At 42.0% G+C, this 136200-nt stretch overlaps 2 protein-coding genes and 2 pseudogenes across 12 annotated transcripts; 2 read left to right on the top strand and 2 right to left on the bottom strand.

The window, feature by feature from the left end:
- The first annotated feature begins 10392 nt into the window (after positions 1-10392).
- LOC148415256 (uncharacterized) lies at positions 10393-11221 on the top strand (annotated as a pseudogene).
- A 5322-nt stretch (positions 11222-16543) lies between these two features.
- On the top strand, positions 16544-102182 carry LOC148415255 (neurocan core protein-like). Of its 4 annotated transcripts, XM_088430408.1 has the most exons (21): positions 16544-16562; positions 59366-59444; positions 62200-62403; positions 63123-63305; positions 63897-64071; positions 64989-65116; positions 65954-66229; positions 68321-68449; positions 71346-71426; positions 71492-71625; positions 72037-72199; positions 76855-77934; positions 78049-78162; positions 83002-83115; positions 88346-88459; positions 90553-90604; positions 90666-90772; positions 91261-91343; positions 91487-91631; positions 92340-92522; positions 100508-102182. In XM_088430408.1, the coding sequence occupies exons 2-21, from the start codon at positions 59381-59383 to the stop codon at positions 100606-100608; spliced, it is 3630 nt and encodes a 1209-aa protein (XP_088286534.1). In that variant the 5' UTR covers positions 16544-16562; positions 59366-59380; the 3' UTR covers positions 100609-102182. The 4 variants fall into 4 exon arrangements, with proteins under 4 accessions (XP_088286534.1, XP_088286531.1, XP_088286532.1 ...); XM_088430405.1 differs by having other exon boundaries at positions 76855-78162; XM_088430406.1 differs by lacking the exon at positions 16544-16562 and adding an exon at positions 18022-18655 and having other exon boundaries at positions 76855-78162.
- Positions 102183-105019: 2837 nt separating this feature from the next.
- Positions 105020-115370, bottom strand: LOC148415254 (transmembrane 6 superfamily member 2-like). 8 transcript variants are annotated; one of them, XM_088429717.1, is made up of 13 exons: positions 114830-115370; positions 112501-112586; positions 110716-110781; positions 110510-110616; positions 110331-110428; positions 110160-110263; positions 109821-109903; positions 109549-109673; positions 109254-109355; positions 109081-109173; positions 107840-107959; positions 107278-107496; positions 105020-105281 (listed from the first exon to the last, which is right to left on the bottom strand). In XM_088429717.1, the coding sequence occupies exons 1-12, from the start codon at positions 114872-114874 to the stop codon at positions 107287-107289; spliced, it is 1239 nt and encodes a 412-aa protein (XP_088285843.1). In that variant the 5' UTR covers positions 114875-115370; the 3' UTR covers positions 105020-105281; positions 107278-107286. The 8 variants fall into 8 exon arrangements, with proteins under 8 accessions (XP_088285843.1, XP_088285842.1, XP_088285845.1 ...); XM_088429716.1 differs by having other exon boundaries at positions 105020-107496; positions 114830-115369; XM_088429719.1 differs by lacking the exon at positions 114830-115370 and adding an exon at positions 114542-114760 and having other exon boundaries at positions 105020-107496.
- Positions 115371-124188: 8818 nt separating this feature from the next.
- Positions 124189-133631, bottom strand: LOC148415253 (uncharacterized; annotated as a pseudogene).
- Positions 133632-136200: the final 2569 nt, after the last annotated feature.

The following is a 136200-nucleotide window of genomic DNA, read 5'->3' as shown; positions in this document are numbered from 1 at the left end:
CATCTTCTCACGACTTCACACGTTGATTGAAAGTCAATTCCTTCAGACATAAACAAACATGAATTCCATCGTAGTTCTAGAATCACCTCGTGGCAGAAAATATATTACCAAAATTGCCATTCCAATTACTTAGTTGAGCCCGTTGGACAAATGCGAATAAAAATTTTACCTTTTGTAGAACATTGATCTCTACAGTTCGCCTGCAAATGCACAAATACATTCATACCCAAATTTGTTCATACCTCGGAACTGTTCATCCTTCAACGTGCTCATGTCTGCGAGGGCCCGTTATAGCTGCTTGCAGCTCTAGTTAAATATATAATTTGGCCTTACTGACTGAGTTGTGTGTTGATGGGATATTATGTAAAATAAATGTACAGTTTAATTGCAGTAAGGAAGTCTTCAATTGCATTACTTTCACAATAAATTATTGAAAAATGTTAGCATGACTTTCACATTATACATTGCAAAATCACAGTAAGCTACTGTAAACACAATGTAAAAGAGAGCAAAGGGTTGTAAATCCACTGTAATGTACTGTAAAATCAAAGACTTGTTCGTTGTGTAGTCATAGTATAGTTGTGCTTTTACACATTGTAATCCGTGGCTGTGATATTACAGTATGTTGTTATAAATGCATTCACAGGATATGGCTGAAGTCATTACTGTGAACGTAAAGCAAAACTTATTCAATCATTTATTGTGAAATCACAGTGTAATTGTCTTCTAGCTTGTTTTGCACCAAAAACCCGGAAAAATGGCAACCTTAAAAATTGAGTAATTTCATACAAAACATAAATTTGTGTTAAATTGACCCAAATATTGCGTCTGTCCCTTTTTTAAACCCATGATTGTGTACTTTTTAAGCTGACTGTTTTTAAAGTGTACCAATGTAAAAAGTGGTGGTTGAGACATTTTTTTTCTTTCTAGCAAAAGCCTTACACTGACTTACACTTTACTTTTGCACTTAAATACATTTCAGTCAGTAATGTTTTTCAAATTTGACTTGTTACTTTTTAATGTTACTTTTTTTCTGACTTTATGAACTATATTTAATTAAAGAGCGCCAGTACATTTGCTGACTGCTGTAGTCATGAAGCTTTCAAGTGCCGAAGAATTTTGCAAGAAGAGGGTAGATGGACAGTGGCATGCATGCACGCCTCATTTTTAAGTCGGCCTTTGGAGCTCCTAACAGGTGTGGGAGAGGATTGCCTCTGCCAAAGGCAGACGACCTTGGCCTGGCCTGGCCGGGATGATGGAGGCCTTGGCCGGTGACGCAAATTACGGGCATCTGCTCAAAGGGCCCCGCGGGGAGGCTCGAGGGTGCCCCGGCTGTTGTCATAGGGAAGGCGTAGTACTGTTGCTGGTTTGGGATGCTAGAAAGAGACCCTGTTATCCTCCTGAGAGGTGGCCCGACATAAACCACGACTCACCCCCTTCTCATTTGGCTGGGGAAGAGCGGGCAACAAGAAAGATGTCATTTTAGATGCACCATTTATAGCCTGCACACAGGAACCCGTTGAATTTCAAATTCAGCCAGACTTTATTCATTTTGGCGTTTTTTATGATCTATTATAAATGTATTCACTAATTGATGCTTAATAAGCTGCTGTTATCCACTGGCAGCAGTCAAATAAGGGCATTTATTTTTGCCCCCCACTAAAAACACTGTTTATTGCCACATGGAGGCATAAGTCAAAATCATTGCTGTGATTCCAAATAGAATTGTAGGACTTTAGGAAAATATTTTTTGATTGTTGAAAATGACATATAAATGTCAAGTTTTAACTGTCAAAGACAGTCATAGACCGTTGCCAGATTGTGTATTTGTTTATTTTACATATTAGAGTCATTGTGATACACATACTAATAGTTTTAAAAGGTGTTGTAATTCTTTTTTTAATTACTCATGTTAATTTTAGTAGAAACTTTCAATTATTGTCAAAACATCCCAGTCACACGCACACACCCTCCTCTTTGCTTATGTTAATGTCTGTCTGCGTTTGCTAATGCACTTTCCCACACCCAGCATCTTTTGTCAGGGCGACTAAAAGAAGATTGATGAATGGATGGGAGACCGAATAGGCAGGAGGGAGGGTCGTAAGGCGGGGAGTCTGCCTGCGACTCCTGCTGGAGGAATTCCGAGCATCGGGCATGGGAGGGGACGTCCAGAATGGGAATTAGACCAAAAACAGACCTACATTTTCAACCTTATTATGTGAAGCCGAAAGCCTTCACACATATGGCCTTCACACATATGTTATTGTGTGAAGGCAAAAGCACACGTCGTTCCTCTTTTTTAATCTGCCCGTTTTTTGACGCGTTTCACTTTATTCCCATTTCATCCGATTCACACGTTCCAATTTCATATTATTCCACTTATTTGTAAGAAGTGTGCTTCCGTTTTTCTCATTCCAATTATTTATCATTTTCCCACAATTCCTTATTTTCCACCCCAAAAATCCCATTGACTTAACATTGGGCGATTTTACATTTCATATTTACAGCTTTCACATTTCATATTTTCAATATTTAGCTCATTCATCTCACCTTAGGGATCATTCCCATCATTCCAGTAATTCATCAATTCCAATATTTTCCTATAATTCCATATTTTTCACCCCTTTGTCAATTCACGATTCATTTCCAATGGGAGGGCTTCCCATTCATTCCCAATGGAAGATTTAACTTTTCATATTTTGAGCTTTCCCATTTCATATTTACAACATTTAACTCATTCATATTGCCTTATGGATCATTCTCATCATACCCACACAATTTCCACTTTTTTCAGTTTTTCCCTTATTTAGTCATTATTTAGTCGATTCAAATGGTTCCAACTTTATATGTTAAAGATTGTTCTTTCCATTGCCATTCACTCCCTTTCACATATTAATTGAAGTTATTGCCATTTGAATACCCACACAATTTCCACTTTTTTCTCTCTTTTAACACAGTATGTTCTACATTACTTGACCTATTCAAACTGTTCAAACCTTAAATGTTAAAGATTGTTCTTTCCACTGGCATAAACCTCTTTTACCTATTGATTCATATTTTTGTAATTCGAATACCCACACAATTCCCCCAAATTTCCACTTTTTTTTCAGTTTTCCCCTTGTAGCTTCTACATTATTTGGCCTTTTCACACAGTTGCAACTTGTATATGTTTTATATGTTAAAGATTGTTCTTTCCATTGCCATTCACCTCCTTTCACTTATTCATTTATGCTTTTGCAATTTGAATACCCACACAATTTCCATTTTTTTCCATTGTCTTTTACATTATTTTGCCTTTTCAAACCGTTCCTACTTAATATATTAAAGATTGTTCTTCCAACCCATTCAAACATCCAATTTCATTTCACCATTCAATGCCTCTCACTTCAGTGCTTATGCCTCACACACAATTTCTTCAGGAATTGCACATTTACTATTTTCTAATACTTTTTCCATGAGATTAGATTTTTTTCCCCCCCAAATTAATTTACTTTAATAGGTCCCGTTTCTCTTGCATGCATCGCTTTGTGAATGTTCGATTTTGTTGTTCATTCACATCGAGAGAATAACAAAAAATAATACAGTGATCCCTCGCACAGTGAAGCCGCTTTCCTCCTCCCAAGATCTTGTGTGTTTTTTGATTGACATCGAGTTGTTTGCCTTTGTTTACATAACAAGCGGAAGTTGGGGCTGAAGTAAATTACAACTCCTGTCCTCATTGGTCGATGGTCGAGCCGGGAGCCAATCACATGTCTTGCAGGGCACTTAAAAGTGATTTTGGGGGGGGATTGGCACTTCTATATGACACATGATTGGCGCCCGGCACGACTATCGACCAATGAGGGCAGGAGTGTAATCTACTCCGGCCCCAACATCCGCGTCTGGTTGTCCAAGAGACCAGCGCTGATCTCAACCAGAAAACACGCAGGCTCTTAGGCGGTTCAGTCGATTTCTTTTGTAATAAATTGGAATTTCAAATGTAAACTGCGATTCTTTTCATGTTTGCTACAGCCTTCACTTGAATTAGACTTTCGTGCAGTGCTAGTATGACCACTTCATGTGCCCCAAGCAAGGCAGCGCTGGTAATCAGAAAACACACACACTGGCGGGAGGAGGAAAGCGGCTTCACCATGCCATTGGAAATCTCTTACCTAGATTTCTTTTGTAATAAATGGAAATTTCAATTGTAAACTATGACTTTTATCTTTTTTTTTACAGCGTTCACTTTAATTTGACTTTCTGGCGTCGCTAATATGGCCACAGCTGAGACTACAGCAAAATGGATGGGGAGGGATGACAGCAGTTACTGTATAAGGTTTAATGATTTAAGATTTAATAAAATTAATGTACTGCATTAATATTTGTCTGATATATGTATAGTATGAAGACTTTTCACATAAAAAAATAAATGAAAATGTTCAAATTTAATTTTTTTTTTAAAAAAGTTCTTTATATCGCGGTTTACACATATCACAAAAAGTGAGGGATCACTGTAGGTCTATCGTGGGAAACTGTGTTATTCATGCACAGTAAAGGAGATCTTTCTCGGAAAAAAGATTCCGTTTGGTCCATCTTAAAAGATACATTTGCACCTGGGGTGAAATAGGGCTAGGGTGGGGGTCGGCAACCCGCAGCTCTCGTGCCGCATGCGGCTCTTTAGCGCCGTCCTAGTGGCTTCCTGGAGCTTTTTCAGAAATGTTTGAACATGGAAAAAGATAGGGGTGAGAATTTTTTTTTTTTATTATCTTAATATGGTTTCTGTAAGAGGCAAAACATGACAGAAATGTCCTTAACATTTTCCAGTGCTGTAAAAATGTGTAGAATAAATATTACTTTTCAACATTTCTGTCAATGAAAAATTACGTCATAGCCTGCGACACGCATTTCTATGAGCAGGGCAGGATGCTTGGTGAGTGGCCGTTGTAAACAAACTAGTGACCATGAGCCATGGATCCCAAAGGGAAAAAGAGAAAAATAACTGAGGAGAACAGAGGATTCAACATTTCTTGGACCGAATCATTTGCATTCGTTGCCAATGCGGAAGGATTGCCTAAAATTTTGCTCTGTAGCGAGAAGTTGTCAAATAACAAAAAGAGCAAAGTGGAAAGGCATTTTCAGGGAAGCATGTTACATTTACAGCCGAGTACCTGGTTGGATGTGAGAGAAAATGTGCGATTGCATTTCAAGTCATGTCAAGATTAAAGTTACATTTTACATGCCCGATGTTGAAAAGCTGACCAGGACCTCCGAAAACAGAAGTCACATTAAATGGGTAAGAACACAATCCTGTCGTAGACACATAATTAATAACGAAGTGCCTGTTTTTATGAAGTAATATCTGATTTTTGTCAGCATATATTTGGAACGACACTTAAGGGTATTCTATTTTGTTGCTCAGGTCCGAGAATAGCTGCGATGGTTACATGTCAAAAGAGGTTGCTTTTTCGTTTTACCCTTGTACTGACTTGTTGGCATTTGCACAGACATCAAACTTTAACTGTATTGAGTAGATTTTATGTACTTTACCTTTTCAAAAGGCTGATGTTTTATTTTTATACTGTAATTGCAGGCCGTGTTTTATTGCACTGTGTTGCCCAGATAAGGGGCATGTTATGCACATTCCATTTTGTTGTTTTTCAAATCCTTAAAATAAAAACATCAAAAATCTGATTTCATTATTTCGTTAATATAATTTCATCAAACCAATGAAACATAATTCATTAACATTGATATGATGTTAAACTTGTGGAGGCATCGGATAACAGAGTAGTCATGCAATTCATGCAATTTCATGCAATTCTTTACTCAGCGGATTCAGCTAACAAGGGACGAAATAAAAAAGGCAGCGCCACTTACCCCCTCGACTGTGATTGTTGATGCTAGTTCGGACAATCAGGTTCAAGAAATTCTGGTTACCCTGTCCCAGTTTGATTTAGTATCCCTGGAGTGTCTTACACACCTGGTTAATGCAGCAAAGCCGACGTCCTGCATGCTCGACCCGCTTCCAGGCAAACTTGTTAAAGATTTATTCCCGGTCTAAGGGTCATCTGTCTTGAATATTATCAACCTGTCACTCTCCTCTGGCATTGTACCTGAAGCTTTTAGGACGGCCTTCATTCAACCATTACTTAAGAAACCTCACCTAGATCCTGAAGATCTCTTTAGCTATAGGCCAGTGTCACACCTTCCGTTTATCGCCAAAATTCTTGAGAAAGTTGTAACACAACAGCTCAGCGATTTTATGATAGACAACAAGAGATTTGAACTCCTTCAGTCAGGTTTTAGGGCCAACCACTCAACTGAGACAGCCCTAGTAAAAGTGACGAATGATCTTCTCTTCGCCTTGGATTCCAACATCTCATCAATATTATTACTGCTTGATCTTAGTGCCGCATTTGACACTATTGATCATCATATTCTTGGTCCCTTACTGTTCAACATCTAAATGATTCCTCTCGGCGATATTATACGTAAACATGCTATTAGTTTTCATTGCTATGCTGATGATACCCAACTCTATATGCCCTTAGAAATAACGGATCCGTGCAAGTGCAGTAAACTGGAGGCTTGCCTTGCCGAGATTAAACAATGGATGTCTTCCAATTTTCTGCTTCTCAACCCTAATAAAACTGAGATGTTATTTATTGGCCCTGCTCATCATCAGCACTTGCTTAAGAATACCACGCTGAACCTAGAAAACTGTATTATTTCCCAAAGTAGTTCTGCAAAAAATCTCGGCGTGATATTTGACTCAACTCTCTCCTTTCGAACACATATTAATAACATGACAAGAACGGCGGTTTTTCACCTCCGCAATATGGCTAAAATTCGCCCTATTCTTTCTCTTAGCAATGCAGAAACATTAATTCATGTATTTGTTACGTCGCGCCTAGACTATTGTAACATTTTGTTTTCTGGACTTCCCATGTCCTATATTAAAAGCCTGCAGTGTGTACAGAATGCAGCAGCGAGACTATTGACAAGGACAAGTAAGTTTGATCATATTACTCCGATTCTAGCTGACCTGCATTGGCTTCCAATACACGTAAGATGTGATTTTAAGGTGCTGTTAATTACTTATAAAATTTTACACGGTTTAGCTCCTTCCTATCTCGTCGACTTAGTATCACCATATGTTCCGTCCCGACAACTTCGATCACAAAATGCTGGTTTGCTATCGACCCCACGGGCTAAAAAGAAGTCTGCGGGATCAAGGGCATTTTCCATTCACGCGCCAGTACTATGGAATGCCCTACCTATGGAAGTTCGCGCAGCCACCTCAGTAGAAATCTTTAAATCCCGACTAAAAACACATTTATATTCAAAAGCATTTAATTAATTGAGCCTGTCTGCAGCTTTCTTCTTTTTTCTTTTTTCCTGCCCCCCTCTTCCGGCCGGGAGAGGGGGCTAGCTAGATGGTGAGGGTTGACTTGACCGCCTCCATTGGGCCCTGCGCTGGTCGACCATCACAGGTTAGGAGTTCGGCCGTCTGCGGTCCACCTGGCTGGAATGTGGGATGGTTCCTGCCCAATGGCTTTGCCTGCTGTCAAGACATCACTGCACTATATAGCACAATATGTTTTCTGTAATTTATATTGTTTATGTATATGTCTGTATTTGGTACATGCAGCATCCACTTCAACCTGTGGGCCTGGAAGGGGGCTCCTCCCACCTGTGGTCCCTTCTGGAGGTTTCTGATTTTCCCCAAATTGGGGTTTTTGAGTTTTTCCTTCCCCTTCTGGGAGCTTTGACAGGGGATGCTGTTGTGTACCTTATACTTAAAAGATGTCTCTGTACGACCTCTTTTCATCTGTGAAGCCCTTTGAGACTTCGATGATTTAGGACTATATAAATAAATTGATTGATTGATTGATTGATTGATTGATTGATTGATTGATTGATTGATTGATTGATTGATTGATTGATTGATTGAGTAGTCACGTGGTGCGTCATTATCAACAGGATGCACTGCAGTAAATATAAACATTTAATCATGAAGGTGCATTCTGTATTTGTAGTTAATGGTAGACTAATATAGCTACTATAGATACATATAACGTGTTGCCTTCATGATAATTTAATGATGATAATTTAATTCTTTGCGGCTCCAAACTATCACGTCGTGGCATGGCGACGTGAGGCGGTGGAGGGAAAGGGATTCAAAAATGCAGGAGGACGGAGAGAGTGTGCTCAAACAAAAATGCTCTTTTAATAATAAAACAAGGCAGGAAAAGCAGAAGACAAAAACTAGACAAAGTAGCAAAATAAACGAGGGACGGAATAACTCACGAGACTTAATTCGGACGATGGGGAAGAGTGGAGGGCGAGTACAGCGGGACAGGGAACACGAATTGACGATATGTACAATAATCCGACGACTAACATAGAAAAGGCTGCAACTTAAATACACGAGGCTACTAACAAGACAACGCAAAACAGCTGGGAGAGACAAGAGGCAGGGGAAGCTGATTGGGTGACACGCAAGGGCAGGAACGCACAGGCAACAGGTGGACAAGATAAAACTAATGGACAGAAAGATGAGGCAGACGCGGGGAAGAAGCTATACAAACTAAATGGCAGAAACAAAGAAACAACCCAAAATCTCTACAACAAAACCATAGCAGAACGTAACTCAGGCAGAACGTGTCACAAACATATTTGTTTTCAGTTTTTTGTTTTTTTTTGTCCAATATGGCAGTGGTCCCCAACCTTTTGATCACCATGTATGTAATATCAACAGCGGCCAGAGGCAGCGCAAAAACTTTACAATATCACAATCTCGCAGTGGCCGAGACCGTGCTAAATATTGTGCTGACAATGCTGCGCTATAGTTAGCTTAGCACAGTAACTACGGTTCAACAGCTGTTAAGTGAAGCAAACACTGCACATACCAGTTGTCCCAAGTTCTCGCTTCCACCTTTCTACAAGACAGGTGAGTGCTCTTGCTTGGCTCTGTTTCGTATTGAAAGCTCAGCTGGCCGTGTTGGATCGCTCCTGGTGACCGCAAAGCGGCTGCCATGATTCATTCCTGCCCCCTGCGTGAGCCGTTGAATGTTCCCAAAGTTGATTGGCTGTCGTGACGCAAAATGCGAAAAAAGTAAAAAAAAATTAAGCTTCACGCGAAAGGCGAAATTTCGCTTCTCGTGACCGTGCGCGGCCATTTGCGTAGCTCCATTTGCGTCCATCGCGTCGCCCGACGTGCATTCGCGCCCAGTCACGCGAACTCCATTGACTACAATACAAAACTCTCCGCTTTTTCGCCTCGTCCACGTTAGGTGTGCATGTACCATTAAACTAAATCATCTCCAAAACATTATTTCGGGTGCAGCCCACGCGGCCCAGTACCAGTTGATCACGGACCGGTCCGCGGACCGCTACCGGGGGTTGGGGACCACTGCAATATGGCTCTTTCAACATTTTGGGTTGCCGACTGCTGGTCTAGGGTTAGAGTTAGTGTAAATTTTACTATGAGACTGGGACCAAATATATAGTCTTTATCTAGAACAGTACTGTGTAGACCAAGGGTCCCCAAACTTTTCCCTTCTCTGATGGGAGCCAGGGTCATCCATCCATGTACACATGAGCAACATATTTTCATTTCATATCTAGAGCCACTAATCCTCACGCGGGCAGCATGCTTGCTGGTGCCTATCCCAGCCGACTTTGGGTAGTGGGTAGGGGACGCCTGGGACTGGTTGCCAGCCAATTGCAGGGCACACGGAGACAAACAACCATTCACGCTCAACATGGAGGGCAAGAGCTTCTTTGGAGTGATCGCACAAAGGCTGTACCTGCACAAAAATGGGTATGTGGATACATCTGTCCAGAAGGCAGGAATATCAGGCTTCTCGGGGTGAATGGAACATACCAGCAAGATCTGGCACCAGATCCAAAGAGCAAAACTGGAGAAAAGGGACCCCCATGCAATCACTGTGGATCTTGCGACTGCCTTCGGCTCTGTGCCACAGAAGCTCCTATGGACTGCCTTCAATTTTTTCAACATCCCCGTGAGACACTCACTTTACAGTTCTGCTTCTCTATGCCTGAATTTACAACTTCATGGCAGCATCTGGAGGTAGGCATTATGGCAGAATGTACCATATCTCCTTCAGTCTTCACTCTGAAAATGGAGGTCATTATCCGAGCCTCAAAATGGGTCATTGAAGGACAAAAGATTGGCTCCTGCCAGCACCTCCCTCCCCTCAGAGCCTACATGGATGACATTACCATACTTACTACCATATTTCCGTGCACTAGAAGATTACTCAGAAAACTTCCATTCTTCGTTAGCTAGTTATTCGCCGATTCTCTGAACAGCTCCTGGCTCCGTTCGTCCTTGTTTTCATGCAGCTCTGCTAGCGTAAGTATTCGTTTGGCTATACTAAGGTAAGCATGACTTTGTGCACCACCACATCAATCACTTGTAACATCTGCACCATTCTCATGGAGAGGCTTTCTCTCCTGGAGGGTCGTGTCCGTCAGCCAGAACAGAGTAGTTTGATAATTGTAAATCAGATGGACAACGTCCCGTAGTCCTCCCGCTAGTGTGGTTAGCATTAATCTTATGCTGCTAACGTCAGCTAGTGCGGGTTGTAGCCTACCCACTAGTCCGGCTAGTCCTAAGCAGCATGCTTGCCGTGGTGAGCCCATTAAGACGCAAAATCGTTCTAGCTCCCTAATGCACACTCCATCTCAGTCTACTGGCTCTTGCACATTAGTTATAGGGTACTCCATCACCCGTGACATTAGATTTAAAACGCCAGCCACCATAATGTGTATTCCTGGGGCCAGAGCATCCGATATTGAAGCTAGTCTAAGGGAGCTGACACGCAAGACGCCTAGACACCAGCATTGTGCAAACAAAACTGGTTACTCAGATGTAGTGATACATGTCGGCTCCAACGATACAAGATTGAGGCATTATAAGATCACAAAGAAGAATTTAGCTCGGACTTGTAATCTCGCTAGAAAGATGAGTCGGGATCGAGTAATTGTCTCTGTCCCTCTGCCTGTGAGAGGCAATGGTGAGAGGTTTAGCAGATTATTCTCACTTAATTGATGGATGGCTAGTTTTTGTAGAGAGCATGGTTTCCAGTTTATAGATAATTGGCCCGCTTTCTGGGGCTGGCCCGACCTGCTGAAGAAGGACGGCCTTTACTCCAACAGGGAAGGTGACATCACTCTTTCTGGAAACATAGATTACTGTTTGAGCCTTCCATGACTTCTCACATCAGAGCATGTCGGGTTGCAGGCAAGGAGCAAGCCTGCTAGAATGGGTGTGGAGTTGTTAAGGCTAGCGTTAACTGGCACTAGGCTGGACTGTCACAACACACATAGTATGCTTAGTCTAGGTCACTGCAATCCACACACTGTTTCATTACCTAATTCTCAATCCCCTAATGATAAGATTTCTGCTGAGGTGGTGCTAATTAAGGTGACATAGTACCTAAGTGGAATATTAATATTAATACGTGCATTGTAGCCATCAACAACCTGATTCCTACATTCCTAACATTGCAACAAGGTTTTAATTTCTCAAATTACAAACTGAGACGAAGGCATCAAAATCTTATTAATATTAGTAGTACAGTGGGCCCCCGGGTTACGAACTTAATCCGTTCAGCGGCTACGCTCGTATCTCGATTTGCTCGTATAGCGGGCAATCCAAACCCATGTTAATTCGTGAATGCGTGCAACGCGCGCCGAAGCCCTAGGTAATAACGACACACTGTATACATATATTAAAATTGAGTGACATAATCTGCTGCACACTTGTATTATATAATAAATACAATGGATAAATAGCTTTTACCTTTGAACAACGAGACTTGAGCTGGGTGTAAGCAGAGGGAGGCAGAGTCTAACGCTCAAAGTTAACACGACAATAGATATGCTATTGGTCTTACAGTGTTACAGTAACTCTTTCAGTCAGGGTGCAAATCACGCAGATACTAAAACATCATCCTCTTATTTCTTTCTTTACCGCTGCTAGTAATTTTAGAAGCTATGTCTAACAGATAAAGTTTGCAAAGTCTTCACAACATTCCGTTTTTCACTAATTTTCTCTCCTTCCTTCCATCCTGTCCCATCAAGCTAGATAAAGGCGTTCGGCCAATAGCATATCGGCATTTCTGTGATTGACGTGTGACGCCGGCCAATAGCATCTCCGTGAGTGAGACCGGGTGACCTTAATCGACCAATAGCATATTCGTATCTCCGTGACTGACTGATAATTATTCACACTTTTTTTTTTAAACGGTTGGAATGTATTGACAATTAATTTAAAAAAACACACATTTAAACCAATGACAATTCTTTGTCCTGCAATCGGCACATTTAATTTCATGTCAGCTGTTTTTCCCTTTAGCTGTACAAACACTACACTTAAATGGTAATATATTTAGACACCGTGAGTGAGACAGTCAGTGTGACGTTGTAAGACCAATAGCGTTCACATTACTGCCACAAGTTTCTATTGATGATTGATGATGTCGCTACTGTTGATTTTATTGACGCAATTAAACAAGAACATTTCTACATACTTAATGGCCGGCATGTCGAATTGCTCGTAAGGCGAGAGGTTTGTTCGTAAGCGGAGGACAAAAATCTCCCTGATCCACGCTCGTAAGGCGAATTGTTCGTAAATCAGGGTGCTCGTAAGCCGGGGGCCGACTGTACTAACTTTAAGACTCCGGATACTTTAGGAAACTTTCCTGGTTTAAATTCAGCTTTATAAATATGAGGTCACTCTCCTCAATAGCCCTTCTTGTAAATGATCTTCTTTTAGATCACAATCATGAAGTGCTTGGTCTCTGCGAAACCTGGTTAAAATTAAATTAATTTTTACGATTAAATGAGGCCTCTCCCCCAAACTTTGTGGGCTCACACATTGCTCGTCTTAGTAAAAAAAAGGGTGTGCGTCGCCCTAATTTCAGAATCTGGTCTTAAATTTAGCGCAAGCACTAATCACACCTTCAAGACATTTGAGGCTCTCGTTATGCGATCAAGCTCCTCACCACCATTATATGTGGCAGTTATTTACCGTTCTCTCGGTTCATATTCTTATGCTGGTTAACACAGAACAAGATCGGGTGAAAAAGCAGACAGTTTTGTCTCAACAGGACCTCTTTTCACCTGTGAAGCCCTTTGAGAGATCATTGATACGGGGCTATACTTTTGATTGATTGATTGATCACGCAGCATCTCGGTGGTGAAGGGAGTGCTGGCTGACCTGCAGTTCTTCATCGGAAATTACCCAATTCCCACTGAATCTGAGCAGCCAGTCAAAAGCCTGGCACTAAGATGCAAGCCTGAAAGATAGAGACCAGGTTGAGCAGCTCTTCAATGACATCAATGCAGGCCTACTGACCTGACAATACCTAATTAGCTGGGAAGCTTAAGTCCTGGTGCTCCAGTTGGTTTACTTCCCCGGGTGTTGTGGCTCCTGGCAACCTATGAGGTGCCCGTCTCAACGGTACAGAAGTTGAAGAGAAAAGTCATGGTCTACATCAACAAGTGGCTTGGACTCCTGCACTGCCTCACCACAATAAGCCTCCATGGAGACAGTGCCCTCAAATTGCCCCTTACCAGCCTCATGGAGAAGTTCAAGTGCAGTAAAACAGGATTACATATGATCTTGAATGAATCCAAAGATCTGGTGGTTAGGGAAAACGCACCAACATTGGCTACTGGGTGAAGTAGAGAGAAGAAAGAGCAGTGGAGGAGGCAACAGCAGCTCTCAGACATGCTGACATTGTGGGGATTGTTCAGCAAGGAAGAGGAGGCCTTGGGCTAACAGCCAGCCGGCCAGCAAGGAGAAGTGCCACTGCACCAGTATGAAAGAAGATGGTCGTGGAGGAAGTGCGGCGTCAGTAGGGGGCAACAAGATGGGCCAAGGCCGTCACCCTTGGCAAACAAGATCTGTGGACGGGATGGGAGACTGTCGAAAGGAGGAAAGTGAACTGGAGTGATGTATTGACTATGGATGCAAGGAGCTTGTGCTTCACCATCAAAGCCACCAACAACGTTTTTCCAACACCAACTAATCTCCTCCAAATTTTAAAAAATGAGTTTACAGTGATCCCTCGATTTTGCCGTTAATGGGGGCTGTAAACCCCCAGCGAAAAGTAAAAACTGTGAAGCAGCGCCCCTATTTTTCCCCAAAAAAAAGGAAATGTGAAGTCTTCATGCTATACATATTATTTAAGACAAATATTACTGCAGTGCACATATTTACTTAAATCTTAAATGATTAAACCTTATATACTGCACAGTAGGTAAACAGTTAGCCCTATCCTATGAAGTCTCACGCAGCTGTGATATTATTAGCAGCGGCCCAGACGTTGAATTAAAGTCAAATATGTACATGATCAAGCATGATAACGATGGGGAGTTTACACTTGAAATACCATTTTATTATAAAAGAAATCTAGGTATGAGATTTCCAACGGTCTGGTGAACGTCTTTTCTCCTTAGTTTGGAGTGTAAACTCTCCAGTGTTATCATGTTTGATTATGTACAGATTAGACTTTAATTCAACGTCCAGGCCGCTGCTAATATGACTGCAGCTGCGCAAGACTTCAAAGGAAAGGGGGAACTGTTCACTTATTGTAAAGTGTATAAGGTTTGATCATCCATCCATCCATTTTCTATAGCTGCTTATCCTCACAAGGATCGCAGGCTTGCTGGTGATTATCTCAGCTGGCTTGGGGCAGTAGGTGGGGGACACCCCAATAAGATTTAACTACATATGTGTACTGTAGTAGTTCCACGTCTGAGCAGGGCCCGTGGCAAGTGCATTTATAGTTACCTCGTCTATCTGGCATGCAGGAAACCCAGCTGTCTCTCCCCAATACAGTAGAGCTTTTTTTTTTTTTTTCCTCTTTCCCTAAAAAATCCGCGAAAGACCAAGGCCGCAAAAATCAAAAGACGAAGTAGCAAGGGATCAGTCAGTCAGTGATATACAGATTCTCTCAGGACATCTGACCAGCTGCTCCTGAGAGTGCCTAAAACTAGGTTTAAGCTCAGAGACGATCGAGCATTCGCCATTGCAGCTCCAAAACTTTGGAATGATCTGCTGCTGCATGTTAGACAGGCCTCCTCTTAATTTGTTTTTTAAACTTTTCTTAAAACGCACCTTTTCTCTATGGCTTTCGACTCTTTGCAGAGTATCGACTGATTGTACTTCATCTTATTTTGTTTATTTTACTTGATTTTACTGCTTAATTTTGTTTTTATTTTGTTTTTGTTTTCTGTCACCTATTTATTGTGTTTTATTTTTCCTGTACAGCACTTTGGAGACCTGGGGTTTGTTTAAAATTGTGCTATATGAATAAAGTGGATTGGATTGGATACAGTGACACTGTATATAAAAAAAAAAAAAAAAAAAAAACAACATCAACAACTCATAATGCATCTCTGGTGTCGTTCAGGTGACCGAACAAAGTGTGAAGGGTTCTAGTTTGGGGACTGTTTCTAGTCAAACAAAGTAAAAAAAATATATTTTTTTAATTATTATTATTAATTATGAATTACATCTTAACCTTAGAATAAGATATTGGAATGCAAATATTTTTTCTGTTGCTTTTAGGTAAGAAATTAAAAAATAGTTCCCAATGATGGCTGAAATAAACGCATTTTTTCAATTTTAATTGACTGACTAGGGGAACCTGTGAGCTACAATCTGCAACGCCAATTTATTCCACTAGATGATAGCGCAATCACACAAATAAGATACGTCAAACCAACGCACGTACAGTATCTTACAAGCTCTGCTTTCTTTTTGAGTTGGTCCGCAGTTTTCTCGAGGCAGGATTCAAAATGTCAGAAAACATTTACCTTTTGATATGATTCCAAAAGTGTGCGCTAGGCGAGCAATTGAGTCGACTTCAATCATTTGGGTTTCACTGAAGACTATAAAAATATGATCCAGTGCAGTGTTGACTCCTGTTGCATGTACCAGCATTAAATTCAAATTAAACTTTTATTTACTCTTCGGCTAATTTGTTAAAAAAATAAAATGAAGTGATGCACAATGTCGCGTGGGAAGGCAGAAGGGTGCTGCAAGCCTTGCAAGTCATGCTGTTTGAATGCACGATGTTTTTTGTCCCCTCTTTATGACATTTTTTTCGACTTACGACAACAGCTTCTCAAACATGGTGGTCAGTGTGCGTGACTTCGAGTTGCTTCGCGCTCATACTTCTATACATGCGTCACTGCTTACATAACTAAAATTCTGGTTTACTGTAATATTGATTAGCGTCACGACTCCCTAAGATACTGGTTTGCTTTTGATCGTCATCACGGAATCACAAAGATGCTGTTCTGCTATTGGCCGGCGTCACGGTCAAATTGGCGGCATGCTAAAGACTGGATCTCGTCTGAGTGCTTAAAATAACGTATTTATTGTGCATTTTAATGCTTAATTCAAACTTGAATGGGTTAGCCATGGGTCCCAAGATTGCTAGTGATGTTAAACAGAGAAGTAAGAAGATGATCATATGGAAATGATGCTGGAGATAACCCTTATTCGGGAATGTTGGCATAACACGCACCACTCAAAGGTAAATATATGGCTTTATTTCAGCATGGCCCAGTGCAGCGCTTCTCAAAATTTGAACATTGTTTCTGCACCTATCAGTAAATCGAATTCCATGCTTTTCAATGAGAGGGACAGTGCATCTTTGCAAATTGAGAGCAAGTGGGGATGGGAACACGAATGGGAACACGAAACATTTTATTACTTAACTGTTTCTAGTAAGTTTTATACAAAATGTTGTATGCCTGTATTTTGTTTTACACGGAGGTGTATTGTCATGAGTGACACAATTTTGGGGCAAGGATCCAGAAATACGAAAGCTATCAAATGGAGTTACTGGATGAGCACAACGTTTCCCTCGTCTATCGCTGAGATTATGTTCCCTCAGTGACCAAAATTTGTGAAGTAGAGATGGGTAAAGATGAGTAACTCCTTATAGATGTTGGATTGTCCACATCACAAGTGAGCCGCGGTATGACATTAGTTGCTCTGCAGTTGAATGTTTGTGTGTAACGATTTTTTTACCTTTCCAGTTCCCGGTCCAAAACCTCGTCTATCCCAGCTCACCATGGACTGGTCAGCAGTCAAATAACACTGTCACAGATTTTCGAACGCTGCCAAATTTTAGGATGATTTTACTCACATTATTTGTGAAGAGGAAATATGCTCCCAAATGTGACCAACCCAAACCTTAGCCGACATGATGAGGAAAAAGCGATGTGCGTTGGGTTGCACAATGCATTTTAATGAGCTTTCCCAATTTGGACAGCAAATGAACTTCAAGTAGGGCAATTGCCTGCAGCCATTTTTTCCTTTCTTATTTGCTGCTATCAGTGGCGCCATTAGGAGTCCAAAAGCTTGGCGCTTCCTCACATGAGGCGACACACATTATTCTTAAGTATGCCTAGCACTTAGCAACAGCCGGCACATCAACACTGGAACTAACTAACCTCTTGGTTTTTTGTTGTTTAATCTGGGAGCAATATATATATATATATATATATATATATATATATATATATATATATATATATATATATATATATATATATATATATATACAGTGGGCCCCCGTATTACGAACTTAATTCGTTCAGTGGCTACGCTCGTAACTTGAACTGCTCGTATGACGGGCAATCCAAACCTATGTTAATTAGTTAATGCGTGCAACGCGTGCAAAAACCTTAGGTAAAAACATCACGACCAGTGATTTTGGACTCCTTATATTAAACAATATTGGAGCTATAGATGAATATTCAGTTCAATAATGATTTTTAAGAACAAAACTTAAACAAACGCTTTTTTTATTTATCCAAAAGCACTGTCCCAATATGATTATGTTAATGTCTTTGATGTGTTCGTTGAATTCATATTTACAAATTGTGGCGTAATTGTTTTTTTTTTTTCCCTCCTCGTCTAGTAATTTGCAGACGGTCCCTTGCGCACTCGCCCAGCCTCTGCTGCTCATAGAGATCAATTGCGTCTTTTCACCGAAAGAAACGGTTTAAACATTTTACAAATGTCTTTTTTGACATAGTAGCTGGTAGTCCGTGTTACGAAGGAGGCATAAAGGCAACTTTGGCGTTTCGACGACGTTTTGTCTGAGAGGTATTTATCGCGAAAGTCCGAATCTGCCAATATCTTGCCAACTTTACTTAAGTAGGAGATGGCGGCAAGCGTCAGCAGGATGCGATCTTAAACTGCTGCTCAGACTGACATTCTCGTTGAATTCACACACACTGGCTCAACCTTTACAGGTTTATATCGGATTATGGTGATATAGCGATACCCCCGCCCGAGCCCTCCTCCTCCTCCCTCCCACGCCAGTCTCTCTCTTTGAATTGGGGGCCATGGAGCAGTCTGCCTGCCTGTCAAGCGTCTTTTGTTTGCAAGCGATCCGGCTTGTGCGGAGCAGCCAGAGGTGGCCGTGAGTGCATGCGTATAGCCGCTAGATGAAGCTGCGGTCGTCTACCATTCGCTCCAAGTCAGCCTTGCCGCAAAGTGCTGCTTCACGCCCCCTCCGTCGAGCTGCACCTGCAAAAGCGTCTTCATTCCCCCCCTGTCTTCTTCCCTCCGCGCACATCCCAACGGATTTCATTTGCGCTTTGTCCCCCTAAGGTGAGTGCCAAAGCTGTCGTTGTTCGTTCTGCATGCTCGGTAAGCTTTTACGAGTGACTCGCGTGCTAAAAACGTGGGCAAACGAGCTGCGCGAGCGTCAGATCATATCACTAGCAACCAAGTGAGCGAATCCGAGCACCGTATGCATGCATTCTTGACACCTGCGAGTAAAATCGACGACTGATGTCGTGCTATGCATAAAACATCAAGTGTTATGTGTGCGCGCTTGCCTAGCCTGCAGCTAGAGATTGCAATTTGAGCAAGTTTTCATCGGGCGGGCAAACCTCGATGAATCAGAAGCCTGGAGTGACATGAACAGGAGTTGCTTAAATCTATTGATACGATCAGGCCCGATGTCACTTGCACATGACATCTAAGGACGCCTTGCAACCTGCAAGCCCGTTGGCATAATTGCGGCTTCCCAACCGTCATTCAGCCAAGGCACCAAAAGCACACACACCGTAAAGTGCAACGGAAGGGCTTCTATGACAAAAAACAAACAAACAAAAAAAATACAATGTTTTCGCCTGTCACTGCCATACTGACTGCTTGGCAAATTTTACTTTTTATTTGACTTTCAAATTAGATATATGAGCATGCTCCATGAGTGGCAACGCAATCCACAAGCCGCACTTAATGCACATAGTGAGCCCTTTATTGCCACTCCCAGTTGATGTTTACTGTCAAACAAAACAAAAATGTATATCTAAAACAACTTTTTAACTTTGCCTCAGCTTAATAATAGCACACGATGCAAAATGCCACAGATGTGCTGACAAATAGCATCATCGTCACAACTGGTGCATCAACACGCACACACACACACACACACACACACACACACACACACGTTACGATGTGGAATATTGAGGTTTTTCATCCCCTCTTTAAGGCATTTATCCCGCTTTACAATTAACATTAACAACTATCAGGACCTGTGGGTTTGGTTGTGTTTTGTTGTTTTGCCTCCCTCCTGAGGCGTTATTAGGTAATTGCTTTTATTTTCTGTTGGTGTCATACTGCCTCTGCTGCAAGGCATCACTACAATGCTGGTCTACTATTGGTCAACGTGATGAGGTCACGAAAATGCTGGTCTGCTATTGGTCGGCGCACAGGGTCACACTGATGGCTGCCTAAAGGCTTGATCTCGTGTGAGAGTGCGTTCAATGTTGTATGCATTATGCATTTTAGTGCTTAATTCAAACTTGAATTGGTTATCCATGAGTCCCAAGATTGCTAGTGATGTTAAAGAGAGAAGTAAGTAATGAGATGATTTATATGCAAACGAAGGTGGAGATAATCAAGAATTACGAAGAAAGCTAAGATCACTAGGGATTATTGACATAACAACAGTCACTCAAAGGTAAATAAATCCTTTATATATATTAAATTTAAGATGTTATTTAATTGCATGCATATATATTATATATAAGTAGCACTTACTACAGTGATCCCTCCTACTTCGCGGTCTGAGATATCACGGTCTCAGTAGTTCGCGGGTTTTTCCAGGAAAAATTAAAAATATTTCCATTTTTTTTAAAAAAATGCGCAAAAATGGAAAAAAAAATTAAAAAGCAAAAAAGTACATTATACAGTACTGTATTAATCAAATAACTAAGTACCGTGATTTTCGGACTATAGAGCGCACCTGATTATAAGCCGCAACCCACTACATTTTATAGGCAAACCGATTTTGTACATACACAAGCCGCACCTGCATATTAGCCGCATGTGCCCACATTAAAACATGTAAACATATTTACAAAGAAAGACGGTACACAGAGAGACTTTTCAAAGTTTTAATAATATAACTTAATATAACTTTCTTCCCAAACGGTGCCTGTGACAGGGCAGTAAAACCGTAGCAACATGGTAGCAACATGGTAGCAACACGCTCGCAACATGGTAGCAACACGCTAGCAACACAGTATAACAGGTCTGGTAAAACAGGTCTGGTAAAAGAACATACTGGTAAAAATCACGGTAAGCCGTCTTCATCTTCCTCCTTTGAACTGAAGCCATCGAAGTCATCTTCCTCAGTGTCGGAATCAAACAGTGTCATATACTGTAGACGACGTCGTCACACACTCCCTCAGTGCCTCTCTCGCTGTCACTGTGCCCTCCTCTACGTCACGCAGCAGACCGGCTTTTCGGAACCCGTTGGTGATGGTGATTTTTTTGACGCTGCCCCACGCTGTCAGGATCCACTGGCAGACTTGTGAAAAAGCTGCCTTTTGCATGCGTCCAGTTTTAGTGAAAGATTTCTCGCCGCTAGTCATCCAATTCTCCTATTCAACACGGAGCGCCACTTTAAATGCATGATTCACACTAATGTCAAGTGGCTGCAAATACTTCGTTGTGCCCCCAGGAATCACAGCTGGAATGGAGTTTGTCCTGCATCATATGCCTTTCTTTTTGCATTTTCCATTATGAGGGTATGTTCACGCTAGTTTAATTTATTTTCACAAGACAGGAAGTTGCAGTCTTCCTCAACGCATATATTCCACCGGTCTTAATCTTACCTTTTTTACTCGAGCGCCCCTAGCGGCCGTTAGAAAATTTACATAAATTGTCTGCATCACTGAATAAGCCGCAGGGTTGAAAGTTTGGGAAAAAAGTAGCGGCTTATAGTCCGGAATTTACAGTAACATTAGTTAATAACTATGTTAAGAATTCAAGCGTTAGAGTTCGTGACGTTTATCATATTTTGAAATGCATGCTTTTTATTTGTCGGGTCGCGTTGCATTTCCGTTTCCTATTTTACGTTCTCTGTGCGTCATTCGGCTCGTTACGGTGATGTAGTGAATGATAACGTAAGCTCATATTTATAGTTTATTATCATTTATGTTGATAACGCACACTACTGCCTATGTTTAGTAAGCGAGTTAGTTTCACCTCTTGACAAGAAATTTCCTTAGTGGTCAGTGGGTCTTCTTTCTGCTTACTCATTTTTGCTTGGTCTCTTGTCAGTGCAGTTGAAAATGCCTCCGTTGGAGCTCGTTTACATTCTCCCTGGCCTTGGCTGCGACTTCTCCAGCTGATTTGATAGGACACTCCTCCACTGGATACCCTTAGGAACTTTGGTCCATTTTGCCATATGGAATCCTCCTTCAAATCATCTGGAGTGCCTCCTCTTGTTAGGGTGTCAGCTATGTTAAGATCTCCACGGATTGACCACCAGTCTTGCACTGGTCCAGCCTTCTGGATTTCACCCACTCTGTTAGCAAAGAAGGTTTGATATCCATAATTGTCCTGTTGTATGGCTCCCAGGACTGTTTGACTGTCTACTAAATGGAACCATCTCTCGATCTGCATTTGTGATCCTGGTTGCAAATACCGCGCCACAGATTTCCGCGTTAACAGCATCTCCTTTCTGATCCAGGGGTGCCAGTTTAGCTTTTGCTTCTACGAACCGGATTCCAATGCCTTGACCTGTGTCCCATCTCAAGTACATCACAGCTCCATAAGCTTTACCACTTCCATCAGAGAACGTGATGCCTCAAGGGTTTCCTCTCCCGTCGGATGGTGTGAGGTTCCTGTGGAATTTCGCTTTTCTAAGCCGCACATAGTGTTCAAATGGCTGGATGGCTTCTTCTCTGAGGCTTTCTGAGAGAGGTTGGTCCCAGGTTTCATGGGTCAGCTTGCCACCCCCTCCTTCTTGGAATGCTTTTCGAACAAGAATTGCTCCCTTCTGTTTGACCAGTGCAAATAGGCCAATTGGGTCGTACAGTGCAGCGACTTGGCTTAAAAGAGCCCTCCTTGTCAATGGGTCAGGTGTTTCAGCTCTCACCTCCTCTTCAAGAAGATCTTTGCCAACGCGCATCTTCTTCTTCCTTTTAGAAAAGTTCACTGCGGTCAGCACGTAGAGCTTGTCCTCGTACACCTGGTAGCCGATGCCCAGGGCTTTGTTCTCTCCTTCTCTCATTTGATTTGGAAGAATTAAGGCTTTCCCTTGGTCCTGACTTGGGACATCTGCTTCAGTTCCTTCCCTCCCACTTTGCCCTGACCGTACCCAGGGTTTGAGGAAGAAACCGCCAGCCTTCAAGATCTCTTCAACTTTTGCTGTAATGTTGACAAGTCTGTGCAAGTCATCGTGGGAGGTCAGGAGGTCATCCACATAACTGTCTTCTTTAATAACTCTCCGTTCATCCTCCAGGTGAGTGAAGTTGGGTAAGCTCGCTGTTTCCCTCATAGCCAAATGAGCAATACAACCAGCGGGCTTGTCACCACTGTTAACCTGGTGATTGCATAATATTTGATCTCCTCCTCTGGGCTGTCTCGCCACAGGAACCTGTGTAGATGCACCTCTTTCCTCCAACCAGACAGAGTTGTACATCTTCTTTACATCTACTAAAGCTGCATGCACACCTTCTCTAAATCTTAGGAGGACAGTTCTAATGGTGTTGAGGACATCTGGTCCCTTCAGTAGAAGATCATTCACACCTTTGTATTTTTGACTGTTATTCCAGACAATGCGAACTGGTGTTGTTACTGAATGAGGGTTTGACGCCACCAGGTGGCTTACGTACCACACTGGTCCTGTCCACCTCACTATGGCTTCACTGGTGAGTTTTATGGCTGCATACTTTCAACCGTTTCATGGATCTGGGTTGAATAAGCGGCTTTCCATTTTGGGCTTTCCATTCTGGCTCGTTTTTCAGTTCCTTTTCCATCCTTATAAAACATGGCTGGACTGCACTCTTGTTGTTGGGGAGAGTGGGTTTTCAATCCAAGGATACTTTGTATCCCAGTTTGGGGTTGATGCGTGAGCATCCCCTTCCTTGTAGGTGAGGCCTCCTTTAATGATTTCAAACTCTCTCCTCTCCCAGAGTCATGTTTTGTCCTCCTGGTGGACAGTTTCCACATCGACATCCTCCACATCTTAGCTCACACACAGCTCCGATGCTGTCCCAATGCCACCATTTAAGGAACTCACTGTTACTGACAGATGTTAAGAGCCGCACCTTTCTGCTGTAGCCCGGCTGGCATGGTTGTCGGAACTGTGATTTCCTGATATCTTACTGCAGCGGTTCGCATGGACCGAGCAAAGTGGGTTCTTGATTCATATGCTGACACTGTTGTTTTATTTGGAGAACCAACTACACATGCCATACTGTTAGAGGGCAGTGTTGCCATTGGGATATGATGGGAGTGCTGGGGAAGCATGGGAAATGGAGTTGTTGTGAACGTGAAAGGCGTCAGCCGCCAGAAATAAAGTTGTTACGAGTTCAGACGAAAAGTGAAGTTATTACTTGAGTTAACACTGGTAGCAGAGGATGGTTAGTAACTGCAGAGTTCCGCCACCTATTGAAGAAGGAAAACCTTACGAAAGTTGGAAAAATGAAGTCGGAATTTGGACAAGAGTCACGGACTTGGAAAAAAAGAACAAGCCCTTGCAGTTGCATTGGCGCTATCAGGTAGGGCGCGAGAAACAGCGATGGAAATTCCCATTGACGAGCTAAATGTGGACACTGGAATGAACACACTGTTTGCTAAACTTGATGGATTGTTCCTAAAAGAGGAGAAGGATAGAATATACGAGGCTTATTCCAATTTTGATCGGATTATGAAAGACGCGAACGTGTCACTGGCGGACTATATTATTGAGTTTGAACAGCGATATTCACGAATGCGGAAATACAACATGTCACCGATACAAGCCTTGTCACCGATACAAGCCACCCTGCACACAGTCTGTTTAGCCTCCTGCCCTCCGGAAAGAGGTACAGGAGCATCCGCTCCCGCACCACCCGACTCAGGAACAGCTTCATCCACCAGGCCGTGAGACTGCTGAACTCTCCCCCCCTCCCACCCGTGAACCTGCTGAACTCTCTCTCTCTCCACTCCTCTCTCTCACATTCAGCCCGCCAGAAGAACCACCTAGCTGGCCCCCCACCTAAACTCAAACTTTACTCATGCACTTGCAAAATTTGCACAGACTTGCTGCTGCCATGTTTATTTATAATTATACTTCTATTGCACTAGCGATTACACTTAGAACTATAACAACTACCTCAAATGCACACAACTGGGACAACCACAGCCAGAGTTGTCCTGCTTTGTCTCGTACTGTTGGATTGTCCTGTCATATGCTGCTACCTATGTCTTGTCTTGGGGTACTCTTGCCATACCTGGTTTTTCGTATTTAATTTTTAGTTTTAGTTTTAGTTCTTAGTTTAGCAACACTAGGCAAAGTAGATCAACCATACTTCACTTTACATTACTATAGATAAGTATCTAGCTTTTAGGTTTGTCTCGTCTTGCGCACCTGCACTTTGTTATTGTACATGTAAAACGCAGAGGATAGTGAGAAACGCAATTTCGATTCCTTTGTATGTTAAGCACATGTGAAGAAATTGACAATAAACTTGACTTTGACTTTGACTTTGAACATGGAGTTACCCGATGCTGTTTTAGCTTTTAAGCTGCTTGACACAGCGTGCTTGGATATGGCTGACAGGCAGCTGGCTTTAACGGCGTGCAGTGACATAACCTTTGTGAACATGAAGTCAGCGCTGAAGAGGATTTTCAGCAGAAACGGGAAGGTCGTGATGGACGGCATCAGCCAGGAAACGGTGTATGTCATGGAGCAGCAACGTCAAAAAGGCAAGACCTGGCAGAAGACTCTGCGACTGAGAACTCCACAAAACGGTACAAATCCTCTTGACAAGTACGGTCGGCGATCAAAATGTGCAGTGTGCCAAAGTACATTTCACTGGGCTAAAGACTGCCCGCACAAAGATAAGAGTGTAAAGATAACGGAGGACCATCAAACGGAAGTAGAAGAGTTCAATGTTACTCTATTCACTAAAGGAAGCGTCAACAGATGCAGAAATATAAATGACTGAATGTTTTGGCTCCACTATCATTGATACTGCGTGTACAAGAACAGTGTGTGGAGAACAATGGTATGAACACTACAGCGCAGTATTAGGAGAGAACAGTGCTAATACTATGAAAGAAACTGAACAACAAAGTCACAGGCCATTTAAGTTTGGAGATGGAAAAGTGGTCTACTCAGTCAAGAGTGTAAAAATACCTGCAAAGATTGGAAATACAAAATGCAAAATAGAAACTGAAGTTGTTCCTGTTGACATACCTCTACTCCTAAGCAAGACATCCCTAAAAAGAGCAGGAACAGTTTTGGACATGGAAAGAGACAGGGCAGTAATGTTCAACGAGTCTCTCAAACTGGATTTCACTAGTTACTGTGTAAACATTGTGGACAGTGAAGATAAATACAACACTAATTCAGAGAACTAAACCGCTAGTGTAGAAGAAATACTACCAATAACAGATCCAATGGAAACGGATGAGAAAATGAACGTTTTAGAGAAACTCCACAAACAATTCGGACACGCCTCTTCTGACAAATTGCAAAGACTTTTGAACAGTTCTGGCAACAAAGACAATGAATGTGTTAACTTGCTGCAGAAGACAGTAGCTCAATGTGAAGTGTGTCAAAAATATTGCAGGGTTAAACCTAAACCCGCTGTTATTACCACTTGCCTCAACATATCATCAAACTGTTGCTGTCGATTTGCATGAGCTGGAGCCAGGAGTGTGGTACCTGCATATTATTGATCAGTTCACTCGTTTTAGTGCAGGAAGTGTTCTGACTACCAAGAAGTCTTCTGAGATTAAAAGTTTAATTCATGACTGGATCAGCATGCATGGCCCACCGAAAAGACTTTTCAGTGACAACGGTGGGGAGTTCAATAATGAAGAAGTAAGACACATGGCTGAGAATTTCAACATAGAAGTAAAGACAACAGTGGCCTTCAGTCTTTGGAGTAATGGGCTGTTAGAACGACATAATTACACCCTTACTGAGATCATAATGAAAGTTAAAAACAGCACTGGGTGCAACTGGAGCACTGCGATGGATTGGGCTTTGATGGCAAAGAATTGTATGCAAAGTGTCCATGGCTACAGTCCACATCAACTGGTATTTGGACAGAATCCCAATCTACCTTCGGTGCTAGAAGGTACCACAAAAAGTGAATGGGTGGTCAAGCATATTTCAGCTCTACATGCAGCAAGGAAGGCTTTTACTGAAGCTGAATGCTCGGACAGAATACGGAGAGCACTAAGGAAACCACTGCGTCACACAGATGAGAAGTATGAACTTGGTGACAAGGTTTTTTTATAAACGTGTGGACTGTCCAGAATGGAAAGGGCCTGGTGTGGTCATTGGACACCTGTGTTCGAGTTCACCAACTTAGACTAAAGAAAGTTATTCAGGAATATGGAGAGGACTCTCAAATTGCTTGTGATGAAGAGTACAACAACAGGCAACAATGTGACAATAACATGACTGGTGAGCCAGCTGGAGAGATGCATGCTGAGAGCACAGAAACACATCCGTTGTCTGGTATGGAAGACTTGTGGGCAGAAGAACAACAGCATGATAGTTATGACAGTATCAATTTAAAGACTGGCCAGATTGTAACATTCAAGAATCCAGAAAATGGTCTTCAACAAACAGCAAAAGTTTTGGGACGTGCCCGAAAAGTGACCGGAAAATACAAAAACAGGTACAATTTGGAGATGCTTCAGCCTGTTGGAGTTGCTGGCATCAACGAATCAGCAGATGTGACAAGGGTCAAAAATATGTATCCACACGATGGGTGTGTACACTGAAACAATGACTGGTTTTGTACCAAAAGCAAGGCTTGTCGCAAGAGGATTTGAGGAGCTGCAAGTCTCAGAGCTACAGAAAGATTCACCAATGGGTTCCTCTGAGTCATTTAGGCTTCTTGTGGCAGTGACTTTTCAAAGACAATGGCAACTTCATTCAATAAACATTAAGTCAGCCTTTTTACAAGGCATGGAACTGTCGAAAGACATTTTTGTTAAACCTCCTCCCGAAGCGAACTGTGCAGGTACACTTTGGAAGTTGAAAAAATGTGTGTATGGATTAGCTGATGCCTCTTTGTATTTGTACAAGAGAGTTAAGAATGCAATGATTGAAGCAGGAGGTACGGTGTCCAAAGATGACCCAGCAGTTTTTTACTGGCTTGACAAAAAGAAAAATGTAATCGGGATTCTGGTTTGTCATGTTGATGATTTCATTTGGGGTGGGTCTCCAATTTTTGAAATTACAGTCATGACACATCTCAAAGACAAGTTTAGCATTGGTCGCGAAGCTCATGATAATTTCTCTTTTGTCGGTGTGGATTTTGTAACTTCTGACCGAAGAGTAAAAATACATCAAGACACATACATCAATCACTTGCAGCCTATACATCTCACACCATCACGAGCAGCTGAGCAAGCTTCACCTGTTACCGAAGAGGAGAGAGATCAGCTCAGATCCAAAATAGGGCAACTTTTGTGGGTTGCTCAACAGAGCAGACCTGATGCCATGTTTGATGCCAGTAATCTTGCATCAAATCTCATATGTGCTACCATACAGACCATTTGTGAAGCAAACCGAGTCATGTCGAAAATCAAAACCAAGAGTTGAATTGCAGTTTCAAAACTTAGGGAAAGATGATTGCCCTAAAGTTGGTTGTTTTCACTGATGCATCTTTTGCAAACCTCTCTGTTGGGGGTACTCAAGGTGGCCACTTCATTGTTTTGATGGGTGAGAATGGACTATTTTCTCCTATTTCGTGGCAATCAAAGAAGATTAAGAGAATTGTTAGGAGTACACTAGCAGGTGAGACACTAGCTATGTCTGAGGGAATTGACTGCCATATTTTTGTCAACATTATTCTCTGAGCTATATGCTGGTAATTCAGTTCGACCTGCACCTATAATCTGTGTCACTGATAATCATTCTCTTTTGGCGGCTTTGAAATCTACCAAGCCTGTTGCTGAGAAAAGACTTCGCTTGGAGATCAGCTCCTTTAAAGAGCTGATCCAAACAGAAAGAGTTTAACAGGTGCTATGGTCGGACACCAAAGATCAACTGGCAGACTGTCTTACAAAAAAGGGAGCATCTACAGCCTTCTTGTTGAAGGCGCTCTATGAAGAACATTAGACAATCAAGTGAATTGCAAACTTAGTTTACACTGTTCATTCGATGCTTATAGCACATTCATGTTCTGATATTACTTCAAATGTAAAGTTCAATTGTTTATGTTATTGTTTGTGTGTTTTTTTTTTTTTTTGAAGAGACTGAGTGTTGTTTTATCTGGAGAACCAACTACACATGCCATACTGTTAGAGGGCAGTGTTGCTATGATGGGAGTGCTGGGGAAGCATGGGAAATGGAGTTGATGTGAACGTGAAAGGCAGCAGTCGCCAGAAATAAAGTTGTTACGAGTTCAGACGAAAAGTTATTACTTGAGTTAACAGACACTTCCACTTCTTCAGCCAAGTCAGGATGGACTCCGCCCACTGTTTTTCCCAATGGGCTTTCCCACAAAACCAGGTCTCCGATGACCTGAACTCTTTCAGGTGCTAGTCTTCCTTCGCGATGACTTATGAGAAGTTCAACTTCAGCTGGTCTTTTCAGGTCTTTGAGCTGTACATCTGGGAAGAGTCTTTTTAACTTCTCAGGCTGGATTACTTCATGTACCTTTGCGATTTCGTCCAAGCCGTAGCAAACTAGTTGATGTGCTCTCTCAGTCCCTTTTGAAGTCTTGGCTCTGACCTTTAGGAGGTACCTCTTTAAGTTGACTTGCATAGTCATTCCACCAACTTCATGCACGACCACGGTTATTTTCTCACTCCTCAGGCCCAATCTTTCGGCAGCTTTGTGGGTTATGTAATTGGTGTCTGATGCTAGGTCGATGAGGGTACCAATCTTCTGACCTGCATTTGCTGTCACCTGCATCAGCATCATGATCACTGGAGGTTCAATCAGACCCACAATCAGACCATTCTCCCTCAGTAAGTCAGACTGGCCGGATGCTTTGAGTGTCAGTGAGGATCTGTTGGTGAATGCCTTTCTGCACTGATCTGCTAGATCTGGGGAAAGGTGAGATAAGGACTCCTCCTGTTCCTCTGTAAACCTTCCTTTTCCTATTCCAACTTTTCCACCATTCTCGTCTTCCCGTCTAAATTCGCCTTTTGGGCACAGGAAATAATGGGGCGGCATGGCTTAGTGGTAGAGTGGTCGTCTCCCAGCCGAAAGGCCATGGGTTTGATCCCCCGACCATCAAGACCATTTCTAAGTGTCCTTGAGCAAGACACTGAACCCCCAGTTGCTCCTGATGCTGCGTCATCAGTAGGTAAATGACTAGTGTAAAGCGCTTTGAGTACCTCAAGTAGAAAAGCGCTATATAAGTGAAAGTCCATTTACCATTTACCAAGTCCATTTAGTCTGGGCCACCCTCCCCTTTTGCAGTCTGCATTCCTGCATAGGAAATTGTCTCTACAGCATCCATCCTCACTATGGTATCCTTAGCATTTCCTGCATACTCCCAGCTTCTTTATAACAGACTTTTTTTCTGAATACTTTTAGACCTTTAAATTTCTTGCAGAAGAAGATTTTGTTGCAGTGACCACGATCACCACAGACACCGCAGCCATCATCAACTTCTTTCTTTGTAGCTCTTTTTGATGCAAACCTTCTTTCATGCCTTTTTTCTGGCTTATCCATGTGTTCCACAATTCTCAGTTGTTTGAGTCGCTCCAATATCTCTTCTTGGTTCTTTAGGAACTTTAGGAGCATGTCAAAATGAGAGTCCAAAGTGACATTGTTTTCAGGGTTAACTAGGAACTTAAGCCAGTCTATTGTTATGAAGTCTGGAAGCTTTCTTTCAATGGACTTGATAACTAGTGGATTTTTTATGGCTCCGGAGTTCCCCAGCTGTGTCAGATCTGCCAAGGCCTTCTCCACAGCTTGGATCAAATCAATGACTTTTCTCGGCTGGTTCCCCTTCACCTGAGGCATCTTGTCAAGTTCTTCAAGGATTTCGACTGTGATGGTGGACTTGTTGCCATATCTATTCTCCAAGACTCTGAACATGTCAATCGAGGTTGTATAAGTTGTCTTAGCTCTTTTGCAATTGGCTCACTCACACTCTCCAGGAGCTGAATCTTCATAACTTCAGGCAAGCCAGTGGGCTCCCCCTGCCTTTGCAGGCTCTCCCAGTCCTTCCTCCACCTGTAAAACTCTCTTACATCCATGAAAGATGGGTAGAGTAGTTGGTCTGATTCTCACAACAGGTGGTGGCGACGGCAGTCAATCAGCTATCCCACTTGTGCATTGCTCAGCTCATCTTCTTGATATGGCAAATTCTACTTTTCTCAGCTTTAGCCAGTTGAAGGTTGTTCTCACTTCTTTCAGTCTCCTATACATTTCATCCTTCAATCCTTCAGGGATCCATTCTTTCCACACAGACATAATCGAGCCGATTTCACCTATTTTCTCGCCCAATAGGGTGAGGTGAACTTCATAGCACTCCACATTGTCGCTTTCGACTGGAACGTTGTCAGCTTTCCCGATCACTTCTTCTGCTTCAAGAATCACAGTTTTAAGCTCGTTCACTCCATATCTTTCCCACAGATAAGTTTGAACGATGCGTTTAATTTCCTCCATCTTGATCTCTGCGTCATTTATGGTTGATTCAAAATCGGTCTCTAGCTGCTCATCAAGTTCTGCTTCTTCATCTTCCTTCTTGACATCAGCCTCCAGTCCGATCCTGTAGTCTTCATTTGAATCAAATGACCTGAAGCGATCTAAAAGTTTTCCGAATTTCTTCTTCGGTTCAGCTTGAAGCATAGTGCTTGCTCCTCTTGAAATAAAGTTGGCCTGTCTGGTGAAACTGCTTTTTGCACTGGTCCTCTCCTGCTTCAGTTTTTTTGACCTTCTTCCTCAAGACCTCTTCTGCCATTTTTATTTCCTCTTGCGTCCACAGCTTTTCCAGAAGCCCTTTATCTTCTGTTCCAGGCTGTTACCTGGTTATCAACTGTTAAGTTCCACCCTAATTTCACTCTGAAGGGACACCGGGGACAACTCTTGAGTCCACTTTTCCAACTTTTAATTTCAATTTACAAATTTGTTGGCTTTATGTGGATCATCATTAGGTTGATAACCTTTAAAGCACAGGAAGCGAATACGTTTCACATTTCAAACAGTTTTTAGGAATATAATCAAAGAATTTCCCATTTTTAGTTAAACAAATTCAATCAATCATTAAATCAAAGGATAACTGTCATTCATAGGAAATGCCCGCGTCAAAAAAGTCAAATATTTCAAGATAACAAAACTAACAAGCAAATCAGTCAAAGCAAGTCGCCTAAAGCTTTTAACAAACATTTAAACCTACCAAACTCAGAGTTCAGTATAATGCTGATTCAACAAAAGGAAGCAGCGCAGGAATTATATTCTCTAAATTAAGCAACATAAACCAAAGAACATTCACCAACATTGGTGTCTTCACGGCAAAAGTCCAAGGTGAAGCTTGCGTGTAACTCTGTTGCTGCTGCTGATCGCGCCACCTTTCCAGCCCAGGTGCTCTAATAAGCAGTCATTTTGTTGGGGGATTCTGGGAAATGTAGTCTTTGCTGGGAGATGTAGTCTTTGAGGAGGATTCTGGGAGATGTAGTCTTTGCTGGATGATTGTGGGGGATGTAGTCTTTGTGGTCGTGAGAATATTTGACCTCCAGCTACTCAGTTTCAACTCAACATTTTATATATATATATATATATATATATATATATATATATATATATATATATATATATATATATATATATATATATATATATATATATATATATATACAGTTGTGCTCATAGGTTTACATACCCTGGCAGAATTTATGAATTCTTAGCCATTTTTCTGAGAATATAAATGATAAACACAAAAACTTTTCTTTCATTCATTGGTTAGTGCTTGGGTGAGGCTATTTATTATCAAACAACTGTTTACTCTTTTTACATCGTAATGACAACAGAAACTACACAAATGACCCTGATCAAAAGTTTACATACCCCAATTTTTAATACCGTGTATTGCACCCTTTAACATCAATGACAGCTTGGAGTCTTTTGTAGTAGTTGTGAATGAGGCTCTTTATTTTCTCTGATGGTAAAGCTGCCCTTTCATCTTGGCAAAAGGCTTCCAGTTCTTGTAAATTCTTGGGCTGTCTTATATGAACTGCAAGCTTGAGATCTCCCCAGAGTTGCTCAAGGATATTGCGGTCAGGAGACTGAGATGGCCACTCCAGAACCTTCACTTTATTCTGCTGTAGCCATTGACAGGTTGACTTGGCTTTGTGTTTTGGATCATTATCATGTTGGAACATCCAAATACATCCCATGCGCAGCTTCCGGGTGATGAGTGCAAACCTTTCTGTAGTATTTTTTGATAACATGCTGCATTCATCTTGCCATCGATTTTGACCAAGTTTCCCGTGCCTTTGTAGCTCACACATCCCCAAAACATCAGCAATCCACCTCCATGTTTCACAGTAGGAATGGTGTACCGTTCATCATAGGCCTTGTTGACTCCTCTCAAAATGTAACGTTTATGTTTGTGGCCAAAAAGTTCTACCTATATAGTAAGTACTACCTATATATATATATATATATATATATATATATATATATATATATATATACAATATACTTGTATACAATTAAATAACATCATAAATAAAACATATATAAAAATTTTATTTACTGTACTTTTGAGTGACATAACCTGAGTTTGAATGGCCATATTCCCTAGCAAGGGGAGTGTGGACTCGCCTAGCCTAGCCTTCTTCATATTTCTTGATTATTTCCAGCTTCATTTCCATCATAATCATCTTCTTACAACATCATCTTTCAACATCACTAACAATCTTGGGACCCATGGCTAACCAATTAAATTTTGAATTATTCACTAAAATGCACACTAAATACTATATTGTAAGCACTCACACTAGGATCAAGTCTTCAGCATGTCGCATCTTATGTCGCGTTCACAAGGAACGTGATGAGGCATAAAAGCTGACAATTTTATATTGTAGTCGATGAAGTTTGCGCGAAAGGGCGGGATGGCGCGTCTTGTGACGCAATGGACGCGATGGATTGACACGCGACATCGCGTGGCGCATAATTATGTGTCGCGAGAAGTTAAAAATGTTTAACTTTTGTTGCGAGTCACGTCGTGACAGCCAATCAGCTTCGGGAACGTTCAACGTCTCACACAGGGGGCAGGAATGAATCATGGCGGCCAGTTTGCAGTCCCCTGGAGCTATCCAACATGGCCAGCTGAGCTTTCAAAAACGGAGCCAAACGAGCACTCACCTGGCTTGTAGAATGAGGGAAGGAAGAACTTGGGACAACTACTTTTTGCTATATAGTGATCCCCCCTACTTCGCGGTTAATGGGGGGTGTCAACCCCCCGCAAAGTCTGAAACCCGCAAAGTAGAGTATGAAGATAACATCAGTTCCTAGATTTCTATGTACACCCCAATATAGCCACAGTAACAATAAACAATCTTTTTTTTTTTTTTTGTATTTTTTGCGTATTTTATTTCCTTTCTCCTATTATTTATCATTACATTATCCTTATTAATATTATTAACATTGTTGTATATTCATTAAATAACTAATATTACTTAGTTTGTTGAGAATTTATTCTCAGGACTGGTTATCTGCACCAAGACTCTGGTGACAGAGTACGCAAGTCATCACGTTGAACTTCACATTTATTTTGGCTCATGTATGATGTATCATGTAGTATCTGTTGAATAATAAATCAACAACAATGTTAAAGTTAGTCAACTAACATAAACACTAGCCGAACTTTAATTTGTGAATTTACTGTAAATTTATCTGACATTAGCGAGTTAGCAACAACTAACAACAACTACTAACTAACTATACAGTGCAACTGTACACAAACGAACACATAAACAGACTAAACACTCATCGCTTACTAAACACAGGCAGTAGCGTGCGTTATCAACATAAATGATCATAAACTATAAATATGAGCTTACATTGTCATTCACTACGTCACCGTAACGAGCCGATTGACCCACAGAGAACATAAAATAGGAAATGGAAATGCAACGCGACCCGACAAATTAAAAGCATGCATTTCAAAATAAGATTTAAAAAAAAAACGTCACACACTCGGTAACGCTTGAAGAATTCTTACCATAAGTTTTTAACTAATATTACTTAGTTATTTGATGAATACAGTACTGTATAATGTACTTTTTTGCTTTTTTCAATTTTTTTTCCATTTTTGCGCATTCTTTCAATGATTTTTTATTTTGAAATATTTTTTATTTTTCCTGGAAAAACCCGCGAAGTACTGAGACCGCGATATCTGAGATCGCAAAGTAGGAGGGATCACTGTATATACACACACACAGTGGGCCCTCGTGTTACGAGATTTATCCGTTCCGCGGTTGGGGTCGTAAGGCGAATTCATCGTATGACGGGCAATCCAATAATGCGTTTAGAACCCCAGATAAAAACGCCTTGTATATTGTATATATATATTAAAAATTGGTACCAAAATAGTATGGTAACCGCTACGTGTATATAATATACATGTATACAATCAAGAAAACATCAGAAATAAAAAATATAGAAAGGATTTATTTACCTTTGAGTGCCGATTGTTCTGCCCTTATTCCCTAATAAGGGTTATCTCCAGCATCATTTCCATATAAATCATCTTCTTACTTCTCGTTTTAACATCACTAGCAATCTTGGGATTCATGGCTAACCCTTTCAACTTTGAATTAAGCATTAAAATGCTCTAAAAATATGGTTTCGTAACCACTCACAATCGAACAAAGCTTTACCGTTCCGCCATTTTAGACAAGTGAGGCTGACTAATAGCCTCACCATTAAAAACCACCATTAAAGGAACACATTTTTTTATTGGGCCTGGCATGAATTGAATTAAACCTGTCTGAAGCAGTTGAGGGTCTGGTTAAACAATTTCAGCTGTATTGGTGTTCATGGAATTAACACCAGGTGCAGTTCAGTAGCAACAATTAGAAAACCCTCAAAACAGGACTGGTTTTTCACGTGGAGGTCAAGTTTCTAGTTTTCCACTTGTGCTGATTTTGGCTTGCGTAATTATCTCTACTGGCAGTATGAGGTGATTCCTTAACCCTACAGAAGTTGCACAGGTTGTCCAACTTCTCCAGGATGGCACATCCACACGTGCTGCAGCAAGAAGGTTTAATGTGTCTCCCAGCACAATCTCCAGAACATAAAGGAATTGTCAAGGAGCTGGACAGGGCCGTAGAAGGAACCCCTCAGTAGGACCGATACCTGGCCCATTGTGCAAGGCGGAACAGGCTGAGCACTGCTTGTGCACTACAGCCCTACAGAATGACCTCCAGAGGGCCACTGGTGTGAATGTCTCTACCCAAACAATCAGGAACAGACTCCATGAAGATGGCCTGAGGCCCGACGTCCTGTAGTGGGCCCCGTGGTCTGAGTAGGTTTATTCATGGAGGGACACACAGACCACTGCCCAGGAAATGGTGCTCTGACTGCCATAAGGAAACAAGATGAAATCCTTGAACCCATTGTCAGACCCTACGCTGATGCAGTAGGTCCTGGTTTTCCTCCTAATGCACGACAATGCCCAGCCTCACGTGGCAAGAGTATGCAGGCAGTACCTGGAGGATGAAGGAATTGAAACAATTGAATGGCCTTCCCGATCCTGTGACTTAAACTCAATAGAACATCTTTGAGACGTTATGTTTCGGTCCATTAGGCGCTACCAGGTTGCTCCTCAGACTGTACAACAGCTCAGGGATGCCCTCACACAAATCTGGGAGTAAATGCCAAAAGACACCATCCGTCGTCCCATAGCATGCTGTGACTTGTCAAGCATGCATACAAGCTTGGGGATGGCACACAAGATACTGAAAAGCATTTCGAGTTGCAGAAATTAAGTTTTGGAAAAAATAGACGAGCCTGCCACATCTTTATTTCACTTTGATTTTATGGTGTCTACACAATTGAGCCCCCTGTAGGCTGAAAAGGTTTTTTTTTTTTTTACCATTAAAATACTTGGCATCCTTTTTTTCCTAAGACACTGCCCTGTCGTTATTTGAATAGATATCCACCTTCATATTGAGATTTGATATATCTATGTGTTTCTTTAAAGTGCTCCCTTAATTTTTCTGAGCAGTGTGTGTGTGTGTGTGTGTGTGTGTGTGTGTGTGTGTGTACACCCCATATATATATATATATATATATATATATATATATATATATATATATATGTATATATATATATATATATATATTTATATGTATATATATATATATATACAGTCGGCCCCCGGCTTACGAACACCCTGATTTACGAACAATTCGCCTTACGAGCGTGGATCACGGAGAATTTTGTCCCCCACTTACGAACAAACCTTTCGCCTTATGAGCAATCCGACATGCCGGCCATTAAGTATATGAATATGTTTCTCGCTTAACTGCGTCAACAAAATCAGCAGCTGCGTCATTTAAACTTTCAGTAGATACTTGTGGCAGTAACGTGAACGCTATTGGTCTTACAACGTCACAGTGACTGTCTCAGTCACGGTGTGTAAATATATTACCATTTAAGTGTAGTGTTTGTACAGCTAAAGGGAAAAACAGCTGACATGAAATTAAATGTGCAGATTGCAGGACAAAGAATTGTCATTGGTTTAAATGTGTTTTTTTTTTTTAAATTAATTGTCAATACATTCCAACCGTTTAAAAAAAAGTGCGAATAAGTATCAGTCAGTCACGGAGATGCCAATATGATATTGGTCGATTAAGGTCACCCGGTCTCACTCACGAAGATGCTATTGGCCGGCATCACACGTCAATCACAGAAGTGCTGATATGCTATTGGCCGAACGCCTTTATATAGCTTGATGGCACAGCTGGTTGGGATGGAAGGAAGGAGAGAAAATGAGTGAAAAACGGAAGGGAGGAATGTTGTGAAGACGTTGCAAACTTTATCTGTTAGACATAGCTTCCAAAATTACTAGCAGCGGTAAAGGAAGAAATAAGAGGATGATGTTTTAGTATCTCCGTGATTAGCACCCTGACTGAAAGAGTTACTGTGACACTGTAAGACCAATAGCATATCTACTACGCCGTGTTGACTTTGAGCGATGGTCTCTGCTCCCCTCCGCTTCCACCCAGCTCAAGTCACGTCATTCCAAAGGTAAAAGTCATTTTTCCTTTGTACTTATTATATAATGCAAATTTACAGTAGATAATGTCACTCAATTTTAATATATGTGTACAGTCGTGGTGTTTTTACCTAGGGCTTTTGCGCGCGTTGCACGCATTCACGAATTAACATGGGTTTGGATTGCCCGTTATACGAGCAGTTCGAGATACGAGCGTACCCGCTGAACGGATTAAGTTCGTAACCCGGGGGCCCACTGTATATATATATATATATATATATATATATATGATTCAAGAGATTTATACTCATATGTATAGTTGTCCCATACAATGCAATTCTTATTTTGTTCACTTCCCCGAGCAGCAGACTACATTCCATAATTGAGCTATAAATAAATAGCAAAAAATAGCAATAAACACAAACAGAGACAATGTTGCTAATAATGTAGTGGAGAATATCACACAAATTGTGAAAGATAATGTTTGCCAGTCTGGCAGTCCGAGCCTCAGGCTCCTGTAGCGTCTGTCTGATGGCAGCATTTCAACAGGTCGTTTTGCTGACATGCCAAATTTCTTCAGTCTTCACAGAAAGTACAGTCTCTGTTGGGACTTATTGATGGTTTGTCGAGTGTTGTGAGATCCTCGCTGATCTAGGTGCCAAGCTTTCTGACACCAGGCCGCACATTTCTCTCCAGAATGCCTTGATAGTCTACAGATTTAATTTTACCTTGCATACATTCAAGACACCCTGTGCCAGATTCAGCAAAGCAGCCCCAAAACATTACTGAGCCTCCTCCATGTTTCACCGTAGGGACAGTGTTCTTTTCTTCGTATGCTTGGTTTTTGAGTCTATGAACATAGAGTTGATGTGCCTTACTAAAAAGCTCCAGTTTGGTCTCATCTGTCCAAAGGACATTCTCATAGAAGCTTTGTGGCTTGTCAACATGCTGTCCCTTGGGGCTGCTTTGCTGCATCTGGCACAGGGTGTCTTGAATGTGTGCAAGGTAAAATTAAATCTGTAGACTATCAAGGCATTCTGGAGAGAAATGTGCTGCCTGGTGTTAGAAAGCTTGGTCTCAGTCGCAGGTCATGGGTCTTCCAACAGGACAACGATCCAAAACACACAGCCAAAAACACCCAAGAATGGCTGAGAGAAAAGCGTTGGACTATTCTAAAGTGGCCTTCCATGAGCCCGGATCTGAATCCCATTGAACATCTGTGGAAGGAGCTGAAACATGCCATTTGGAGAAGACACCCATCAAACCTGAGACAACTGGAGCAGTTTGCTCATGAGGAGTGGGCCAAAATACCTGTTGACAGCTGCAGAACGCTCATTGACAAATACAGAAATTGCTTAATTGCAGTGATTGCCTCAAAAGGTTGTGCAACAAAATATTAAGTTATAGGTACCATCATTTTTGTCTAGGGCTGTTTCATTAGTTTGTTTTTTTAAATAATTATGTTAATCAGCAATTCAAAAGTGATGGCTGATTTTGATTATTTAATTTTCAATAATTTTTTATTTATTGTTACTTTTGTAAGTTTCAAGTGATTTCAGTGAGAATCGTGGGTTTTTCCTTTTTTAACTGAGGGGGTACCAACAATTTTGTACACGTGTGTGTGTGTGTGTGTGTATATATATATATATGGGCTTGAGCATTTTTGGCCCATTTTTGCATATTTGCAGGTCCCAAACTCCTCCTTGTTTCTCCTAAAGGCTTGACCCAATCACCTTCAAATTTGCTGTTGTGCATTATCAGACATAGGAGCACAATTGGGCAAAATTGAGCCATATGCTCAGATGTACAGAAAGAGAGTTATGAATTTTTGAATGTGCACTTTTGGCCCGTTTTTGCTCGTTTGCAGGTCCCGAACTGTTCCTTTTTTCTCCTAAACGCTTGACCCAATCGGCTTCTTTGAAATTTGCTGTGGTGTTTTATCTGACTAGGAGGCACAATTGTTCAAATTTCTGTGAAGATCCACCATCAAATATGTTGGGGGCGAGGCTTCATATTATGCCTTTGATGTGGACTTCGCCACATGTGACACAAACCTTTATGACTCAGCTGTAAAGGCTTCAAAAAATCTGAAACTTGACAGACACATGAAGACTCAGGCCCTTAACACATGTTTAAGAATTTCTTCAATTGCTTATAAGGCCATCTAGTGGCAAACAAAAATGTCAGTCTGATGTCTTGCCAAAACGAACAAGGTTGCTGTATTTGGACCCAGATGGTCTTATCTTTTCAAAACTTCATATATTTGATGGGTTTCCAATGCGGAATACACCTATCAACGTATTTTTTTGTCATAGTGCGACCGCCACCTAATGGCAGCCAAAAACAGCATTTTTAAAATGTTTTTATATGTTTAGCTGAGCCCTTTGAAGTAATATCGTTGAAATTAAGTCTGACAAACCTCTAGACAGCCCTGCTTACCTCCACCAAATTTTACGGTTTTGATAATGGGCCTGGCCTCTACATCCATTTTCATTCCGAAGCTTTATCGGATCAGTAAAAGGTGCTGTAATTTGACCCAGATGATCTGATCTTCTCACAATTTCACACATTGGATGATAATCTATTCCTGAAGACATCGACAAACATATATTACAGTTAAAGCTAGCGCCACCTACTGGCTGCAAAAATTGTCAGTCGAAAGATTACAGTCAATCCTGTTTGGTTTGACCTATAGCTATGAAACCTTTTAGGCAAATGAAGGACTGTAAGACCTACAAAAAAGTAAATTGGAGTGATGTGCTAGGATGTACAGAAAAATACAGAGGTGGTCAAAAACCTCCTTGGTGGCAACACCTTGGGGGTGGATGAGAACCCGCCCGGAGTTCGTGAAGGCTCTGGATGTTGTGGGGCTGTCCTGACTGACATGTCCCTGCAACGTTGCGTGGACATCGGGGACAGTGGCCCTGGATTGTCAGACTGGGGTGGTGGTACCCCTTTTTAAGAAGGGTGATCGGAAGGTGTGTTCCAACTACAGAGGAATCACACTCCACAGTCTCCCCGGTAAAGTCTATTCAGGGGTGCTGGAGAGGAGGGTCTGTCAGGAAGTCGAATCTCGGATTCAGGAGCAGTGTGGTTTTCGTCCCGGCCATGGAACAGTGGACCAGCTCTACACCCTCAGCAGGATCCTCGAGGGTGCATGGGAGTTCACTAACCAGTCTACATGTGCTTTGTAGACTTGGAGAAAGCGTTTGACCGTGTCCCGCAGGGATCTCTGTGGGGGTGCAGGACACCCTGACTGTTTGGTCCTTGCACGACCAATGTCAAGAGTTTGGTCCACACGCTGCCCTTTGTCACCGATTCTGTTCATTACTTTTATGGAGACAATTTCTTGGCGCAGTCGAAGTGTTGAGGGTTTGGGAGCCTTTGCATTGCATCTCTGCTTTTTGCGGATGATATGAGTTGAAACCATAGTACTGGCTGGGGTTGCATTATGTATCCACTAGATAGAGTTGCGTGATGCAACCACTAGATGGTGCTTTACTAAAGGGAATGTATTAAAAACAATCAGCAAAGTCATCAAATTTTATTAATAGAATACAAACAAATATTTGTTATTGAAAAAAATAATCAGATTAAACAGAGAATGTGTTATTGGTAATTGCTATTTAACTACTAAACAGGAGCCGCAGAGCGCAGAATGGATCCAGATCAAGCCATGCACTTGTGAACGCTGCGCCGCAATTCTTTTGATTTTCCCCTCGCCATGCATTATATAATTTTGACCAGCTATTTCATTATGGAGCACAGGGAAGTTACAAATAAACGAAAGTCAGGGAAATTTAAACGACAAACATGCAACGGTATGCGTTTGGAGCCAAGCGTAGGTGAAGGCTGGCGCCGCTGTCTTTTTAATTTTTTCCTCGGCGTGCATTTTATATTTCTGACCCACTATTACGATATGGAGCACAAAGGAGTTACGAATAAACGAAAGTCAGGGAAATTTAAACTACAAACATGAGCGTGGGGCCACACACTCTTAAGTCCTCAGAAAAAATAACCGTGTTGGGCCTGCAAATCAAGTTAATTAATCGCGCCGGGCCGTGTCAGCTGTCATACCATTGGAACTGGATTTTTTAGGCATAAACTATAGTTTATGCAGTCAGTACATGATTTGATCCATATATATATATATATATATATATATATATATATATATATATATATATACACACACAGTGATCCCTCCTACTTCGCGGTCTCAGATATCGCGGTCTCAGTACTTGGCGGGTTTTTCCAGGAAAAATTAAAAATATTTCAAAATAAAAAAATTATTTAAAAAATGCGCAAAAATAAAAAAAAAATTGAAAAAAGCATATTAGTTAATAACTATGTTAAGAATTCTTCAAGCTTTAGAGTTCGTGACGTTTTTTTTTAATCTTATTTTGAAATGTATGCTATAAATTTGTCGGGTCGCGTTGCATTTCCGTCTCCTATTTTATGTTCTCTGTGGGTCATTCGACTCGTTACGGTGATGTAGTGAATGACAACGTAAGCTCATATTTATAGTTTATGATCATTTTTGTTTAACGCATGCTACTGCCTGTGTTTAATAAGAGATGAGTGTTTATTCTGTTTATGTGTTCGTTTGTGTAGAGGTTGCACTTTATAGTTAGTAGTTGTTGTTAGTTGTTGCTAACCCGCTAGTGTGTGTATATATATATATATATAGGAGAAAGGAAATAAAATACGTAAAATATATATATATATATATATATATATATATATATATATATATATATATATATATATATATATAACATAGAAATCTGGGAACTGAAACCCTACTTCGCGAGTTTCAGAATTTGCGGGGGCTTGACACCCCCCCACTAACCGCGAAAATTTATATGTATACATATGTGTGTGTATATATATATATATATATATATATATATATATATATATATAGCGAGAAGTAAGAAGATGATTTATATGGAAACGATGATGGAGATAACCCTTATTAGGGAATGTGGGCATAACAAGCGGCACTCAAAGGTAAATAAATCCTTTCTATATTTTTTATTTATGATGCTTTCTGATTGTATACATGTATTTTATATATAAGTAGCACTTACTATACTAATTTTGGTAAGAATTTGTAATACGTATGTACAATTTTGATGTTTTTACCTGAGGTTCTTAACGCATTAGCTTTTTAATATAGGTTTGGATTGCCCGTCATACGATGAATTCGCCTTCCAACCCAACCACGGAATGGATTAATGTTGTAACATGGGGGCTCACTGTATGTATGTGTGTGTGTATATATATATATATATATATATATATATATATATATATATATATATATATATATATATATATATATAATATGGTTTTTTTTATTTCACAGGAAGAGTACTATATTATTGAAAAATAGCTAAGAAGCACATTTTAAGAGCATTTTAACTGGTCTTTTAAGACCCATAAAACATTGGGATTCGTTTCAATAATTAACTACCAAACCTACCAAAATAAAGTGAGACCTTCAGTTTCAGAATCAAAGATCAAGTGGGTCCCCCCCCTCCTGTTTTTCTTTTTGTGTGTCTTTGACCTTCAATGGATAAAGCTCAAACAGGTCTGGTTTGACGCCACATTAGACGGTTAAGTGCCGGTTACGCGAGGAAACACCTTGCTTTGTTGAGTTATAGGTTTGACAACTGTTTTTAACTAAGTTTGGATCAGCAACAAGCTACCATGTCTCGTTTTTAAGCTATAAGATCCCGTTTTATTAAAAGTTAAATGAATGTCAATGACTCTAAATGAAACATACAGTTGGAAAAATACAGTTGAAAGTCTATAGACACAAAAGACTCAGAAACTAAACTTGTAAAACTAGATCGGACCACCGACTTGGGAAGTAAACCATAAAGTGGTGATGGGCAAATGAATTCTCATGAGCCATTTGTGATATGTTTTTGCAGCCCCTTGGACAGTTCTAGTGTCATGGCAATGTATCAAAATTCTGCTCAGCTTTAAACCCGGCATGTGATTTAGAGGAGCCAAAAATAAATGAATAATTAAAATATCACAGGTGCTGGATCTGGCTTCATTTTTTTATCACTACTAGAAACTGTGCGGCCAGCTTTGCACGACAACTTGAGTTGACGGATTGATGTCACTTAGAATTGAAATACTGCCTGTCAGCAGCCCTATATGATAAATAAAGTCAATTACAGGACCAAGGAAAAAAGTGGTCCTCTTCTTGGTGACTATGTTAGTTTTCTGTTATTCAGACCTATTGAGAGCGGCATACACATCTCACCGCTGGTAATCTTGTAATAAACATGGCAATTTTAGTTTGAATCAGCACACAAATCCAAATCAACTGCATTTTTTTGTTCCCTAACAAGAAATGAAGAAGGAATGAACTTCTCTGATTGTCATGAAGCCACAATATTAGCCTCGTTCTTCTTTTAGCAAGGAGATAAACGTAGAGTAAGCTCCGTGTCGCAAAAGGGACCCAAAAGGGCATCGGCAGTGCCGAGCCATCAATCAAGTGGGCCGTGTAACCGGAAAGGGGGCCGATAGTTGCTTGCGGCTCGTCTGCACAAGAGAAAAGGGCCCTCCCTCTCTTTCTCCCTCTCTTTGACTACCGGTGCCATACTAAATGCCCCATCACTTACAAATTAACTCTCGTTTTGCTGCAAAATTCGATCAGCATTTTCTGGCTTGTCATAAACACTTTCTGTCATGTTTTGCAGTGTCACTTTTTTTGGTTTTGTTTTGTTTGGTGGCCCAGAATTATGCTGCATGAAATGCTCCTCTAAGCATTTTGTGTTCCCGTCTTTGCTGAATGTGTGAAGTGAACCACACCTGAAGGACAAGGCTGTGTTTCTCTCTCTCAAAGTGCCGCCAGCACAGCACATCCTCATCAGACAAATGTTGGATCAGAACCTAGAGACTTCCTGCCGTCTTTTGGCCAATTTCCCTTTTCTCTCGGTGTGCTTCCTCGAGGATGCCATAATTTGTTCAGCTTGTTTGTGCATGCAGCCACTCACACACCTGATGTCATAATTGGCTTTGTCACTAAGACCTTACTTCTGAACTCTGAACTTTAATCCTCTCTTGCATTGGACCTGAGTGTAGCAATTCCAAGATAAAATGATTTTAACCCTTAACCCCAACGTTGAGTCAAACACGTGCCCTCAATCTATAATATTAAAATCGAATAAAACTCCTCTAAAAATGAGTTGTTTTATCCCTTTTGGAAAAACCAAGTAGTACAAGAAAAGTCATTTACATTGGCCTTTTTTTCTTTCTCCCCCGGAATTGCTCTGATGGTCATCCATGTCAGGTTAGCGAAAGCGTCCACTGTGTCTACAATATCTACAGTAGTTTTCAGATAAACTCTCTGTCACACCAAGTTCAGGTTTATTATAAGACTAGTTTATTAAACAGCAACACAGTGGGCCCCCATGTTATGAGATTAATCCGTTCCGCGGTTGGGCCCGTAAGGCACATTCACCGTATGGCAGGCAATCCAAACCAATGTTAAATAGCTAATGTGTTTAGATTCTAAACACATTAGCTATACATAGGTTAGAACCCCAGGTAAAAACATCAAAATTGTACATACTTATTAATAATTGGTACCAAAATAGTATAGTCAGTGCTACGTATATATAATATACATGTATACAATCAGAAAACATCAGAAATAAAAAATATAAAAAGGATTTATTTACCTTTGATTGGCGCTTGTTATGCCCATATTCCCTTGTAAGGGTAGTCTAGGCTAGGCTAGCTTTATATTTCTTGATTATCTCCAGCTTCGTTTCCATATAAATCCTCTTCTTACTTCTCTCTTTAACTAGCAATCTTGTGACCCATGGCTAACCCATTCAAATTTGAATTAAGCAATAGAATGCACTATAAATACAGTTTTGTAACCACTCACGATAGAACAAAGCTTTACCGTTCCGCCATTTTGAAACGAGTGAGGCCAACCAATAGCAGACCAGTATCTCCGTGAGGAGACGCAGACCAATAGCAGACCAGCGTTGTAGTGACACATTGCATGGAGGCATTGACGGCAACTGAAAATAAGTGCAATTACCTAAAAACGCCTGCAGAGGGATACAAAACAACATAAATACAGCCGAGCCCCTAGGGTCATGACAGTTTTTTTCCCGTAAAACTGGGAAAATACCATATAGAGGGGATGAAAAAAACTCAGAATTCCACATCGCAACATGAAAAAAACATGAGCCAGGGACGCTGTAACATGGGGGTCCACTGTATAGTTCAATCTAATGCACATACAGTATCAAACACCCAAGATGGAAATTAGTGCTGATTTTTTTAGCTTATTTTTTTCAACCTTTATTTAACTAGGAAGAGATCCATTGAGATTTAAATCACAATTTACAGAAAACAGACTTGAAGAGCGAGTGCAAAATCGAACAAAAGTTCAGAAGGATGAGAAAGACAAAAGTCATTATAAGAGAGAATTAAAAAAAATATATATATATAAATACATAATAATAATGACAGTCAAATTCTTAATAGATGTGCTAATGGAAATGAGCATGAATATGAAAGTAACTTACTGCTAGCATTTAATGAAATGACATGCTAATGAAAATCATGGTGTTTGCAGTCAGCTTTCAAACGGCTTCTACCTTAACCGACATAGAGTAGCAACACGAATAAACAAAACAGCTATTCCGCTGTTTATGCTATTATGCTGCTTTTACATTCAGTTCTGCTAGTATGTTTTGGCATGATGTAGCACAGTGATGCAAGACTAAGCCAAATCCCGCATGGCAATATAATAAGGGAACAATTTTCGAGTAGCATTGTGATAAGGATGGGAGAGGAGAAATTTTCCCGTTTCTTCAACTAGATGCTTGTATAAGCTACTTGATTCACCGCACACTCTTTGCGCACTCCAAAGGGATGCCCATTGTCAGTTTAGCTTGCCAGAGTGCCTTATTGTGCCACTTGGAATGCAACTGACGGGGAGACAGCAGCAACCTTCCATGGGGCTGCACAAAGTCACAATCATGAGTTGCTTTGTGTCACAGTTGCTTTGCGTATACAGTGTCACGTTCTGGCATGACGAGTGGAGTGCGGGTGTGCAGGAGGATGATCCCAGAGTGCGAGGAGCAAGGAAGCCAAGAGGGGATATGCTAAAAAATACAGTTTCAATGAACAAAAGACGCAGGAACAAAAACAGACAAAAATTGGGCAATGTACAAAAGGAACGAGAATACCGCAAAACTAAACTTACGGGGAAGGGCGATCGGGGAACTGGAGAACACTGTGGACGAGGGCACGAGGACGCAGGGGTGACGATTACAATAACCCGACAAACTAACAGTGACAACCTACAACTTAACTACACAAGACACTAATTACAAACAATGTGAGACAGCTGGGGGAGAACAAGAAGCAGGGGAAGCTGGTTGGGTCACACGCAAGGGGCAGGAACACGCAGGTGACAGGTGGGCAAAATCAACTAACGAACAAGGAGAAAAGACCGACACGGGAGGAGGGTGTAACAATCCGAACAGAATGGCTAAACAAAATCTCCACAACTAAACCCTCAACAGAATCAAACACAGGCAGAAAGTGACAGTCAGCAGGCACAATGGAGAGGGCCTGCTTGTGTGACAACATCATGAAAATGGGAGTAATAGTCTGAGTCATACACATTTGCTGTTTTCAATAATTGTCCTGAATGTTTTCAGTGATTAAGCACTTTTAAATCTGTCGTCTCAACACCGTTTAACCAATTTTAGGCAAGCACTTAGGATCTGCTGAGGTCTGTGGCGATTGAAAATTTAGGCAATTTGAATGGCAGACTAAAAATTCTATAAAAAAGTTTGGTATTTTGAAAAAAATATATATTTTAGCTAGGTTAAGGGATACTTATCAATACAGAAAATAATAAAACACAGTCCCGCTTAATAAATCATCAACGTTTGCTAACTTTAATTTAAAAAGGCCACTCTGGAAACGTGAGATTTTAGACAAATATCTCCCCATTTGTTTTATGGAAACAAACAAACAAAAGAAAGATCTCAAAACCACAGTAGCAATTTTTACCTGGCACATACAGTGGCTGGTTTGTTCAAAAATGACCAGTAGGAACAGCAACTGCGTCAGTGAGAGCCTTTAAAAAGTCTATGTGGGCCAATGCTAGTATGTCGTGCCAATCGCCAGTTCTAGCCCTGTTAGCTGTTTTCATCGATGCCGCCACTTATCGCTGGCAATATGCACCGTATGATACAATATTTATTTATTTATTTAAACATTCTAATTAGCAATTTCACTGGATTTCAGTTCAAGTCAGTCGTTATGCAGCGACATGCTGCTGGAATCTTCTTCAAAATAAAAGCACACCAAAGCACTGATGTCAGACCCTAGTTATAATGACCACAACTATCAGTGGTATTTTATTAGCTCTGATACGTGGCTAGAGAACATGGATGGATTTTTTTTTTTAGTCATTTTGCTTTGTGTTTTATCATTAAGCTAGTGAAAGATAAAGTTCTATAGTTGCTAGTTGAGATTGTCAAGATCATTCTGTTTTGTTTAATGTTGACTGTGATGCTGAACTCACATTCAACAGCTTAAAATTTCTTCTTTAAGACTTCCTCATTGTCTGTCAAATGTTGTGAAGTGAGGTGAGTTCAGTGCCAATAAAGTGCTTGTATTTTGCATTTTTGCTGACTTATTTTTGCTTAAAGGAAAAAAAACCAGCCGAATGGCATCTTGTATTCCCAAAAAACCTAGTACGTTGAGTTGCTATTATCTCAAGACACCATTAACTTTTCTTCCCTTGCCTTTCTGCTTAGAATGTGATTTTCAAATGTTCAAGTCAAGATGCTTCCCTTGTGTCGTTTGAATCTAAGACTCCTGGCAGCTTTCATTGTGCCCGAGTGACAACGGCGATGAAATGACCTTCTTTCCATTCATCTTCTCCTCACTCTTATTCCACGCCTCACTTTGTCTGTCACTCATTGGGAGCTGTCTGCACTTCAGACTGCCTGAGACATAATTAGGGGAAGGGGTGGGGGGAGGGTGAGATTCGCTCCCTTATTAAGCGGTGACACACAAGACCGACACTTTGACTGACTTTTTTGAAGAGTCGACAGTGGCACTATTCATGCAAATAATGTGTCTTCTAGGATGTAGAAATGGGCGCTGTATCAACACTATGCCACTTAAGAAGGATGCACCAGCCATTTCAGGCTTGGGCAAACTTTGATAGAAATTGTGCCAAAATTTGTGCTCCATTCATTGTGTACGTCTAAGCGGACACGTATGCATGAATGCAGAATGCATTGACCCGTCATGCGCGTCGTCTGCAATCAGATGTGACACTTGATGAAGTCGTCAAAAAAATTCGGCCAAATCTACGTTGAGTACATTGTGGCTTCACAATGTGGAGTCAGAGTCTCCCTCATTAGCCATGTTCGTCAAACTTTCTGGTATTTAGAATGACAGCAAAAGTCTGTTTAGCAAAATGCTAAGCAATGCAAAACACTATAGAGGGCTGCAAATATGGAATATTTTGGCATTTGTATATGTAACTGAATATTGAATAGTCGCGTATTCGGATAAATCTATAAAACACATCATCGCTTAATTGTTAATTTTTTTTAACTTAAATGTTAACAGTGTTTAGCAGGAGACTATTTTCTAAAACATTTGTGAAAGTTTAGACCTCAACATTTAGTTTATGAAACTCTCCAAACCACAGAAGCTAAATCAGCTCATTTAAGTACGCAACGGTTTGCTCAAAAGTGATCAGTAGCAACAGCAACTGCCATTTACAGTACATCTATTAGACTGCCTTTGGAAAGTAATTGGAAAGTTGGCCTTTTATTGGCGTTAGCAGTGTGTTACTATCATACATGAACTGCCATGAACTCACGTTGTTGTGCTTAGCTCGGCTCTAGCTTCACTATGTACGCTAAATAAATGGGTACCCAAGGCAGAAGGAAGGATTTTTTTTTTGTTTCTTTTTTTTTTTTTAAACTAAGCTACCATATTTTCCGCACTATAAGGCGCACCTAAAAGCCTTAAAAAAAAGGCTGATGGTGCGCCTTATAATCAGGTGCACCTTATATATGGATCAATATAGAGATTGGGATTCATAGATGGGGAATGAACTGATAAAGTAAGCTTTACCTGTTTCTTTTGTGTGTTTACAGTTGAACAAGGTTGGTCATATTGACTTTGCGTTATTATGCTAATGAGAGTTATTATTTGAGTTATTGTTATTACTTTGAGTATTACTATATTGTGAATGAAAAAGTTTTAATCTATGTCATTAATTGCGCCTTATAATCTGGTGCGCCTTATATGTGGAAAACGTTTTATAATATGTTTTATAATATTTATAATATTTTATTTATAATATTTTATAATATGTTTTATAATTGAGGGTGCGCCTTATAATCCGGTGCACCTTTTAGTGTGGAAAATACGGTACTCAAATGACTTTGAAACTTGTTCCACTCTTTCATTGGACTTTTTGGATCCCTGTCATCTGCTTACAATATCCATTCAGACAAACTGATCAAAATTGATCAAGTATTTGGATTAGATTACATTAAACTTCATTGTCATTACACATGTATAAATACAGGTAACGAAATGTAGTTTAGTATCCAATCAGAAGTGCAAGGAGCAGCAGGTGCAATATGTACAATATATACAGTATAGACAAGATGATTGATTTGAATTTGCAACAGATAAAGTACAAACAAATATACAGTGTAGCTATTAGAATATATAAATATATAATGTGCTATGACCAGTATACAGGTGTGCTAATAGTATATAAAAAATATATATATATTATATGTATGGACAATATGTACAAGATATGTTATTTCAGGAGGGGAACAGGTGCTGGGAAGAAGCTGTTCCTGTTCCTACTGGTTCTAGTCCGGAGGCTCGTGAAGCACCTCCTGTAGGTGAGGAGGTGGAAGAGTCTATGGTTGGAATGTGAGGGGTCCTTTAGGATGCTGCGAGCCCTGCGTAGTCATTCCTCTTCTTCCTGAAGTCCACAATGAGCTCCTTGGTTTTGCTGGTGTTGAGGAGCTGATTGTTGTCAGCGCACCATGCAGCTAGGTGCTGAACCTCCGCTCTGTAGTCTGACTCAACGCTGTTGGTGATGAGTCTGGTCACTGTGGTGGTCCCTGCAAATATGACGATGGAGTTGGATCCATACACAGGCTTGCAGTCATGGGTGAAGAGGGAGTACAGGGTCGGGCTCAGCACGCAGGCCTGTGGCAAGCCTGTGTTCAGTTTGATGGTGGTGGAGAGGTTGTGGCCAGACTTGACATGCTGGGGTCTGTTTGTCAGAAAGTCCATAATCCAGTTACAGAGGGGGGCACTAATTCCGAGATCCCCAAGTTTGGTGATTAACTTAGAGGGGACAACAGTGAATGCTGAACTAAAATCAACAAACAGCATCCATGCGTATGTGTTCTTATTGTCCAGGTGGGAGAACACCGAGTGCAGTGCTTGATACAGCATGTGTGTTCTCCTATTGCTTCGGTAGGAAAATTGATGTGGGTCCAGTGTGGGGGGCAGACCGCTTTTAAGCTGTGTCAGGGCCAGCCGCTCAAAGCACTTCATGACAATGGGTGTCAGTGCTACAGGCGGTAGTCGTTTAGGCATGATGGAGAGGAGTGTTTTGGTACTGGTACTTTGGAGGTAGTTTTGAAGCAAGCTGGTACAACTGCCTGGGCCAGGGACAGGTTGAAGATGTCAGTGAAGACACCAGCGAGCTGCACAGCACACGCTCTGAGCACACGTCCAGGAATGCCGTCGGGCCAGCAGCCTTGTGTGGGTTGATTCTGCTCAGTGCATTTGCAATGTCTGTAGGCGTGAGTGTGATGGTTTGTTGGTCAGCAGTGTATTTCATTTTTGCAGCCTTTTCTAAGTTTCTTTGTCAAAACAACCATGGAAGTCATTTAACTCATCAAGGAAGGATGCAGTCATCACAGTCGGCGAGGAGTCGCTGGTCTTACAATCCTTGATGGCCTAGATGCCTATGGCGTTATATTTGTGGCCCGGAAAAAAATTTGAGCGTTGAAAATAAAACTGAGCGAGCGAAAACAGATTTTGAGCACAGAAAAAAAGTTCTTGAAAAGAAGTTTCTCGCTCAAAATTCCTTTTTGCTCGCTCGCAATAGCATTCTCGCGCTCAACATCTCGCTCTCGTTCGCGATACTCCTCCCTCCCTCGCTCAACATCGCGTTTGCTCAACATCGAGCTCTCGCTCGCTCGAGTCGTCCTCTGCGCTCGCTCATTTCTGCTCACGCGTTACGTTTGTGCCACAAAACCAGCCAATCAGAGCTTGTAAAAGCACATTGATTGACAGCTTGGTATCCAATGAGATTGCTTGTGTTCACCCGGAAACGAGAGTGCGTCACATCGACGTGGGTGGGAGGGGTGGGCTTATATTATTAAAGTACAAAAACTAACAAGGTATTTCTGTCAAATGATACAATACAGTAATAATAATAATATTAAAAGTAATTCTCCAGCCCAAGTCCGTGTTGACGCACTCTCGTTTGCCCTTTTCGGGTGAACACAGGGCAAACGAGAGTGCGTCAACGGATAGCGTACAAGCAATCTCATTGGATACTAAGCTGTGTCAATCAAAGTGCTTTTACAAGCTCTGATTGGCTGGTTTTGTGGCACAAACGTAACGCGTGAGCAGAACTGAGCGAGCGCAGAGGACGACTCGAGCGAGCGAGAGCTCGATGTTGAGCAAACGCGATGTTGAGCGAGGGAGAGAGGAGTATCGCGAGCGAGAGCGAGATGTTGAGCGAGAGAGGGCTATCCCGAGGGCTATCCCGAGCGAGCAAAGAGGAATTTTGAGCGAGCAATTTCTTTTTCTGTGTTCAAACTCCATCGGCGCGCGCTCAAACTCTTATCATTACGCGCTCGATAGTTTTTTTCTTGCTCTCAAAATCTGTTTTCGCTCGCTCAGTTAGATTTTCTCCGCTCATTTTTTTTCCCCGCGCGTGCGTAATTGTGGCACAAATATAACGCCATAGATGCCCTGCCTCATGTGTCCGTGGTCAGAATGAGCAAGGTGCTCCTCCAACTTCAACTTGTGTTTGTGCTTGGCCTTTTTGGTGCCCTTCCTTAGATAGACTGGGCCTGGGCGTTTCTGAATGATATGAATGCATGGTCCTGTGCCTTCAGCTTCAGACGCACTTCACTTTTCATCCATAGCTTCTGGTTAGGGTATGTGGTGATCTGTTTCTCCATAGTAACGCTGTCAATTGTTGATGTACTCCAGTACTGAGTGGGTGTAGGAGTCAGTGTCTTTGTGCAAGCCACTGGTAGGTAGAAAGGTAAACCTGCTCCAGTCTTTGTCCATAAACCTGTCCTGGAGTGCAGAGTCCACACCCTCTGGCCACATTTTGATGGTTTTCACTGATGGCTTCACACGGTTAATGAGTGGTGTGTACTTAGGGGTGAGAAACAAAGAAAGGGGGTCAAATTGTCCCAGGTGGGGGAGGGGTGTTGCCATGTAGTCTCCAGCAATGTTGGTGTACACGTGGTCCAAAGTTTCATCTCCTCGGGTGCTGGAGGAGACATGCTGATGAAATTTTGGAAATACTGACTTGAGGTTTGAGTGATTAAAGCCACCATAATAAATCCAGCATTTGGGTGATCAGTTTGTTGCTTACAAATAGCTGCATGTAGTTCAGACATGGCAGATTTAGCGTCAGCATCCGGGGGGGATAAAAGCAACTGTTATGATTGTAGCAGTGAACGGTCTACACTTGATCATGATAAACTCAAGGTTAGCGGAGCAGTTCCGTTCAACAATGACAGAGTCCGTGCACCAAGCTTTGTTAACATAAATGCACAAACCTCCACCTCTTGTCTTGCCGGAATCGTCCGCTGTTCTATTCGCGCGTAGCGAGTAGCAACCGGCTAGCCCGATAGCATTGTTATGTACACCCTTGTGTAGCCAAGTCTCTGTAAAAATAATTACATTGCAGTTTGTCAGTCTGCTGTCGTTAGTTATCCACAGTCGACACTCATCCATTTTGTTCACTAGCGACCGCACATTGGCCAGGAAGATGCTGGGAAAAAGCCAGTGAGGTGTTTGCTGTAGCTTAGCTCTGATCCCTCCATGTGTTCCTCGCTTTTGTTTACGGTCGTGACGCTGCCTGCGAGCACTTCCGGTCGGCCGGGTCGCTCGCGTCGCATCGGTTGTTTTTCTGTAGCTCTGGGATGAGCTGTAGATCGTCGAACTGTAGATCGTGGAACTTTGCAATCAAGCTCTTGTCGTGTGTAAGATAAGAGAGCAAAGCTGTTCTGTACGAACAGACCCGAAACAAGTTGGTATAAGACCGTGACCTTGCAAAAACTGATCAGACGCTGGGCCTCTTGTGTTCCCGGAATTGTCCGCTGTTCCATCCACCCGTAACGTGTAGCGACCGGCTAGCCCAATAGCATTGTTATGTACACCACTTGTAGCCAAGTCTACGTAAAAATAATTGTAGTTTGTCAGTCTGCTGTCGTTAGTCATCCACAGTCGAAGCTCATCCATTTTGTTCACCAGCGACCGCACATTGGCCAGGAAAATGCTGGGTAGAGAATGCCGGTGCAAAGCTGTTCTGTACGAACTGACCCAAAACGAGTCCTTATAGTACCGCGACCTTGCAAAAACTGATCAGACGCTTGGCCTCGTGATGTGCGCGCACCGCCATCTTGCAGCCAAATCACTCACAATAATGTGTCTTCACTGGGGCATTTTAGAACTTTCTGCTCAATTTGTGTTAAGTATGTGATTCGAAAGGTGCTATGCACGTGTAGCAGTCATGGTGGCGTTAATGGATGGCGACTGTGTTGCGCATTGTGTGGCATCCATCCACCTGTCTCCAGCTTAAAGTGTGAATTTTGATGGAGACAATCGTGAGGCATCAAGATTACACACATTGAATGCATCCCAAGGGTGCAACCCGCTCCAAAGGTTTACAAAGCAGTATCCAGCCAGCTCAACCACGCTTCACATTTCCCAGTCTGGCGAGCGGACCCCAATCTGTCAGGTCTAAGCCCACCTTTCACCAGCGGAGCGTTTTTTTTTTTCAAGATATACAGTATATTGATTTTAAAGTATCGGCCAGCACTATTGTGAAGGCACTTCAGGAGGTCTTGGAGATTTTAACTGGGTTTCTGCAGGCATTAGCAAATGTCATTTAATGACTTTGATGCTGTGATGGCAACAATATAGTCTTTGTGTAAAATTGAGGGCAAAGAAATTGGAACAACATTTTGAGAAATTGTGTTTCTATGACTTATTAGCTGCTGGAGTTGCTGAATACATACACATAGTGATAACTTTTCTTTTTTTTTTGTTCTTTTTTTTTCCATCCAGAAATGCTTTGCATTGGTTACTTGGCAAAAACAAAATCACAGGCATACAGTGCTGAAAAGAGTGAAGAACTATTCTTAACATAGTTACAGTAATTCCTCGCTGTATTGCGGTTCATCTTTCACGGGTTCGCTGCTTCACGGATTTTTTACAGTGTGGATATATATATATATATATATATATATATATATATATATATATATATATATATATATATATATATATATATATATTTATATTATATAAATTATTATATATTATATATTATATATATATATTATATATATATATATATATATTTTTTTTTTTTTTTACAGCGCATTGTGCTCTGAATCCTGAAAGGCTCAGGGGCTTTACTGTCTCAAAATAAAATATTGACTCTGTACTGTATTGGTTTTTTACTTGTCAATTTATTCCAAAAGGCAAGAGAATCCAAAAGCTTGCTTTTGTCTCTCCTGTGTCTCTCCTCTAACTGCCGTGTGCGAACGTGCTAGTGTAAGCACATTGATTGACAGCTTGGGCTCTGGGAGCCGATCACATGACACGTAGGCGTGCAGAGAGCAAGCGCACACACTGTGTTGACACACAGAACAGACAGCAATGGAGAAATGCGCAGCTTTGGAAATCTGACTTTTACCTAGATTTCTTTTGCAATAGATTGAAATTTCAAGTGCATTGTTATGATATAAGAGGCTTCACTTTAATTCGATGTCCGGGCATATCCGTTTATAAAAATCTTGCTCAAAAAAAGAAAGAGCTTGTGGCGGACACTAGGACCATGTCTCTCAACCAGTAGGCATGTCTCTATGATCCTTTGATGCTTTGAACCTGTTGGCTTTGTCTTTGCTGTTTTGGACTTTGTTGTACCAGTTTTGTGATGGCATGCGAAGAGTAAAGATCTCCACTAGCACAGCAACGTGTGGTTTCTTCGCCTCGCCACATTGGTGACCCCAGACGTTAGAATGGGTGACCCCGGATGGGTCATCTTGCCATATTATTATCCCAGACGTTAGAAAGTTTAGTCAGGCTGTTGGAGATGTAGTCTCGCCACATGGGTGACCCCGGACGTCAGCATGTTTCAGCGAGGAATCACCGCAGACGTCCCACATCGTGACATTCCTCCACCAGCCTACTATACGTCAGGTAATGCAGCAAGCTGGTACCACGTCAGCCAGCCAGCACCCCGACAAGGGTCCTTTCACCCGTCGCCCAGTCCCTTGGCGCACCAGGGATCGAGCCAGCCAACAACAGGCTGGTACGGGCGCTAGTGAGAACGGCTGTGCAGTCCAATTTCGGAGTCCCTGGCCGTCGACCGGGATCTTCCAGCCGGGCGGCCTCATCTACTACCGATGTCCGTCCGGCCTCAGCAGTAGACCTCCAGCCACCATCGTTCAGCCGCCCCTCCGATTCACCATGCCCGCAGGTATGGTCCGAGTATACATCGGAGCGGGTCAGTTGGTGTTGGTGCCGCAGCAGGTTCATGCCCAGGCACAGTCTGGGACGCAGCCGTGACCGGCCGTCCCTCGGAGGCCACTGTGCCTGCCAGCATGCGGGTCAGCACTGCCACTCCGGCTCCTGCGGAACTTCAGAACATCCCTTTGCCAACGCTACCTCATGGTTTTCACGCTGAGCGTCTCACCCTTACTCCTGTCGCACCTGGGGCCCTGGTGTCACATACACCGCCCAGGACCGGACTGAGTCTCAGGGTGCCAGACTGGTGAATACCCTGTGGGGTTTTCCGTTTTGCCTTTCTGGGTGTTCGGGGGGGGAGCTGTGTGGCGGACACTAGGACCATGTCTCTCACCCAGTAGGCATGTCTCTATGATCCTTTGATGCTTTGAACCTGTTGGCTTTGTCTTTGCTGTTTTGGACTTTGTTGTACCAGTTTTGTGATGGCATGCGAAGAGTAAAGATCTCCACTAGCACAGCAACGTGTGGTTTCTTCGCCTCGCCACAAGCTCAATTATTACTCATAACAATGTGCGGGTTCAGGACGAAGAGGCATAGCTGGGACTGTGATATATGTGAGTGACAATGTTTCCAACTTTGTATTTGACATGGTTTGTTGGATTTTGGGTTGTGGGTTTATTTCGAGGGGTTCTATTCCTTTCTGTTTTCATATGTGCTCCTGCTCCTCTCGTGTCTCCCTGCGTTAGTTTTGATTTAGTCCACCTGTCCGCGTTACCTGCCCCTCGTGTCCTCCAATCCGCTCCCTTTGTCTGTTGTCCCTGCCCAGCTGCCGTGTGTTTGTCTGATTAGAGTTGAATGTATTTAAAAACCTAGTTTCTGTTACAGCCCTTGTCGGATCACTGTCATGTCATGCCATTGTCTCTGTCGTGTTTTCGTAGTCCCGTCTCGCCCTTCGTCCCTCAGCTCCGTGTTTTCCTGCCAGTCTGCCCGTAGTGTTTGTTTTCTGTTCTGCCAGCCTGCCAGCTCACTTAGTTCGAGTTTTTGCCGTCCTGTTTTTCCCGCTTTCGTTCCCGTTCGTGTTAATAAATATGGATTACATCAAGCCCTTATCTCGACGCCCTCCTACTTTTGGGTCCTCTTCCTCCGCAACCACGCCAGATGGCCTTTTGCCAAATTTAATGTGCGTTCCTACAGGAACTTTGATGGACAAAACAATGGACAGATTCAATTCCTCCTACTCGCCACACTGTGCTTTCAATGTCACTGTGCAGCTCCTCCACGTTCAAGCTCACATTCACACAAAGGTCGAGTGCAGCAATTGGCCAGGATGCACAGCTCCGATCAACTGGAGTTGCTTTGAGTGGCTTTTTTATGACATTATCCCAAATTAGCCCTCTGAGATGGTACACTGGATGAACCTTTTCAAGGAATTTCCTCTGGTTTCCAGTTGCAAACCGTTAGATGATGTCTACATTATTTGTCAATCGTACGATTTAAACATGCTTGTTTGGTTTGGACATGAAAAGATGAATATGAGGATTTAGCCTGTAGGCAACAATTTTCTTTTGATTCACTTCTAACCTCTTATTTGACTGGCAAATTTGTTAAAACATACTTGCAAAAACATTTGAATATGCTTGCTGAACGTATTTACAATTATGTTCGGATTTATTTGCAAATCCAACCAGTCGTCTTTTTAAAGATATTCCAACATGTTCTCAAAGATGTTCAAAAGTATTTTCAAATACTAAGGTCCAACATACTTGGAGGCTAAATGCTAAAAATGTAGCATTGCCCCAATAATGCCACAGGCTGTTGACCATGGAGGGGGCGCTGCAATGTTATTAGAATTTAGCGGAACATTTGAACGTATTTGTGAGTACTTTCAAACATATCTGCAATTATGTTTGAATGTACTTGTAGTTATATTTCAATGTACAGTGGACCCCCGGGTTACAGCGTCCCTGTCTTGCGTTTTTTTTTTTTTTTTTTCATGTTGTGATGTGGAATACTGAGTTTTTTCGTCCCCTATTTATGGTATTTTTTCCGCTTTGCAACAAAAACAACTGTCATTACTCTAGGGGGTTGGCTGTATTTGTGTTGTCTTGCCTCCATCTGCAGGCGTTTTTAGGTAATTGCACTTATTTTCTGTTCTGTTGCCTAAATGCCTCCATGCAACGAGTCACTACAATGCTGGTCTGCTATTGGTCAGCGGCTCCTCACGGAGATGAAATGGCGGAATGGTAAAGCTATGTTCCATCGTGAGTGGTCACAAAACCGGATTTATAGTGCATTTTACTGCTTAATTCAAATTCGAATAGGTTAGCCATGGGTCCCAAGATTGCTAGTGATGTTAAAGAGAGAAGTAAGAAGATAATTTATATGGAAACGAGGCTGGAGATAATCAAGAAATACAAAGCTATCCTAGCCTAGGCTACTCTTCCTAGGGAATATGGGAATAACAAGTGCCACTCAACGGTAAATAAATCCTTTCTATATTTTTTATTTATGATGTTTTGTGAATGTATACGTGTATAATATATATACGTAGCACTTACTATACTGTTTTGGTACCAATTTTTAATAGGTATGTACAATTTTGATGTTTTTACCCGGGGTTCTAAACGTATTAGCTATTTAACATAGGTTTGGATTGCCCGCCATACGGTGAATTCGCCTTACGAGCCCAACCGCGGAACGGATTAATCTCATAACACGGGGGCCCCCTGTAGTAAATATGCTTGACCATAATTACAAGTCTATTTGAAGATACTATACTTTGAAATATGCCCAAACATACTTGCACCAATGTCACACACACACACCACTGTTGACAGTTTGCTTTGTGTCTTTTAGCTCTTGCGGTCCAAGATGGCGCCTGGTGGCCGCGCAGCCATCTTCTTGACATTTATGCTGCTGCACTGTTCAGGCTTTGGTGAGTGTTCCCAAAATACGTCATCTCAAACAAGAATATATGTCCTCTTTTAGTAGACCTGACATTGTGCCTAACCCAGGAAAATTGGATTTTTGATGTCCAATTCCGTCAATGGCAATGATGGAGTTAAGGTGTGCTCAGTTATGCCCAGCATTGCAGATCATTGCCATTTTAATTGGTGACTTGTTCCGCAATAATAGCAGAATGGACTTGTGGCGTTGGCCATCTTAGTTCTGTCCAGAGACTGCCAGGATTTTGTCCAATGGATCACTCAGTAAAGGTTTTTGCATGGGCAGCCCGGAGGACACAATGAGGCCAATTATCAATTGCACAGGAAATGTGGATGTGTCTCCATCAACGAGAAATTGGAAGAAATAGTGTTTGTGCCATGTTGATGGCAGCATCAACTTGGTGGAATGAGTTCACTGGCACTGATGTTTTTGAGCCGTTTCCCAATTCCAATGGCCAGAGGAAGTGCGGTTGTATTGGCATTGACGAAGTTTATGTTTGGAGGAATCTCATCTGTTCCTTGCTTTGTTTTTTTTTTTCTTCTTCTGTTTTTTTCACTGTTGTGAACATTGACATGGTTGAAGGGGGAGGGAGCGAGAACGCCTCCAACGGCATTCTTTGAGTAGCCCTCGTTACGAACGTCACTGCACTGAAGGACAATCAACACACGATAGTCGTGTGTGTGTGCGTGTGTGTGTGTGTCCCTCCTATACTATCCGTTATCAGTTCATACAGTGGCTACTATCTTCTTCTCCAAGAAAAATGGCCATCCACAAACCATTCTGCCCTGTGGTTAGGTCACAGTGCCTCCCTTCTTCGTGCGCGTTCCTTCCACAGACAACTTTCTCTTTCTTTCAAACAAGGTTATACAGCTAAATAAATGCTTTTGCCATACGAAAAGAGTAAAAATTGGATAGATTATGTACATCTATTCCAACAGTAATCTTGAGTAATTTTAGTGTTTGAGTACTTCATTGATTTAGTGCTAGCCATTTTTAGACGCCCCTTTGGCCAAAGACTTGAAAAAAAATGGAATAAAATATAAAAAAGAAACCAGGATCGAATGTCTCTCTAGCCTGCTAAAATTGACGGCAATATACTACGACCCCTTTGTGTCGAATGGCAAAATTCAGATTAGGAGTTGCCAACAGGCAATTTGTTTCGGAATTGGAGTGAGCACTGATTTGTTTCATGCTCTAGCAAAATGTCATTGGCGCTCATGTAAGTCCTTCGAAAGCAAGCGCCAACAATCAGCGTAGATTATTTGGGGGACTCGGTTATTTATGTAGTGTTATGTAGTGTAGCATTTTGTTAAGTGTTTTGGGGCCGAGCTGGCAGAGGACAGTGGACAAAATGCTTGCTGGGGATCTGACATACTCTCAACACAACATGAATAACCGAGTCCCCAAAATAATCTGCAATGATTGATTGTGCTTGCTTTCAAAGGATTTCAATGAGCGCCAATGACATTTTGCTATAGCATGAAACGGTAACCTTGATGGACACAACAATGGACAGATTCAATTCCTCCTACTTCAATTCGCCACACTGTGCTTTCAATGTCACCGTGCAGCTCCTCCACGTTCAAGCTCACATTCACACAAAGGTCGAGTGCAGCTAATTGGCCAGGATGCACAGCTCCGATCAACTGGAGCTGCTTCGAGTGGCTTTTTAATGACATTATCCCACATTAGCCCTTTGAGATGGTACACTGGATGAACTTTTTCAAGGAATTTCCTCTATTGGTTTTCAGATGCAACCCGTTAGATGATGTCTACATTTTTAGTCAATCGTACAACTCAAACATGCTTGTTTGGTTTGGAGATGAAAAGGTGAATCTGAGGATTCAGCCTGTAGGCAACTATATTCTTTTGATTCACTTCTAACCTTTTATTTGACTGGCAAATTTGTTAAAACATACTTGCAAAAACATTTGAACATGCTTGCTAAACCTATTTACAATTATGTTCGGATTTATTTGCAAATACAACCAGTCCTCTTTTCAAAGATATTCCAACATATTCTCATATTTTCAAATACTGTAATACTGCCCCCACTGCGGCCTTTTTTTTTTTTCTTTGAACATTGTCATGTGCCACTTTCATTCTATCTTGAGCTCCTCAATTTGCATCTTGCCATGTGGACTGGCTCTCTTTTCGGGCTTTGGGATTTTTTTAAAATATGATTAGAGGGCCCGGGCTGCAGGGGCTCCCTGAAACGCTGCATGTGCAAAATGCAATCTAAATGCAGATGGAAATATCCTCCAGGGATTTCAAATCAAAAAACCCTTTTGTTTATTTGTGTATTTATCCACACGCTATTATGTATTTATTTATTACATTGACTACCAATTTGTTTCGCGTTACCTCCGAGGGCAAACACTTGAACGGAGCGAAAGAAAAGAGACGTTGCGGTCGGACCCGCGGCACTTGTTTACTTCCATCTTTTCAGGTGAAACCGTCGTCATGGCGACGCGGTTGTGAAGGCGCAAAGCCATGAAGAGCCCCGCTTTTGTGCTGTGCGTCTCTTTCAACATCATTTTGACATTTATGCCAATGTAATGTGGCTTAAAAAAAAGAAATGAAGAATGGGGATTGATGCCTTTGGTTGCGAACAAATCCACAGTGTGTGATGGGCAGACAAACTGAATGCTACGTATTTCTCCCTTGATCATTCCTGCCCTCATCACAAATTATTGATCGATATGGATCCAACGTGGTTCCGGTTGTTAACGTCCGGTGTGCAGGCACGGCCTCCTCTGTGGTGACCATGCGCAGGGTGAGGCACGCGACGGTGGAGCGGACGCTGGCCGGCGAAGCACGCCTCCCTTGCGCCTTGACGCTTGCGGCCGCCTTGGACGCCGGCCGCGGTACGCTGCTGTGGACCCTGGTCAGGTTTCCTGCCGCCGGACTGGGCTCCCCGCCAGAGACGCTCGTATTGTCAGCCCAAGGTAAGACGACGTTGACAAAACCTATTCAAATAAAGAAAAAATACTGTGCGTGAAAAATGAAATGAAGAAACTAATTTGATTGTGACGGTAACAGCCAATCAACGCACGACTTGCGAACATCATGTTACCCAATCCAGAAAAGTCGAGCCGTGAAATGGATTAAGTGCAAAGTAATTGATTACTTTAGCTCTTAATTCATTTCACTAGCTCGACTTTGGCAACTAAAGTTATCAATTACTTTAGTACCTAGTGTACTCTAAAGCAGCGCCCCCCCCCCCCCCCCCCAACCTTTTTATCACCATGAGCCGGTCAACGCTTTAGATTTACGTTGCGGACCGGGGGTGTAATATCACCACGGACCTGGGTGGACTGGATAGATTAAATATGTACAAAGGTATTGGGACAGTTGTCCTTTTCAAAATGTGGACAAAATATTAGGACAACTGTCCATTCCGAATGAGGACAAAAATCATTGGGACAACTGTATACGGACTAAATGGACTTTGCTCAACGCACAGAAACAGCAAGTTGAAAGCAAAGAACAGTCCAAAAAGATTGACTGAGATGTCAGTCGAAAGTGTCCTCCTACAAGAATGTGAAAGAGGGAAATACTACCTTCAAGGCTTTTCTGGATTCTGCATGATGACAAATTAATGGCTTATGCTAATGGGGAAGCTCGTCTCACTCTTTGTCTCTCTGTCTTCGCTCGCATGCCAAAGGTGACGTCATCAAGGTGAATAAGGCTTTTGGCGGTCGAGTCAGGCTGCCGGCGTACGCTACCAATCCCCTCGACGCTACCATGGCAATCTCGGGTTTGCGCACCAGTGACTCGGGCACTTACCATTGTCAGATTGCCGTGGGTGACCGCTATGAGAGAGACTCCGTGCCCCTGCTGGTCTATGGTAAGCAAGGTGGCCAGTGACCATCGCGTCATGTAGGGAGTCAGACTTTTTTTTTTTCTTTTTCAAAATGACATGTTGATGTGCTATATTGTGTACACAAGTATTTCTACGAAAGATGTTTTTAGTATGTTGAAGACCCACGAGACATTGCGTTCAATCTCATATCCTCAATAAGGGAGTGTGGATGCCATTTACTCGTAATTGTGCATCAGTTGTTTCCGAATTTGGAAGTCACAGCACAGTGAAGTAGCATCAAATGCCCATCCCTGTTGAAAAACTAGTGTACTCATCGGGGCATTAATCCAGTTTAATTACAGAGTGTAAAGAATTTTGCCACATCTGATCAATTACGCATTAGTAATGTTAATTCAGCAAATCAGTCGTATCACAATGACTAAATTGATTCATGGACTGCCGGGCTCATCTCACATTCCACCTGAGTCATTGCATGATTGCTTTTTAATCAATAACAATGATATTCATTCAGGTTGCTCATCTGTGAAATCCTCCCGGAACCTTTGGTTTCCGGGTAGTAACATCCTCATGCTTTTCTACAAACGAGAGAAAAATAACATGTTTGCCTTTGCACAGGTGTAGTGTTTCATTACCAAGCTCCCAACGCTCATTATGCCCTCTCCTTTGCGGACGCCCGGCGAGCCTGCCGCGACAACTCGGCTCAGATGGCCACATCGGCCCACATGTGGGCCGCGTACTACGATGGCTTGGCCGGCTGCGCTGCCGGCTGGCTGGACGATCAGACCGTCCGGTGAGGACGCAAGAAAGGACTGTTAACTGAGCTGCTTCTTTGTTAGCCACTTTCACAATTTGGCAGCTGAAAAAGAAAACTTTGAATTACAGTAGTTTTTATGAAGTCATTCCTTGCCTTGTTTGTTGGACACTGTCACAATTTGGCAGCAGAAAAAGAAAATTTTGAATTATAGTTTTATGAAGTCATTCCTTGCCTATAGTCAGAGATCCATTATTACTGTGCCGGCTGCAAATAAATGGACGTATTCAGTGCCAATCCAATAAAAATGAATCTTTGACGTCTACCGCCGTCCATGGCAGCGAATGAATGGATTTATTCACCGCTTGCTTAAGTAGAATGAATTTTTGACATCTATAACCATCATTGGCAGTGAATGAATTCAGAGACATTTTTTGAATGCCAGTGGTAGTGAATGATTTCAAATGGATCTTTTTCTACGTCTATAGCTGTCAATGGCATTGAACGACTTATGTTATTCACTTTCAACCCAGTTGAAACGACCATTAACATTTTTAGCTGGCTTCGGCAGTGAACGAGTCATTGTTGTAATTGGTAATTGGACTTTCACTTATATAGCGCTTTTCTACCTTGGGTACTCAAAGCGCTTTACACTAACTAATCAATTACCTACTAATGACGCAGCATTAGGACCAACTTGGGGTTCAGTGTCTTGCTCAAGGACACTTTGATATGGTCTTGATGGTTGGGGGATCGAACCTTCAGCCCCTCAGCTGGGACACGACCACTCTACCACTGAGCCATGCCGCCCCAACTATTCTATTCTTTAGAATAGAATAGAATCAAATGCCTAAAGCTAAGTGAATGGCCAGTGCGTCCTCTAGTGAGCATACTAGACTGACTTAGTCGAGTTCAAAGAGTGGACAAAGATGATTCGTGTTTCCTTGTCTCTGCAGCTATTCGGTCCAGGCATCTGAGCTTCACTGCTCTGGACATAAGGAGTCTTCTGCTGGAGTGAGGAATTATGGGAAAAGGGACCCCAAAGAGTTGTTTGATGTGTACTGCTTTGCAACGGAACTGGATGGTAAGACACACACGCGCACACACAAGGACGCATACATGCACACAAGGCTCGTCTACTTTGTGTCACCAAATTGTCAGATGCGCCCGGGGCAGGGAGGGACAAACTCTGCAACGGATCCGGCCCGTTGGTCTTTTTAATCCAGCCCGCCTATAATGGCACAGAATAAAGGTTTGGTTGAACGATTCCATTCATTTAAACTCTTTATGACTAACATTCCAACACCAGGTGTCATGATTTTGCAGAGCCCCGAGGAACAATGAAAGAGAGGGGGAGAGAGCAAATGAGAATGAATTATCTCCCAATGTCAAAGAAAAAAAAGTTGATAGAAAAGATGGACGCATAAATATTTTCTTTTAGTGTAGTCCAGTCCAACGCTATTTATTTCTATTATTTCTATTTATTTCTATTTATTTATTTCTATTTATTTCTTTCTGTCTCAAATTGCCTCGCTAAAGACAAAAAGCATTTTTTCAAAGGAGTCACTTGAACACTTTAGCCATCAGTTGCTTCCCGTTCCAACTAATTTACTCTTAATTTGAAACGAAAAATGTACTTTTCCTGTCACGGCATTAAAACGCGATAAATGAACTAGGTGTAGAAAAGCTATAAAAATCCCACATGCAGAGTTGCACTAGTAGAGGGATAACAATCTCCCAAATCAATGTGAGGAAGTGGTGTCATTGTCATCTGCCTGCTAGTGCTCGCTGTTGAAGGTGCCACTAAAAATAGGCGATTACTTGTGCCTCAATTGGGACAACTTGTGTTTTTCCTTCCCTCCCTTACTGCGCGCAAGCGTTTAAAGGCAGGCATAAAACGAGCGAGTGACTGTGCCCGCAGGCCAGGTCTTTCACGTCTCGGCCCCTGGCGGGTTATCGCTATCTTCGGCATCAGACTACTGCGTGTCACTGGGAGGCCGGCTGGCCAACGCGGGCGAGTTCCATCTCGCCAGGAGGGCCGGCTTAGACGGCTGCACCCCTGGCTGGCTCTCAGATGGCAGCATCCGCTACCCCCCCCGTGTGGACTGCAAAGGCGACGGGCCCGGAGTCAGGGAGCTCGCACCCAACGCGACCGGTGACAACAGCGCAGCGCTTTATGGCGCATACTGCTACCAAGGTGACCAGTTTTACATTATTTGCACCACTAACTGGTTGCTTTTCTTAATGCTACCATCATATGCTTTTTCTGCCATCCCGTGAAAAGTACGGCTGTGCTTTTACATTCCTTTCAATGACTTACAATTCCATTGTTTATGAGAATGGTCATGGAACAAATTAAACCTCACAGCACCAATGAAACTAATCATTTTAATTGGTTACAAACTAATGGAATTGTGCCAGTCTAAAAAAATGTTTGCCACTGGAAATGACATCACGGCTCCAACCAATCACAGTTCGACTTGTAAAACTCTCATAACCAAAATCAGACACAGGTGAGTCATGATTGGCCATTAGGTGAGAAACCCTAATGTCAGTCAGTGGACAGCAAGTGTCAAAAATTTACCACCCCCCAGAGATGGATAAAAATGGGTGTGTTTTGCTGCTCACTTCATTCATATTCCACAAACGCTATATTGTAAAAACTAGTGGGGGAGCATATAACATTATGGCTAAAGAAATACTTGGATCAACTTGGATCAACTGGTCACAATGTGAAATTCCCAACAAAATTAGGAATGTGTGACGAGGCAAAGAAGCCACACATTGCTGTGCTAGTGGAGATCTTTACTCTTCGCATGCCATCACAATACTGATACAACAAAGTCCAAAAACAGCAAAGACATAGCCAACAGGTCCATAGCAAAAACAGCAAAGACATAGCCAACAGGTCCATAGCAACATGCCGACTGGGTGAGAGACATGGTCCTAGTGCCCACCCAACAGCTCCCCCCCGAACACCCACAAAGGCATAAGGGAAAACCCCACAGGGTTATTCACCAGTCCGACACCCTGAGTACACAGTCCGGTCCTGGGCAGTGTATGTGACACCAGGGGCCCAGGTGCGACAGGAGTAAGGGTGAGACACTCAGCGTGAAAACCATGAGGTGGCGTTGCCAAAGAGATGTTCTGAGGTTGCACAGGAGGCGGAGCGGCAGTGCTGACCTGCATGCTGGCAGGCACAGTGGGCTTCCAAGGGATGGCCAGTCGCGCTTGAGTCCCAGTCTGTGCCTGGGCCAGAACCTGCTGCAGCACTAATACCAGCTGACCCGCTCTGATGTATACCAGGATCATACCAGCGGACATGGCGAATCGGAGGGGCAGCTGGATGATGCTGGCTTGAGGCCTACTGCTGAGGCTGGACGGACATCGGTAGTAGATGAGGCCGCCCGGCTGGAAAATCCCGGTCGACGGCCCGGGACTCCGAAGCTGGACTGCACCAGCCGTTCTCACCAGTGCCTGTTACCAGCCTGTTGCTGGCTGGCTTGATCTCCGGGGCGCCGAGGGATTGGGCGCCTGGCGAGAGGACCCTTGGCGGGGTGCTGACTCGTTGACCTTGTACCAGCCTGTTGCATTACCTGACGTGAAGTAGGCTGGTGGAGGGATGTCACAATGTGGGACGTCTGCGGTGATTCCTCGCTGAAACATTCTGACGTTCGGGGTCACCCATGTGACGAAACTACATCTCCCAGCCTGAAGAAACTTTCTAACGTCTGGGGTAACTAATGTGGCAAGATGACCCGTCCGGGGTCATCCATTTTAACGTCTGGGGTCACCAATGTTGCTGTGCTAGTGGCTTGGCGGGGTGCTGATGATTGCGTGTTCAGATCACGTCAGGGTCACCAATGTGGCGAGACGAAGAAACCACATGTTGCTGTGCTAGTGGAGATCTTTACTCTTCGCATGCCATCACAAAACTCATACAACAAAGTCCAAAAACAGCAGACAAAGCCAACAGGTCCAAAGCATCAAAGGTTCATAGCAACATGCCTACTGGGTGAGAGACATGGTCCTAGTGCCCGCCACAAAGAAATGATTTGCAACTATCTCATGATGAAGAAACATGACTAGAACAAAGATGAAGCCCGGAATTGGGTCCACAAGAGCAACATCAGAAGATACCATGGTCAACGTTGTAGCTATGGCAACGGTTCATCCTGAGCCCCAATGCATCTATGCTACTGTGACAAAGCAATGGAAGATTTTCACCTCCATTCTGCCTGAAAATATCCCAGTCAGCTGTCATTATTTCTATACATTCTTTTTATAGGTAAAGTAGAGAAGAGCAACACCCTCTCTCAGATCTACACGTCCCTGTGGAAGCCCTGGCGCTACCTGACAGACGATGGTACTGCATCTGGAGCCTCAACTGAAACCCCATCTCTCGTTACTGGCAAAGGTTTGACCGTTTGCCCACGTTACCTCATCTTCTTCAAGCACCAAAGTAGTTGCATACTATAGCTGCTAACATAATCTATTACTTTTAGGTGCTATGTAATTGACTACAGGTGCCACAAAAATTACTTACTTTAGGCGCTAAAGTTAATTGATTACTGTAATTTCTCAAATATAGGATGCACCCTTTGTATATGACATGCCTTTCATTTTAGGGTCAAATTCTGATATTTTCTACGCTACCGCATATAAGACTCGCCAATACTTTGGCAACAATGTCAAAACTAGAGCAAAACAGAATAAATCCCATCTAACTTCATATTTCTTGTGTTCATATCCGCAAGTTATATATTATTTGTTGCGCATAAAGAAGTGTGTTGCAGATTTCCCACATCGTGAGCAGTCAGTGAACGCCTCCCAATGTAACGGAATGTGCTTGAAACAGTTGTTTTCCCTTTTCCTTGTGACACAGTTCTTTTTACAACAAATACTTGAAGTTGGGCAGAATCTGTGTTTCACCAAGTTTATGATTGTGTGTATGTTCCGTTTTCCCCACGGAAAGGGTTGACCACGGTGTGCTTGGAATTACTCAACTCTTCAATGTTTCCTTTGTTTTTCTTTATTTTGATGCATGAAAGGATGAAAGAGGCAGGTGAAACTGCAGCAGGAGTAGGAGTAGGTAATAACCTAAACAATTCAAACATACTGTCAAACATGCTATCATTTTCAAACAATTGCAAACCAAACATTTATCATTTGTATAAAATATATATTACTAAATATATAATATATAGAGAAATACAACATACATGTATAAGACAAACAATAAAAATGATACGTTCTACTTTATATATCGGTCTGTTGACAATTCAAAAAGAAGTTTGTGAAGCGTCACATAAACATTTACATTTCCCAGAATGCATGCCGCCCCTGGAAGCAATTTGACAGCCGGGCAAAACTAAGGATAAATCAGTGAAAACTAAACAAAAGAAGCGATCAACGTGCGCGGCACACATCAAATCAAACTAAACTATCAAGGTATTTTTACATGTCGCTACGGCGTCCTTGCGCGTACCGAATAAGTGTTGTCACTACGGAATCCTTGTGCGTACCGAATAAATGTAACACGAACGTGAACGCTAAAGTTAAGTTGTTTCACAGTCCGAAACCCGACGCAAATCAATATAACCGAAATAGGCGAATAAGGTCCAGATTACAAGGAAAGAAAGAAATGTGGTACCAGTTGAATCACACCGGGTTGGTGTCTTGGCGGCACAGGTGACAACGATGTTTAATCATGACATCTGCTGGCGTCATATTTAAAGGGTGGCCTTTTATTTATCTATTAATTAATGTATCTATTTTTCTTTCCTTCTTTAAGAAAACACAACAGTGTACATGCCAAAAGACCACATTTAATAAACAATTCAAATGGAATGCCTTTCTGTTTTTTCTAACCGGTGTACACCGCTCCAGTTGCCGCTCTTAATTGAATCAGCTGGAGACGTGAGAACTTTGACATGATCCTCTTGCTTTTCAGTGTTGGGCAAGTTTTTAAAAACTGTAATACATTATTTATTACTGTCATTTCAAAGTAATTAGTTACATTACAATTATACTGTATTTGAAATATAATGCATTACACTACTATTGCATTAACTTATATTTCTCTCACTATCATAACTGGAAATATGGATTTGCCATTCTAAATGTAACTCATCACGCTCATTACACATCCAGTGAAAGGTGGGCTTAAGCCTAAAACCAGCACAAATCATTTCATCTGTATTGTATTGTAAACCTTTAAAGACAAGATACTATAACTGTTGGGGGGAATTTTAATCCCTTTTTAACTTTGCTTCACAGCACAGTGATGCATTGTTTATGCTGTAGGCAAAAACAGTGCATTTCACAATTTCAATGTTAATATTCAAATTCAAGATCAGTTGGCTAGGTTAGAGACATATATTTAAAAAAATACATGGTTTCAGTGAGGCTAACGTTAGCAGCTAGCCTACGTCATTGTCAACGTGTTTAACGCACTGGCTAACATGAGTTTTGTATGCTTCATCTTGATACACATTGACCAGAACTATTTATAGACTATTATTAATAACAATTGTGCTGTGAAAATTAGCTTTAGTTTACCTTGCCATTGTTGCTAGTTTCAGCAGGGATCTTGCTGACAAGATTTCCAAATGCTGGTGAATCCACTGTGCAAAGCAGCAGCATATCTCCTAATGAATCTTCTAACCTCTTGATGTGGGAGTGTCATCCCTCAGCGAGAGAGCACAATCCTCCACGTGTTTTCTTATTGCTAACTTCACGTTACTATGGCCCCGGTTTGTCAAATTACTGGTCCTATTTCGCGAAGTGGAAAACTTTTTAGGTGTCTCTCTCAAAATGCACCTAACAATTATATTTTTCTTGTCTTTATCTCTGACGAACTGAAAGTAATGGTCGTATATCCATCTTGTGTACATATTGTCCATATTCAACCTGTCGTTTCATCTCAGCTATAGTAGATCAGCAAGTAAATCTGATCTCGTGAATTTGGCCAGAGAAAAACTCAACTTTCAGGCTAAAAATGCACTGTAATGCATTACTTTACTCTCATTTGTAACAAGTACAATATTACTATTTTTTGTGAGTAATATATTACATTACCGCGTTTTGGTCAAAAGTAATGCATTACAGTAATTACATTAAGTCTGTAATGCATTACTCCCAACACTGTTGGTTTTATTAAAAAATGAAAAAAGTGACTCTTACATTTGTGGAATTACAGCACTTCTTGAGGCACTAAAGCAACGACTGAGATACTAAATTAATGGATGAGGTACGCCCTTCCCCCCCAAAACACAGACAAGTACAGGGTGCTATGACTTTTGCCACCACAGGTGACAGTGAGCGTTTTGCATCCAACTGGACCAGGCTGGTGGACCTCGAGGAGGAGGAGTCCGTTCTTCGGGTCAATGCTTGTAAGTCGGCTTAACGACATGTAGCTGGCCAAGCAGAATGTTCTAAGGGAAAACCGTCTTCACAGCGTTGGAGTCATCAGATTCATACATCACGCTTCCCGTATTTCTGGGTCAAAGCATCGACTGGGGAAAACCTTTTGAGCCAGGCTCACCCGAATTTCTCCAGCCTCCTGCCCTTCCAACGCTCGCGGAGAAGAAGGTTGTCTATCCATCTATTTATTTCTTTATTTTGGGTGGCTTTTTTAGGATCATTTACATTGTCTGAGCAATTAATTCCTAAAGTTTCATGACAGAAATGCAGTTTGGTGATACATGTGCCTTGAAACCTCCATGAGAGTCAACCTATTCATGTGTGTCCACCAATGTGTCCATTTGGGCTCAGCAAAGCAGCAAACATAACTGCAGTCCGCCCAAACACTAAACATGATCGGCACGTCCAAGACGTCCTCTACTGAGCACGCTCAGACTTAGTAGGGTCTCTTCGGTGAGACCAAAAGCAAATGCCTACTACAGTGGACACAAACAAAAATGCCAGCTTTCAGCGGGTTCAAACTTGAATTTACGTTTGCATTTAAATTTCAGTTCATGTGTGGATTTGAAATGGCTGCAGGTCATCTCAGGGATTGTCCAATCTTTTTGGAAACCTTGGAACTACCTAGTCGGCGCCATTGGCGCCAGCGAGGAAACCACTGCAATGGACGAAGATGTAAAGATGACAAGGGGCAAAAAGAAGAAGCAGGACGAAGGGAATTTGGTCTCTACCACGTCACCTGGTGGGTACTTTGATCATTAGTTTTGTGTGTATGCCCAATATGTTTTCAAAGCACATCAGCTTTAGTGATAGCATACTGCACGTGTTCCAAATTAAAATATATGTTGCACAAAACTGGTCATTAATAATTCAGGACGGAGTCTGGGCTTCAACTTTAGTTTATACAACAAACATGAAGGCCCTATGAGTGTGACCAATCATATCAAAAAAGCTCCAGGGCTAAAATCATTTTAATATTGTTCTTATAGATCAGGATAATGTAATACAGCAAAGTGCGTTCATGTATGTATGCAAAAAAAAAAAAAAAATCCAGACTTGTTTTGCTCATGATCTTCTCTGCTGGTGCTGTTAACTCATCGTTCTTGACACACTGCGCTGCCATTTCTCCGGATGGTTATTAGGGACAACCATTAATAGCTATTTTAAACATGATGTGCGCGAATAACAACTCTTCACCAAAACGCTGGCAGGTCATAAAAAACTTGTCTCGTTGTCTTCCTTGTTTGCATAATGTCGGCCGAGTTCCGTCTGGCTGAACACATTGCGAGCAAGCAGAGCAAGCAAGCAAAGCCATTACCTATTAAGTGCTTTCTGAGATGTTCAATTCTGGATATATATATATATATATATATATATATATATATATACACTGTACATACATAAAGTACAGTTAATTCAACTTTCGACGAAACCCGCAACGTTTTTTTGTATCCTCTTTACACCATTTCTTTGGTCTTGCGACCTGTCCAAGATGGCAGTCGGAGTGTGTGCGTGACCGCCATGGATGTGTCCGAGCTCATAGGTCTATACACGAGTCATCGCTTATGTCACTACAATGCTGGTCTGCTATTGGTCGGTGTCATGGTCAAAATGTCTGCATGCTAAAGACTGGATCTTGTCTTGAGAGCTTAAAATAACGTATTTATTGTGCATTTTAGTGCTTAATTCAAACTTGAATTGGTTAACCATGGGTCTCAAGATTGCTAGTGATATTAAAGAGAGAAGTGGGAAGATGATCAGTATGGAAATGAAGCTGTGGAGATAATCAAGAAATACCAAGAAAGATAAGATAGACTAGGCTAGGCCCCCTACCCCTTACCCTCACTAGGGAATATGGCCATAACAAGCTGTTACGTCAATTTGAAGGTAAATAAATCCTTTATATATATTTTTTAGCCTATCGTTATTTTTTTTATTTTTTCTTATGTCATTGAATTGTATACATGTATATTATATATAAGTAGCACTTACGATACTATTTGGATACTGATTTTTAATATGTATGTACAATTGTGATGTTTTTACCTGGGGTTTTACACGCATTAGGTAATTAACATAGGTTTGGATTGCCTGTCATACGGCGGCATCAATGGTGGTCCGTGCGTTTCACACTTAGGCCTTCAGTGATTGGAGCCCTCATGCGTATCTGTACACATAATTGGGCTACGCGGACTATTTTTCCAGAGCATTTAAACATATGAAACCCACATCATCAATTGAAAGTTATCAATAAGACTTATCAATAAATAATAATAATTTCAAATTATTTGTCCACGAAGTTTTATGGAGTACACGAAGAACAGGAAATTTTTTAACAAAATTGTGCGCTGGATTACAAATGGCAATTTAATATAAATGTCACGTCTGGGCATGGTGAGTTGGTAGGAGGAGGAGAGTGGACCCAAAAATACGTGAAACCTGAGAAATATATGGCTGAAAAAAGGAAGTTTTAACAAGTAACTAAGGCAGGACCGATCTGAGAGCAAAACTGGACAAAGTATTACCAAATCAAATCAAACTAACAAGAACGCAGACAGTAAAGGCAGACGCAAGTGGAACAGAAACATGAAGAAAACCCCACAAATAAGAGACTTTATACATGTATATATATATATGTATATAAAAAATGTGACATTATGATAACTATATTAAACTATAATAATTACAATAACTATAATAAAAGTCAATTTCATTTTAAATTTATTTTTACCAAATATATATATATATATATATTTTTATATATAAAATTATTCCCCATATTCTTTTCTTTTCGTGTCATGTTATATCCATATGGTTGCACTCCTCCGAAGTGCTGCAGTTTTAGTGTAGAGTTTTTACCCAATTAGAATTCACCTAACGCATGTCGTCAGGCAGACTTCATGGCAGACTACAGTAAATGTCTGCCTGAGCCCGGAGGCGCTGGGCATTCGCTTGAACAGTCGAAGGCTTCTGTGCAGTGTGTAATGACATATTATGTACGGGCCCATATTTTTGTTAGACAGCTGCAATAGCCAATCGACCCATAAATACGCCTTCAAGAAACCTCACGTAGAAAGTGACATAAAGAGGATGCTCACTGCAGGAAGGTGGTGCTACAGTATATTGATCCACCATGTTTAACGGTAGAAGTAATTGAATAAAGAAAAACATGTTGCTCAACCAGCTAACGTTAGCATTAATGTACATCAAAGCCAGATCCGCAGACACTTTTTTTTTTAACCCTCAATGGCTGAAGAAGAGCAAAACAGAAATTGGATCAACGTGACTGTCAGCATTGGTGTCCATGTCAGTACGAAATAATGTATTATTGGAAATGAAACGCAAAGACAAACTCTACAAGCAAGTCATGAAAGTCTTTCCGAGGAAAAAAGAAGAATGGATTTTGTACTGAAATAACTTAGGGGGACAGCCTTTTTGGGTGAGTTAATATGTTTTTTTGTCATTTTATGTCATTCATACTCAATTGGCAGTCTGGTTGGGTTTGTTTGTTATGAGTTTGTGGGGTTTTGTTCATTTTTCTGTTCCAATCGTGCCTGCCTTTATTGTCTGCGTTCTCGTTAGTTTGATTTGGCCCATCTGTTGGGTGATACTTTGTCCAGTTTTGCTCCCGGTTCGGTCCTGCCTCATTTCCTTGTTAAAACGTCCTTTTTTGAGCCACATATATCTCAGTTTTCCTGCATTTTTCGGGTCCCCTTCCTTCCTCCTTCCAACTCACCATGCCCAGACGTGACACTTATATTACATTAGCTTGCCTGGTCTTTGTGGACTTTCTAAAACTTCGTGGACAAATAATTTTAAATTATCATTACTTATTCTAGGTTTTATTGATAAGTCTTATTGATAAGTTTCAATTGCTGATGTTTTTTTTTAATTAATTCAGTAAGAAATTAGGTACAAAAGGACTCTATTACTTTAGATCGGGGTGGCTAAGTTCGGTTGTCAAGAGCCACAATCCAGCCTGTTTTCATTCAAATGATTAGCTCATCAGCATGCTTTGCAGAATCCTGATAATGACGTTGATTTGAGTCAGGTGTGTTGGTTGAGGAGCTACATTGAAAACAGGCTGGATTGTGGTTCTTAAAGATCGAAATTGGCCATATCTGTTTCGGTAATGCACTTTATCTGGGGGTTAGTGGGTCCTCCATTAGTCGTCTGCAACTGGTTAAAAATGCTGCTGCGCGGGTTTTAACTGGCGCAAGTAAATATGAGCATATTTCACCGATTTTAGCTTCACTCCACTGGCTGCCAGTCCATTTTAGGATTGAAGCCTTGAATGGCCTTGCCCCACCTTACCTATCTGAGCTACAGCACCCGTATACCCCGAGCTAATCTCTCAGGTCAGCTGACCAGCTGCTCATGAGAGTGCCTAAAACTAGACTTGAGCTCAGAGGCAATCGAGCATTCGCCGTCGCAGATCCAAAACTGTGGAATGAACTGCCGCTGCATGTTAGACAGGCCTCTTTTTATCTGTTTTTAAAACTCTTCTTAAAACCCACCTTTTCTTCATGGCTTTCGATACCTTGCAGAGTTGACTATGATTTTTTTTTATCTTATTTTATTTTTTATTTATTTCACTTGATTTTACTGTTTTATTGTGTTTTTATTGTGTTACGTATTTATTGTGTTTTATTTTTCCTGTACAGCACTGTGGAACCCTTGTGTTTGTTAAAACTGTGCTATATACATAAAGTCGATTGGGTTGGATACTAAATTAGCGAATTACTTTATGTACTGAAGTACCGTATTTTTTGGACTATAAGCCGCACCTGTATATAAGCCACAGCAGCAAAATATGAGCAACAAAAAAAAGATGTTTGTCACGGATAAGCCGTACTGGACTATAAGCCACAGGTAATAAAATGAGATACTGTATTTCTGCAAAAATATGGTACATCGAAGTTTATCACTTTTTACTGTTATTAAATATTTTTGTAATTGTCTGCCAATAGCAACATCCTATCTTTAACAGACTGAACATGCATGCAAAGTAATTGATGACTGTAGTACTTATTTGATTTATTAGCAATCACGTTTAGTCGGACTGTCGAAAACAAAAATGGTATAAGCCTGCGATGGAATATCCAGACTCTGAAAAACAATACAAACAACAACAACAAAAAATATGTCTATGGGATTGAATGAGATAATAAATGGTTGTGAGATCATTTGTAAGCCTACGGGACTGTGGTCACCTTGACTTCTTGGTCAGGCCAAGTAAAAAACAAAATATGGACCTGTGACCAACATGACTGCCCATAGTAGCTATAAAAACTTGGCATCTTGAAAAAACTTCTTAAAAGAAAAGAAAAGTTGGCACCAAAACTCAAATGAACTTGATTAGTTTTACTGTATGTGGCTTGATTGACACTCCTGCAGGTTCCTTTTCTTGGGGAGTATTCCTGTCTGGCAGCACCTCAAAGGATGATTCGTGGCAAGCCAATCAAGAATCATCCGCGTGGTCTTCTCCCGCCTCCAGTCATTCCTTGACTCCGGCGAGCATCATTGAGGATACTCAGCAGAGGCGTGTATCCGCCACCTCTCGACCACTCACTCCAACAACTTCAGCAAGCAGGGTAACGTGGCTTGGTGCAAGTGCTAGGACCACAAGCAACTCCCTTCCCATGAAGGAGAAGGTGATGGCAGCGCCTCGAGCCACTTCCAGAGGAGCAAGAGGCAGGGGCAAGAAGAACAGAGGGGAGGATCAAGGCAGAGAAGACAAGGGAAGAGGCGAAGACGAAGGAAGCGGCCAGATTAGCGCTGCCGAGGCCAAAGGGCAGATTCAAGTCTCGCGCCGGCTGGTTGGGACTGCTAAACCCAGAGAGAGGTCCAGGTCTAGAGAAAGAGGTCACAAGAAAGGCCAGACAACCACCACTGCCACCAGCATGTCCACATCTCTAGTTGATCAGCAAGCCACGTCCAAAAGGCTCCCTGGTGTTTCAAACCAAACACAAGTGGACTTGGAGTCAGCTTCTTCTGGTTCAACCTCCGTATCCCCAATATCTTCTGCTTCAACCTCCGTTTTCACAACATCATCTTCTGGTTCAACGTCCATACCCACAACATCTTCTCCTGGTTCAACCTCCGTATCTGAAACATCTACTTCTCCTGGTTCAACCTCCGTATCTGAAACATCTTCTTCTTCTGATTCAACCTCCGTACCCGCAACATCTTTTTCTGGTTCAACCTGTGTATCCGCAATATCTTCTTCTGGTTCAACCTCCGTTTCTGAAACATCTTCTTCTTCTGGTTCAACCTCCCTATCCGCAACATCGTCTTCTTCGGCTTCAACCTCTGTATCCGAAACATCTTCTTCTTTTAGTTCAATGTCCGTAGCTGCAACATCTTCTTCTGGTTCAACCTCCGTACCCGCGATGAGCTCAGCTCCAACCCTGTCTTCGTCTCCAAGTCGGCCCTCTTCAGCGGCACCATCTCTAGCTCAGACTGCTGAATCCAGAGGTGCATTTGCGCTCTCGGGCAAGAGGAACAACTCGGCCGTCCTTGTGACGCTGCCAGACTGGGTTCCTGTCGAGAGCATGGCGGTTCTCAACATCTCTCTGGATCCCCCTCCAGAAGAGGAGGAGCCTGCATGGACCCAGACTGTAGGCTCGGGTTCCCCGTTAGCAAGCATCGTGGACGAGGAGAGCGGCGGGTTCAATGTGAGCGCCGTCACCCTTGTCCCAGCTGGTGAGTCCTGATGTCCTGCTTTCATTATCGCTTCTTTGTATGATCTCCGTCGACAACAAAAACATTGTCACACTGCTGCTTCTTTTAAAAGGGCTTTTTGACGTCACTAAGTTAGCATTCTCCACATAGTATGTATTTTTTAAGTAGTCAGTTTAATGAACAGGTACAATTTTTATATTTGACATTTTTTATTTAAGACCGTGACACTTGAGTTTAATCATAATGATCTAGTTCCAGCTTGCCATACCGTTATGAACTCTAGAAACACTTTAGAGACTGACATAGGATTTTGGGTTATTTGTGTATTCGTGTAACCTAAAATGTTTAGTAATGGCATTAAACCACCAAACAAACAAAACACATGGGGTGTTTTGTAGGTTACTCATTTCAGAGTCAAAAAGAATAACCCACAAACCAACCCAATTTTGACTTCATCTCATTCATTTGTGCACCCACACTGGGTCAGAAATAACCCAAAACAAGTCAAAAATAACCCACAAAACAACCAAAAAACATGGGTTGTTTTTCTCATTGCTCGTTTCTGTCGAGTCTGAAAGAATAACCCATAAAGTACCCCAATTTGTGGTTTATGTAGTTTATGTATCTCCTTTTAGGTCAGAAATATTCCAAACAAAAACAAACTTGCCACATTAATAGTTTATCCATAAAGTTGGAATCAAAATTGCAAAACCCACAAAACCCCCAATTCTGGCTTGTTTGGCAGGGTTATTCATTTTGACCCAACTCTGTGGCTAAATGAGGAATTGGACTAAAGGCCAAATTGGGTTGTTTCGTACCAAAACAAAATTAGATTGGTTTGATTGGTTAGATTGGTCGCGTCTTTGTGTTTTTTTTTTATGTTTTTTTTATTTGGTCAAAATTGAGTCAAAAACAGAAAAACAACTTTATCCCCAAAAGTTGGGTCGAAATGAGAAATCCACAAAACAGCCCAATTTTAGTTGGCCAGCAAATTTAATTAAAGCTAAATTGAATTGTCATATTAAAAATAAACTCAAAGCGTTATTTCCCCATGACCCCAGTTTTGGGGTAAAATATGTACCCCAAAAAGTTGGGTTGGTTGTTTCTGACCCGATTTGGATTATCTTTTAGCCAACTGACATTGGAGTTTGATGTCATGAAAACTGCACCAATTGCAGTCAATGGCATTTACCTCTGAAAAAGTAAGTCTTTAAAATGGGAATGTAATCAATTGGAATCAAAATGAGAACATACAACTTTAGGTTATCTGGTAAAGAGAGATACTTAAAAAAAAACTGATCTCATTTCGCGTCCCTTCTTTGGAGATTGTTATGTTCGTTTTCTGCTTGAGCCTGTCTTTAAATGAGCGAGTCATATTTTGGCCCAGACGTTTTTGTGTCAATCGGCAAACTTGTTGACTGACATCGGCGGCTCGCTGATCCAGGTGAAGGTTTTGTAAGTCTTTCAAGGTTGATTTGATGATGTGAGGCAGAGCAAATAATGGAGTGGCTGCCGCTTGTTGTGCTGCTGACTCACATGGTTGACTCCCAAAGGTGGATGATGGAGCCACGGAGAGCATTACTTGTCCCTGATGTGTGTTTACTGTAATGTGACAATGTGACTAGGTCAATGAGGCAACAAGGTGCTATCATCAGTGCGTTACAAGTCCGGCGGCCCACCACATTTTTCACGATTCCATTCTGTTCAATATCGCTTCACAAGTCAACACTCTATCATTCAAAATGGTTTATATTCCAAATGCCCCCCAGTTGAAGAATATTTTCTCGGCCTATCCCGACCACCAAGCTTCACAGATTTTCTGGAGGAAACCCTGAATATATATATATTTTTTTCAGTTTTACTTGGTGTAATTCTTTTAAGGTTAACAATCATTCTAGAGATTAGCACTGAAAATGGACGTTTCCTTCCTGACCTTGTCACTCATATATTCAAAATAATGCAATGTTTTGTCACCAGGACAGGAGAGAGTGCCTTCCCGTCAACAAGACCGAGCTCCCTGGCTGGCATATATTTGTCCGATAATGAGCAAGCTCCTAAGAAAGCCGCCGGTTGAAAAGCTGACGGATGCAGTTGATGGCCCACATTTCTCCCTTGATGACTTTGCTCCTCTGCAAATCTGCAGCCAGCGAGCCAAAGCTGCTAAATGCAGCTAAGACGAGAGAGCAGTTGTAAATCGTGCTGAGAGGGAGTTGAAGGTTGATTGATTGAGCGCAAGACCCTGGAGGCATGCAGGCGGAGGCCCATAAACACAGAGACGCTGATATCTTAAGCACACACACTGGAGATGTGGATGAACGAGCAGGCGGGGTCGAGTGATGGCTTTCCTCGACTTGTTGTGGTGCAGGTACAGGTACAACAAGAACCATGACGATGAGGCAAACAAAAATCTTTACTTGAGGTTTTATGCAGATGCACTTTTTCATTAGTGATTCAATTATTCAATTCAGTTATTTCTTCCAGAGCTGAACATACAACAAGAGATGTAGTTGCAAAATGTAATCAATCAGACACTGATGGCACAGCTAGATTTTTATTTTTTTTTTTGCCTACTTGAAAATGCTTTGCTCTGGTTAGGGGGTACATTGTTGGAAGAGAAAATTCACTGGATGTACATTGAACGCCTTCTTTGACTAGGAGATGATATATTCACATTTACCTTTTTCTTTTGTATCTGTGTGTGATCCATAATTTGGAACAGGTTTCTCAAATGGGGGTTCAAGTACCCCAGGGGATAGGTGAGGTTTTAACAAGGATCCCGCAGGATTCACCTGTTTTTCACCACAGCCTTCATCTTCCCAGTTGTCATACCACCAAGCTGTAGATTTTAGCTGGACATCAAGGTTATCATGTTTTGTTGGGCATGCAGTTTCACACATTGCGAAACACAATTACTCAACACAAGTGTGCGGATGAGTAATTTGAAGATTCTTTGATCTTGTAATTTGTGTGTGATGCTGTGCAGACGAGAGAACAGTCAACCGGCTCCTTCCACACACACACACACTATGGATTGATTGGTTTAACAGCACTCACTTTAATGCCGTAGACGCAAGGTTTATCTCTCCAAGGCTCAGCTCATAGTTTGGCTCCTCGCTTGATATTTGGGGCACTCCCTGACCTTGACTGACGATTGGGGCTAGCAAATCTTCTGCCAGATTGCTGTAGTCAAGCCTAGTCATGAAGGTGGTTTTTGGTTTTTGCCTGGGTCATTGGTAGAGGGTCCAGGCTTCTTGTTTTTATTTTTGCTTGGTGCAGCAGCAAATGGTAACAAAAGGTTTTTCCCAAATCAAATGATTTGTTATTGTAAACTAGTTGTTTTTAAGGATAACATTGTGATTGTGGCCATTTTGTTGCTTTCTGTGGAGGTAGGTCACAGTTCACAGTTGTAATCACAGCTCAGCTTTTGAATGTCATGTGACAACACGTGAGCTGTGATGAGTCGTTACCTGCGCAACTGTGATGTCATATCCAGTTGACATCAAGTGACAAAATGGCTACCACTTGGGTGAAAAAAAAACAATCACATCGCTTGACATTATCAATGTGCCAGTTATAAACATTTTAGCTTGGATTTAAATTACTTGTTTTTCATCATTAAATAAAAAAATCAAAAACAAATATGCAAGTAATGGATGCCCATTGAAGATGTCAGGATCTGGCCCAGCTTTTGATTTCCTGCCAGCACTTGAAGGAGGCAGAACAAAGCCTCCCACAGCAGACCCAATGGGTGGCACTTTTCAAAGCCCCTAAGTTGCTGTAATGAGCGCTCCAGGGGCAGGAAACTTGCTCAATTAATATGGAAATGGACCGACCACAAACATGCATGCATTTAGCAGGTGAATGGTGGGGCCGTATGGCGTTATATTTGTGCCACAATTGCGAGTGCGCCCAAAAAAAAATTGAGCGTAGAAAATAAAACAGAGCGAGCGAAAACAGATTTTGAGCGCAGAAAAAAAATATTGAAAAGAAGTTCCTCGCTCAAAATTTTTCCTCGCTCGCGATAGCCCTTTCTTGCTCAACATCTCACTCTCGCTCGCAATACTCCTCCCACCCTCGCTTGACATCGCCTTGGCTTCACATCGAGCTCTCGCTCGCTCGAGTCGTCCTCTGCGTGCGCTCAGTTCTCACTAATTACGTTTGTGCCACAAAAACAGCCAATCAGAGCTTCTAAAAGCATATTGATTGACAGCTTGGTATCCAATGAGATTGCTTGTTGATGTAATAACAAGCAACAAACACGGAACGAGCAATCGAACAAGTAATCTCATTGGATACCAAGCTGTCAATCAATGTGCTTTTACAAGCTCTGATTGGCTATCTTTGTGGCACAAACGTAACATGTGAGCAGAATTGAGCGAGGGAGTTAGGAGTATCGCGAGCGAGAGCGTGATGTTGAGAGAGAGAGGGCTATCGCGAGCGAGCAAAAGGGAATTTTGAGCGAGGATCTTCTTTTCAATATTTTTTTTCTGCGCCCAAATTTGTTTTCGCTCTCTCAGTTTTATTTTCTACGCTCAATTTTTTTTTTTACACTGAAAACAGTTGGGTCAAAAAATTGCCAAAAAAAAGGCTCAAAAGGGGACTGACCCACCTTCAAGTTATTTATTATAACCAAAAAGTTGTGTCATTCCATTTTTGAGCCAATCTGAGTTACCTGGGTTTTGTATTTTTAACCAACATTTTTGACACTACAAAAAAAATGGGTCAATGCATTTTTTATCCTATTTGGGTGATTGTTGAGTGTATTATTTGAACTTTTTTTTTTTTTTTTTTTTTTTTTTACACTCTAAAATGGTTGGGTCAAGAATTACCCAAATTGCCACGTTGAACTGTGTGTTTCAGTGGAGCCATGCGTGACAAACCCGTGTCTGCACGGAGGAAAGTGCCTCCCCCAGAGAGCGGCCGGCTACAGCTGCTACTGCCAGCAAGGCTACGCCGGCGAGAACTGCGAGATCGGTGAGCCACGCACATAGGCCTTCAAGACTCCGGCTCGTCATCCGAAGAATGCTATTCAACATCATTCAACAACGTACCTTGGCTGTGGACTAACCAAAAGATTTGACGTCTCTGCCTAGTTGTTGCTGGGATATAAGTGGATGGGAAAATCAAGAGAAATTCTTTGACCCCTCTGATACACTTCAAACGCTACAGAAGCATTAGGGCATTAAAGAAAAAAAGCGGTTTGGTAGGATTCTCACTTTTAGTCAGAGATAAGACAACAAAGGGACAATTAGGGCTTTGTGACGGCAAGTCTGACTTTTAAGTCAGAATTCTGACAATATTCAAATTTTACTGTTAAGTCACAGTCCTTTACAGTCACAATTCGGACTATAAATCTCTTTAAAGAGAGAATTTAAAAAGTCAAAATTCTGACTTTCTCTAGTCTAAATTTTCACATTAAATCAGTGATAATTCTGACTTTAAAGACAATGAGATTAAAATTGTGGTAGTAGTCAGAATTCTGACTGAGTGACAATTGAAGTCAGAATTTTGTCTTTAAAATCAGACTTGAATGGAATGTCTGCATTTTGTCAAGACGTATAAATATGCCTTTGGGATCGAATTAGAGCCATTTGATACGTGAGATGATGGCGTGGACAAAAACACAAAAGGGATTGAACATGCTGGCATCGACTTAAGTCTTCATAGGACGTGCTCCAACATCGTTGTAGTCTGAAGGAATCTAGAAAAAGCTTCTTGCCTTAACCTAGTTCCTAGAGTGTTCATTTTTGTTGAAAGATCGCCCATACCACAACATAGTGAAACAATTGATTTAATCCAGACCGAGTGGGAAAGTCCACGAGGCCTCGGGTCAGTCCTGCCACAGGTCGGAGCAGAAAATGGCAACAATTCACCTTCCACATTCAGTTCTTATACCCTTTTGGAGCATGTAGTCCCACTGTGGAATGCAGGTGTGTGTGTGTGTGTGTGTGTGTGTGTGTGTTCGTGTGCGTGCGTGCGTGTGTGTGTGTGTGTGTGTGTGTGTGTGTGTGTGTGTGTGTGCGCGTGGGGGTCTGTTTGCGTGGGGAAGGTGTCTTCAAAAGTCTTTGTTCTGCCGGCCATTCTTTGAAGCGGGAGGAAGTCTGAGCACCATAAACCCTGACTGATATCTTCTCTTGAAGGCCACACCTAGCCTTTTGCTCCTGGTGGAATGTTGTGTCGGGGGATGCCATCTGTGAAAGGATTGGAAATTGCACACGTAGTTTTCTTAACGATTCAGCTAGTTTTAGCTTTGCATTTGACCAACGTACCTCTTTGATTTTGTTAGTTTGTAGAAGCTCTTTAATACTGCTGATTTCTAACCTGAGCCTCTTTTCTGTGACTTGTTTTGTGGATTTAAGAGCATCAAACAGGGAATGATTGTCTGTGACACAGATGAGAGGAAGAGGTTTGAGGTCAGGATTTCCAGTAGTAATCTCAGAATAGAGTGTAGCCAGGAACAGTGCATTGTCAATCCCATCTGACATGGCAAGTGTTTCTCCTGCCAGTTTGCTCCTTACCACACGCCTGACTTTTTTAGACTGCCAAAACAGTGGGGAGAATCTTCCATTTTTTCCTATGAGAGCAATCAATGTACCTCCTTGCGTGCCTCCATCTGGAAGATTACCCAGCGAGGCATCACTGAATACAGCCAAACTCAAGTCATCATTGTTGCCTAAATACTGAAATTTAAGTGTGACCTTCTCTGACTTACGTTTGCGGATTATTTTGTTGACTTCAATGATGGACTGAACAGTAGCATTTTTAATGTTTGATGCCAGGCTGCATACATCAAACATAACATAAGGTCTTGTTTGTTTTGCTACCCACAAAATTTGTCCTATTTTAGACCTCAGCTGGTCTCTCTCCAATTCGTTCAATGAAGCATCATTTTGTATAGCACGCGCTTTCAGTATAGGAACTAGTTGTAGGTTGTCAATGTAGGTGTGTTGATGCACCTACACTACACCGTCAACAGTTACAATGTCCATGCCCACATATGAAAAACTCTCATGTTCTTCTCGACCCACATGAAATACAGATTTCAGTACAGGGATAACAGTGGAAATGAAGTGCTCTGAGCCTGCCCAAAAAAAAATCATCCACATGACACGCCAGTAGTCCTGTCACCTCAGACTGCTCATTCCGCCAATAGAACACTGCAGGGTCAACTTTTGACATTTTATCCCCAGTCTTTAGCATGAGGTGTTTGACTTTGTTGTACCAATAGAGGGAGGCGTCCGCAAGTCCATACACACATTTCTTTAGCTTCCATACAACACCATACACACCAGCTTCTGGTGGTGGACAGATATAGATGTCTCTCAAGAGTTCCATTCCCTGCAAAAAGGCAGATTTAATATCCATAGAATGAATTTTCCATTTGTTTTGACATATCACAGCTAAGAGCAGGCTGAGTGACTCTGACGCACATGTGGGAGAATCTTTTTGCAATTCATGAATATTGACTTCCTCAAAACCTCTTGCCACAAGGTGAGCTTTGGGAACAATTACCTTGGAAGTGTCTTTCAGTGTACAAACCCATCTAGTAGAAACACATCTTTGTCCCCTGTCACTTATTTCTTAAAAAACATCGTTTTTCCTCAAGTTTTCAATCTCTTGCCGTTTAGAAACAACAAGAGAGATATCTCTTGCAACGAGTACATCAGCATCCGCATTTTCACATTCTGTTTGAAGATTTTCAACTTGTGCCATATTTAATGCTTGTTTTTGTCCCTCAATTCCATTAGGTTCAAGATATTGTAAATTGTACCCGTTTTTGTAATGCCCATTGGCTTTTCCTGCTCTGCCTAAAACTCTAGCAGTGTGTTGGTATCATCATTTTTGTTGGTAAATGTGACTACTTGCCCTGCTCTCAATTTGACATCAGTAGTAGCAACAGCACTAGTTACATCACTTTTGGTTACTGTCTCATCAGTTTGTTTGTCAGTTTCTCCTCTAGCTGTTTGTCTGTTGTCAGTAACATGTTCTTCTTCTCCATTAGCACTATGTTCATCATCAGAACTCTCTGACACCTGATCTTGAACTTTGCTTTCATTTTCTTTGCACTTTTCGGGAAGACAGGGCAGAGCAGGCTGACTTTCATTTTGTGCATTTATTTTATTTAGCCTGGATTGGTGTACTCTGACAAGCATTCCACCATGTCTGATGAACACTACTGCTCCGTCCTGACCAATGACTACAACAGGACCTTTCCACTCTGAACTGTCAGCTCGTTTATAATACACTCTGTTTCCTGTTTCATAATTTTCATCTGTACATCTGAGCTGCTTGCGAAGTGCTCTTTTTATTCTTTCTGAGCATTCCACCTCTATAAAAGCTTTTCTAGCAGCATGTAATGCTGATAGATGTTCTCCTACTCGACTACCCATATTGATGCTGCCTAGAGCAGGTAGTTTATCAACCAGAACAGAAGGAAGGCTCGGATTTTGTCCAAACACAAGTTGATGTGGACAATATCCATGCACATTGATCATAGAGTTTTTTGCCATAAGTGCCCAGTCTAAAGCAGTTTGCCAACCTCATACATTTTCTTTTTTTACCTTTAAAAGGATCTCAGTCAAAGTCATATTATGTCTTTCTAGTAGTCCATTGCTCCAGGGGCTGTATCCCGCTGTGGTCTTCGTCTCAATGTTGAATTTTTCTGCCATGTCTTGAATCTCCTCATTGTTGAACTCGCCGCCATTGTCCATAAAGATCCGTTTGGGAGCACCATTAATACTTATCCATGAGTGAATGAAAGAGTTGACGATCTCCGAAGGTTTCTTGGTCCTCACAATGTTTCCAGCGCTGAATCGTGTAAAGTGGTCGATGATGTGGAGGTACCAAACACCAGGCTCGAGCTCGTTTAGATCCATTGCCACTCTCATTGTATTCTGACGCCAAGGGTAATCCAACAGCAGGCTTGGGCTTTGTCCTGCGATGTTTCTGACAAATTTCACAATCGTGAATGAGCTCCTCAGAGTCCGTCATAACTTTAGTAAACAGTGTGATGTTGCACTCATCCACACTGTCGTCTTCTGTTAATTTGACTTCATTTCTACGATGAGGACAATCTTTTGCCCAGTGGTACGTGCTTTGACAAATGGCGCATTTTGTCCGCTTACCATACTTGTCTAGTGGATTTGTGCCTAGTTGCGGCTGCCGCTGTCCGCTCTGCGGCTGCCGCTGTCCGCTCTGCGTTGGAATATGGCTTCTTCTAAATTTATCAGTCATTCCAGACTTTTGATCGGTGAAAAAACTGCATCTTTAACTTCACTGCCGTTTCCCACTCCGGGGATTTTTCCTCCAAAAATCCGCTTCAACGCTGATTTCATCGACGTAAAAGTTAATTCCGTGCACGCTGTAAGTGCAAGCTGTCTCTTCTCTTCGAGACACGACGTATCGAGGAGTTTAAACGCTAACACAGTGTCAGGCAAAGTCATATTGTACTTTTTCATGCGGTTGTATCTTTGCTCGAAGTCGATTATATAGTCAGCCAAGGAAACCGCACTGTCTTTAGATATCGAATCAAAATAAGAGTATGTTTCATACGCGCGGTCTTTCTCTTTTCGTAAGAATACTGTGTCCAATTTAGTAAGCAATGTCTCCATACCGTCATCTTTATTCAGGTCTTCTGCGGATATTTCCAACGCGATTTCTCTGGCTCTTCCTTCGAGCCCCAGAGCCACCGCGAGCGCTTGCTTCTTCTTATCCAACTCCGTAACCAGTCTCCAAATGCGGACTTCATTTTTCCAGCACTCATATGGCCTGGTTTCGTCGAATTTGGGTGGTACTTTATTATTGGAAATCCTTTGCTACCATTGAAAGGATTGGAAATTGCACACGTAGTCTTCTTAACGATTCGTTTATTCCGCCATTACTCAATTCCCGCTCATCAATAACCAACCAGTCTCGTAAGTCCTTGCGACCACACACAACATGTATAATAATAACAATCTGTTCCTTTTGGAGGTGCCGACATGTCTTTATTTCTCCAGGGCCAAGACCATATCTGCTTTATACTGATATTATGATGTCTAAATCTTTATTAGAATAACACAGTTCCATGTACACACTATTTTATTGATAGATTGAATTTGAAAAATATGAATTTCCTTCAAGTCTTCGTCTTGAAGCTAGATGATTTGAGCGGAATGGCTCAAAAAAGCAAACAGATACATTTTCTTTTCCTTCCTCCTGGCAGACGTGGACGACTGCCAGTCGGAGCCGTGCCAAAATGGAGGCACTTGCATCGACAAGATCGATTCTTTCCTCTGCTTGTGCCTGCCCAGCTACGGAGGAGATGCGTGCGAGAAAGGTGAGCGATAAAAGGCCAGACAACAGGCGCCTCCCACAAATAATGGGCCACACCTTTACGGCCTGTGTGGATCCAAAATTGCACGCTGGGGGTAAGGCAAACAAAAGCTCTCGCTTGCATGACTTTGCCAAATGACTCAATTGGCACTAACAGTTGATCACTTTTTTTTTTTTTTTTTTTACATCTTTTCATAAAATCGAGAGAGAATGGTCAAGGATTTCACAAATGGTTCTCGAGCAGGGGCCTCCAACCTTTTTATCACCACAGACTGGTCAACGCTTGAGATTTCTATTGTGTGGGGGGAAAGGGGGTGGGGGGGGGTCCATTGACAATTTTGTTGTCAATAGGGGTGGCAGATCAACGATTGACCATTTTTTCCTCAACGGAGGGGCGAATGGCAAACAAAAAGTGCCCATAAAATATGAACTCACCATTAACGCCAAACTAATGGGAGCCCGTCGGGAGTCTCAAAGACACTTTGCCATTTGCAGGCTCATCTGGTTCGGTCACAAAAAAGGTGGAGAATCCATTCCTGTCAGTTTGTGGGTCCCGTTTGGCTATGAAAGTAGCACTCAAAAGTCCTTACCGCGAGATTTCATTTTTCACTAATGCTAATACTGCCTGTTAAAAGTTTTCTTTTTCTTCAAAGTTGTGGGCTTGTCACCCTTCCCAAAAATGTCTGTTTCTACTAATTTACTGGTATTTGTGAGTGAAAGTGATCAAAATAGATCTAAGAGCACAATACATAAAATGGTTTCAAGACAGTTTTCAAACTGAAAGGTTTATCAAAATAAAATAGCATTCAGACTTGGACAATACATAAAACGTAAGTACAGTGGGCCCCCGGTTTATGAACTCCCTCTTTTATGAACTTTTCGGCTTACGAGCGTGGACCGCGCCATATTTTGTCCCCCTCTTACGCACAAACCTTTCGTCTTACGAACAATCCGACATGCCGGTCAATGTGTTCGTACAATTATTTTCGCTTCGCTGCATTAACGAAATCAATTGTTCACGCTTGTCACGGTTACGCTGAACGCTATTGCTCTTACAATGTCACAGTCACTGTGTCAGTCACGGAGTCAGTCATGGAGATGCCGATATGCTATTGGTCGATTAAGGTCACAGTCCCGGTCTCACTCACGGAGATGCGGATATGCTATTGACCGGCGTCACGTCAATCACAGAAATTCCGATATGCTATTGGCCGAACGCCTTTATCTAGCTTGATGGTACAGCTGGTCGGGATGGAAGGAAGGAGAGAAAATTAGTGAAAAACGGAAGGAAGGAATGTTGTGAAGACTTTGCAAACTTTATCTGTTAGACATGTCTTCTAAAATTGCAAGTGGCGGTAAAGGAAGAAGTAAGAGAATGATGACAATAGAAACCAAGCAGGAGATAATAAAAAAATACGAAGGAGGCGCACGCATAGTTAACTTTGCTCGTGAGTATGGCCGTAACCGCTCGGCAATCTTCTAAGGGCAAGACTTTCCTTGCCGGGGGACGGACCTCGGTTGACAACAAAATGGAGAGGCTTCTTCTATTATGGATTAAAGAGAAAGAAATTGCCGGTGATATGTTCTAGTTTGAGAAAAGTTCTTGTTTAAGAAAATAAATCAATAAATTCTGCGGGTTGGTCTCTGCTCCCCTCCGCCTCCACCCAGCTCAAGTCATGTCGCCCCAAAGGTAAATGTCATTTTTCCTTTGTATATTTGTTATTTAATTTAACTGTACAGTAGATTATGTTACTAATTTTTAATATGTGTATAAAGTCGTGATGTTTTTACCTAAGGTTTTTGCATGCGTTGCACACATTCACTAATTAACATAGGTTTGGATTGCCCGTCATACGAGCAATTCGAGTTATGAGCGTAGCCGCTGAACGGATTAAGTTTATAACACGGGGGCCCACTGTACTTCATTATTTTCGGTGCAGCCCGGTAGATGGGGACCTCTGTTCTAGAGGGTAAAATAGTCCGCTGCTATGCGGTTTCAATTCATGTAAAAAGTGTTTAAAAAAATAGTCATTTCAACCCACCAAGCGGAATGTCGGAATTTCAGTAAGACTTTTAACTGGTTCTCTTTCCTTGTAGACATCGAAGGCTGTGAGCATGGCTGGAGGAAATTCCACGGCCATTGCTACAGGTAAGAAATTACGAAGGCCGCCCAATGCATCTTTTTCTTTCGGACAAAATGTGTTTGCCAGGTACTTCAGCCACAGGCACACGTGGGAAGATGCTGAGAAAGACTGCAGGGAGCACAGCGCCCACCTGAGCAGCGTCGCCTCTGCCAACGAGCAGGACTTTATCAATGGTGAGTCAGTCCCAGACCCTGGCGGCGTGTGAGCCCAGGCTCCTTTCATTGAGTGGTGACGTTTTGCTCACCGCTTTATTTCCTATGAGGACCGTTAGCTTTTATGTGGAGGACGTCCAGATGAATGGGAATTGGCAATGCTTAACGGCTGATGTATGAATGATGAGGAAAAAAGGGTTTTGTAATACTCATTCATGCAAAATAAAATTTGATCTGGTTGTTTGTTAATAGATGGAATATTTGATAGAATAATGTAAAGCATGGGGGGGCTTGCATGTGGAGGTTGTTGGGCTGCAGCCTAAACGTAATTGTCAACGGAGTGCTTTTTTTTTTGGGGGGGGGGGGGGGGGGGGGGGGGGCGCCAGCAACAGGGCAAGAAACAGGCTGGCAGCCCTGCCTGGCTTTTAATACACAGAGGGAGACTGCAATATACTGCATTTGTCCTCCATTCCATGTAACGCGCGTATGTTGTCATTGGTTCTCGAAAGGTCTTGGTCACGACAATGCCTGGGTGGGCCTGAATGACCGCACGGTAGAAGATGACTTTCAGTGGACCGACGCCAACGAACTGGTCAGTCAATGGTCGCTCTTTACTATTGCTGCAGTCTGAAAGGTTCTCTTGGTCCCATACATTATGTGAAAATAGCTGAGCTCATCCCTCACATAAAATGCAATACGGTGGTGCCGTCCACTAAGTGGAGCATTCTTTTGCAGCTGTACGAGAACTGGCGAGAGAGTCAGCCAGATAACTTTTTTGCGGGAGGCGAGGACTGCGTGGTGACCATTGCTCACGAGGACGGCAAATGGAACGACGTGCCCTGCAACTACAATCTGCCTTACGTCTGCAAGAAGGGAACAGGTGCGGTTGACTCACTCAAGCTCCAAAGTCCGACCCATCCTTATTTGAAGAAGCATCGTGGTGCCTTTCCCGTTTGGAGGCATGCAGTCATTTTCACTAAGAATTTCCCCAAATTGGGCAAGTTGCACTGTACTCAGAGAGAGAGAGTAAATTAGGAGACTTTCTATATACGCTGAGCTCAGCTGACGACCAATCACAGCTCAGCATGTGAATGTCACAAGAGTAAATCCAGGGGATTAATTGTTTTCTGAGCCTGGTGCACAAGTTATATTATTTTCATCATTTTAGTGTCCCTCTTGAAAGAAGACGACAGTCATTTTTTAAAAGGTTTCGTACTGTGCCTGCTAATGCTCATCTTACAATGGACATTGTGTGACTTTCCGGTGTACCGCCCTTGGTCACCAGAGGGCAATCATTTAGGAAAAAAGTGACAGCTTTATAGATGCCACAATTTCAGGCAAGTTTTGCTGGCCATTTCCCATTAGCATTAAAATAGTTACCTTTTAGCCATGCGCGTATGTTAATTTGTAGAGTAAACTTCAACTAAGAGTGTTTTTTTTTTTTAGAAGCCTTCAGCACGTTATGAAGTTTGCTGCGGCCATGCAGCACTTTTAGCTTCCCACTAAGAAAGTATTCAAATGGCGTGGCTAGCTTGCAAGTGGACAAGTCAGACACAGCAGCTGAAGAGAAGGATGCTCCTGTTTGCAGTGTTATGTGGGACCCCGCCCGCTGTGGAAAACGCCCGGCTGGTAGGTCGGCGGAGGTCCCACTACGACATCCATGCGGTGGTGCGCTACCAGTGCTCGGAGGGGTTCTACCAGCGCCACGTTCCCACCGCCCGCTGCCGGGCGGACGGCACTTGGGAGCGGCCCCGGATCATCTGCGCTAAATGTGAGTCTGTTCCAGTGTTTTCATTCATGTCAATGCAGCAAATTGTAGCTCATGTCATATCCTCGTTTGGGAACACGTCAGCCTAAAATAGAAAATCAAACGGGCACAATGCTAAACATAGGACAAACTTTTATTTATTTATTTTTAATAAGTGTTACTATTCTGTCCTCAGTGTGCGTGTGTCAGAACACACTTTGACAGATAGCGAACAGCTCTTCAAAAAGACAAAAAGGCTGCAGTAGTTTTCAGATGTTAACTGTTGTTTTCAATCCTTTGAAGTTATAATTATTCTGTAAAACTGAAACAATATAAATGAAAAAACGAAACGTTCATAATAAAGATTGAGGAAAATGCAACGGCAGCAATGACGAAAGAGACATCCACACAATAATGGGTGAAATAAAAGCAACAATACAGACCAACAACAATACATTGCAAGTCTAACACGAAAAAGAAAAACATGTAGGGGAAGCCACAGAGGGAACAAGGAAATCCCTCAAAAAGAGTGGCAGCAAGTGTGGCATCACGTGGCAACATCCACAGAGGGAAAAAGGAAATGCCTCGAAAGAGTGGCAACAGTTGGCAACAAGTGTGGCATCATGTGGCATCTGCCGCAAGCATGCCACTGCCACAAAAAAAGCCAGCTCTTACTGCCAGTGGCTGCAATCACGGTAAAACTGTCAAACGCTGTTTGATGACGTCACGGTACAAGCCCTGCGTGCAGTCGTGGCAGTTTAACGTAAACAAAATTAGACAATGACCAAAAATCGCCAAAAGAAAAAGACAGAACACCACAAACATAGTCAACTCCTGAGTGATGACACTCCCCTCCTGCTATTATTGAATACCACTGCCAGAACAAAAAACATCCAAATAGCTAGAACAGTCAATTTGGCTGAACGTCTTTTACAGCCATCAGAAGAATCGCCTCAGAGACTGGCCTCAAGAAAGTCTTTGCTGACCCCGAGTTTGTGACTTTGAGTTCCACATTCAGGATTTTCCCATCTTTGTCAGGGAACGTCTTCATGACCAGAGCCATCGGCCACTCATTCTGTTTCACCTGGTTGTCTTTGAGCAGGACCAAGTCACCTTTGCTCAGATTACGATGGGCGTCCTGCCACTTACTGCGAGTTTGAAGTGTTAGTAGGTATTCACATCGCCATCTATTCCAAAAGGTGTTAGGAAGATGCTGTACTTGTCTCCATTGCTGATGATGGAGGTCTTTACTGTCAATAGTTCCAGGAGGAGAAGGATAAGTACACTCTTTTTGTCTCAGAAGTGAAGCAGGAGTCAGGAGAAAGGGTGAATCTGTTTCTGAAGAGATTGGCACAAGTGGCCTGGCATAAAGGATTGCGACGACCACTGCCATCAATGTTGACAACACCTCATGTGTGAGGCGCGAAGGGCTGGTTTGCATGAGCATCGAATCCAGTATTCGTCGGGAGATGCCAATCATTCGCTCCCACACTCCCCCCATATGAGAGGAATGTGGCAGTTGAAGACCCAAGTGCAGCCTTCATCACTTAAGTACTTCCTGATATTAGGTTCTTCAGGATTTGTGCAACTCCTTTCAGGCACCTTTGAAGTTGGTTCCGCAGTCAGAGCGTATTTGCTTTGCAGGTCCACATAGAGCAAAGAATCGACGCAAGGCATTCATAAAACTTGATGCGTCCATTGCATCAATCAACTGGATGTGCACGGCGCGTGTGCTCATGCATGCGAAAAGCACAGCCCACCTTTTGCTGTTAGTCTGATCGCCACGGGTTCACCTTGTAACAACCCTCCAAGGGCCGAAAACATCCAAGTCCCACATAAGAAGGGTGGCTCGAAGCTCAAGCGATCAGGAGGTAGGTCTGCCTTTTTTTGCTCAATAGTTCTTCCACAAAGCTTGTTACATACAATGCATTTGTGCAAGACTCCGTTGATAACTTTTCTAGCCCCAACAATCCAGAACCCTGCCATGTGGATGGACTCTTCTGTAAAGACACGACCTTGGTGTCCAACCTTTTCATGGTAATGTCTCACGAGAAGCATGGCAATGTGACTGCGGCCTGGAATGACAAGAGGCAACTTTTCTCTTGTGTCAAGTGTCGACTAGTTTAGCCTTCCACCTATTCTTAAAAGGCCAAAATCATCAACATAAGGATTCAGCTTCCTTAAGGAACTTTCTTTTGAAATGTTCTCCCCATCAGCCAGGCATGATAACTCCTTACTGTAGTGATACGCATTTCTGCGTTGAGAAGCTCTCCTGCTGTGCAAGGGATTTTGCATTGATGCCAACCACTACAACTTTCAAGCTTGGTCATATCAGCACTAAATCGAGTCACAATGTGTGTCAAGAACGTAATGGCTCGCACTAAAATCTTCCAGGATGAGAATTGTTTAAATCGATGAGACTCCATATCAGCTGGAAGAACAAACAATGTAATAGCATGAGAACGCATTTCCGAATCAAGGTCTCGAGCGACGATCTAAATGTAGTCGTCTCTTCATTTTTTAACAAAAACTGATGCCCAGTGAGCCATGTTGTGGTGGCAAGTTCAGCTGCAGGTACAGATCGAGTGGCATGAACCGACGGATTCATGGTGGTGCAGACATAGTTCGGGTTTTGTGGATCTTATGATTCTTTGGACTCTTGGCGACATACATGTAAAACCGCCTGGTCTGGTTGTGTATGTATCCCAAGACAACTTTGCTGTCTGTGTAAAATTGCACTGAGTCCATTCTAACATCTAACTCTCTCTCCACCAGCTCTGCTACTTCCACAGCCAAGACAGCCGCACCAAGCTCCAATCTTGGCACTGTGTGGGCAGCCGCAGGAGCTAATTTAGCTATTCCCAAGACAAAGCCAATGTGACATTTTCCATCGCTGTCGAGTACCTTTAAGTAGGCTACGGCTGCAATGGCTTTAGTTGAAGCGTCTAAAAAGATGTGGAGTTCCTTCCTGGAAGCTGTGGTAAGAGTAGTTGGAGTGTACGCTCTTGATATCTTAAAGTCACTCAGAGTTTGTAAGGAACTTTCCCAGGCTTTCCATTCAGCTTTCTTTTCGTCGGGAAGGGGAGTATCCCATTCAAGAACCTCACCATTGGTAAGTTCTCGTAGTAAGAATTTTCCTTGAATGATGACCGGCAAGTCCAAGAGGGTCAAAAAGACTTTTGCTAGAATGCCTCTGTGAGTTAAAGGTCTCTCAGCAGTTCCCACTCTGAATGTGAAGAGGTCATGCTTAAGATCCCAGTTGAGCCCTAAGCTGCGTTGGACGTGGCCTGAGCTATTGTCAAAGTCAACATTCTGAAGACACTTTGCATGGTCATCCTGATGGAAAGCATTCAACACTTCTGGGTGGTTTGATGCTATTTTATGGAGCCGTAGGTTGGAGACGACAAGCATCTCTTGCATCCTCTTGAGCAGGTCGATGGCCCCTGCAGCTGATGGAAGGGACTTGAGGCCGTCATCAACATAAAAGTCCCGTGCAACAAAGTGTTTGGCATCCATGCCGTATTCACTTGCGCCGTGTTGTGCTGCATGACGAAGACCATAAATGGCTACTGCTGGTGAAGGACTGTTGCCGAACACGTGGGCCTTCATTCGGTATTCGACAACTTCGTTGTAGGGATTGTTATCTTTGAACCAGAAGAACCGAAGGATGTCTCGATGATCTTCTCTAACAATGAAACTATGAAACATCTGTTCAATGTCCGCCATCACAGCTACTTGTTCTCTTCGGAAACGGAACAAGACTCCAAGCAAGCTGTTGTTCAAATCTGGACCAGTAAGAAGTACATCGTTCAACGAGACGCCATGGTGTTGATCACTGGAATCAAAGACACACCGAAAATGGGTAAATACCATCGTTCTTCTTTTTCTGACAATGTGGGAGCTAATTCTGCCTGGTTGTGATCAAATATTTTTTGCATGAAGTCCAGAAAATGAGTTTTCGTTTCGGGCTTTCTTTCTAGAGTGCATCGAAGAGAAGCAAGGCGTTGGAGAGCCTGCTCTTGGTTGTTTGGGAGCTGTGGGTATGGAGATCGAAATGGGAGTGGTGCCACCCAACTGCTGGAATTGTTTGTGAACATCTCTTTATTCATGAGTTCAATGAAGAGCTTGTCTTCGATGGAGAGGCCCACTTTGTCATCATCTTTGTTTTTTTTCAAAGATGGAGCAGCCAAGTCATCGCCATTGACTGTGTGTCCAAACTTTTCTTTTACTTGAAGGTGTTTGGGGCAAGGAGAAAGAAGGGATGGACTTCCATTTTCAAGCACATTGGTGCTTAAAGATTTAACAGGCTCTGGTTTGTGTGCTGATCCCAAGCAGACATTGCTGATAACAACCCTACCAAGATCCAACCTCTGGGCGTAGGGAGCGTTGGGTGGACCATTGCGATGCTCTCTGACCTCATGCACCTGAAGGATGTCACGTCCTAAAAGGAGTAATAGCTGGGCTTCAGGATCGAGGCATTGGATCATATGAGCTATAGACCTCGATGAGCGTGGTGCTGTGCAGCTGTAGGTGTCGGAATCTCTGATCGGTCATCTGGCATGTGGTTACACTCAATGAGTGAGGGTAGCGCCACTTTTGTGTTTCCGTCCAATGACTCGACAATGAATCCTGTAGCTCTTCTCCCTGTTGTTTCAGTAGTACCTGCACATGTGCGCAGTGTGTACGGTGAGTCTAACCCTTCAATTTGAAACAGGTCGAAGAACTCTGATCAAACTAATGACTTGTTACTGTGGTCATCTAAAATAACATAGACCTTTATGACTTTGTCTTGTGCTTTATGGTAGATCCTTACAAGACAGATTTTGGAACAAGACCTAGGTTCTTTCTTTGTGCCGCAGACTTCTGTACAGCTGGATGTGACTGCTGGTTGAGTTGTTTCTCCTTCATCCTCCCCGCCGTGCTCAAGCGAGGGCTTGTTGCTGACCCAACGAGCAGGTCCAGGGTGTAATGCGACAATGTGGCCATCACTTTCACACTCCGTACATTTCAAGACCGCTTCACAGGTCTTTGCTAGATGAGTTGTAGAGGAGCAACACCTAAAGCAGATGCCATTCTCTTTTAGAAAGGCCTTAGGTTCTTCAAGCGGCTTGTTTCGAAAACCTCTACACTTTCTTAGAGGATGAGGTTTCTTATGGATTGGGCATTGTTTATCAATGTCACTCCGTTTGTTGCTTGAACTGTCTGTTCTTGAAGTTGCGGTTTGTGATGCAATTTCAGTCTTGTGAGCGGATACGTTTTTCAAGGTACCCTGATCTTCTCTTTATTTGTTCACGCTTATGTGGTCCCGTAGAAAATTTGTGGGATTTGTTGAGTGGAGAACTAGAGCTGATTTGGAGCACAAAACCAGGGTCGTTTCTTCTCCTTGCTTCTATGCATATGAAATCTGTAAAGATGGCAAATGGAGGAAACTGCACATTGTACTGGTCTTTGTATTGGGAACCCTGAGTCAACCACTTCTCCTGCAGGCTGAATGGGAGTTTTTCAATGATGGGATTGACTCCTCTGGGAGTGTCCAAGTATGAGAGACCAGGTAAGTGTCCCTCAGATTTTGCTGACTCTAATTCTCTTAGCAGGTATCCCAATTCTGTGAGCTTTAAAGTGTCTCTGGGACTGATCTTGGGAAAGTTCTCCAACCTCTCAAAAAGAGCCTTTTCGATTACTTTGGGGGAGCCATAACACTCCTCTAGGCGGTCCCAAGCCACCTATAGTTTTACAGCGGGGCTCACAACATACACTGAGCGGATTCTCATGATGGATTCTGAAGATTTGATCTCCTAGCCACTTTTTTAGATGGTCAAGTTCTTCGCTGGCACTTAAATCAGGTCCTCCTGTAGCATTTTGGAATGAGGACTTCCATACCCAGCAACTCTCTGGGCGATCATTGAATTTGGTGAGTCCTGAGTTCACAAGTTCATGTCGGATATTTAGTGCCTTCGCTCATACCAGTCGTGTCGTTGATACTGTAGCTGGCTGCAATGGACCTCTGCTGAAGGGAGCAGCGTTTGGTTGAGTGACAAGAGAGTTAACAGGTGTTTTATGAACTCCTGTTGTAGTTCTCTCTGGCTGCTTTGAGAAAGGAACACCCACCTTTGCTAAAATGGGATCAGTGTAGCTGTCAGCTATGAAGTTGCGCTCATTTATGCTTGTTTGCAAATTTGGTTCATCAGGTAGCAACCAAGATGGTGTAAATGGTTTAAGATCTGGAGCTTCCATGTCACCGAGTTGGTATTTTGTATGTTGTTCAACATAACTGCGAGTACGCTGCATAGTATTGTGAACGGAATCACAATGAGTCCCATTTTCCTCATGTGCTTCCATTTGTGCTGCTGCTTCAAAGACTTGAGCTTCCGCTAAAGCTACTGCTATCTCCTTTTCATGTTGTAAAGTTGTCAGTCGTGGAGCTAGATGAGCCTCTGCTACTTTCAATTCTGCTTCTTGCTGAATGAAAGGTGCACTAGCACGTGCAGCTTCAAGTTTGACTCTTTTTGCCGCTGCACTGCTAGCTGAGGAGGAATTTGAAGAAGAACACTGGGATTTTGATGAAAAGGCTGGAGTAATTTTCAGATGTTTACTGTTGTTTTCAATCCTTTGAAGTTATAATTATTCTGTAAAACTGAAACAATACAAACGAACGAAACGTTCATAAAACGTAAAATGTACCAATAAAACATACACATCACAAAGAAGCCACACATAACTTACAAGCGATGCCTTTTTAAACACAAACAGTGTATAGAACTTCGAAAATTGTTGCTGTCTAGTGGCTGCAATCACAGTAAAACTAAAACGCTGTTTGATGACGTCACGGTACAAACCTTCGTGCAGTCGTGGCAGTTTAACGTAAACAAAATTAGACAATGACCAAAAATCGCCAAAAGAGGGACACAGAACAACACAAACATAGTCAATTCCTGGGTCACGACAGTTACATCATAAAATATTTATTTCAGCATCCCTTAAAGATGAAGCTCAAGCGAGCTTTTGCCCTAGACTGAGAACGACATCACATACTCGTGGCTCTTATATCAACCAATCACAGCTCAGTTAGCAAACGTCACATGACCAAATTTAGAAAATAAGTGTGCTGCGATTGGTTGTTAGCTGACCCTTAAGCATGTGATGTCCTTTTCAGCTTACAGCAAAAGGAAAATGTGTTTTTAAATGTGTCAATCCCAAAGACGTATTTCTGCGTCTTTATGGTTTCCAGGGATCCAAACCAAGGCACCCAGGTACGTGTTTCTTTTTATTTTTTTTTATTGGGGTAAATGAGTCTGAAAATAGCTGGCATTAAAGGACTTCATTGCATGTGAAAAATATATTAGTCAAAATAATTGGCAAAATATGTTTGTTTGGGTTTTTTTGTGTGAATATGGCAAAGATAAGTTTTGAAAACAAAATTAGAAGCACAAAATGGAGCCAACAGATATTTTGAATTTTTTCAATACCAGCCCAGTACAAATGGATCTGTGAGCTATGAGCATAGCCATCGATGTCAGTGAATCAGTTCGTCACTTGATGTCTGGACATTCTGAATGTTTCCCCTTTTCAGAAACATTTCATAATCTGTACCTTTTTCATTGAAAGATGCTAAACCTATTCAGCCAGCTGTAAAAGGTTCGTATTTTGTTTGTCATGAATTTGATAACTAAATGCTTTTTAATGTATAATCAATAGATTGATAAAGACTTTTTTCTCCCTTGATAAACACCTTTTACACTTGCTTTGAACTGAAATTGACGTCACGCTCAACTAACGCCCAATCATCTTTTTTGAGTACTTGTCACGTGACGTTCTCAAACTGAGCCGTTGATTGGTTACCAATGCAATTCGCGCAAGCAATGTTTTCAGGTGACGGTGAAAGGTACAATGTCATGCATGTAAACCAATTTGATCCCAGACAAAGTTTGATCACTGAAAATGAGTTTAGTACGCTTACAAAACCATGTTGACAAAGTATCTCTGTGCGCAATTTGCCTTGGCCTTTTCAGCCCGGCACTCCCACCGATACCGGCGCCATCACCGGCGCGAGCGGCGCGGCAGCAGAAGGCACGGCAACAAAGCCAGGGAGGACGCGCGCAGCTACCACTGAACCAAATAACCCCCCAAGCCGAGCTGCTAATGTGCCGCCCCCCCCCTCCCTCCCCGCAAGCAAAATGCCCTCCCCCGACGACTTCAGGTTTGATTCCTGAGCTCATTGGCTGCACCGACTTTAGCTTTTTCATTGTTGAACTAAGGTTCAAGGCAAATGCCCTTGACACAAGACGCAAGTGATGGAAGATAGCAGTGACTCTCAGTGGGGGGGGGTTCTCTCCAGTGTGCTGCAGTTGTCACTAGCCCCTTTCACACCAAAACAATCCAGGAACTATGAGTTTCTGGTCATGGGGTTTCGGGTCGGAGGTTCCAAGTCTTCGGCCCATTCGTTTGCATTCAGACCGAGAGACAGACGAGGGGGTAGCTTATTGAAATTGGACTGGTGACGTGGGCATGGGTGGGGGGTTGCACTCCCCCTCTTGTCACTAAAAAGGTGAATGACAAGGAGGATGATGAACTAACATAGCTGTCACACACTGTATGAGAATGGAGCCTAATTAGCTTTTTCTTTATTTGTGACTTGATAGTAATACATTCATATACATTATTCGAGCTGGGCAATCTGTAAACTTGAGAAGGGGATGAAGGAAGCTTCTTGAATTTCCTAAAGGTAAAACCGTGATTACTATTTCTGCTGTCTCCCCAACTAAATAGTACAAAACGACAGGACCAATGCATAGTTTTTTCCCCGTTCACGTCAGTCTCGCCTTTTCTCGACGTTAAAGCAAATTGGAGCTGAATGTCCGCTTCTCCATCAATACGCAGTAGCCTCTGTTCCAGAGCACCCAACCACCTACCTATTTTCTCTCATTCCATGATTTCAAAATATTAAACCGGCCATAGTGACTACATAGCGTAATGGCGGCTTCTGATACAAAAACAATACACCCCTGAGTTCAACCAACCAATCAGCTTGACTTAGCACAACACGCCCCGCTCGAGCTGAAAAGGTTCAGGGTAGCGATTTAGCGGAACCTTGCCTACCCGGTACGATTTTTGCTGTGAACGGAAAAAGGAACTCACGCTACCCAGGTACCGCGGAAGAGTTCCTGCAGTGTGAAAGGGGCTACTTTGTCTGCAAGCACACTGACACGCTATTTTCTAATATTTTGTGTCACCTCTTATTTATTCCTTTTGCTAGTGAAGATGTTCTTCTGCTATTTTGTACTTCTTTGGTGTAGTTGTGTTTTTCTAGTTCAATGTTCCAAAAATCAGCCAGTAATAACGTTCATCATTTGATTGTGTCTAATCTGAGTCTGGTACATATTGCAGTGTTTACCGTCTGATGTTTAATCCCTGTCCAATTAGATAATGCGCTTCAAGCACTCAGTGTGACTCAGTGAGTTGTATTGACAAATCCTGGATGGGATTATTTGACTCTGCACACTCGTAACCAAATTGCTTAGAAACTCATTGCATGGCTACATTTACGTGACGGCTAGAATGTGGAGATTTTTAAATTTTTTTCATTTTGGTATCTTTATTTGAGCTGTCATCGATGTTTTTGGTGTTCTTAAGACGTTTTCGTCCTGTTGTGGTTTCATTCTTAATAAAGAGAAAATTTGCACAGCATTTATCAATGTGTGTAATTCTTCACTAGCATGTTCAATTGAGATGTTATATGTAAAAATATTTTATAATCAGCATTTAGTAATTGATGTAAGTAGGTAAATAAACGGATTTCATTTTTGTAAGGTACGTGCCATCATTTGATTAATGGTTTGCTTTGACTTAAGAGCAAATATTTGAGATACAAGCGCTGTATAGCGGCAGTGAAGTCACCCACCTCAAGAGACAAGCTAATTGTTGCCAACCCCAGTAGAAGAGAATGAGCTGTTTGAGACAACCACATAGCCTCACAAAAGTCTGTTTAGCCTAATGCTAACAAACAAACAGATCGTAAATGTCCAACACATACCTTGGAGTCTTTTCAACACATTAATTTCTGTCATTTTTATTGAGGTGGACACTTCATTCTGTTTTTCGAAGTTTAAGCCGCCATTTTTCTACTGTTAAGATAGACCTGTGCTACACCGACATCTTTGGATCACAAATCTGGATAGTCTGTCCTATTTGAGATAAGTTGTACTGGAATGGTTGGCAGTGGTTAGCACGTCTGCCTCACAGTTCAGTTTACGATCCACGGGCCTTCCTGTGTGGAGTTTGCATGTTCTCTCCAGTCACTCCTGCTTCCTCCTACACTCTAAAAACATGCATGGCAGGTGTATTGGACATACTGTACATACTAAATTGGTGTGATTGGGTTTGTGAATGGTTGCTGGCGTCTGTGTGACCTGCAATTGGCTAGCCACCAGTTGAGAGTGTCCATCGCCTACTGCCCCAAGTCAGTTGGGACAGGGACCAACACGCCTGCGACCCACGTGAGAAGCAACTATAGAAATATACTGAACAAAATATGTACCCCTTGTTGTGTACATGTATCACTAACATGAAGTGGTAGAGTGCTGGGGACAAATATTTTTAAAGATATATGACCATTGGGCTTGTTAATTACCTCAAGTCAGATACAATTGCCTTTTTTCCCCAAGTGTGACTACTATGTTGCATCTCCACTATGAAAATGGCTGCATTAAAACACGTCACCATTTTTGAGTCAAAAAAAAGCAAACCTATATATGGGTCAATTTGACCCAACTTTCCTGTTTGTTTTGTCCAAAACACCAAAACAAGGGGCGTTTTGTAAAGGACTTCCTCAGATTGGATTGTTATATACACAAATTGAGAAAATTGGGTCAAACCGACAAAATATTTTGTGGGTTCTTTTTTTTTTTTTTTTTTTATACCCTAATTGGGTTATTTTTGACCCAAATGTTTTTAGAGGTGAGTGTTTACAATGCACATTCATCTTGTTCAGAAACTGCCACCCTAATTAAGTATCTTTAATTATTACAGAAATGACATGTTGAGTTGTAAATATAATTTGTTTGAATTATTTAGAACTATACAACCAGGACCTCTGACTTGCGCTACTCCTGTGGACTGTGAAGGGAGTCGTCACTCCTAAACCAGGTGAAAATAAGTTTGTCTTAACGTGTTTGATATTCACGGATGTAGCTATTACTAGTACACATTGAATGGTTAAAAATATATATATTTAAGAAAGTAATGTTTTTTTTCTGTCTGTCTTCGTCCAATTGCAAGGACCACACAACTGATTTTGCAAATTTCACAAGTGACCCGAAGTCACATGGTCACACTCCACACTGAGGTCAAACTGAGTGGGAGTAAAGGTAAGTATCTTGTGTTTTGCCTTTACAATGTGTTTTTATTCTTCCTCGTCGTGTTTGATGGTAGTTTAGTCGTTATAAGAGTTGTAACTCTTGACAATTACATTATTGCATCACTAAAATCATCTCCATTTAAAGACAAACTACAGCAACCATACAAACAGAGCAAAACTACTGAAATGGATAGATTATTTATCCTCTGCAAAGAAAAATATTACAGCATATTAAAGGAATACCTTGTGACAGTCTCTATGTATGTGTATCAGACTGTCCCCTCGGAGGCCATGGCGCACCTAGGAGCAACACAATGTCCGTGGAACTAACGCAAAAATTATGACAGAAAAGATACATTTGTTGCCTTCTTTTCATTTATCTTATAATTGTATGCTTTTTATAAAGCACAACATTATTAAGGGCTATGCTCCTTATTTTTATAAAATTCATTACTGGTTCCCTCATGATAATGCGGCCTTGCTGTTTTTGCACTTTTTTTCTTTTAGTGCCTACAATCTACAAAGCTTTGAACTTAAGATCGGTGAACTGGAGGGAAAATATTAGAATGTTCATGCTTGCCTGACAGGTGTATTAAGTGTGCGGAGTCATGTTATAGCCTTAAAACATGCATAATGAATGACAAAAAACGTTAAAATGCATTAAAAAATGTCCAATTAAACAAAAATGAATAAAAGAAAAACTAATGAAGACAGTGTAAAAATGGAAAACACCAATAACAAAATGAAAAAATTAAAAGCTACTTTATAAAAAGAAACACAAAGAAAAGCTAACAAAAAACAAATGTATAAATCGCAAAAATTTTATTAAATAGAAAGAAAAATCAAGCCCTGCACTGATTTTATTTATTGTGGGTAATTTTGCGAGCAAAAGCCTGATGATTAATCAGGGAGCACTACTATGATTTAGTCCCCCACACACCCTCAAAAGGCTGTAAGAGATGTAGTGCAGTTTTTGACTCAGCTGTAAGCTTTCTGCCAATTGTGTCACGTGATAACTAGGTGCGCTTGTATCATCTCTTATATCAATTGACTGGTTTGCCGGCACGAGAGCAGTGTGACATCCTGATTGGGTGGGTCAAAGATCATATTCGCTCCAAAGCCACTGCTAGTGTGCTAATCAAATTGCAACTCAAAACAAAGAGAGCACTTAGGAATAAGTCACCTTTATTGTTCAATATTAAAATTCTTTCTACATTTCTCTTCATGTACATGAAATAATTCTTTTCAGTGAACCTATGTTATTTTAGTACCTTAAATCACTGAAGAATGGGGGTGTCATTTAATTCAGTCAACTGCTGCTGAAGATGCAGGTAGACAGGAAGCAGCGGTTTTGCATGAGTCACCTGAAATCAATCCTCAGCCCCATTCAAGAGCTTCTTATCAGGGTCCAACAGTCCATACAGGGAGTGCTGTGGACAATCGCACGAACATGATTGCTGATCGTTAGGGGCTTGAACACACAGTGCTTTGAAAAAAGTATTTGCCCACTTCCTTTTTTTTTTCTACACATTTATCCCTCGCAAAGGTTTCATTTCATCAAAACAATTTTGATAGCGCACAATGTAAGCATTATGAAAATACGGTTTCCAAATGATGGTTTTAATTACCAAGGAGTGAAACAAAACAAAAAAAAGCTATTATTTAAAGCTTTTTATCTGCGCCTTATGGCACAGGAAATATGGTACTTCACTTTTTTCTCACAGGTTCTGGCCAAGTGGTCGCTTGTTAGATCAAAGGTGATGGCAGTCAGGTTTGGGTTTGGCCTCTGTGCTTAGTCACACTTGTACAGCTAGTCATTTGATAAAACCAGAAGAGCATGTAGGTGGCCGTGTGATGGTCTGGGGCTGCTTTGCTCCCTCAGGACAGCTGAATGGATGCTGCTGTTTACCGGAAGGAGAACCTCCGAACTTCCGTTTGTGCCTTCAAACACAAGTACTCCTTGGATCACACTGCAATACACAGATCTGAAACCGAGCGGCGAGTCCGTCTCGGAATGGCTCGAGGTGTGTTTCGATAAATGCAATGTATAAAGATCGTTCTGTTATTCTGATAAAAATGGACACGACGTGATGTCAGCAGGAATAGTTTTGGCCCGAGACATTGAGACTGGTTGTCTCCTACAAAAGAAACAAAGGGCTTCCTCCAATAGAGAAGTATGTAGCTGTCAGTCAGGATTGATGGCTCTCAGGATTGATGGCTCTCTGACTTCCTCCCCCTTCAAAAGTATGGTGTGCAACTATAAGACGTTTGAAGACACCATCCCCACGCACGCATGCACATGCACGCACGCACGCACACCTGCAGTCCTCAGTAAAATCACACCCCCCAAAAGTGTCTAAGGACTGGATGTAAAAGGTGAAACGGGGCCACAACTGCAATCTGCTGTGGTCCGAGATCTCATGTACTTTCACTCCTCTGTTTAGATTAAATCCATTGTTTGAACTATGTCCTGGTACGTGTGATCTTTCAACAAAAACGAACACGCTAGGAATTAGTTTGATGCAGGAAATTTATCTAGGTTCCTTTAGATGCTGCTGCGTGACCTCAAACCCTCCAATAAGACATAGTTGAAATAATTCTGCCAAAAAGAGTGGTCCAAAATGTCTCCACAGCATCACCAATTTAAACGTTTGATTGCCACCTAAAGGTGGCACAACATGCTCTTCCCAGGTTTGTATCACCCCCCCTCTCTGGTAAATAAAACCATAATTTAGAAAAGGCATGCATATTTATACACACAGTAATCCCTCATTTATCGCGGGGGTTACGTTCCAAAAATAACACGCGCAAAGTGAAATCCACGAAGTAGCCAGCTTTATTTTATTTACAATGCAATACTGAACTACAGAATAAAACCAAAAATTAAAACCAGTTTTAAAGCCCAAAATTAGTAATTAGTAAATAATAAGTAATTAGTATTAAGTTTTGCCTCTTGCCTTTTGTAATGAATTGACAAGTGAATATATATATATATATATATATATATATATATATATATATATATATATATATACATACACACACACACACACACAGATTGTCTCTTGGGTTGTCGGAGTATGAGCTTAGTAATGGATTTGATGCAAATGGCACCTTTGCGACTGATGAATATGCAAAAAACTCATCTGGGAGGGGCCTAATACTTTTTCACAGCAACTGTATATCCTCCTGTGTTCTGTTGTGTCCATCGTGGTGGACATTTCCTCTTGCACTTTTAACTTTTGACTCTTCGGAGCTGCCCGCCTAAGTCGGCGGTCTGGTACGCTCAGTAGAGACTTCACGTTCACTTGGCCGTATCGCTGAGACCAAACGGATATAATCGTGAAGTGGACACAAAGGAACGGGCTGGCTCTCAGAAGGAAATGGAATGTGTCGTGATGATTTTCCATGAGACAAAATGTCTACCTGCGTGCTCTAATTTTTCTTCTTAGTGCTGTTGCTCTGTCCTTTGGGAACGGGTCTCATGAAATATGCAGGCCTGTTGTGGCAGCGCAAAGCCAGCAGAGCGGGCACAACGGCAAGCAGCATATTCAAGACGAGAACACTCCACAGTTTGTCCGCCGGGACGCGGTACGTGAAGGCCGTGCGAGAGTGTACAGATGCTCCCGTATGGCACCACTGTGCCTGGACACAGGGGGAGACAAGCACAAGGTGCGCTTCCATTCCAAAAAGAAAACTTTACTCATACAACAATAAAGGGCCCCTGTCATGTCTTATGTTAAACTTAATGTTATACCTTAACTTATATCTTATCTTAACAACGTATCCTATGTTAACGCATCTTATCTTAAATTATCTTATCTCAATTTATCTTGTTTTAGCTTATCTTATTTTAACATCTTAAACTAGCTCAAATCACGTCAAGGTAAATAAAATGTCATTTTCCTTTATATATTTTTTATCTGTGATGTTATTTAATTATATACATGTATATTACATATAAGTAGTATTTACAAGTACACTTTACCTGGGAGCAGGCTCCAGCAAAGAAGGGAGCCAAGTCCAGCATCCAGCTGCATCCTGGTCTCATCAGACCATAGATGAGGACTATCATCAAGGGCACACCATAGAACAGATAGACGAGCATCTACAGTACAGGAAAATAACTTGGATCAAACATTCTGCCTAAAAATAAAAAGGCTTGAAAATGGATATAGGGTTCACAATTACGACAACTTTAACATTATGCATCTATCCCAATGAGATTTAACAAAGGCATATAACGTTTTGCTAACAAAATAAAGGCATATAACATTTTGCTATGAAGTAACTTTAGCGCCGTGCTTCTCAATTATAGTTTACTTGGTTTATAGTTTACTACAATTATAGTTTACTACAATTATAGTTTACCAGGAAAGAGAAAACCTTTCGTGCCACCCCACTCGCCAGGCCGACTATCAATTAGATTATCTATAAATTGTATAAATGTGCTTCAAACTGTCTTTTTTAACTTTAACAAATAAAGCAATAAAAATCAACTTTCAACACATGTAAACAACAATACTTTACTGTGTTTATACAGGTTACAGATTAATCTAAAACTAAATGTATGTACACTATGTACAACAAAGTGTTTGAGAAAAAAAAATGTCACCAATCATTATTGCATTTTACACTTCACAAGGCAAAAAAAAAGCCTTTTCCCAGGGGTTATCCACGCCCCTCCTGGCATTGCCTCGTGTCCCACTGGGGGGCTTGCCACATTATTTGAGAAGGATTGCTTTAGTGCAATTTAGCAACAAGTCGCTTCGTGTTCCCATACATTTCCTCTTAATTATAAAAAACAACAACAACAAAAAACAATGTACCGTCCCTGTCACCTGGCATTAAAAAGTGTTCAATTAGATAACGCCTGAAAAAAAAACCGTGTTGACCCTTTACTTGGCACAGCGGCAGCTTTCGGCCAACAGGCAAAATGTCCGAAAGTGTCCTTAACAGCCATTGCTTACATTGTAACGCACCCCTAAATTTCTCTAAAATGCTGAAAATTCTTACCTGTTCAAGACTTAAAATTAGAAAACGGTGTGCCTAATAAAAGCCGTTTTTGCCTTTTTAGACTATTGTCCGAAAGCGGTTAATGTGCATCGTAAAGGGTTAAAGTCTCATTTGAGAAAGATGGACCAGAGCATAAATGAAAGTCATTGTACACACACTAAAGATGAGCCCGCAACCTCGCTGGAGATGAAACGCATGTATAAATCCACTCACCATGACTCTGGGGAAGCCCACCGGATCTTTAAGGTACGGTTCAAACTGATATATGTATTTGAAGCAGAAATCAAGAGGACATTCCAGCACCACCTGAGGAACAGCAAATGGATAACGTTATAGTCTTTTACAGAGATCATTTGTATTGTCTTTTTCTTCAGGGCTCTACTCACAAAACCTCGAAAAACACAGAGCGCCACACTTCCCAGCAGCAAGACTGCAATCTGCAGATCCACAGGACGAGACAACAGACCTTTGGATTGCACGGCCACGATCTAGTCAGCACACAAACAGTGTCGTCACAACTTGAAAATAATGTCGCTGGGTGAACGCAATATGAGTTCACTTTTTTTCATACAGAAATCTGATCAAGTTGTCAGTCAGCCTTTAACACATTTTCGCAATTGTTGATTCGGGGGGAACACGTATATTTTCCATATGAAATTTCAGTACCCTTGTGTTATTTACCTTGTCTGCTGTGATGATGGGCATCAATCTGGGCCTGCTAAAAATTACGAAAGCTGCCCAGAAAGAGGCTAAAAAGAAGGGGATGTTTCGCCAAAAAGCTGGGTGGATGTTAGAACCATATTTACCTAGAAAAAAAAATCTTTATGCACAAAGCAATGACCTTAAAGGCACAAATATTGTTCTGAAAAATGAAGAAAAATTCAAATAGCTTGTAGAAAAATTCTCAGAATATCTCCAAAGTGGAGTTCATATTTTTCTAATTTAGCACTTACCGACAACCACTCCAGGGATGTGCACAAGTTGATGCATGATTGAGGATCCTACCCAAACTAGCGCCAGGCTTCGGTAGGACTTCCTGCAAGAACCAGAACAACATTACATCTTCTAATATGAGACATAATGTAGGGACCAAAAAAAAATTGTCACATTAGAGACAAACTCATTGAGACCCAAAGACGTATTTACACATCTTGACAGATTGCAGACATTCAATCCCAATTAATTTTGCAAATATTGGGCTAAAATGGAGTCTGAAAGCTCCAAATATCAGTTACTGGCCTTCTTGACCGCTAGTATCATCGCGACCCTGAAATAAAACCATATGGGCCTACCCTCTGGACATGCGGTGGATGATTACAAGGGAGAGAATGAAGTGGACGACGCCTTCCCAGTATGACATCATCACAGCATAGGCCGTACTCAGATGAGGCTCTCCCTGAAGCATATTGCTCTTTTAAACTTTCAACAAGGCAAAAACTTTCTTTAAGAGCATTGCGTATTACCATCTTGAGGTAGAAGGCCATGAAGCCCGATATGAAGCCATCCTGCTCCAGCGCGTTCGTCAGGCCCACCAGACTAGTAAAGGAAAACTCTGCAAACACTGGACACGGCCACAACACAGAGGCACAAGTGGAACATGGGCAAGCCTTCTCGCATTTATCGTCATGCTTTTGCTAGCTACCGTAAAATAATGGATTCACGCTTTTTCGATCTGGCGCCGTCAGAAGGAGGAGGAGGAGAAAAAACGATCCAAAGACAACCACTCCGAGTCCTAGGATGGGCACAGGCCTGCAGGGAGACATCAATACAAATATTACCCATCTGGAATAAACTACTCAACTTTCCACGCTATTATTCACTTCTGCCAGCGGCTCAGCAGGAACTCACCTCAACATACAGTTACTAACCCTGGCCTTATTGGGTTCGCCTACACCAGGTGTGTCCATACGTTTTCTATTGAGGGGCACATACCAAAAAATAGAGTGGCATAAGGGCTCTTTTTTACTTAGTTCTAAAAGACAGTAAAAATCAATAAAGCAAGCAATTACAAAGTCTATATGTTGCAGTTATTTTTTTTTAATGTAAAAAAACATCTTTGAGATTGAATGAGCTTATAGTGTGAAATAAAATACTTATTAACCTCATCAAGTTTAACAAAGTCTTGATGTAAATTTTTTTTAAAATAACTACAGCATATAGACCAGTGGTTCTTGTTGGAGGCACCGAACCCCACCAGTTTCATATGCTCATTCACTGAACCCCTCTTTAGTAAAAAATAAAATCAGATTTTTTAGACTGAGGGGTGGACCTCTGCGGCGAAGGCTCCACCGAACCCCTGAGGCTGACTCACAGAACCCCCATGGTTCGATCGAACCCAGGTTAAGAACCACTGATATAGACTTTGTAATTGCTTGCTTTGTTGATTTTTACTCTTTTATAACAAAGTAAAAAAAAAAAAAAAAAAGGCGCCCTTATGCCCCACTATTTCTTTATATGCGCCCCTCAAAAGAAAATGGACACACCTGGTGTTTTTTTTTGGTATATATATATATATATATTTTTTTTTTTTTTTTTTTTGGTGCACACATTCAATACCAGGAACTTATGTTTTTCAATTCCCAATTATTTTGCTTATGGAGGGTCAGCTATTGAAGAATTGATTGGTTAATTAGGATTGGTTTAGTATTTATGTGCTTAAGAATTACTTTCGGTCCTAAAGTGCACGAGTAATAGATTAGGCAAATTCTAATCAATTATTAAAGTAATTAAATAATTGCTTGATTAGTACCAGATATTTTAGACACTCCTTTAACCAAACCTTTTTATTTCAATTTTAAAAATGTATATTTAAAAAGTAGCTGGATGCCTGCACAAAAAAAAAGAAAAAAAGAAAAAAGCTTGTCTTTGGTTGGGTTTGAATGAGTTAACAAAAACTACCATCAAACCTTTTTAATGCCTTTTTTTTTTTAAATAATGTTGCTGGCCTTGTCAAAACATACTTTTAGCATATACCGCGGGCCACAAAAGTTTAGATACTGGGCTGCAAATGGCCCCGGGCCATAGTTTGGACACCTCTAGCCTACACAATTAGTTGACTTCTATAAATGTCAGAGTGGAAGGATGATGTTAATATACTTTTTTTTCTTTATTAAAACAAACATTTCAGAACAGCAGACTCTTTTGAGCTCTACAAAGAAATATAAATGAGATTTTCAACAGATATCTCCTTATTTGGTTTGAGAAACAAAGTCGTTTAAAAACTACAATTGCAGGTTTTAGCTGGTGCATTTCAGTAGGCCCGATTTGTTCAAACGTGATCAGTAGGCTGGCAACTGCGTCAGTTGAGTCATTCATTCATCTACTGAACTGATGATTGTTCTCATTAAACTGATTTCCGCTGAAAATGGCTAAATAAATTCCATATTCTCTCAGAGAAGTTGTCCTTTCCTTCAACATCACTGGTTCGTTTGAGTAGCAGTAAAGACCCCGGGCAGACTATGTTGGCAAGGTGAAATAGGATGTGCAACTTTGATTGGACAAAACCTGTCTAACAAAGCACATCAACAATCTAGAAGCAGTGAAGAGAGAACTGCTATAAAATCAAATAAATAGGCAGTTGGTAATACATGGACTAGGCCTTGGTTTCAATAAACATCAAGTGAACGCACTTACTCGTGGAGTACAGGAACGTTGTTGACTGTGTACAAGACGACAGGAGCCAGCAGGGAGAGGCCCAACACGCACATTTCTACTGGAGGCTTCATGGTGCGACAACACTCACTTTAGAGATTAGAAGCAAACAATAGCGGCCGGCTGTCGAGGCCACGTCACACAGCGAACGAGTGGACACACGATGTCCCGTCAGACATCGCCTTTTGATCAGTGATCAATGAAGGGCGACGCGTCCCCCGCCTTCAGAGCGCCTCTCAAAGTCCAGCCCTACCGACTGCCTACAAATACAATCGTGCGCGCATGCCACCCTGCACAGCCAACGGCCTCAAATGCTGCCACGCAATGACAAGCAAACGCCAGTCTTCTTATTTTTTTGTTGAAATTGCGCTTATTACACTTTAGGTCCTTGCTCCTACTATAGAATACGTGCGCTTTAGATTATGTAGTATGGCCAACACTGCTATCTAGTGGACACGGCTGCTCATGTTAACTAATCATTAAGTGGTTATTCGACTTTTTTTTTTACTGTTCAAATACGTTTGAATGTTCATCCCAATATGCCCAATTTACTTCTGAGCTGAATGCACAAAACATGGGATTTGTTCCAATAATGCCACGGGGTTTCGACGAGTATTCTTTGTGTGGAAAATGCAACGTTTTTAGCCTTTAGCCCACAACTAAATCTGGACATGCCATATTTGCTAAAACTCTTGGATGCACTTGCTAATAGATTCAAACGAATATGCAACTGCATTCTGACCTATTTTCAATTATGTTTGAGCGTACAATTACAATTACATTCGAGCGTAATTTCGGCTTGATTCTACTATCATAGCGCTTGTTCAAATAAAGCTATAAGCCTACCTTGTAGCACTATTGGGAAAAAAAGGTCGTTGTAAGCTAATTGATAATTTTTTATTTTTTTTTTAGTGATTAGCCTACAACTACCTTTTGTCATATTTGCGAGTACGTTTAGAGGTATCTGCAAGTACGCTTTGGATGTGCTTGCAAAGAGTCTTCGACATATTGTCAAAGACAATTTGAACGTACTGGCAAATGTGTCAAAACACATTTGTGGGTCAAATGCTAAAAAACTAATATTTGTTCCTGTTATAATCTAGGGTTATGTCACCAACCCTCACACCCTATGCCTGGCCGCAGCTGACGAACCCCTCCAACACGACAGACAAGTTCACCATTAACAAACGCTGGCGCACTTAATTTCAACATCGCACATGCTCCCATGAGAGTAAAGTGCAAAGAGAGAGGGGATACCTAGAAGGAGTCAACATCAAGCACACTGCTTCTATTGTCCTTTATAAACATATGTCAGCAACAGCGCCCCTTTTGACGAACAAAGATATTACAGTAACAAGCAGCCATACAATAACACTCAACACTCCCACTTATGAATGACTTGTATACTGTACATCCTTCAATTTTCAAATGAACATTAATAACATGACGTTTAATGACAAATATTCAAACACCAAACATGACTTCTGCAAATTTTCCCAGTTTGAGTTTGGAAACAGGCTTGGTCATAACATCAGCAGCCATGTTATTTGTAGGACAGTAAATTAGTGTCATCTTTTATGGTGGTAAAACGGAGAGGATCATAAAACTTGGGGTTCAGGGTTTTCTATGATGTCTCCAGCTAGTTCCCTTTCGAGTGGCAAATATGGATGTGTATGCTCCAGTTAAAGAACATGTACCGTGGCTCCATTCAGCACATTTATTAACTGTGGTCTGCAATAATACAGACAAAGAACAATGTTAACATACATACATACATACAGTACATACACCATTCAATCCACTACTCAACAAGCATCATAACATTATTAACTTCTCACTGTATTCAGCTCTAGCCACACACAAATAAATGCTTCCTCATAGGAACGAAACGCTATTAGCATAGTTAGCATGCTAGCCGAACACAACAATTTAAGCGCAGTAATGGACGTCACACACAAGCATACACCTGCTCTATAACACACAACTAATGTCCAAATTGAACGTTACAAGGAAATAAACTCACCTTTCGTCACATACACACAATCACAAATGTGCTGGAATGAGCGTTATAAGCAACTTTATCAAACTACGTCACGGACTGAACGATGTCGCGGACGAGGAAGAAAAAAACTACGGTGGGTCATTCACGTTAAACTAGTGGTGCGTTCACGGAATGCTCACAGCATGGGAATCTACAACATCGCACGCAAACAGCACATCGAACGAAAGTACAAACATACAAACAATGTGGGCTTCCTAACAGGTGGCTCTAGTGAAATGATATTTGATGTCCACATGTTTACACCTCTACCTGCACACTGGGCGAGACGACCTCTTTCAGCAGCTTGCCGAACATTCCAATGTCCGGGGTAACTAATGTGGCAAGATGACCCACCCGGGGTCACCGATGGCAGCCTCATCTACTACCGATGTCCGTCCGGCCTCAGCCCTAGGCCTCAAGCCAGCGTCACCCAGCTCTCCCTCCGATTCACCATGCCTGCAGGTTTGGTCCGAGTATACATCGGAGCGGGTCAGTTGGTGGTGCCGCAGCAGGTTCTGGCCCAGGCACAGACTGGGACGGAGCCGTGACCGGCTGTCCCTCGGAAGCCCACGTGCCTGCCAGCATGCAGGTCAGCACAGCCGCTCCAACTCCTTGTGGAACCTCAGAACATCCCTTTGGCAACGCCACCTCGTGGTTTTCACGCTGAGTGTCTCACCCTTACTCCTGTTGCACCTGGGCCCCTGGTGTCACATACACCGCCCAGGATCGGACTGTGTACTCAGGGTGTCAGACTGGTGGTGAATACCCTGTGAGGTTTTCCGTTATGCCTTTCTGGGTGTTCGGGGGGGAGCTGTATGTCAGGCACTAGGACAATGTCTCTCACCCAGTAGGCATGTTGCTATGAACCTTTGATGCTTTGAACCTATTGGCTTTGTATTTGCTGTTTTGACTTTGTTGTATCAGTTTTGTGATAGCATGCAAAGAGTAAAGATCTCTACTAGCACAGCAACGTGTGGTTTCTTCGCCTCGCCACAATGAGGTCTTTTAGTCTTTTACGTTCCCGGGTGGGATATCTACCACTGGTTGATGCATGTGGTGTTACCTTAACATTGTTCTCGAGTGGTTTTGGACCATCTACATGTATTTCTGTATTCACGCTAGGCTGTGATGCCTCTTTGTCGTCATATGCTCTCGGTTCCAGTACTAGTTCTTTAGTGTGTGTTTCATCCTCACATGTTGTGTTGGTAAAAAATGTCACCAATCTGTGCTTTTGCACTTTCCTGTCACTGAGATAATAAACTAGATAAGCTGTACTGCCCTTGTCATGTCCTACAAAGTGTCCTCTTTCACACCGCGATTTTAATTTTACCGCTGTCTTGTTGGTTCGCACAGCATATTGACCCGAATTTGTGCATTCTCGACAGATTACATTCTTTTCCCGTCAGTGCTGTGTATGGTGTGGTGACTGTGTGGTTATTAAAGCATTTATTTCTTTTATATGCAGCCTCTTGGACAGCATAGTGCCACAGACTCTTTGGTAAATTACAGTCAATAAGCTTACATCTGGCCATCTCAAGAAGTGTACGCTATTCTCTCTCAGCTACTCCATTCTGGTGTGGGGAGTAAGGACAAGTTGTTTAGTGTCTGATTTTGTTCTTCCTTAGAAGTGTTTTGAACTCCCTGCTAGTACATTCAGTCCCATGGTCTGATCGTATGCACTTTACTGTGCCATAAGGTGCGACATCAACCAAGAATTTCTCTAAAGCTTGAATTGCATCACTTTTTGCTTTTAAGAAGTAAACAAATACTGCACCTGTATACACATCTGTAAAAGTCTACATGTATTTGAAACCATCTATGGACTTATTGTTTACTGGACCGACCGGATCTGTATTCACTAATTCAAGTGGTGCTTTCACTTTGTCAGTTGGATTTTTGTTTCTCACTTGGGTGAACTTCCCTTTTATGGATACATCGCATTCTCTGTCAGGCTTGCGTCTTGCACCTTTAATGTGCATGCCTACAGTTATATTCTGTAATTTCAATATGTCCTCATAGTTGCAGTGCCCCATTATTTCGTGCCACGTTTGAATGCCATGGCTCACATTGCGCACATCATTTTCATCGTATTCTGTTTGCAATTAGTACATTCTTCTGTGCACATAAATATCAAATATTGTACCATTGGGTGCCACAACAACATCTTCACCTTCTTCGAAAAATACCTTTGGCTCCATTAGCTGTAGCAGATTGCATTCTTCAACATCACTTTACAGCGAGTCCCTCTATTGTCTATTAGGCATACCTGCGCGTCTCCCTTTCCTTGTGCTAGTCCAAAGATAAGTTTCCTGTCTGCTAGTTCCATGCTGTGCTTCTCTGGCTTGAAGTCACTGTCGAAGTTCTTGAACCGCTTTCTGTCCCTGATGATGTGGGATCATGTTCCTGTATCCACAATCAACCCCGTTTGCTGAACCTGCTGTGCTCGCCGATAGACGTCCCCGGTTTCCATTCTGAAGGAACAATTTTCAACTCCAGATGCACCCCGGGTGTCTGATGAGTTTTATCGTTCCCACCATCCTGGGCGCATGCAGAGCAAGCGCTTTGTCCACGCTTCTTCCTACACGCCTTTTCCGTGTGCCACGTGGTTTTGCAGAGACTGCACTTTACGATGGCGTTTCTCACCGCATCGCCAACACGTAAAGCCAGGTCGATTTTTCTTTTTCGGCGCCAACCAGACTTTCAGCACCCTCTCTCCAGCCGCCTCTGTGATAGGCCTCATGTAGGCCTTATGTCCCAAACTTGTGTTGTGGAAGAGTGGCGCCAACGCGCAATTTGCGTCGGCATTCAGCTCAGCATCCAGAGCCCGAGCTTCCTTCGTCATGGGACCGGTTGGCTCATTCAGAATAGCCCCTTAGCTTCGCTGCCCCGTTTGCCTAGCTTTAGCCATCCGCCTTGCTACCGCCGCTAAACTAGCTATACTTTATAGCTAACTAGCTACCTGTGCTACACCGTGCTTGCATTGAAAAATCGCACTATTTGGTGTAGGGCAGTGGTCACCAAACTACGGCCCGCGGGCCGGATACGGCCCGTCAGCACATTTGGCCTGGCCCTCTGAACAATACCAGAGACGCTATCGGATTTTTTTTCCTTTTTGGCCTCCAGAAAAAAAATCCTAGGCCCGGCCCCGTCAAAGAGAGAACAGAATAATGGCGAAAAGGTTAAGTAAGAGAAAAATTGATTCAGAATGCAGGGTATTTAACCTGCAGTGGACAAACGATTATTTTTTTGTTCAATGCAAAGAAAAGGCCGTTTGTCTCATCTGTCAAGAGATGGTGGCAGTATTCAAAGAATACAATTTTTGCCGACACTATGAATCCCGTCACAAAGACTAGTACGGTAGCTTGCAAGGCCACATACGAGCAGACAAACTCTCGAAGCTAAAATGTGGACTACTATCTCAGCAGAATACATTTGTACGCCAAGCTCAGCTGAACCAGGCATCCGTTCGGGCCAGCTTTCGGGTTGCTAAACTGATAGCAAGCAGCGGTAAGCCTTTCACTGACGGAGAGTTTGTTAAGAAATGTATGGATTCTGTCGCGGAGGAGGTGTGTCCCGAGAAGAAAGATGTATTTAATGCCGTAAGTCTGTCGGCGAGTACAATCACCAGACGCGTTGAAGAAATCGGCAGTAATGTATATGCCCAGCTGCAGCAGAAGACGAAAGAATTTGACTTTTTTTCATTAGCACTGGATGAGAGCACGGACGTGCAAGACACAGCGCAACTGCTCATTTTTATTCGTGGAATTAGCGCAAACTTTGAGATATGCGAAGAGCTGGCAGCCCTCCAAAGTCTCAAAGGGACTACAACGGGAGAGGACATTTTTGACAAAGTGTGCCAAACCATGGAAAAGTTGGACCTGGACTGGTCAAAGCTAGCTAGGATCACGACTGACGGGGCTCCTAGCATGGTGGGCGAAACTGTCAAGATTGACAGATGAACATTTGCATCAGTGCTTGAGACTGTCTGTAACTAGAATGGAACCTGATATTCAACTTCTCACCAGCCAGATGCAGGCCCACAGTTCACACTAATGAACATACATAGGTAAGCTCACTTTTCTGACTTGAGTTATTCTGAGCATAAACAAATATAATCATAATAAAATCTACTGGGATAAAATCCATTTTTAAAACCATACTGGTAGTGAAATGTATTGTGCTGTGTAGGTGCACTTAGTTCAGTTTCTCAACCTGCTTCCTTTGTGGTTTTCACAGGCAAGTTGATGAGAGAGCTGCAAACAGCGGTGCTCTGACAACTGAGCTGAACTTTTATCTGTTAAGATTGTGCATGGCACAACAGAAAGTTAATGTTCCATGGCTTTTTTTTCTATGAAGAACCCAGAGAGAGTTATTTAGTTATTATTCATTTCCTGTTTTTTTCTGTGAAGAACTCAGAGAGGGTTATTTAGTTTATTATTTATTTCATTAATAGTGTCATTATATGTTTCCTTACTTTTTTCTGTAAAGAACTTGGAAAGGGTTATTTGGTTATGTGTGGCTTTCTGGAAAACAATACAATTTTTAAGCTCCCCTACGATCGTCACACTTTTTCTGTTACAAACTGACACCGGCCCCCCATCAGAGAAGGGAAAAGTTATGTGGCCCTCACAGGAAAAAGTTTGGGGACCCCTGGTGTAGGGCAATAGGCGTGTCTAATGACTTTTCAGAAAACATTTAATTGATATCACTTCAAGAGGCTAAGCAGAATACATAAAAACGTTAAGGAATTGGTATATTTTTTGTTGCCACGAGGTGGCGCTCACACTACGATTAAAAATAGGCTTGTGTGTTTCACATTGGACTCCCATCATATATATGAAAGTTTTGAAAAGATCAGCACCCCCAAGTGTACAGACGGTGCACCAAGGAAAGACCACAGTGGTCAGTACATGAAAGTGTAGAAAATAAGATTTTTGTCCACCACTAGGTGGCACTGTAAATGATTTGGAAGTTTATCACATACTGTATTAAGTCCCTGCAAAGTTTCAGATGGCTTGAAGCTGTTACAGCTGAGTTATTAAGGTTTTTCTCACTCTTGGCGAAGAAAATATTAAACATAATTTGAAGCTCCGCCCCCATCTTATTTGTCATAGGGTCTCCAAGATATATGGAATATTTGTGCCCCTAAGTCTGATAACGGTCCATGCCAAAGTTGAAGATAATGAGATGAACCGTTTTAGAGAAAAAGGCACTTGTTTGAGACCAGCTAATGTACAAGAATGAGGCAAAATTGCACATTAAAAAAATGCATAACTATTTTTCTGTACACCCTAGCACATGACTCCTTTTGGCTTTTTTGTAGGTGTTTTACATATGCCTAAAAAGTTTCGTAGCTGTTACAGTTGAGTTCTTAAGGTTTTTGTCACTCTTGGCGAAGGAAATATTCAACATAATTTGAAGCTCCACCCATATCTTACATGTCATGGGATCTTCACTGTTTTTGGGATATTTGTGCCACTAAGTCTGATAATGGTCCATGATAAGAAGGCACAGGTTTGAGACCAGCCAATGTACAAGAACAGGGGGGAAGTTGCACATTAAAAAAAAAACATAATTATTTTGCTGTACATCCTAGCACATGACTCCCATTGACGTTTTTGTAGGTCTTACAGTCCTACATATGTCTAAAACGTTTCGTAGTTTTAGCTCATACCATCAGGATTGACTGTAATCTTTCGACATGTTTTGCTGCCACTAGGTGGTGCTAGCATTACACTAGAACAGGGGTCGGCAACCCGCGGCTCTCGAGCCGCATGCAGCTCTTTAGCGAGGTCCTAGTGGCTCCCTGGAGCTTTATCAAAAATGATTGAAAATGAAAAAAGATGGGGAAGAAAAATATTTTTTTCGTTTTAATGTGGTTTCTGTAGGGGGACAAACATGACAAAAACATTCTTAACATTTTGCAATGTTGTAAAAATGTGTTAAATAAACATTACATTTCAACATTTCTGTCAAGGAAGAATTACGTCATAGCCTGAGACATGCGTTTCTGTCAGCAGGGCAGGATGCTAGGCAAGTGGCTGTTGTAAACAAACCGGCGGCCATGAGCCATGGATCCCAAAGGGAAAAAGAGAAAAATAACTGAGGAGAACAGACGATTCAACATTTCTTGGACCGAATCATTTACATTCGTTGCCAATGCAGAAGGATTGCCTGAATGTTTGCTCTGTAGCGAGAAGTTGTCAAATAACAAAAATAGCAATGTGGAACGACATTTTCAGGGAAGGTGTTCTACATTTATAGCCGAGTACCCAGTTGGCAATGAGAGAAAAAGTGCGATTGCATTACTTCTGCAGAAATTAGAGGAGCGCAAAAATATATTTAAGAAGTGGATTGCATCTCCAAACTCCACGACTGCTGCAAGTTTCGTTGCAACCCGGGAGATAATAAAACGTGGCAAACCGTTTACAGTTGGTGACTACATGGAGTCATTCATCAACATATCAGAACACCAACACCAAAGACTTCATAAACAAAACAGGGAAAATACAAAAAAAAAAGACACGCCTCTCTCCGCCAAGACAGTGAAGGAAAGAACGATTAAAATGGCAGGCAACACCGATCAACAAATCAAGGACATTAATTCAGCGCCAGCATACTCAATTGCCAGTGATGTGATCGCTGTTGAACAGACTGCGCGTTTATGCAGGTATGTGGCTGATGTTTTATTTTTATAGATGCAGGGTACGTTTTATTGCACTCTATTGCCCAGATAAGGGCCACCTTATGCATGTTCCATTTTGTTTTTTTCGAATCCTCATGAATAAAATCTTCTAAAATCCGCTTTATTTAATTTAATCAAAGCAATGAAACATAATTCATTAATAGTGTAATTTAGTTAAACTTGAGGCGGCATCACACAACAGAGTAGTCATGTAGTATGTCAGGATGCACTGCAGGAAAAATAAACATTTAATCATGAAGCCTCATTATGTATTTGTAGTTAATCATTTTGATAGTATGCTAATATAGCTATTATAGATACATACAGCATGTGTTGTCTTCATTACAAGGCTTTTATTTATTTGCGGCTCCAGACATATTTGTTTTTTGTTTTTTTGGTCCAATATGGCTCTTTCAACATTTTGGGTTGCCGACCCCTGCACTAGAATATATGTTTGTCTCTCATCCAATGTGTGAAACTGTGAGAAGACCAGATCCTCTGGGTCAAATTACAGCAGCTTTCACTGGTCCGATAAATCTTCAGAACGAAAATGGATGTTGAAGCCACGCCCATTATCGAAACATCGTAATATTTGGTGGAGGTCAGCAGACCTGTAGAAGCTTGTCAGACTTAATTTCAGCGATATTACTTCAATAGGCTCAACTGAGCACATAAAAATGTTTAAAAAATGCTATATTAGGTGGCGCTCGCACTACGACAAAAAATACATTGATAGGTGTTTCGCATTAGTTACCCATCAAATGTATGACTTTTTGAAAAGATAAGACCATCTGGGTCCAAATACAGCAACTTTGTTGGTTTTGGCGAGACATTGGACTGACATATTTGGTTACCATTTGGTAGCCCTATAAGTAATGCAAAAATGTATTACACGAATGCGTTAAGGGCATGAGTCTTAATGTTTCAGTAAAGTTACAGATTTTTTGAAGCATGTACAGCTGAGTTATTAAGGTTTTTGTCACATGTGACAAAGAAAACAAACACATATTTTGAAGCCCCGCCCCCATCATATTTGTCAGAAGATCTTCACGAAATTTTGATCAATTGTGCCTCCAAGTCTGATAATACACCAAAGCAAATTTGAAGTGGACTGAGTCAAGCATTTAGGAGAAAAAAGGAGCAGTTCGGGACCTGCAAACGAGCAAAAACGGGCCAAAAGTGCACATTCAAAAATTCATGACTCTTTTTCTGTACATCAGAGCAGATGGCTCGTGCTGTCTTTTTTGTAGGTCTCGAGGGCCTACAGAAGCCTACAAATATTCGTAGCTCTAGGTGAAATGGGCCGGGACTGAGAGGCTTTTTTCCACTCATAAGGCCATTTTGGGGCCAATTACAGACACTTTTTTCGTTTTGGCAAGACATCTGAGTTTGAGATGGCGTGCAGACCACAGCCATTATAAAACTCAAAATCAAATTAATGAGAACGCAAACAATAAAGGCAAACGCAAGTGGAACAAAAACATTAACAAACCCCACAACAACAAAAGCCAACCAAACATGACAATTGAATATGAATGACATAAAATGACAAAAAACATATTAACTCACCCACAACGGCTGTCTCCAAGTTATTTTAGTGCAAAATCCATTCATTTTTTTCTCAGAAAGACTTTCGTGACTTGCTTGAAGAGTTTGTCTTCGCGTTTCATTTCCATTAATAAATAAATTATTTTTCTATTGACATGGACGATATGCTCAAAGTCGCATTGGTCCAATTTCTGTTGTGCTCTTCTTCAGCCATAGTGGGTTAAAAAAAAAAAAAAATCTGCGAGTCTGGCTTTGATATACGCTAACACTAACGTTAGCTGGTTGAGCAACATGTTTTATTTTTATTCATTTATAAATAACCTTGTTTAACGACTAATATGGCACCGCCTTCCTGCAGTGAGCGTCCACTTACGTCTCATTCTAAATGAAGCCTCTAGATGGCAATCTTATGCCTCGATTATTGCAGCAGTCTAACAAAAATATGGGCCCGTACACAATACGTCATTGCACACTGTACAGAAGCCTTCTACTTATTCAAGCGAAAGCCTGAGCACCTCCCAGCTAGATGTCTGCCTGGAAGTTTGCCTGGAAGTCTGCCTGGCGACTCGCATTAGCTGATTTCTAATTGGCTAAAAACTTTACACTAAAATGGCAGCACTTGTAGGAGTGTAACCATATGGATATAATATAACACAAAAAACAGAATAAGAGAATAATTTTATATGTAAAACATATATTTTGTAAAATTAATTTTAAATGAAATTAACTTTGATTATGGTTATAATATCATAGTTTATTATAGTTATGAGAATTTCAGGTTATATTAGGCCAGCAGAGAAGGCCTTGCTGGCCCTGATGGCCCACCACTGCGATTCTGTCACTTCACGTTGACTACCACACATGCATGCACGCAGGTAAACACAAACAAGCTCACACGCGCTCTTGTCCTACAATAGGACGCCAATTTGTGTTTGTATCAAGTTACGCCGTATGCCTTTAGAATGGCATTTTTACACCACTTTTAACGCCTAGCAGAATCAGAGACAGTGTCAAGAACGCCGCTCTAGATGCCTTGCAGCGACAAATGTTTTGTTTCAAATATGCCAGACGCCATTTGGAGCATTGACATTAGCCAACAGCATCAGCAACGGCAGTCGGCGTCAAAAATAAAAAGCGCTGTTCCAAACGCTGTCTGGTGTTTTTCAACATGAACGTCATTCACACTAGCCGTGAAGCGAGATTTCACTTGTGATCTCAGACGTTACTAGGTGCAAAAAGCTATATTTCAAACGCCCAATGGCGTAACTCAAAACAAACGCGAAGTTGGCATCGTATGATCTCTTCTGCTTGCCATAGTGTGGAAGTGGGCAAGAGCTCGAAAGACAGGAAGATTCTCGAGTGACAGGAAGATTGTTTGTGTGTATATATGCGCGTGTGTTGAGAATCAGCACAAAATGACAGAATCCACATTGTACTATTAATTGATAGACTGTCAAGTTCACCTCAATAAATCAATCAATCAAATTTTATTTGTATAGCCCTGAATCACCGAAGTCTCAAAGGGCTTCACAGGTAAAAAGAGATCAATGTCGAGACTTCTTTTGAAAAAAGAAGTCATACAAAGACATCTTTTGGGTGTAGGTACACAACAGCATCCCCTGTCAAAGCTCCCAGAACTGGAAGGAAGAAACTAAAAAAATCCCAATTTGGGGAAAATCAGAAACCTTCAGAAGGGACCACAGGTGGGAGGAGTCCCCTTCCAGACTCACAGGTTGAAGTGGATGCTGCATGTACCAAATACAGACAAATACAGATACACAATACAGATTACTGAAAACATTGTGCCATATAGTGCAATGATGTCTTGACAGCAGGCAAAGCCATTGGGCAGGAACCTTCCCCCAGTCCAGCAGAGAGGACCGCAGATGTTCGATCAGCGCAGGGCCAAATGGAGGTGTTTAAGTCATCCTTCACCATCTAGCCAGCCCTCTCTCCGAGCCGGGAGAAGGGGGCAGGAAAAAGAAGAATAAAGCTGCAAACAGGCCCAGTAATTAAATGGTTGTGAGTATAAATGTGTTTTTAGTCAGGATTTAAAGAATTCTACTAAGGTGACTGCACAAACTTCCAAAGGTAGGACATTCCAGAGTACTGGCACGCAAATGCAAAAGAGCCTTGATCCCAGAAAGGGAAGGAAAAACTCAAAAACCCCAATTTGGGGAAAATCAGAAACCTTCAGAAGACTTCTTTTGCCCGCAGGGGTCGATAACAAACCGGCATTTTGTGACCAAAGTTGTCGGGACGAAACATATGGTGATGCTGGGTCGACGAGATAGGAAGGAGCTAAACCGTCTAAAATAAAAAAAAAGTAGTAAAAAAAAAGTAGTAAACAACATTATTATTAATTTGCCCTTGTTTATCGACTGTTATCAATCATGAAATCACTAAGCTGTTGTGCTACAACTTTCTCAAGAATTTTCACAATAAACGGAAAATGTGACACTGGTCAATAATTAGAGAGATTTTCAGGATCTTGCTGAGGTTTCATAAGTAATGGTTGAATGACAGCCCTCTTAAAAGCTTCAGGTACAATGCCAGAGGAGAGCGAAAGATTGATAATATTCAAGACAGATGATCCTAAGATTGGGAATAAGTCTTTAACGAGTTTACATGGAAGCAGGTCGAGCATGCAGGATGTCGGCTTTGCCGCTGTAACCAGGTGTGTAAGACACTTCAGGGATAGTAAATCAAACTGGGACAGGCTGACCAGACTTTCAAGAACCTGATTGTCCAAACTGGAGTCAGCAATCACAGTACCCGAGAGGGTAAGTGGCGCTGCATTTTTTATTTTGTCCCTTATAAGCTGAATGCACTGAGTAAAGAATTGCATGAAATTGTGTGCTGAATGGAGGGAGCTATGATTAATCTGCTGCTGTTGCATTAGCTTTGCTACCGTGTCAAATACATATTTGGGGTTGTGTTTATTAAGACCAATGATTTTGGAAAAGTAATTATTTTGAGCTAACCTAAGAGCCTCTTTATATTCCAGCAAGCTATCGTACCAGGCCTGACGGAAGACCTCAAGTTTGGTTGTTTGCCATTTGCGCTCAAGTTTTCTACTTAACAATTTAAGCGTGCGCGTTTCATCCGTAAACCACGGAGTGTGCCGCTTTGGATGAGTTTTAAGTCTTAACGGTGCTATAGAGTTTAGGGAATTTAAAAGAACCGTATTAAAATCGACTGATCCAATGAAAGACAGAAAGGCTGCTGCTGCTGCAAAAGGCCGTAGTTCAGAAAGTGCAGCTGTGGTTGATGATTTAATATTACGACTCTTAAAGCCTTGGTTGTAGTCAATAAGACCACACTAAGCTAGAACTTCAAATGTTATAAGATAAAGATCAGACATAGCGTTAGTATACGGCAAAAATTGTGACATTTGAGGCAGTCAGGAGAAGGGTTAACACAAAATCTAAGATGTTGCCATTCTAGTGTGTCGCTGTTTTGTCATGGTTTGTTGGATTTTGGGTTGTGGGTTTATTTTGAGGGGTTCTGTTTTTTTCTGTTTATGTAGTTCCTGTGCCTCCTCCTCTTGTGTCTCCATGCATTAGTTTTGATTTAGTCCACCTATCCGCGTTACCAGCCATAAATTCAGGTAATTCCTCTAAGAATCCAGAATATGGACCGGGAGGACGGTAAGTAAGTACCACATAGAATGGTGGTGACTAGCTCGATCGCATAACGAGAGCCTCAAATGTCTTGAAGGTGTGATTCGTGCTCGTGCTAAATTTAAGACCAGATTCTGAAATTTGGGTGACCCCCCCCCCCCCCCCCCCCCCCCCCACACACACACACACACACACACACTTTTTTTTTTTTTTTTACAAAGTCGAGCAACATTTGAGCCCACAAAGTTTGGGGGTGAGGCCTCATTTAATGATAAAAATTCATTTGGTTTTAATCAAGTCTCACAGACACCAAGCACTTAAAGATTGTGATCTTCAATAAGATAATTTACAAGAAAAGCTTTTGATGAGATCGACCTAATATTTATGAAGCCGAATTTAAAGTTTTCCTGAACTAATTTGAGTCTTAATTGTAGGAGAATGAGCTTTTAATTTTGCAGCCAGGATGCAAGTTCTTTTATTTTTGAAAGTTGTTCCGGCAACGAAAATATAAAATGGGCGCTTGACGTACTTCCTGTTTGCTTTGTTTGTAAGTGAGAGGCACCTTGCGGAAGACAGTACTGCACGTGAGGCAGTAAGACGCCAACACGTCACCTTTCGTCTGTCTAACAGACAATCGGTAGTCTTACATCTGGGTTGCGTTACCAGTTTGCGAAATGTATTCGTTTTTATGTGATCTTTTAGTTTTGATGTGTTGGGGTTGGTTTAATTTGTTTATTTTTTTTAGAAGTGTGAATGATCGCAACCAACTAATGAGTGGGGACAACATGTCAATTTGCTGGCAAGTTATTGATCGCATTCAGCAACAATTTATTTTTATTTTTTTCTGCAGGACCGTGCAATGCTGTCCTGTTAATTATTTTATCCCACTTTGACTATTTTATTGTTTGGGCCCATTTTATTCTGCCCTCACTAACGTTTCAGCTAGCTAGGCAGATAGTCAACTCCTTCAAAAAACGACACCTGTTGGTGATTCTTCCCCTTATTAATCACTTTAGATGCTTTAAGTAGGTGTAAAACTGAAACAAGAAAAACATAAAAACTATTTACATGCTGCGGCAAATAAAATACAACAAAGTAACTAGCCCACTTGAATGCCGCATGACATAGCACGAGGTTAGACAAGCATGCTAACAGTCGCGAGCTAATGTGCTAGCCGCTAGCTCGATGCTAATCGCTAACTCGATGCTAATCCCCATAAGCGAACTGATTTCCCCCGTCTTTATGATACAAACATTCAAACAATAACCCCAACAAACGTATACAACTCTAAACATAACATATACACATACAGGCTGTGCTTGGCTCAAGACTTGTGGACTAGTGAGTTGTCGACTTTCAAGCATTCCCTTATTGCTCAATGGGAAAACTTTTAAATGAACAAAACGAACAGTTTTGTAACAACAGAAACGGTACAATGGCTCATAAGGAGCCAGAACACTCCCCACCTGACATCAGTAAGATGTCACACTAGAACCCCAAACTAATCCTGCTGTACAGCATCTGACAACAGAAGAACAATATCAGTTACTGGTCTCAGGTGCACTCTCGTATTCCCATCTTGAATCACTTTAACTTCCACTTTCCTGACGTAGCCGTCACTGCTGGGAAAAACGTTTACAATGAGTCCCATAGGCCATTGGTTTCTATTCACCAGGGGGTCCTTGAGGAGGACAACATCACCCCGCCGAAGGTTGCGTCTTGCAGACTGCCACTTGCGTCGACATTGCAGAGTCGAGAGGTATTCCTTTCACCAGCGATGCCAAAAAGAATTGGCTAAATGCTGGACTTGTTTCCACTGACGCCTGTAGATGTCCTTTTCTTCAAGTTCGCCAGGAGGAGTTGGAAGCACACCAACTTTTTGAGTCAAAAGAGTTGCAGGAGTATGAATGGTGCCTCTGGGTCGCTTGACACAGGAACCAACGGCCTCCCATTCATAACTGCTGATACTTCGGCCAGGAAGGTTGTTAAGACCTCGTGGGAGAGGTGTCGTGATCCGTACTGGGCAAGCTGACAGTCTAAGATCCTACGTGCTACCCCTTTCATCCGCTCCCAACTGCCCCCCATATGCGAAGAGTGCGGAGGATTAAAGATCCAAGTACAACCGCTACCATTAAGGAATGACTTTATGTTCGGATCTGAAGGAATCTTAGTGTCAAATCCTAACTCCTTACAAGCGCCCCTGAAGTTAGATCCGCAGTCTGACCTTAATTGTTTTGCTGGCCCCCTAATGAAAAAGAATCGGCGGAGAGCGTTGATGAAACTAGAGGTGTCCATGGACTCTATTGTCTCTATGAGAACGGCCCTAGTGCTCATGCAGGTAAACATCACCGCCCACCGTTTGCTACTTGCAACCCCACCCCTAGTTCGGCAAGAGGTAACTGACCATGGCCCAAACACATCAACGCCGACATATGAGAACGGAGGTTCTATGCTAAGGCTTTCTCTAGGAAGGTCGGACATTTTCTGTGACTGTGTCCCTCCCCTTAGCTTTCGACAAATCACGCAAGTGTGAATGAGAATTGCTAATCTGACGTTTACCCCCCAAAATCCAGTAACCTGCGGACCGTAAAGCACCTTCCGTAAGGTGACGCCCTTGGTGTTTGACATTTTCATGGTAATGGCGGATTAGCATACTAGTTACATGGTGCTGACGTGGTAAAATAAGTGGTTGTTTCTCTAAAGTACCTAAGTCTGAGTGGGGGAGACGTCCTCCAATTCTGAGAAGTCCTTTTTGGTCAAGGTACGGGGAAAGCATTACAAGAGGACTTCCCTTCGGAATGTTTTTTCCTGCCACGAGGTGTCTAAGCTCTTTTGAAAAATATTCTTCTTGAACTGCCTTTATGACCACCTGTCTAGCTTGTTCGAAGTGTGAGGCACTTGCACATTGCAAGGGGTGGAAATGCAATGTGCCACCCCTTGCATTGTCCATCAGTCGATTTGTGTTTAAAGGTTTGTGCAATGTGTACTAACCGGGCAAGAGCTTTGATGAGAGACTGCCAGCTAGAGAAAGACTGGACGTTTGACGCCTTGAGACAAGCTGGTAGAACTCCAGAATCAATGTCTATAAGCAAAGGTCGAATCTCTATGTCCGAATCAGTAACTTGTAGTTGAAAGGTTTCGCTTGAGTTGTTCTTTGTGGGCTTCAGTAAGAACTCTGGGCCCCTTAACCATGTGCTAGATGATAGTTTGTCTGCTGAAAGAGATCTTGAGCCATGGTCGGCAGGGTTGCTATCTGTATAGACATAGCTCCAATGAGCTGGTTGCGTGGTTTGTCTAATTCTTTGAACACGATTGTTGACGAAAACATGGAATCTTCTCGACTCATTGTAAATATAGCCAAGTACAACCTTGCTATCTGAGAAGAAACACATGGCACTGATTTGAATGTTCATTTCCTCCCTTATTAGCTCTCCCACTTCCACCCCTAACACCGCTGCGCACAGCTCAAGTCTAGGAATGGTAAGTTCAGGCTTGGGAGCAAGTTTGGCTTTTCCAAATACAAAGGCTAGCTGTGTGAGACCATCTTTGTTGGTTGCTTGTATGTAAGCTACAGCTGTGATTGCTTGAACTGAGGCGTCACAGAATATACAGATCTGCTTGTGTTCTGCAATTGCCAATGAAAATGAAAAGTACGGTCTTGGAATGTGAATTTCCTCAAGTTGTTGCAAGGCATTCTTCCATTTATGCCACTCTTTGTACATTGCCACAGGAAGTGGCTCATCCCAACCACAAGTCTCTTTCGTCAGGTCCCGCAACAGTAGCCTCCCCTGGACGCTTATTGGTACTGCAAACCCCAGCGGGTCGAAGAGACAGTTAATTGTGGACAGGACGCCCCTTTTCGTGTAAGGCTTAGCAGTCTTTGAAACCTTGAATGTGAATGTGTCTCTTCCTATGTCCCAGCACATTCCTAAACTTCTCTGTATAGATGGAAACTCTGTGTACAAGTCAATGTCTTTGAGTCCGTTGGCCAAATCTTCCTTGGGGAAGGCAGCCATGACGCTTGGGCTGTTTGAGGCTATTTTGTGTAGCCTTAAGTTGGAACTAGCAAGCAGTTCTTGAGTGTCTTTAAGAAGTTTAATTGCCTCGGAATCAGTGGGAACAGATTTGAGTCCATCGTCCACGTAAAAATGTCTTTGCACAAACTGCTTGGCTTCAATTGAGTGCTGTGAATTTGACCTCTCGGCTGCATTCCTCAGGCCAAATATTGCAACAGCTGGAGACGGGCTGTTGCCGAACACATGCACCTTCATTCTGAACTCCCTGACTGGTTCTGTTGGGTCGTTGTTGTGAAACCAAAAGAACCTAAGAAAGTTCCTGTGGTCCTCCTGCACATGAAAACAATGGAACCTTTGTTGTATATCCGCCATGACAGCCACAGACTCTTCTCGAAATCGGAGGATTACTCCAATTAGACTGTTGTTCATGTTTGGACCTTCGAACAGCACGTCGTTCAAAGCCACCCCTTTATATTTAGCGCCGAGTCAAAGACAACTCGAATGTTCCCTGGCTTTTGTGGGTGATAAACCCCAAAGGATGGCAGATACCAGCATTCGTCTTCTTCCCCAAGAGCTGGTGCTGGCTCTGCATGATCTCTATCAAACAACCCTTGCATGAAGTTCATGTAGTGTTTCTCCATTTCTGGATGTTTCTTTAGATTGCGGCGCAGTGACTGGAAACGACTGAGAGCGAGACTCCTGTTGTTTGGAAGACGAGGTCTGGGTGTGCGGAAAGGAAGTGGAGCAATCCAGTTGTTTGCATTGTCTTGACAAAAGTCTCTTTCCATTATTTCAAGAAAGGCTTGGTCTTCAAGTGATGGGGCTAGCTTCTCATCCTTCTCAGTTTGTTGAAACCCCATTTGATGCTATGTACCTTGAGTTTCCCCGAGATCACTGGGTGACTGAAAAAGCTCTTTGACATGAAAATTATTCTCGCATGGTGGTAGGAAACTAGGACGTCCATTTCCTAGAATGGTTGTTCTGTAGGTGGCTACATCGGTAGGCCTGTGTGCACCCCCCAGGCATACGTCGCCTACGATAACCCACCCGAGCGCAAGTCTCTGTGCGAATGGTGAATTAATTGGGCCATTAATGCGCTCTACCACCTTATGAACTTGTACTATGTCGCGCCCCAAAAGCAACATAATCTCAGCTTTAGTGTCAAGAGAGTGGATTCTACCTGCCAAACGTCTAAGGTGTGGATGTGCAAGAGCAACGTTTGGAGTAGGAATTTCGGATTTATTGTCTGGTAAGGAGTCACACTCCAGCAGGTGAGGCAGCTTGGAGGTGAACTGCCCATCAATTGATTGTATGATGAAGTTCTCAGCTACCCGGCCACTTATCATTGTGACTCCTGTACACGTCCTAAGTGTGTATGGCGCAACATGGCTTGTTGGTATGCCAAAGGTGTCAAAAAGGGCAGATTTTGCTAATGATCTATTACTTTGGTCATCTATAATAGTGTAAACCTTGACCTTCTTGTCTGGATGTCCCTGTGGATACACATAGGCGGGACATATTTTTGAGCATCAGCGACCCCCTTTCAAATCTCTGCATATTTGCGTGCATGCTGAGCTTGTTTCTACAGTACTCGTGCCATTCTCCCCACCATGGTCCTCCGCGTGCTCCTGACCCTGGCGCTCCCCAACCTCGCCATCAGGTGTGTGTTGTGCTTGTGTGTCCTGCGCTATCCATGGAGCTAGACCTGCATGCAAGGCTGCTATATGCCTATTGCTATTACACTCCGAACATACAATTTCTGCCTTACAGTCTCTTGCTAGGTGAGAGGATGAGTCACAACACCGGAAGCAAATGTTGTGTTCCTTAAGAAATGCCTTGCATTCATCTAGTCTTTTCTCGAAAACCTCTACACTTATTCAGTGCATGTGGCTTCTTGTGGATCGGACACTCTTTGTTAGTGAACTCACCCAACTTTATGTTGATCGTTCTGGATGTCTTATTTACTTGTGTTTTTTGGACGGTGACAGGAGCTCTGGATTTCCCAAACCTTGAGTAGTGCTTGTTCTGAGAGGGCTGGGACTGATTTAAAGCAGCTGGTGCTAACTTAAAGCTGGGGTCATTTCTCATTTTAGCTTGATCTTGTATGAAATCGCAAAAAAAATGAAAATGGAGGGAAACTGAAATTGTGTTTCTGTTTGTATTTTGTTCCTTCCGTCATCCACTTGTCTTGTAAATTGGCAACTTTTCGACAACAGGGGCAATGCCACGTGAAGTATCTAAATATGCTAGACCATGTAGATCACCAGCAGATTTGGCTGCATCTATTTCAGATAGGAGGTCCCCTAGTTCTCTGAGTTTTTGGGGCTCTTTAATGGAAACCCTGGGAAAGCATTCCAGTCTGTCCAAGAGAGACTTCTCAATAGCCTCTGGGGTTCCATAACAATCCTGTAGCCGTTCCCACACTCTGCGAAGGTCTTCTGCTGGATTGTTGAGGTGAACAGAGCGTATGCGTTTGGCGTGTTTTAAAGACTCCTCACCAAGCCACCGGGTGAGTAGGTCCAGTTTTTCACTAGGTTTAAGACTTAGCCCCCTATGGCATTTTCAAAAGACACCCTCCAAGCCCAGTAGTCCTCAGCTCTATCAGAAAAGCCGTCCGTGACTAAACCTCTTTTTGCTAGAAATTTAGCAAGATTAGCAAGTTCGTCGTTGGTTGATGGAGATGGGTATGGAGTCGGGGTGTAGGCACGTTGTGGCTGGTTGTTTGGTGCACAATGTCCATCATCTTGTGGATCCTCACCATGCTGGTCGTGTGATGGCTTGAGATAATCATGTAGACTATAAACACCTGGATGAGTAGGTGATGGGAGCTGCTTTAATGCATGGTGAGTGAGCAGGGTAGAGGTGTAGTCTTTACTTTGCTCAGCATGTTTGTCTTTTAGTACATATGGAGATGTTTCACTTTTTGCCTCCTCTTCAGCTATTGCTGCCTCAAACACATTAACCTCAGCAAGAGCAGCTTGTACCTCTCTTTCCTCTTTGAGAGCATCCAGTGTGGCGCTGAGTTCTGCTTGTTTAATTTTTATTTCAATTTCTTTGCGTGCAAACTCTGCTCTGGCGCGTGCGGCTTCCGCCTTTGCACGAGCTTCAACTGCTGCATTGACGAGCGAGCTGCTGGATCTGGAAGATGAGTTGGAGCAGATGGAGCGGACGTCCTGCTTGTCCTCCTCCGTAGACTGCATTGCTGTGGTTGACACTGAAGCCCGGAAAACTGCACCCTTGTCCTCATGGAGTAGCCGTGCAGCGAGCTGTTTGCTAGCCTTTTTACTATTCTGCCCTCACTTACATTTCAGCTATCTAGGCAGATAGTCAACTCCTTCAAAAAACGACATCTGTTGGTGATTCTTCCCCTTTTTAATCACTTTAGATGCTTTAAGTAGGTGTAAAACTGAAACAAGAAAAACATAAAAACTATTTACATGCTGCGGCAAATAAAATACAACGAAGTAACTAGCCCACTTGAATGCCGCATAACATAGCACGAGGTTAGACAAGCATGCTAACAGTCGCGAGCTAATGTGCTAGCCGCTAGCTCGATGCTAATCGCTAACTCGATGCTAATCCCCATAAGCGAACTGATTTCTCCCGTCTTTATGATACAAACATTCAAACAATAACCCCAACAAACATATACAACTCTAAACATAACATATACACATACAGGCTGTGCTTGGCTCAAGACTTGAGGACTAGTGAGTTGTCGCCATTCAAGCATTCCCTTCTTGCTCGATGGGAAAACAGGAAGTGCACAAGGCAACAGGATCCGGTTGTCCTTTCACATTCACGCAAACTTTTAAATGAACGAAACGAACAGTTTTGTAACAACAGAAACGGTACAATGGCTCATAAGGAGCCAGAACACATTTATGTTTTTAATGACTCCGCCTCGTTGAAGGTTGTGCAATGGGGTTGACACCGCATGTTTTTTTTGTTTGTTTGTTATTTGTAGTGGTTTAATAGGTGTGCGGTGTGTGGTTATCATTGTCAACAAGTGTCTCGCTCCTTGCACAATTATTCTAGGCTGGCTATTACAATAAAGCTGTTCAGAAATACATTCAGCCTTCGTCAGTTTACTTTCTGACCATTGCGGGAATACCACATCCAAAACATTACTACAGGATGTTAGTAGTCCTATTAAGATGTTGATGCCTGGAGCTCGGTTTGTATTTTGAGTAATTAAAACCTCATTGCAATGTTAGTAATATAGGAATTCGGTTGTTGACGGCTACAACACGTATTAATATTCCGCCTAGGTACTATGTCACTAATCCCACCGGTTGAGGAAGCATGGCTTCTTTTCTTAATACAACCTCATCAGAAATCTTATCACTGGGGGATTCAGCATTAGGTATTGAAACAGTGTGTGGATTGCAGTGACCTAGACTAAGTCTCTAGCCTTGACGACTCCATGCCCGTTCTAGCAGGCTCATACGTATATTGTCTGTAAACAGTCATCATGTGTACCCAGAGAAAAGAAACCATCTTGTCAGCTCCAAAATGACGCAAACTCCCTCCAAATGGCCACCAACGTGACAAGATGGCGAGAAATAGAATTGTTCCGAAAAAAAGCAAGGCAGTGGATCTACAATGGGGACAACCTCAAAGATCTGCCTTTCCCCTGGTGGATTCATTTCAATTTTATTTAAGACATGCACTAGAAAGGAAGAAACTTGTTTGGAGGAAAATAAAGTTGTAATGTCACTTGATGAAGATTCATATAAAACAATTGTGAATAATACAAATAGATAAGGCAAACCCATCCTCCAGAAAGGCTTGTCACGTTTCAACAGGAGGGATGGTGTAAAATAGAGGAACAATTCTTCTTTATGTGTTTTAATTTCTTTAAAGCTTTTTGTTGAGCATGCATGAGACAAAATGAATATTGCTTAGTACTCACTGATGTATTTTAAAATTTGTCAAATGGTTCCAGTTAAATACTCAGATATTATTGTGACAAAAGCATTATGTAAACTTCATAAATATATATGTATGTATTTATGGCATATCTCAAAGCATTTCATCTGATAACGAAACACAGTTTTTGATTGGTTGTATCACCCACATGGTGCAGTATGTTGGAAAGAACAAATGACACTGTAAAGAAAGCACGACCAAGCTAGGGAGGTCATGTCAGGTTGCCTTGATCTGGTCAAACTGCACGTGACCAAGAATAGTGAAAAGAACAGGACAATTTTGTCCTTTTGAGATTTTGTACAGAAAACTGAATATATAATTTATTGTAAATTACCCAAACATAAGAGATTGACATCTGTTGTTACATGAGGAACATATTTCAAAATTTAATCACTTGCCAGATGAGTCCCTGCCCCTGTAGGAGGGCCGACCTCCCATCAGACATGGTTACTGGGACCTGATCGAAGGTATCAAATGCAAGTGCTGGTCCAGTCCACTGTGGGATGGTCCATTTCAACTGTTGACAACCCTAGCTCCAGTCAGGATCGCTGAACGACCATCCTGGGTCAACTCACACTGCAAAGGCAAGTACCATTGACAAACAGCTCACCTTGGTTGAGGGGCGGAGTCTGACAACAAAGAGGATAAGACATATGGAGCCTATCCGTCTCATCGAAGTAGAGAGCAGTTTGTTCCCGAGAAGGCCCTTAACTTCTATGGTAGCTGTGTTACAGGGCCTGACCACCCAGCAAGAAGTGACCATGAGCCTCCGGGTCCCCACCTGTACTGACAGGTGGAAGAAACGCAATCCAAAACATCGGTTGGCTGTCTTCCTTG

Source organism: Hippichthys cyanospilos, chromosome 12, assembly GCF_059441005.1.
Source record: "Hippichthys cyanospilos isolate Australia breed blue-spotted pipefish chromosome 12, RoL_Hcya_1.0, whole genome shotgun sequence".
NCBI classification, from domain to species: Eukaryota; Metazoa; Chordata; class Actinopteri; order Syngnathiformes; family Syngnathidae; genus Hippichthys; species Hippichthys cyanospilos.
This window is presented reverse-complemented; position numbering and strand designations above follow the sequence as displayed.

Coding starts and splice junctions, on each gene's coding strand:
- LOC148415254 (XM_088429717.1), bottom strand. CDS start 114,874: ATGTTCGGCAAGCTGCTGAAAGAGGTCGTCTCGCCCAGTGTGCAG. Junction 107,960..109,080: donor TGGGCTTCCCCAGAGTCATG/GTGAGTGGATTT, acceptor CCTGTACTGTAG/ATGCTCGTCTATCTGTTCTA. Junction 107,497..107,839: donor TTGCTGGAGCCTGCTCCCAG/GTAAAGTGTACT, acceptor CCCTGTGTCCAG/GCACAGTGGTGCCATACGGG.
- LOC148415255 (XM_088430405.1), top strand. CDS start 59,381: ATGGCGCCTGGTGGCCGCGCAGCCATCTTCTTGACATTTATGCTGCTG. Junction 88,460..90,552: donor AGGAGATGCGTGCGAGAAAG/GTGAGCGATAAA, acceptor CTTTCCTTGTAG/ACATCGAAGGCTGTGAGCAT. Junction 90,773..91,260: donor CGAGCAGGACTTTATCAATG/GTGAGTCAGTCC, acceptor GGTTCTCGAAAG/GTCTTGGTCACGACAATGCC.